This window comes from Triplophysa dalaica, chromosome 13 (assembly GCF_015846415.1).
Source record: "Triplophysa dalaica isolate WHDGS20190420 chromosome 13, ASM1584641v1, whole genome shotgun sequence".
NCBI lineage: Eukaryota > Metazoa > Chordata > Actinopteri > Cypriniformes > Nemacheilidae > Triplophysa > Triplophysa dalaica.
The window spans coordinates 8,207,259-8,335,487 of NC_079554.1; the positions used below are offsets into that span (position 1 = coordinate 8,207,259).

The 128,229-nt window shown below is 39.9% G+C and overlaps 3 protein-coding genes, 3 long non-coding RNA genes and 5 pseudogenes across 12 annotated transcripts; 5 read left to right on the forward strand and 6 right to left on the reverse strand.

Annotated features, from left to right (window-relative positions):
- The first annotated feature begins 4,615 nt into the window (after positions 1–4,615).
- On the forward strand, positions 4,616–7,731 carry LOC130434142 (regucalcin-like; annotated as a pseudogene).
- A 10,685-nt stretch (positions 7,732–18,416) lies between these two features.
- Positions 18,417–20,735, reverse strand: LOC130434143 (uncharacterized). The gene is made up of 4 exons (XR_008908648.1): positions 20,648–20,735; positions 20,118–20,168; positions 19,823–19,926; positions 18,417–19,526 (listed from the first exon to the last, which is right to left on the reverse strand). It is a non-coding gene; the product is annotated as an uncharacterized LOC130434143 (long non-coding RNA).
- A 5,382-nt stretch (positions 20,736–26,117) lies between these two features.
- LOC130434141 (uncharacterized) lies at positions 26,118–38,979 on the reverse strand. 2 transcript variants are annotated; one of them, XM_056764106.1, is made up of 13 exons: positions 38,906–38,979; positions 38,721–38,793; positions 35,779–36,535; positions 35,613–35,698; positions 35,455–35,514; positions 35,332–35,380; positions 35,164–35,255; positions 35,011–35,050; positions 34,132–34,196; positions 33,659–33,962; positions 33,406–33,584; positions 26,800–27,961; positions 26,118–26,495 (listed from the first exon to the last, which is right to left on the reverse strand). In XM_056764106.1, the coding sequence occupies exons 2-10, from the start codon at positions 38,744–38,746 to the stop codon at positions 33,719–33,721; spliced, it is 1,419 nt and encodes a 472-aa protein (XP_056620084.1). In that variant the 5' UTR covers positions 38,747–38,793; positions 38,906–38,979; the 3' UTR covers positions 26,118–26,495; positions 26,800–27,961; positions 33,406–33,584; positions 33,659–33,718. The 2 variants fall into 2 exon arrangements, with proteins under 2 accessions (XP_056620084.1, XP_056620083.1); XM_056764105.1 differs by having other exon boundaries at positions 26,118–27,961.
- Positions 38,980–47,083: 8,104 nt separating this feature from the next.
- Positions 47,084–58,764, forward strand: LOC130434140 (uncharacterized). 4 transcript variants are annotated; one of them, XM_056764104.1, is made up of 9 exons: positions 47,084–47,200; positions 51,244–51,789; positions 52,119–52,274; positions 53,914–54,125; positions 54,221–54,284; positions 54,399–54,540; positions 56,025–57,063; positions 57,255–57,358; positions 57,655–58,764. In XM_056764104.1, coding segments are annotated over exons 1-6 (996 nt in total). In that variant the 5' UTR covers positions 47,084–47,183; the 3' UTR covers positions 54,400–54,540; positions 56,025–57,063; positions 57,255–57,358; positions 57,655–58,764. The 4 variants fall into 4 exon arrangements, with proteins under 4 accessions (XP_056620082.1, XP_056620079.1, XP_056620081.1 ...); XM_056764101.1 differs by having other exon boundaries at positions 54,221–54,540; XM_056764102.1 differs by having other exon boundaries at positions 47,108–47,200; positions 51,499–51,789; positions 54,221–54,540.
- Positions 58,765–68,386: 9,622 nt separating this feature from the next.
- LOC130434575 (regucalcin-like) lies at positions 68,387–70,414 on the forward strand (annotated as a pseudogene).
- Positions 70,415–74,435: 4,021 nt separating this feature from the next.
- On the reverse strand, positions 74,436–81,835 carry LOC130434578 (meprin A subunit beta-like; annotated as a pseudogene).
- Positions 81,836–82,625: 790 nt separating this feature from the next.
- Positions 82,626–90,056, reverse strand: LOC130434579 (uncharacterized). Its single transcript, XM_056764807.1, has 5 exons — positions 89,938–90,056; positions 89,798–89,854; positions 89,556–89,664; positions 89,259–89,357; positions 82,626–83,442 (listed from the first exon to the last, which is right to left on the reverse strand). Exons 1-5 carry the CDS (start codon positions 90,054–90,056, stop codon positions 83,074–83,076), a joined length of 753 nt encoding a protein of 250 aa, XP_056620785.1. The 3' UTR covers positions 82,626–83,073.
- A 3,769-nt stretch (positions 90,057–93,825) lies between these two features.
- LOC130434166 (regucalcin-like) lies at positions 93,826–97,184 on the forward strand (annotated as a pseudogene).
- Positions 97,185–101,240: 4,056 nt separating this feature from the next.
- Positions 101,241–102,710, reverse strand: LOC130434178 (uncharacterized). The gene is made up of 3 exons (XR_008908659.1): positions 102,310–102,710; positions 101,922–102,015; positions 101,241–101,598 (listed from the first exon to the last, which is right to left on the reverse strand). It is a non-coding gene; the product is annotated as an uncharacterized LOC130434178 (long non-coding RNA).
- A 2,667-nt stretch (positions 102,711–105,377) lies between these two features.
- LOC130434174 (uncharacterized) lies at positions 105,378–107,952 on the forward strand. Of its 3 annotated transcripts, none has more exons than XR_008908653.1 (4): positions 105,378–105,611; positions 106,069–106,412; positions 106,554–107,225; positions 107,316–107,952. It is a non-coding gene; the product is annotated as an uncharacterized LOC130434174 (long non-coding RNA). The 3 variants fall into 3 exon arrangements; XR_008908654.1 differs by having other exon boundaries at positions 106,069–106,154; positions 106,238–106,412; positions 106,554–107,952; XR_008908652.1 differs by having other exon boundaries at positions 106,554–107,952.
- Positions 107,953–110,522: 2,570 nt separating this feature from the next.
- Positions 110,523–112,023, reverse strand: LOC130434580 (meprin A subunit beta-like; annotated as a pseudogene).
- Positions 112,024–128,229: the final 16,206 nt, after the last annotated feature.

Sequence of the window (128,229 nt, forward strand, 5' to 3'; positions counted from 1 at the left end):
CATCTAGGCACATTTCGGCTTTTATGAAAAACCTGGTAAGCACGACCTGGAGAGGACACAAGATGTGTGTAAATCTCGTCACGCACAAATAACACACGCAGGGGTTAATACCACAAATTTACAAAGCCCGGGTTTCGCCACCTGTTGAATACACTGGAGCCGCGATATAACCACTTCCCTCACGCAGCCACTTTTCAGAAAACACTCTGCCCGAACTCTACCACGAAACCACGGCCCAGGTAATGAAGTTAATGAGCCGAGCTCATCGAGTTGCATTAACATGCGATTCCTTGTGAAATGCTTCGCACAAACAGTTAATCTGGCGTCCCAGCGAGCGCTTAATGTGGCCGCACTCGCCAGGCTTTTGGGCAGAATCCGACGAATATCAACATTCTTCCATCGCAGCACCACAGCGAGCCACTTTACATTAAAATGTGTTACAAGTACATTGCAGTATTTACTGTAAGTACTAAAGTACACTCCTTGCATTGTGCACTTTAAGTATTTATTTTTTGTATTTGCTCCTTTTGCTCATGCTAATGCCTAGACTTGAGTTTTGTATGATGTTTGATACTCGAAGAAGACCAGGTAATATAAAAGTTTCAGTTCATATATCTGACTGCTTGTATTTATTGACAAACATGTGAACTAGTAAAATTTAAATTTGAGACGTCAATGCATCGTCAATGCATCGTGATATCGAATTGAACCGAATCGATTACATGGTAATCGTAATCGAACCGAACCGTGACACCAGTGTAGGTTCACACCTCTACTATACAGCTACTTCAATAAGCTTACAATGTTCAGTTTAAATATTTATTTGTAAAAACATTTTAGCATTTCAACAATAATTAAATGATCAATATGTTTTGTGGCCATATGTTTAAGACAAATAGGTTTAATTTTAGCCAGAAACGTAATCTGAGAGTAGCAACAGAACTTGTCAATTTAAAGTCTAGCAAAAACAGTCAAACTGAGACAACAGGTCTCATTTAATTACTTAATAACTTACAAAAGCTTAAGCGGTTTAGCCCCTACTTACTTAACTGAGCTTTTATCACATTACAACCCATCACGCTCTCTCAGATTTCAAAACTCAGGACTTTTAATGACACCTAGAATAACTAAATCCACCAAAGGGGGTCGAATTTTCTCATACGTAGCACCTAAACTCTGGAATAGCCTTCTTGATACTATTCGAGGGTCAGACACACTCGCCCAATTTAAATCTAGATTAAAGACACATCTTTTCAGCCAAGCTTTCACTTAATGCATAGTTAATGAACAGCAGCTACGCTAATTATTCTCCTTCTGCCTCCGCCTCGGGATGCCCACCCCGAGGTAGTGAGAAATTCCGCCAGGTCTAGATGATCGACATTAATCAATCATTGGAGTTTGGGTTCCTCGCCAAAGCAGGGCAGTGTTGTCTTGCTCACCGGAAGACTGCATTTATTTATAAATTAGATATTATATATTAGAATGATCTTGCTCGTTCTATAAACACCATGCACTGTTCTGTATTTTACCTTTTTTGTTTTTCCTGTTTGCCCCTGTAAAGCTGCTTTGGAACAATACACATTGTGAAAAGGGCTATATAAATAAACTTGAATTGAATTAGCTACCTATTCCTTTCTTAACCACATATTATTTAAATTAGCAAACAATAAGCCTAGACTACTAACCCCAAAACTTGACAAATTATAGCAATTTATGCAAAAGACGATGAAAATGGAAGTCTGGATGTTTCGTACCTTGACCAACTTTCTTCCATATGGATCTGTTGTATGTTTTCAAGTCTGGGCAAACTACTGAGTTGGCACCAATCAGAAGTCGCATTTTTATGTCATCATGTAGAGTTCTTACAATATATTTTACAGCAATCACTAAAGCAATTTGATACGAAATAGGAAGATATTTTCATCACCCCTTAAATGGATAATTATATAATGGTGGCATTTTTACAGTCTGTTTATATGACGCCAAACAACATTCGTTGAGATTTGTTTGAGCAGCACTTTTAACAATGTGTTATTAAACAATGCAAGAAGTAGTTTAAATCTCTTTTAACAATGGCTTTTACTTCCCGTAAAGTAACCGATAATCTGATACAATTTCGCTTCATTTTAATTTTCCCTTTACCGCCCTTCACCACCAGATGGCACTGTTTCATACTTGTGTTTTTAGCTGGTGAATGAAGCTTATCTTTAAGTTCAAGCACACTGGCTGATCTCAGACCACATTTGCTTGGGGAGTGCCTTAAAAAACAGGTTTATTTTGCATTCTGGCTTTGTCACTTAACTCTCTTGATGTAGCTTCCATTAACTAATATGTGAATATAGCCTATACTTTTTAACAGAATATACATACGAAGAGACTGGTTCCAACACGAGATAACACTTCACGTTCATTTTTTATATTCCATTCCGATTCACATGCGTTAATGTGCTAAACTGAATTTCTTAGGGAGTGCCTTGAAGAAAGCTTATTTTTCACACACAGTTTTTCACTTAACTCTTGCAGTAACTTTCTTGAACTGATATATACCGTATGTAACGGAGGCCAGCTAGTGAAGGGAGGCGCAGTTGGTGTGGCGAAATTGATCATCAAATGTTGAGCGAAATCACGAAGACCAAGAAGCCAAGTTTCAAGGGTTTAAATCTTGAATTTGTTCGAACAAGTCAAAGTGAGATATACTGAGTTCATCTGAAGATGTCTGACCAATACATATCTGACTCCATCTTTTATACATTGTTCTCACGTTGTTCTCTCGTTTAGACCAGGTTTAAATCAGGTTTCACATGGCATCACCTATTTTTGTTAGTCCATCCTTTTCTGACGTTCCACAGTTACATGTCAAGCTCCATATATCAGTATTTAACTGTGGCAAAACCTTTTAAAAGCTTAAAAAAGAAATGCACATACATCCATCTTAAAAAGAAAAGCACGTTGTTGCACGTTGTCATTTACTACACCTGGCATAGTGTTTTGTGTATTTAAAGGGTAAACATGTGCTCAAATCAATACAATAGCGTGTACTGTGTTCGTCTGTGACGGGTACCAACTAGTGTCTTCAAAAGCGTGTGTGTGTGTGTTTGATGCTAAGCAGATGTGAGGTCCATATCTGCTTGGTGCCCGTCCTATGAGGCCTATAGCCTTTGTTCAAATCAGAGAGGTACATGAACCTCTATAACTATCTTAAATGTATGCTTTTCTATAAGAACAAAATGGAATATATTTAGAAACTTTAAATGTAGTACAATAAAACGCACCCAAAACATCATGACAAACACGATTTTGGAAATCTTTTAAAGAACCGACTGATCTCATTTTGGAACCAAACTCTTTGTTTGTATACTGCATTAAGGCACTGATTGATGTAAATAAACGGAAATTAAGCAAGGCACGGGAAGAAAGGCAATAAAGGAGCAATAAGAATGACAAACATTCTGAGGAAATTGAGAAAAAATGTATGCACGAGAAGGACATTTTATGAGTAGGGCTCTCCTCCTCAATGCTCATTCAGTAAACCAGATTCTCTTATTTCTTGAAGTCATATGGCTTAAATCAAAACAAACCAACTGCAGTTTGATTGATATTAATCGTAACGTACAAGAAAAAAAGCTTGATGTGATAACTCATTTTAATACCAATCTCTTCATATGTTTCTACGTTTTGTTCCAAAACACAAGCTGCGTACGTAACCTGTTCTGCGCGGGCCTCGAACCGACGACGATCCGGACGGGAGACGGGCGGGAACTCTAACTACGAAGCGAAAGACCGCAGCCTCAAGTGCGTCTCGGTTGGTGGGTCAGAGAGGGAGGTTTACACACTGCGTGGCGTTTTTTCTAAGATTATTGCCGAGTTCCTTTATATTGCTGAGTTTTCTTATATAAATGACTACAGCAGGGGACTCGACTTACTTCCGGTGGGACGGCTTCACTTCTTGCCGTTGAACAGGTTAAATAAAGTATAGGTTAAACAATAACCTGTGACTTTAATACACTTGCAAGAAGCAAAACCTGATGCCCATCGGCGTACCGACGGCACCAGGGGCTGGGTCAGAGGTGCAATAGCGCGCCACTCAGCTAGCGACTCTAGTAGCATGTTGGCTTGGCCGAGGCGACGCTCTCTGGCCCAGCCGATATAGCAGTTCGCGCGCCTGCTATTTATACCTCCCATCGGCACTGCTACTTTCGACGACGGTAGGGGGCGAACTTCAACGAACGTCCAACGTTATGAACACGATCCCGACAGAGCCCTTATCATACACCCTATTGTTCAAAACGCAACTCGAAACACAATGATATTTATAGACGAAAATCGTTAAAGAACGACTGTGACAGACCTCCCTCATTAATTATTCAAACCAACAGCCAATGGCAACGCTCCAACTGCAGACCAAGCAGTGCTTTAACAAAGTATAGATTGATCGTTGTAAATACACCGTGTTGTGTTTGTCTTATGACCAGTTGATGTCGTTGGAAGCCCTCACACACAAATTGATTCACACGTAAGGCTTTAAAGCCAACTCTGATACAACGGCAACGAGCCGAAGCACGTCACTTCACGTCACGTCACGTCACCTAACGTACTGGACGGACGTAAGGTCAAAGATCAGACGTAACACAATAGATGCAATCATTTGTTTTTATTTGTACAGGTCGTAGTGTCAAATGTTCACAGACTAACGTTATCAACACGTTACATATTTCAGTGCTGTACATATTTGTTTCTCTACATAATAGACGGGATACAGCCACCTCCACTGGGCACGCGCACTTCAAAACCGTATAATTTGCGTCACTCTAAAAACAGTTGATTTATAATTTGTATTATTGTAAGGTTAGGTTTAGGGTTTGGGTAGGCGTAGGGGTTAGCTAATGTAATTTATTGGAATTCTATGGCGAGATATTGCACCACTTCCGGCCGTAGCTGCATCCCTTCTAGCTACAACCTATCTGCGAAGAAGAAGAAGAAGAAGAAGAAGACAGAGCGCAATGCACGACGTAGAAATGGCTAAACAACATTACAGTTCGAACGGCGGGCACTTTTGAGCGAAAGGATCCACCGATGCAAACCACAAAACACCGCTGTAGATGAAAAATCTGTCATTTCTCGTGTAACGGAGGCCAGCTGTTAGAGGGAGAGCTGTGTGTGCACGCAGAGGCCGCGAGCTCGTCTCTCCCTCGCCGGACCGATGGCGGTTTCGAGGCTAGGAGGGTTTGTAAGTAAGACCCGTCATCACACGTGTGATTCTGTTCGCAATAACGTCAGCAGTGTGCCGACGAGACAATAACGGAGCCGTTTTTGGGCTTGTATTATTAACGTTAAGATTAGACACAAATGTGTGCTTATTGTGAATGGTGACCGAGTCAATTCACTTGTCTAAGAAAAATGATGAAATAAATCATTCACGGTAAACTGTGTGGCTTTCAACGTCTGTTTATACGTGGTGGTAGATCAATGAAAATAAAAACACAATACACCATACACAAACACTTTATTTGTCAGTGTCTTTATTCCTTTAACTTCCTCTTTTTGACAAGATCTCCCGAGCGTTTACAACCTTTAAAAGTCCATGTCTGGTATGTGCTAGAAATGGAAAGGGACAATTAACCTAATATAAATCTGTTGTGTAACTGTTTGACAAACACACTTCTAATGCACACTCGTTTTTTCAAGACATTCCCGCATCCCTGAGAACACCCCCCAGGAAAGAATGAATTCGGTGAGAGTCCCGTCTGGTCGTGAGGAGAGTATCACTACAGGTGAGGCATCAGAAAGTTTGTCAGTATTTTATGAGATCCAAGCGCCTGTGAGAAGGGCGTTGTGTGTTTTTACTGTCCCAGAGAAACCTGTAGGCTCTTTGTTGCGAAAAGCAGGCGGTTACGTCATCTCGGGGGGAATGCGCTTTGCGGTTGTTCAACAGGTCATGCACTCCATTACAACAGCTGCCCAGCTGGACAAAAAACCCAACCCAACGCTCGCTTCAGTGATGGAAAGTAGATAAGCAGGGAGGTACTTTGCAGGTATATACTCGAAAAAAGTACCATTTATGTGGGAGACTCTACACTAGAACAGTGCATTAGGTTTTGCTGTATGCTAAGTGTATAGTGATGTAAAAGTGTAATGTATTGCAGTTCATTTTATTATACCCACGTTTCCCCCAGCCTGTCCGTGTACCATGGGAATGGAACTGCCGCCGGCCGTGATGGAGAGGAAACAGGGGTCTCTGTTCACGCTTTATCCTGACCGTTCTTCATCACTCAGACCAGGTGGACATCTCCAACACTTTGGACGGGTCACTGGATCACCGCTTCTTTCACCACATCCACAGCCAGACTGGATGTCCGTACTGTATTTATTTTTCAGGGTGTGTTTGTGTGTGTGTGTGTGTGTGCGTGTGTGTGTGTGCGCGCGCACGCGCACGTGTGTGTGTTTAATTAAGTTGACCACAGGGTTTTCCTGGGCAGAGCCCGATGAAGACGTACCAGACGGTATGTGTATGGACCCATAGGGTGTCAGTGGGTCGCCTGCTACCATGGAGGAAGAGATTTGCGCATCGACCCACAAACAGGTGTGTGAGTGTCTCAATCTATTTGCCATTTGTGTTTGTGTTGCCGGAGGAAAATGAACCCCACTAAAATTTTATTTTGAGACCATTTAATGGAGTAACGTCTTTAAAGCGGCCGTCTTTATTGAAATGGCTTTTGGCCAATACCTAAAGTTAACGGACTTCTTTCAGGCACCAGACTGCAGACGGTGAAACTGGCAGGAGAAGACCACCTTGTGTTGTGCAGGTGGAAAGGATCGCGCTGATCTGTACGTCACCATCACGCCGTTTAAAGACATGGATGGAGATTCACTGGCCATACAGCCATCGGCTGGCTGCCTATTTAAGGTGACATAACACATACTGTAAGGTGACATCACGGGTTGACATCATGACTGACACATAACATCCTTTATTCTCACCGCAGGTCACGGGTGTGGGAGTTCCATCGTTCTTGTGTACTGGATAAAAACCAAGAAGACAGCGATGATGCTTGTTGATCCGTTACCATTTTTTCTGATGAAACAGCTGTAGTGACTGGATCATTGAGAGAAAAACCTCACTCCCTTTTGTCCTGGTTTCTAGATACCATCATCAAAAGACCATAGCAAGCATGGCTCCATGGGTCTGGTTTTGGTCTTTTGAACTCTCACAGTGAGTGTGATGACCATTTGGTTCCTCTGTAGGATATTTAAGACTCCTTAGCTTCAAAGCATTGGTGATAAGTCTCTGTCTCATCTCTTACTTAACATCTGAGGCTAAGCAGAGAACTTCTCTGACAAATAGGAACTTTATTTGATTTATTAAACTATCCTTTTCTGTAAATGTATCTAAATGTCTAGGTTGTGTGTTGGCGCACATGCCATTTTAAGTACTCTGTAACTGTTGAATATACAAGTTTTGATTTAGGGTTGATTTGATGTATTCATACATTGGAATGATTCACAGTTCAATGCCTTTCATGTTTCATATGTAACTATAACTCTCCGAATTCCCTATATGATGAGCTATGTTATAAAACCATAGCATACCTCATACTATGTCCATGACTAAGTTTAGGTATTAAATGCAAACTGACCATTTTGTCAGAGCCGAGCTCTGCGCTTCCGAGCGCGGTTGTGTTTCATGTATTTGTTTGTTGTCATTATGTGTAGATTAGAGTTTAATAAAAACCATAAAGGCATTTGTGATGTGTTCTCTGTGTTCACGCTCACAAACTGGTCACTTAAACTGTGTTTCCATCTATGCTACCATTCCTGTTAATTCTGTTTGGTAAAGTCACGTTACTTATGGTCATGAGATAACGTTAGTGTATAAATCATCAATGCATTTGCTGGACGAATACATATAGGATTTATATCACTATACTGCTAATTAGAATTGTAAAATATGTATGTGTAATGACGATTATTATACGTATTTTCCTTTGAGCTAAACTAATTCCTTGACTGAAATTGACGTTTTAAATAACTCATTTCATGTATTTGATCTTGATAGATCTGGTGGAGAATCTTATTTTGGTGAGTTAAACTCATCCTTATTTTAACATGCAGCTAAAATCGCTACACGGCATTGATTATTTAACCAACGTTGGAATTACCACCGTCGCATTAATGCAGGATAATGTAGGACGAATGAAAATCTTTGTTTCGTGGTATTACACACAGGAAAATATTTGCCTTAAACGGATTTGATAGACCTGATCAGTGGATATAAAATGCAACTATTCACAAATCCACTTTTTAGACGTGACCTCACAAAAGTAAAACAATTGTAAACGTTTTCTAATCCTGCTTACATTAACCCAACTCTGTGAACAAAAGTATTCATGAATGATTTCCAGGGATGGATTTGATAGCGATCCTGATTCCACATTTGCCATGTTTATTATTGATGAATTCAATGTGCTGCTGGCAAACAGAGGTGTCGAAGTGAGCCCATCGGTCACTGTTATATGGTTTAATAATGCAATGACAACGATGGCTTACTACAGATGCTGTTTTCCATTGTTGATGTCTTGTTAAAATCAAAATGAGACCTATTTTTAAGTAAAAAAAGATCTTCTTAATGCAGGCTGAGACTTCCCATTAGCAGTTTTGGAAAAGAAAAAGTGGAAGTCACGTCCCAGGGTTGAGACATAAAGGGTTCATAAATGACGTGACGGATGGCTTCGTGAAATCTAAATAAAAAAGGTAATCCTATTTTAAACAAACGCTCGTTTGAAAGAACGCGAACCGTGCACGATAGTACCAGGAATGCGCATTATAACGAGGGATGCGTGTTGATTTGAAAACCTATCTATGATTTTAAAGATGCTCTGTGACACCGGGTTTGGGGGAAAAGGTGGACTTCATGTTTGTGTGAATCTTAAACATTCCCCTAGAAAGTGAAGAAAACGCTGGATTGACATTTTCGGTAATCTGCTGTATTTAATGAGTTTGAATCCCAGTGATATTTTCATAGGCCGTAGCGCTTTAATAGCGAAAGCGCACGCCTCCAAATAAAGATATTTCCTTGTATACGGGTGTGTTGGTATTCTTTCACCACCTAACCGATGAAATCAACAGCACCTGGATGTACACGTACTGAAAAAGCAAACGCTCTGTTCATTGTGAACATGGCCTGCGACTTCTAGCGAAGCTAGAACATGGATTACAAATCACGTTTAGAAGCTACAGTATGCCTGTTTCACTCTTTCACAGATGCAACACGTGTTGGGGGTCATCCGAAAAGGTTTACTGAATCCTCACTTTCTTCAATTGCCTCAAGATAACTGCATTTTGACTTTTTATTGGAACAAACGGGTGACTTTTACCACCAGGTGACCTCTACCACTGGAGGTCGTCATCGCGTCAATCATTCTAATAATTATGGTGACATTTTTACAGTCTCTTTGTGTGACGCCTTACAACATTCAATGACATTTGTTTGCGCAGCACTTTTAACAAAGTGTTATTAATCAACGCAGTAAGTCGTTTAAATCTCTTTTTACACTGCCTTTTACTTCCACGTAAACTGAACGATAATCTGATACTATGGGTGCTTCTCAATTCTTATTTGTGCGTCCTCGTTTCCTTTTCTCGCTTCCTTTACTCGTGTCTTAGCTCCACCTCTTCAGGATGCGAGAGAAGGAAGCAAGGAAAAGACGCTAGGACGCAGGAATCGAAGCAAGTGAAATGATATATCCTCGCTCTTTAGCATCACTTCAAAGCGTCGTCAACTAATGATGACTCTACACCGCTGGATTTAGCTTGAACATCGGGATTCTTGAACATAAGATATAATTATTTATATTGTAACCGTTTCAACCTCCACAAAATACCACATTTGTTCTTATTTTTTTTACCAGTTATTATTAATGGATTATTGTTGTTGTGAGTTCACATACATTGTGTTTTGTACATGTAAACAATTATGATAATGATTATACTAATAATAATTAATAAACAGGGGTAAGAACACCAGTTTTACTAAAGCAAAATACCCCAAAAAGTTGGCAAAAGTTTGGGTTATTTAACTATTAATTAATGCACAATTCATAGCCTACTTTAAAAAAAATTATGCTTCTGCAAACGTACATGGATAAATTGTTGACAACGCTACTTGTTAGCCTAGTGATTCTTGTTAATTCCATTACATCATCATTGGACTTTAATAAGAGTCAGGTGTGTATTCTGTATATAAATCAATTTGGGTTAAACATTTCCATCTACAATTACGATGAAAACGATAGTAGGTATATCCTGCGCCCTATCATTACACCACATTCTTCACCAAATTGCACAACATGGACAGCGTCGTTCGAGCAGATGGAAAGCACGATTCCGTCATTGTGTCCTACTCCTAGCTAAGGTATTGTTAAAAATACTATGAGCTCATACTGTATGTTTTGGTTTATTTTTGGAATTCAGATTCACAGCATTCTACGTTGTTCTTAATTACAGGTTAAAAAAACAGCTACTCCGAGTTATACTGAAATAAATGCCACCGTCCCACTGCTAAAATTATACTTGGATGGTAGGCAGAACCTCAAGGTGGACTTTCGACTCAACCGGGACTCTATGGAAGCATTGATGAGGATGCTGCCACAAGATGAAGCACATGGATGGGGACATCTCATAACCACACTGATAACTGTGTACTGGCTAGCACATGGTCTGTCATACAGTGTGGTGTCCCGGGCCTTTCAGGTGCCGGTATCGTCTGTTTGTAGGCTGGTTCACACAGGAACCATAAAGATTGCAGCCTTGCGCCAGCAGGTCATTCAGTTCCCAGATGCACAAGACCTTGATGAGGTTGTCCTTGGATTTGAAAATTTGGCTAACAGCCCTATCTTCTCCAAGTGTGTGGGTGCTATAGATGGATGTCATGTCCGCATAAAAACCCCCGCTGGACCCACTGGCCAGGACTACATGAATAGAAAACTCTTCCCATCCATTCAGATGCAGGCAGTTTGTGATGGGAAGGGCCGGTTCCTTAATGTTTTTGTGGGATATCCTGGTTCTGTCCACGACACTAGATTCCTGAGAAACAGCAAGATGTATAAAGATGCATTGTATCCTCCACAAGGATACTTACTTTTGGGGGATGGAGGCTACCCCTGCATCATTCATACTGTGGCCATTATTACTCCATACTGGGAGCCAGTGCAAGGGAGAGTGCAGGCCCGCTTCAATCACTACCATGCCAAGACTCGCTCCATAATTGAGCGGGTGTTTGGAATGATGAAAACACGCTGGAGGTCCCTGCTTTTCAAGTCTCTTGAGGTGGACAACACCTTTACCCCAACAGTTATCATGGCGTGTGCAGTTCTGCATAACATTTGTCTGACAACAGGAGACATGATTGAAGCCCCTGAAGTGGTGGATGATGTTGGTTTACCTCCACCCAGTCCAGTGAGAGGGGTCTGTAGTGGGAATGTCTTGCGTGATAATCTGGCATCAAAACTCTCAGCTCCTCAGGTGCATCCGGTAGAGTTAAATGAACATGATTATTTGTAGACACATAAAGAAAAATTTTGCTCCACACAAGGTTAAGGTTCAGATTGTGTATGGAGGAAAAAAAAATCCCTGTGTCTCTAGCCTCATGCATTACATTTTTTGCAATACCCACATCACCAATAGATACAATAGTTTAATGTAAATAAACATGTTTACCAATTACACCAGTAATTTTGTTTTCTTACTCATGTGGCAACTGTGTTTACCATAAATTGTCTATTAAGGCACATAATGGAACACAAATGATCAAAGCAAAAACAAACAAACAAACAAACCAACAAACAAACAGAGATTGTGTTCAACTTTTTTTAATCAATTGTCCAAAAAGGTCAAGTAACCTATTTGAAGTAGATTGCATTAATTCGTGCGTGGCTTGAAAACGTTCCTCCTCTTTTTCTGTCTCCGTTTCTAGAAAATCTAGCACTCTGTTGGTTCTTTTCTTTTAGGGTGGCGGGGGACCCGAAGAAGTACAGGGTCTTTCCTTGTTAAAGTTGCCTGTGCCAGACGGTGCGGAGGTTGTGGAGTCCTCCTCTCTTTCCTCCACAGATGCAGATGGTGACAAGCCAGGCTCATTGGACACAGCAGAACTGCCAGTGACTTCTGCGTCGCATGAGTCTATCAGAATGGGAGGCTCAATAGACGGCCTCCTCCCAAAAGCCTCATGCATCGCAGCCATGTGGCTGCTGTGGCCTCCCCACTATCTGTTTCCGTTCCCGTAGGAGGACAGTGGAGCTCCTAAAATAAAATAAATATATTTTCTATTAAACTAGCAGGTAGAAAATTCACACAAAATGAAATAAATACATGCATTCAGTTTGTACATTATATTTTCTTTTTAAATTGTCCCATTTTTTGGAAATTTGGTTTGGTGTTATAATTCCATCCAAACCAATCCTCTGAAGAACTTTACTACACAATAAAAATCAACAAATTCTTTACTCAAACAAAGACAAAGATAGTGTAATAATATTATGATAAATATTATCTAAAACCTCACTGCGTTAATCAAACAAAGTGAAAACAAAATGATTTTCCATGCAGTCTGGTGGAACAGAACTCACATCCAGGCTTTTTTGGCACTGTTCCTCTTCCCAGTGAAGTCGGAATCCAGCTCCATCCTCAATTTAATTAACTGTTCAGTCTCCTCATCAGTCCCTGTAAGAAAGAATTTTACACCACAGTGAAGCAGTTCGAAATAATAATGTGTTGCATATTAACCGGCATAAACAAATATACAGTGTTATCAACACATTAAATCAAATTAACTACAGGCCTAAATCAAGATCATTCTCTATTCCCTATTTATCACATTTAATAGCAATAAGCCAGTAAAATCAAGAAACATAATAAAAATCATTAAAACTGTGCTGAAAAGTACACTTTATACATCGAAATTAAAGGCACCGTCAAAAAAAAGAACGTACATTTACAATAACTTTATGCTTAATACTCACATTTATGTGTGTTTGAATGTTCTGCCATGGTAAGCACTTGGAGCAGATGTGAAGTGGGAGAATTTATACGTGCGACACGTTTAGGCAATAAACAACTTCCGCATAGGATACACCCTTGTATCCTCGCTCATGACTCCTCAGGAAGCCTCCTCCCTCCTCGATCCTCGACTCCTCCCGGTGCAATTAGAGAATTGAGATGTCCTTCAATATGGCTGAGCTCGATCGGTTTCCGGGTCATAGGATGGAGGATAGAGGAGCGAGGAGACAAGGATGGATATTGAGAAGCACCCAATCTCGCTTCATTTCATTTTCCCTTTACCGCCCTTCACCACTAGATGGCACTGTTTCATACTTGTGTTTTTAGCTGGTGAATGAAGCTTATCTTTAGGTTCAAGCACACCGGCTGATCTCAGACCACATTTGCTTGGAGAGTGCCTTAAAAAACAAGTTTATTTTGCATTCTGGCATTGTCACTTAACTCTTGAAGTAGCTTCCATTAACTAATATGTGAATATAGCCTATTTTTTTACAGAATATACATACGAAGAGACTGGTTCCAACACGAGATAACACGTCACGTTCATTTTTTATATTCCATTCCGATTCACATGCGTTAATGTGCTAAGCTGAATTTCTTAGGGAGTGCCTTGAAGAAAGCTTATTTTTCACACACAGTTTTTCACTTAACTCTTGCAGTAACTTTCTTGAACTGATATATACCGTATGTAACGGAGGCCAGCTAGTGAAGGGAGGCGCAGTTGTTGTGGCGAAATCGATCATCAAATGTCGAGAGGAATCACGAAGACCAAGAAGCCAAGTTTCAAGGGTTTAAATCTTGAATTTGTTCGAACAAGTCAAAGTGAGATATACAGAGTTCATCTGAAGATGTCTGACCAGTACATATCTGACTCCATCTTTTATACATTGTTCTTGCGTTGTTCTCACCGTTTAGACCAGGTTTAAATCAGGTTTCACATGGCATCACCTATTTTCTGTTAGTCCATCCTTTTCTGACCTTCCACAGTTACATGTCAAGCTCCATATATCAGTATTTAACTGTGGCAAAACCTTTTAAAAGCTTAAAAAAGAAATGAACATACATCCATCTTAAAAAGAAAAGCACGTTGTTGCACGTTGTCATTTACTACCTGGCATAGTGTTTAGTGTATTGAAAGGGTAAACATGTGCTTAAATCAATACAATAGCGTATACTGTGTTCGTCTGTAACTGTTACCAACTAGTGTTTTCAAAAGTGTGTGTGTGTGTTTGATGCTAAGCAGATGTGAGGTCCATATCTGCTTGGTGCCCGTCCTATGAGGCCTATAGCCTTTGTTCAAATCAGAGAGGTACATGAACCTCTATAACTATCTTAAATGTATGCTTTTCTATAAGAACAAAATGGAATATATTTAGAAACTTTAAATGTAGTTCAATAAAAAACACCCAAAACATCATGACAAACACGATTTTGGAAATCTTTTAAAGAACCGAGTGATCTCATTTTGGAACCAAACTCTTTGTTTGTATACTGCATTAAGGCACTGATTGATGTAAATAAACGGAAATTAAGCAAGGCACGGGAAGAAAGGCAATAAAGGAGCAATAAGAATGACAAATATTCTCAGGAAATAGAGAAAATGAAATGCACGAGAAGGACATTTTATGAGTAGGGCTCTCCTCCTCAATGCTCATTCAGTAAACCAGATTCTCTTATTTCTTACAGTCATATGGCTTAAATCAAAACAAACCAACTTTAGATTGATTGATATTAATCGGAACATACAAAAAAAAACTTGATGTGATAACTCATTTTGATACCAATCTCTTCATATGTTCCTACGTTTTGTTCCAAAACACAAACTGCATACGTAACCTGTTCTGCGCGGGCCTCGAACCGACAGACATCCGGACGGGAGACGGGCGGAAACTCTAACGAGGAGGCGAAAGACCGTCTCGGTTGGTGGGTCAGAGAGAGAGGTTTACACACTGCGTGGCGTTTTTTCTAAGATTATTGCCGAGTTCCTTTAAATTGCTGAGTTTTCTTATATAAATGACTACAGCAGGGGACTCGACTTACTTCCGGTGGGACGGCTTCACTTCTTGCCGTTGAATAGGTTAAATAAAGTATAGGTTAAACAATAACCTGTGACTTTTATACACTTGCAAGAAGCAAAACCTGATGCCCATAGGCGTACCGACGGCACCAGGGGCTGGGTCAGAGGTGCAATAGCGCGCCACTCAGCTAGCGACTCTAGTAGCATGTTGGCTTGGCCGAGGCGACGCTCACTGGCCCAGCCGATACAACAGCTCGCGCGCCTGCTATTTATACCTCCCATCGGCACTGCTACTTTCGACGACGGTAGGGGGCGAACTTCAATGAACGTCAACGTTGTGAACACGATGCCGACAGAGCCCTTATCATACACCCTATTGTTCAAAACGCAACTCGAAACACAATGATATTTATAGACGAAAATCGTTAAAGAACGACTGTGACAGACCTCCCTCATTAATTATTCAAACCAACAGCCAATGGCAACGCTCCAACTGCAGACCAAGCAGTGCTTTAACAAAGTATAGATTGATCGTGGTAAATACACCGTGTTGTGTTTGTCTTTTGACCAGTTGACGTCGTTGGAAGCCCTCACACACAAATGGATTCACACGTAAGGTTTTAAAGCCAACTCTGATACAACGGCAACGAGCCGAAACACGTCACGTCACGTCACGTCACGTCACCTAACGTACTGGACGGACGTAAGGTCAAAGATCAGACGTAACACAATGGAAGCAATCATTTGTTTTTATTTGTACAGGTCGTAGTGTCAAATGTTCATAGACTAACGTTATCAACACGTTACATATTTCAGTACATAAACAGTTGATTTATATTTTGTAGTATTGTAAGGTTAGGTTTAGGGTTTGAGTAGGCGTAGAGGTTAGCTAATGTAATTTATTGGAATTCTATGGCGAGATGTTGCACCACTTCCGGCCGTAGCTGCATCCCTTCTAGCTACAACCTATCTGCGAAGAAGAAGAAGAAGAAGACAGAGCGCAATGCACGACGTAGAAATGGCTAAACAACATTACAGTTCGAACGGCGGGCACTTTTGAGCGAAAGGATCCACCGATGCAAACCACAAAACACCGCTGTAGATGAAAAATCTGTCATTTCTCGTGTAACGGAGGTCAGCTGTTAGAGGGAGAGCTGTGTGTGCACGCAGAGGCTGCGAGCTCGTCTCTCCCTCGCCGGACCGATGGCGGTTTCGAGGCTAGGAGGGGTTGTAAGTAAGACCCGTCATCACACGTGTGATTCTGTTCGCAATAACGTCAGCAGTGTGCCGACGAGACAATAACGGAGCCGTTTTTGGGCTTGTATTATTAACGTTAAGATTAGGCACAAATGTGTGCTTATTGTGAATGGTGACCGAGTCAATTCACTTGTCTAAGAAAAATGATGAAATAAATCATTCACGGTAAACTGTGGCTTTCAACGTCTGTGTATACGTGGTGGTAGATCAATGAAAATAAAACTAAAAACACAATACACCATACACAAACTCTTTATTTGTCAGTGTCTTTATTCCTTTAACTTCCTCTTTTTGACAAGATCTCCCGAGCGTTTACAACCTTTAAAAGTCCTTGTCTGGTATGTGCTCAAAATGGAAAGAGACAGTTAACCTAATATAAATCTGTTGTGTAACTGTTTGACAAACACACTTCTAATGCACACTCGTTTTTTTAAGACATCCCGCATCCCTGAGAACACCCCCCAGGAAAGAATGAATTCGGTGAGAGTCCCGTCTGGTCGTGAGGAGAGTATCACTACAGGTGAGGCATCAGAAAGTTTGTCAGTATTTTATGAGATCCAAGCGCCTGTGAGAAGGGCGTTGTGTGTTTTTACTGTCCCGGAAAAAACTGTAGGCTCTTTGGTGCGAAAAGCAGGCGGTTACGTCATCTCGGGGGGAATGCGCTTTGCGGTTGTTCAACGGGTCATGCACTCCATTAAAACAGCTGCCCAGCTGGACAAGGAAAAACCCAACACTCGCTTCAGTGATGGAAAGTAGATAAGCAGGGAGGTACTTTGCAGGTATATACTCGAAAAGAGTACCATTTATGTGGGAGACTCTACACTAGAACAGTGCATTAGGTTTTGCTGTATGCTAAGTGTATAGTGATGTAAAAGTGTAATGTATTGCAGTTCATGTTATTATACCCACGTTTCCCCAGCCTGTCCGTTTACCATGGGAATGGAACTCCCGCCGGCCGTGATGGAGAGGAAACAGGGGTCTCTGTACACACTTTATCCTGACCGTTCTTCATCACTCAGACCAGGTGGACATCTCCAACACTTTGGACGGGTCGCTGGATCACCGCTTCTTTCACCACATCCACAGCCAGACTGGATGTCCATACTGTATTTATTTTTCAGGGCATGTGTGTGTGTTTGTGTGTGTGCGTGTGTGCGCGCGTGTTTATTTAAGCTGACCGCAGAGGGGTTTCCTGGGCAGAGCCCGATGAAGACATACCAGACGGTATGTGTATGGACCCAGAGGGTGTCAGTGGGTCGCCTGCTACCATGGAGGAAGAGATTTGCGCATTGACCCACAAACAGGTGTGTGAGTTTCTCAATCCCTTTGCCATTTGTGTTGCCGGAGGAAAATGAACCCCACTAAAATTGCATTTTGAGACCATTTATTGTATGGGGTTCCATTAGTGCCAAAAATGTGTCAACTGTTTTGAGCTTTGTACTATACAATTGTCTTTGTCTACGGTCATTGCCGTCTTGTTCGGGTAAATCAGTACGTCTTGACATTCATGCTGTCTGCTGATGTCGTCGTAATATGTCGTCCTGCCGTCTTTTCACAGTGTATCCTTTGTTCTGTAAGCTTTACTGTCGTTTTTTCCTGTCGTCCTTGCTGTCGTCTTTGCTGTCGTCCGTTATGTCGTCTTTGCTGTCGTCTTGATCTCTCGTCCGTTATGTCGTCTTTGCTGTCGTCCGTTATGTCGTCTTTGCTGTCGTCTTGATCTCTCGTCCGTTATGTCGTCTTTGCTGTCGTCCGTTATGTCGTCTTTGCTGTCGTCCGTTATGTCGTCTTTGCTGTCGTCCTTGCTGTCGTCCGCGCTGTTACATAGTATGTTAATGATAAGTTAACTTAAAGAGTGATATTTTGGGAATATAATTTTGTAGTTGTAATTTGGTTGTAGTAAAGTACAATTTAAAGTGTATTTAGTGCACTTTTGTGTGCTAAAGTGGAACAACTTCAAGTATATTAAAATTGTACTAAGTTAATGTTTACAAGCTTGTAGCTGGATTGTGGAACTAAAATTATACACTAAATAATTTTCATCCTCTAAAATAAAAGTGTTCTAATACAAAAATCAGTTAAAACAGACTCAATTGGAAATAGTTATAAATATATTTAATATACATTTTATTGACCGCATGAAGCATTCATAATGGTATACACCAGGACAATACTTTACAACGAAATAAATACATAAAAACAAAAAATCTGGCTTTTGTGGAAAAAATTTACTGTATTATTGCACATGCATGACATATAGCTTCATTTCCTGCTTTTTTCTCTGTTAGTCACTTTAGATAAAAGCGTCTCCTAAATGACTAAATGTGTCCAACTCAGCCCTGGAGGGTCACAGTCCTGCAGAGTGAAGCTGTAACCCGAATCTAACTCACCTTATTCTGCGTTCCAGACAATTCAGAAGTAAAGTTTGAATTTAGTATTATAAAAAAAACGTTTTCATTATTTCTGTATATTTGACTTATGTCCAACAGTAACTGTACGTTGTTGAGATTCATCTTTTTACATTGAGGACGATCATACACAAATATTACAACCGAAAGAAACCGTCAGTGATGTTCAAGAAGTCAACACCATTCATTTAAAGTCAGGTGGGTGTAAACCTCTGAAAATGTTTTTTGATGTACATATTGTTTTGTTTGTGAATCTTATGTTTCATGTAGTAATGTATTTCTTTTATTATTCTTTGGTGTGAAGTGAACTTTGGGTTAACATTTCTTTTGCAAAATAAGTTGTGCAGGGCAGGAAAGAGTTAAAAATAAATCTTTCAAAATACCTCTTATTTTTCCCAAATGTTCTGCATTTTCCAGGTTCTGCAAAGGTGAAGTAAACTTTTGACTTGATTTGAATATATGATATTACATTATTAAACTATAACTATTTTTGCTCAGTGGAGTTGTGAGTATATGCTGAGGTCTGTCTAATGATTGCAGAGCTTATTCCATACTTCATCAGTTATCTCTAAAATAAAGAGAGGAGTCATTGCTGGGCCTTTTTCACCCTCACCCATGTGAGGTTTTTATGTAAACGTCAGGGAATCTGAAGTGGCTGACTCCCTCCACTGTCATGGAGTTGGTGGTGGTGTGTCCCCTGAAGACCACCACTGCTGTCTCGTCTTCTGTCATCTTCTCTTTGAGGATGAGATGATTCTCCTCGCACCGGTGTGTCAGGGTATTTGTAGCACCCTCACCGCCTGATGAGGGGAAATAAACAGTTACAAAAAAACCACAGGAGTCAGAGCGGCTGTGTCTTCTGATGCTGTGTATTGACTTGAGCAGCGCGCCCCTCCCCCTCATAGGTGAACGCTCACAGAGAAAGTTAAATGTAATCAAAACAGATCAACTGATCGAAGACATTTCGTGATTAACATAAAATATGTAATATTACACACTAATGTAAGGTCCAAATAAAATACATACAAAATAATATTAACTTAAATATAAACTCGTTTGCATTGTTTATTATAACCTCCACATATTCACAGCTTACAGTTTCAGTGATCTGATCAGTTCACTCATTTTTCTGATGTCAAGACAATTCAGGTTTCAGATGTCTTTCCCAACCTGTCAGGCTTAGTTCAGCCTGACGGCAGTCTGAAATAGGCACACAAGAGGTTCGGTTAACTGGTCTACATGTACATTTATTTAAAATTGTCAATTTCTTTTACTTAATATAAAGTTTATTGTGTATTGGTGAAAACACAACTCAGCAGATAAATTTATCTTAACTATACTTCAGTAGAATATCATATTATGCATTAAGAGTTTTCATTAAAACTTCTCACCATGGGTTGTAAGTCGGCCTTAAGAAAGTTTCTTGAGTTCCTGAGAAAAGACTAAAGAGATACTAATATTGAAAGCTTTGCAGTAAGGCAAAGCTTGTACACAGAACACAATTACTAACATATAATCAGTCAATAAATGATCAATGTACCTCAATCAGTTTACATATACTGTATGCCTACCGATATGAAACTTACTGGGTGAATTGCTAACTTAGCACAACAACACTTTTTAAATACTTGTGACAAACATTCAATGCTAATATATATATATATATATACACGCACGCACACACACACACACACTGAACAACACAGTCGGTCAAATGGATTAAACTTATGATAAAATAGCGCTATTTTGTTACATATCAAACGTTTGCGGTTAAAAAAAATGCGTTAACGTTTCAAGTTAGTTTATCACTTAGCAAGCTATACAACGTTACCGACAAGCCCTGTTACAAAAGACTTATAAAAGACAGACAAATATCGTCAATTGTATATCATATTTCTTATATTAAACAACATTAACACACCTTAGCCCTGATTGGAAAGCAAAAGCAATGTGTGGTTGAAAGATCGTGGCGCTGAACTCGTGCGTGCGTCTTCTTCTTTAGGGTTTATTTGGCGGTTGGCAAACCATCTTAAGGTGCACTACCGCCACCGATTGGACTGGAGTGTAGAACACGGATTACATGGATAACTTAAAAAAAAATATATATATTATATTGTCATATATATTATCACCTGTTTTTCCTAAAATTTCTGATAAAGAAATATCATGGTGTTTAACCTTTTTAATGACTGGAAAAATGTTATTCTATTATCATTGTATTGTTCGCAATAAAATAGAACATGTTCAACTGTTTCTTTATGGTTACAAAAGGTCCATTCCCACATTGGGTTGCTCATCATCTGCAGTGTGTTATTAAGCCCAGTATGACCTATTCTAAACCGTGTTATAATGTTTCCTTCCATTCTTTTCCTATGCTCTTTTCTCCCAACACCAACATGGTTTTGCATTTTATAAATGTCTCTCCCTGTTTCACTTTCATTCCACTCTACCTGCTACCGATTGTGCATAAAACACAAAAGTTTTTTTGCTTCAGTTTTCAAAGGAATTTGTAGTTCTACTTGCTTTATTCTTAACGTTTGTTTGGCCAGAATATCAGCTTTCTCGTTTCCTTCTATCCCTACATGAGCAGGGACCCAAACGAAACTTACACATATACCATTCATTTTTAATTCATACGTCTTATTAAATATATCGTTGATAATATCCATTCTAATTGATGACCTGCCAGATCTAGTGCTTTCCAGGGCTGAATAGCTATCAGATGCAATGACACTGTTGTTTATTCTTCTCTCTTCTATCCACTGTATGGCTAATAATATTGCCAATAGTTCAATTGTGTAAACCGACACATTAGTCACTCTTTTCTTAATTAAAAAATCATTAATTGGAACATATACTGCTGCACCAGCAATTCCTGTATCAGGATCTTTTGACCCATCTGTATATATAAATATTGAATCCGGGAATTGTTTCTCAGGGTAATTTTTTACTATGAGACTTGCTGGAATTTCATTAGGGTTTCCTTTTAATCCCTGCTGTGTTCTAAAGTCAACTATTGGTGAGGGGAACCACCAGGGGGAATGAATGAAATTGAGACCGTATTGCTGTAACTCAGTTGCTGTAGTCCTATAATCCTTGCCCTCATATCTCCTATCCACCCAAAGTTCATCACATTTGTCTTACTATGTTCCCAACAGTCTTTTAATACACTTTTAACAGGATGTGTTTCGACATGTCCCTGTATATTAAACCAGTATGCCATCAATAATTTCATTCTTCTAATTCTTAAAGGCATTTCACCCATTTCCACCTGCATTGAAGATATGGGCGATGTTTTAAAAGACCCACTACATATTCTCAAAGCCTGTGCTTGTAATATGTCTATCTCCTTAAGATTTGATACTGCTGCAGACGTATATGCTATACATCCATAATCGAGAACTGATCTCATTACTGCCCAATATATGTTATGCAAAGACGTTCTATCTGCTCCCCATTCTTGTCCTGTCAGACACAGGAGAATGTTAATAACCTTTTTACATTTGCCCTTGATTTTATCCAGATGAGCTTTCCATGTCAATTTTTCATCAAACCAAACCCCTAGGAATCTCAAAACTTTAACTTGTGCCAAAGGTTGCCCATACAATTTTAAGGTAATTGAGGTATTTTTATGTCTCCTAGAAAAACAAATAGCCTGTGTTTTATCTAATTCTAGTCCCCATTTACTAGCCCATTTTTCAACCTCATTTATTGCAACTTGCATTTTCTTATTGACATAAGATAAATTACGACCTCTCATCCATATAGCCCCATCATCTGTGTACAAAGATTTCTTTACATTTTGATTAACCTGCGAAAAAATGTCATAGATCATAATATTAAACAGTAGTGCACACACTGCCCTGTGGGGTTCCATTCTCCACTGTATATACTTTTGAATATTCATCACCTAATTTTACATGGTTCTTCCTATTAAATAAAAAATCCATAACCCAATTAAACATTCTACCCTCAATTCCTAAAAACCTTAATTTAATCAGCAATCCTTCTTTCCAGAGCATATCATACGCCTTTTCCACATCAAAGACCGCTATCACCACTTAGTTAATATGTGCTTTCCTTATATAAGATTCAAGGCATATTACGGCGTCCATTGTATTACGACCTTTAAGAAACCCACTTTGATTTGGAGACAGTAGTGCTTTACTCTAAAAAATATGTTAATCTTTCTGTTATTATTCGTTCCATAATTTTATATAAGTGAGAAGTCAAAGCAATAGGCCTGTAACTGGACGCATCTGAGGGATCTTTTCCTGGTTTAATAAGAGGTACAATTATTGCATTCTTCCACTCTGATGGCAATTGTCTAGTTTCCCAAATGAGATTAAAAAGTTTTAACAATATTCTCAATGTATTATCTGTCATGTTCACCAACATTTTATAACATACACTATCTTTTCCAGGCGTCATTTGTCTATTTGTAACTGCTTTCTTCAGCTCAAACATATTTAGAGTACTGACAGCATGTCTAATGGATTTCCTGACATCTCGTTTTTCTCTAAAATAAAAGGGTGCCTTGCTTGAAACAGGAGGGTAGGAACGATGACGCAAACCAGAGAGATAAGAAATCGTCTCTCTCCCACATGAAACAAAGGATCCTGTATGATTCCACCTCTAGACCAAGAAATACCTGACAAGGAGAGGTGGAATCATGACACTCAGTCACTTTTGTGCTTTAAATTCTCAATTTAGATGATTTTTTGTTTGTAGACCACACATATTTTCTTGCCTGAATATACAAATAAAAGAAAAGCACATACAGTATTATCATATTTTTAAAAAACAATATGTTAAAATGGACTTTCAACACAAACACATTTTATGTTAACACGTTCTGAAAAAAGTGAATTCTAAGCATGAATATGTAATCTAAACCTACATATTACACTCTGAAATTAAATAGAAATTAATGTGCAATGATAATTTCAAGCATGCCATTAAAATATACCTTTATCATATTTGACAATAAAGTTAAAAAATGTGTACAGAAAATTTACTTTAAGTATATTTTATTCAGAAAAGGATGTTGTTAATATATATTTAAGATATTTAAAGATGGTAAAATTTTTGTTGGTATATTTTCAGTATACTTTTAAGAATGGAAGTATATTTGAAATACAAAAAAATCTATTTCTTTTTCACCAGGGAATGCAAGATAGGATTTTTAAAGTGTACCAGAAGTATACTTGCAATAGTTCCACTTTAACACTATTAAATACGTTTAATATATCTTAAGATGGACTTCCGCACTATTTCTGAATGTGATCTCTGGTCTGAGAAAATATATCTCACTTCCTCAGACCAGTCTAAAAGTTGGGTTGATAGCTTGAAAGTCAGAAAATGTTCTATTCATTTTTAGCATACACTTCATTTGCCTAAATACTTCCCAACCTGGCCATATCCTTTTGCACTCTGCCAGTCGGCTCCTTAAGTCAACCTTCATTTCATCTATTTAATGAATTTAATTAATGTAGGACGCCGATAAGTGAATTTTACTGCCACTTACTGATTGCACACACTCCACTTCGAGAAACACTAACATTACCTGCGAACATTAATGTAGTAAGGACCTGCACCCAGGGCTCTCCTCTTAACTAAATGTCTTGTTGCATTCTAGTTTCACCTATTTTTTTAGTAACACATAACATATATTAAGTTTATGGGTTATGTGTGAGAATTTTTTTAATGTTTTTCAGCATACCTGCATTTTGATGACCAACATATTTTTTTTTTAAGGGAAAACATTTCCATCAAATTTTTGATAATGAATTAACAATAATCTGTGTCAAGATAAAATTGCATTCATTATATTAAGTTCAAATAATTGTAATTCTCCTAATAAATAGATTAGATCCAGAAGTGCAAATAGCAAGTGCAGATATACAGTGTGAATAAATACAGAAGGAGCAATATCACAGAAGATATTCTACAGGAGGTATGTACTATGAACACTATAAACAGATGGCTATATACTATAAACAGAAAATTACTGGTGGATATGTACAGATAATAATTTAGACTAAGCAATAGTGCAAGTAAAAATAAAGTGTCATAAATTATAGACAGTAGCTATTAAAGTTACAGTGCAGTTGATGAGGTAATGTATACAGTGTGTGTGTAAACAGTCCGGTAGGGCAGATAAACATGAAGTACTGGTGTGTAGAGTTCAGTCATGCATGGCAGCCCTGTAGTGCAATGTAAACATTGTAATAGCAGCATTAACTTAAAGTTATGAGAGGTAGTGAAATCAGTGGGGGGGCAGAGTTCAATAATGAAACAGCTCTGGGAAAAAAGCTGTTTCTTAGTCTGCTGGTTCTTGTCCGGAGGCACCTGAAGCACCTACCGGAAGGCAGGAGAGTAAACAGTCTATGAGCGGGGTGAGAGGAGTCCTTGATAATGCTGTGAGCTCGACGCAGACAGCGTTTCTTCTGGGTGTCCTCAATGGAAGGGAGTGTAGTTCCTGTGATGCGCTGGGCTGTTTTCACCACCCGCTGCAGTGCCTTGCGCTCAGCAACAGAACAGTTCCCGTACCAGACTGTGACGCAGTTGGTCAGGATGCTCTCTATCGTGCAGTGATGGAAGTTCACCAGAATAGTTGAAGACAGTTGGTTCTTCTTCAGTGTCCTCAGAAAGAAGAGACGCTGGTGAGCCTTCTTGACCAGGCATGAGGTGTTGGTGGTCCTGAACAGGTCCTCAGAAATATGGGTCCACAGGAACTTAAAGCTGGAAACACGTTCAACAGCCATCCCATTAATGTAGACATTAATAGGACACTGATAAAACCAACATTATTGTTATTATTCACAAAAAAACATATTCAGTGTCAATTACGGCATATCTTTTAACAAATGACCTCTCTTAATCAAGTTATGTAATGTTATTACTGTTTAATTAAAAAAAGGACCGCTAGTGATTATAAACTAAATATTACACTATTGATAGTTTTGGGTGAAAAAATAACTAATTACTCTCCGCCATATTTTGGGTAAAGACTTTGAGGGCAGCAGCAACAGCCATCACAACAGGAGTTCCAGAAAGAAGTTGGGTCAATGGCATTTGTTGTTACAAAGTCGTAGGGTTCCATCATGGCGAAAGGCGGCCCATAGACTTCATCACAGCAGTCAGACGTCAGCTGATACACCGTCAGATGCACAGTAGTCATTCCCCAAATATGCAAATGCTGGTTGTATTTAATCAATCATCATGCTCCTATTTAACTTCAATAAAATTCAATGAAAAAATGATAATTAAGTGGTAACAAATTAATAGTGAGAAATGTAAATGGGTCAACAAAATGTAACTTTATTTAAGTTTCATCTTTGAAATCAGAATTAACAATTTGCCCATACTTTCAATAGGTCCAACAACAACAAAACTGCATGTATAATGAAAAGTTAACGAAAACAAAAAACGATTTTTCTTTAACTTCTTTATCTTTTTAAAACAACATAAAAAAAGAACAATGTAAGGTAAAACTTAATGAAAAAAACAACATAATCAGGCAAAACCAAAAGTTGGAGACTGAAGTATCCCTGACTCCATTTTCTCTCTGAAGTTTGGATAGAACTGGTGCAGAGGCAAACGCAAGGTCACATCACATGTGTTGGCCTCTGGGAAGATACGCAATCCGTGGTCCTCAGGGTGTAGGAACTGAATTGTTGGTTTCTGGGGGAAACCCAGAGGTGGTATCCTGTCCGCACCAGAGGTGAAAACCAGGATTTCTTGGAGAGTCACCGGCCTGCTCCCCTCTTAGAAAAAAATTGATAGGACAGTATCAAGAATTTGATAATATCCCAAACCAAGAACAATAAAAAAAATAACACATAAAAACCATCAAAAGATCATAACAACTCAAAATGGGAGTAATAAATTGGTATTTTTCAGTTTTGTCATTTGTACAACCAATTTTACTGCACACACGGTTCACACAGTTTTCATAAGTCATCAGCGTGCTCACGTCCGATGAGCCGTGAAAAGGCATGTTTGTGCAGCCCTAAATGTGCAACACAACAACAATGACACTATCAATAGAATAATCATTAAAATACATACCTCCAACCTCTACGAGCCAATCCCTCCAAAACATCACTGTTCGATTTTCTATACTCCGCCTATTGCTGCCGGACTGGCTAAAATCTACCATAAAAAGTTCCAAAAGGTCATCCACCTCAAGTGGCTTAAAACCACTTGTAAACAGTGGTTTCATCAATTGTGGATTTGCCTTAATTTCGTCAGAGAGACCCAGGGTCTTCAACCCATCAGTCAACCGAAAACAAGGAAAGAAATCTAATTAAACAAAAATGAAAGTGAGGCAAGTGATAAGCTAAAAAAAGGAAACAAAAATAAAAACATTTGTTTTCTATATACTTTAGCCATGAGATCACATACACCGTAGTACACCACTCTCACTTGTGAAAACAACCTTGGGGGCTTCGACATGGGTGGAAAGTTGTAGATTAAGGGGCGGTAACATTAAAATAAGGGCCTTTTTCACAAAGGAAGGGAAATCTGAACATCTCAATTTCTTACATGCTTGCAGGGAAAGGCCCACCGTAACAACTTAATTTGATCTTATTTTTCACATTTTCTGAGTTGTCAGATACACTGGGGAACCGATTACAGCACTAAAACACGTAAAAAGTAATATTTTTAACCTATGGTAATGTGTATATGCAGTTTATATGTATACGCAAGTGTCTATAGGTCTAGGCTTGCATTAAGTTTACATGCTTATGCATACTATACTATAACATGCATTGGTATTTCACATTTATTTGCTTGAACTTCCAACAGTATAGTATCTATCTATCTGTGTAATTTATATAAGTGTATCCACGTGTTTTAAAAATGTATTCGTGATCAAAGTATTCATTAATTCATAAATTCAAACCCTATCTCGAGAGCTAAATTGTATCCTCTTATCCATCTTGCATGTTTCAGAGTTCAATTCACGTGAGTTATGCTTTCCAGGTGTAGTAATGGTAAACATATCCCTGTAACGGGAAGTTAAAAAATACTTTTTAGAACTCTGAAATACTCACTGTTCCAATGCTTCTTTTAGCCGGCCTTCAACATATGCTTTTGCAGCTTCTTCCACAAGGGCATCTTTTTCATGCAGACTCCTCAGGAGGGTGGAGCATCCAAGAAGTGTCATAGTAGCCGAAGCATCAATCAACCCCTCCTGCGCTTCCGCCAACGTTTCTGCATTCTTGATCTATTTGCAGATGTAAAATAAGACAAAGATGTACTGGACAAACAAAACTGCTGATTGATTTGTTTTTACATGGCAAGCTATAATCAATACTGCATTACTGATCAAAAAAGAGGTGTGTTTGGCAGATTTTTGGAGCGTTGCTATTTTTAGGGACTGAAAAAAGACTGGCCCATGGACCAACTCAAATGTGGTCTAAAGTCAGACTTTTTATGTTAAAAGCGCATTTTTAATATTGCGGGTCCACAACACGTGTCTACTGTGTAGACTACTTATTACAAAGAGGTAAGCACAGCAGCACACAAACATTTAAAACAATAAAAGATTAAAATGTAAAAGATTATTATGTAGTAAGGGTCCTGTGAATTGTATTGTTAAAAAGTTTGTTGTATGTCGTTTGTTGTTATGAGCTTCTTTCTCACTCTTATATCTCCCGCATGTCAAGATATGCACACATGAAGACGCTTAGAGACCTCTGGCACGTGATCCCCCGCCTGCACAGAGAGGGTACATCACAGCAGGATGCGTAGTCAGATGCTAAAGTTTCTAAAACTACTGTATTATAGACTGTTTATATATCGCTTTGGATGAAGTGTTGTGCGTGAAGACAAAGTAAGTTTGTATTTTCAAATAAGTAGCTGATAAAGAGGGAGTAATTTGTTTCCATGTGTTCGTGTTAAGCCCGTGGGGTAAAGATGTAAGTGTGCGTATATTCATCACACGCAACTGTAATCCATTTATATATGTATGTATATATATATACATACACTCACCTAAAGGATTATTAGGAACACCACACTAATACTGTGTTTGACCCCCTTTCGTCTTCAGAACTGCCTTAATTCTACGTGGCATTGATTCTACAAGGTGCTGAAAGCATTCTTTAGAAATGTTGGCCCATATTGATAGGATAGCATCTTGCAGTTGATGGAGATTTGTGGGATGCACGAAGCTCCCGTTCCACCACATCCCAAAGATGCTCTATTGGGTTGAGATCTGGTGACTGTGGGGGCCATTTTAGTACAGTGAACTCATTGTCATGTTGTTACGTTCCGTGTGTGTTTTGTGTACATTGTATTGTTTCTCGATCTCCTGTTTTTCTGTGTCCTTTTCGGCTCCACTTCTAGGTTGGTGTTGATTGGTTGACTCGACTGCCAATCATCATTCTGACGTCATGAGGTCCTGCCAATCGGCTGGCGTGCCAGCTGTATTTAAGGACGCGAGTTTATTGTGTGTGTGTGCGCCATGCCAGCGTACCGTGTGCTCCGACGCAGTCAGCTGTTTGTGGTCGACACCATTCGTTCGATTCTTCACGTGCCTAGTCATGCGTTGTGCGATGTGATTCAATCTATTTATAGATCTAGTATTTGACAATTGATTTCCATCGAGTTCTTTGAGGATGCAGATCAGTGCATCATGTTAGTTTATACTTTGTTAGTGTAGGTTTGAGAGTGTGACGCCGCCCGTGTACTTTTGTTTGTAGATTATATTAGTTTATTTGGGGCGTCATATACGCTGAAGACTTCTGTTTCATTTTCGTATTTCTTTTGTTAGCAAGTTTAGAGGTTAGTATAAGGATTGTTTTATTTTGTTTCTTTCTTTAATTTGTGCGGCACTCTTTTCTTGTTTTATTCTATGTATATTTGTTTATGTAATTATGTGTATTTCTTCAACGCGACTATAGTATAGACCTTTGAACTTTAATACCTCGGTTCGGTGTCCTTTTTGATCTGCACCACACCTGGAAACAGTTGTCTCACATAAATGTTACGGTATCATCCCTTTTTAACATCAGGCAAGTAACACATGTTCAAGAAACCAAATTTGAAATGATTCGAGTTTTGTGACATGGTGCAATATCCTGCTGGAAATAGCCATCAGAGGATGGGTACATGGTGGTCATAAAGGGAAGGAAATGGTCAGAAACAATGCTAAGGTAGGCCGTGGCATTTAAACGATGCCCAATTGGCACAAAGGGGCCTAAAGTGTGCCAAGATAACACCCCCCACACCATTACACCACCAACATAATTGCATTAATGACAAATTGAACAGGTGTCCCTAATAATCCTTTAGGTGAGTGTATATACACACACACTGTTGTGAGCACTAGAATTGTTATATTTACATTTATTCAGTTGCCAGACGCTTTTATCCAAAGCGACTTACAAGTAGTTTTTTACAATGATGACACATTACTGCAGAGCAATCAGGGGTAAGGTGCCTTTCTCAAGGGCCCTTCAGTCATGACCTGCTGGCACTGAGATTCGAACCGGCAACCTTCTGATCACAAGCCCAACGCTCTTACCCCAAAAAACTGTTATAATCTACCCTCATGCAAAATATATGCGATACGTTAAAGATGTCAAGTTACAGCTGTGCGCTGTATGTAACACAGCAGTTACAGCGTCTTTTGTATTGTTTTAATCTTCTGGGTTTATTATTAAGTTAAATTATGGAACTTAATTTACTGTAATGTGTTATTGCCAACTGTTTATTATGTTTAACTGTTGTAATTTATTATTATGTATATTTACATTAGAAAATTACAACATCAAAACTACACCCAAATCAGCCTTGTGAGTGGTGACAATAAATAGGTTGTGTTCATAAACAAGTGCATCTTCATTTCATCTCTGATCGGACAGTCTTTTGTGAGTCAGCATTCCAAGCCAGCTGTTAGTTCCATGGTGAAGAGTTGTCATGGTTCTGCCCAGTCTGGTCTTGTTTGTTCTTAGAGTCTTGTGGGCAGAGCCGTGGCAGTACCATGTCATGTGATCGTTTGGTGTGGAACCGCGTGGCTTTGTTTGCCTAAATCACACGGTCTCCGGTCTTATGCCTTTAACCACGCCCCCCTGATACTTCCGCAATTCTGTCCTCATTGTTTTCATCTTGAATTCGGGTTCTGGTTGGCAGAATTGTGGAAGTATCTTGTTCACGTGTTAATGTTTCTTGTTGAGACACACAGCGAAGATGCTTAGTCTTTTGCTGTGTGTCTTTGAGTCACGCGTCTAAGCCCATCCCCCCTTGTTGTCGGTAATAATCCTGCGAATGTGTCAATCGTTCACATCTGTGCCTGTGTCATTATCCTTTGTTTGTTCCCTCTATATAATGCCCTCATGTCTATTGTCCTGTGCAGTCCGTCTTCGTAAAGTGCCATTGTCCAGTCGTGTGCATTACTCTTGTAAGTTGTGAGAATCTGGATTTCGTCCGTGTCCTCTACAAATATTGCATCTGTGTACAATACAATATTCATATATCATATGTATTCATTCATATTCATTCGTATTAGTATTAGCTTAAATTCATATTAGATGTGCCATACTGTCTTGTTGTTTAGCCTCGTTGAAAGTTGTATCATGTCTTATGCTGTCATATGCTGATATAAGTATCTGTTGGTCTACATCTCAAGGTTCCTAATGATGTCTAGGGACAATTGTTTTGATGCTGTAATATTAAGTACTTGAATACGTACTTTGTGATCATATCTGATTGTTCAGGAGGAATAAGACTAAACAGAAAGTCTGGTGATTTTCCACATCTCGTGGTTTTATATGACGCCTCCTGTTACAAGCTTATAAGTATTAGTCCTTAATAATAAACTTTGGACTCAGATTGAACAAGCACCTGGTGTCTGAGTCAAACTTTGTCTCCAGGCCTGAAACTCTGTGTGTTCCGTCAACTAGACTCTTCAACCGTAGAATGTTATTTAGATATGGGGACGTAAGAAGTTTACAATTCTTTCATAAGTCCTCTGCTTTTTGGTCTTGTTTTACTGATTTGTATGGTTTTTGCAGTTTTGTCCCCATTCTGGGTGTATTTGTTTAATAGTTTTAGTGTTTTTAGTTTTAGTCCCTGTCTTGTTTTACCCCATAGTGGGTACGCAATGTACCGCATAATTAAACAAAATTGACATCATAACTATTTCTAATAATAATGAACCTATAGAGTACATATCTGTAGGTAAACGGGAACAATATGCAAAGTTTGGGGAATAAAGAGGTAATAATTACATTATCTTTTAAACACATTAAAACTTACTTTATCGCCAATTCTGCCACGTTTTTATTGATAATAAAAGAAATTAGCAAAATGCCACTTTTACCGGGTCTTCAGCCGGGGTGTTTTTTCCTCTAGTTCGTATGTGGTAAAACTAGTTGGGAACAGCTTCACGATTAAAAGAAACAGACATGTAAACCTTTATTAAATTGTAAAAGTTTTAAAAAATTCTTGACGAATTTTTATTCCCCAAATTGTTCCTCTTTGACTACAGATATGTACTCCATAGGTACATTATTGTTACAACTATTTACGATCTACATTCTGTTTAATTATGCGGTACATTTCATTGCGGGCCGTAATATGAAGTGTTACTATAAAAGCTCTTAAATGTACTTACATTTTTTTTTTAAACGTTTCTTAAATGTGTAGTATGTAATTTTTGAGTGGCATTTAATGATGAGGTTGCACATTCCAACCCACCAGTAGAGTTGAGCCGGATACTCGGCTGAAACGAGTATCCGGTACGGATAAAGCACTTTTGCCGAGTACGAGTATTATACGAGTAATACGAGTGAATATCTGTGCTCGGATTGAATACAAATCCTCACTGGGTAGCTGACAGTCACAGCGCCCCTCCCCTACACACATACAGATGTATTGTGTTGCTGACTGTGTTCCGCGCCGCTCACTCACACACAGAACACTGAGAAGAGAACAGATCTCTCTCTCTCTCTCTGTCACTCCCTCAGTCACTCAGGTTTGCGGGTCTTTTCCGTTAACGTTTAGGGTTTCTTCTGCTTCAGGTTTGTTTTTTACTTCGGTTTGTAGTACTTACTTATTAACCAGTAGAGGTTTGATAAACGTGGGGTTTGTTCAGACTTGGTGCTTGGTAGAATGCGACTCGCTTTGCGTCTCCGCCTGTGGGAGTTTTTTTTTCTTTTTTAAACCGTCAGCTGGCTCTAACCAGTTTTAATTAAAAGTTAAAAAAATAAAGTTATGTTGAGATGAAAACTCTTGTTCATTACATTTTACTTCATAATTGCAACCGCATGTCATGTAAATAGTTTTATAATCAGCAATAAATATAACAATTTCTGATCAACCCAAATCAATTGCATGCTTAAAATAACATACCGGTTAAAGCCCCGCCCATCTCAAGACAACCCGACCCACTTCCGGGTTAAATCCCGCCCACTTCCGGGTTAGGTCCCGCCCAGTCCGAGTGCAGATACGGATACAGATAATTCATATGGTTGACAGATACAGATATTGCTGTACTCGCTCATCCCTACCCACCAGCTCACTTTACCCCTTCCCCACTTAGATGTCTAAATGTCAAAACAGATAACGTATTTATGAAACGTACTTTGTGGCGCAGTTTGTCTCTTTAGGAATACTGTAGAATCAACATGGTGATTTAATGTACAGTAACTTAAATTAACATACCTTCTGAAGCATCTGCCTCACTTCCCAGTCGTCTATTTCTTCCAGGTCGACAGGAGGACTGGGACAGTGGGAGATAAGACTGTAGAGTCTTTCAGAAAAAAATGATGGAGGAACTCCAGCATGGACTACTGATACAGCCAGCATCTTCCCAAGTATTCTGTACTCTCCTGCCTGCACAGCTAAAAAAAAGATTTCACAGGTTTGCAAAAAAACGCCCTTCTTTGGAACTTTTGTTATTTGAAAGTGTTTTCACCTCGAGACACCAAAGCCAAATTTTTTATGTCTTCGGCGCCACAGAAGTAATGGCTGTTCTTCAGCTCCACCATGAGTAATCTAAAAAATTCTCTTGTGGGACATCTACTGCTCCCTCCCCGGTGTTTTCCGCATCCACGAAAATGACATTAAGCCTTCTTTGTGGCGCAAAACGTTGGCGAGCAAATGCCCTCATTGCGCTTGGCAGCACCGTATCACGCATAACATTGATGTAGTTGGACACTGGTGGAAGTCCAGGGTCCAGCTGGTCCTCCAGTCTTCGCAATGCAGTTTCCAAATCTGGCCTGTGATGAAATGGTTACAGTTTCTATAAGATTTTTGACATTGCATGCCCCTATAACTGACTGTGGTAATGTATCACTTCAAACATTATAACCTTTGGTTATGGTAAAAATAATAAAATAAAAACTGGTTAAATTGTTGTTTTGTGTTGTTCTTTTACAGATTACTTACATGTTTGCTGTTGTTGGCTGGGATGGGCACATTTCATTAAGTTGGTGTTCACCAGAAATCCTGTTCTGTAATCAACACAAAACAATACAATTTAAAAATACATATTCTATGTAATTCTGTGTATTATCTAAAAGATATTCAGAAAGTATGCTAACGATTTTGAATTAGTACATATCTTTTTTTTTTATACCAAATTTGTAACACCACTACAAAGTCAATTGACAACCAGTCCATTTTCAAAGTTGTTTAAATGAATATGGTACCAAAGAACGTTCAAACTTTTTAAATGTTTGAAAATAAGAAATTGCAATACATTTAATGTAAACTGTGGCAAAAACAGTAATAGCATGAACAACAATGTCACGATCACCACTCTGCAGATCCACCATTGTCCTCCCATGATATACTACACTTTCTATAACTCACAGTCTGTTGCTCATTAACCTCACTATACTGTCTACATAGACCTCTGTGTTTTAGTCTTATTTTTGGTTATTTTGCATGTTTGTGAAGCTGTCTGCGGCTTCTGTTTAGAGTTCCTGTGCTCATGTTTGCATTTACCCTGTCTTGGATTATTTTGATATTTGCAGTTAAATAAACTCGCAAGTTAATTCATACACACCATGCACACTTTATAATTCAATGATTCATAAGTGTGTATGGAAAAAATACCGCTTTTATGCAGATCAGTCTAAAATAACGACTTAGAAAAGTAAACTAACTGCTTTTCTCTATGTTGATTCGAGAAACATGTAGCTAATAATTTTTTTTTACGAATTTTTCACAAATATACAATACAACAGCATGTAAATTATTTTACAACCAAAGAAATAATAATGCATGCCAAACAGAATTATTTCTGAATACTGGTAAACTTACATCATGCGTGTCCTCTTCATCACTTGAGATAACAACTGGTCTGTTTAGAAAAAAGTAAAGACAATCCTCTTAACTGTTAAATTCATATATTGTACCTTGGCATAAAGCACGAAATCTACCCGGCATAAATCAAATAATTGAAAAGACACATACAGTAGGACTTCATTTTGAGGTGCAACACAAGATGGATCAGTTCCAGCCTCGTTTAACCCATCTGCTGTTGATTGTTCTGTGGTCACACAATCCTGCTTGTGTACGAATGTAAAATATGTTACTTGTTTGAAACTTTTAGTAAAAGTAAATCTTTGCAAGCATACAAACCTGTAAAGATAGTTCAATTGCCAATAGCACTGCTTCATCATCACTGGAACTGAAACACAAATTCCTACATTTTAACCCACAACAAGCACATTAACCAAAACGTTAGGGCACACAGTACCATACCTATTCTCTGATTGGCTGACTGAATCCTTCGATTCTTCAGAATTTGTGTTAGCATCTTTGCTGTAAACATGGAATAAAAAAAGAAGTTGTATCTTTTCTAAAGCTACTCAACGCTTACATTAACAATAAGATAGAAGGACGGTCATTACACAATTTACCATTTGCATTTTTCAAGGTGTTCAGCCAGATGAGAAAGCATGATGTGGCTTTTGCATGTGAAACACTCCTGCATGACAGCTGGAACCTAATGAATTGAAATTAATTAGACAAAACTTAAACATTTACATTTTTCACAAACTACAGCGCTTAGCAAATTGCACTTACATATTCTTTAGGTTGCAGCTCAATTTGTTTCTGTAGGGGAATAATGTAAATAGGAGTCCGTTTTCCTTTGCAGTAATGTCTTACATAGGGAACAGAGTAGCCTGAAGGTGGCATTGGGATGTTGGTTAACTCCCTTCTGCGGTCACTCCTGGCTAAGACGTACCCCCCTGCATCTCCAAGTAGTGGGTATGCCTGGTAAAGGCATTCAGTTAACTCTGAATGGCTGCCAGTGTTACTTGAAAAAGTTAGCAATTTGCGCCCCAGGCCACATTCCTCGAGAACCTGTGTGTCCTCAAGACTAGGCACAAAATTGCTTTCTGGTTCTGAGAGACAAAAAAAATAATGGCTCCAGGGTACTTCTCTTTTCTTTTTAAGATATTTCCCCTTGGAGCCCCCCTGCCCTGGATTTGAATTATATGGCCTAAAAAGCCTAGAAAGATTCACTTGGATGCCATCTTCCCTTGATGATTCCTGGCTGCTCAAAAAACCTGAGGTAGAGGGATAAGGCTGCCAACGGGTTGAGTTTGTCCGGAAGCACGATGGAGTGGATGTTAAAGTTGGGAGAGAAGAGTGAAAGGGGGGGATAAGGGATGAGGAAGATGTCCCTGGCAGGATGTCCCTGGCATGATGTCCCTGAGAGGATGTCCCCGGCAGAATGTCTCTGGCAAGGGTTCCTTGGGAATAGGCCAGTCTTTCTGCCAGTAAAGTAGTTGTTCTTTGCATCTGGCGAAGTAATTCGCGCATGTCTTCATCCGAGCTGTTAAAACACATGCACAAATTTAAAATACAAATTATATGTCGATCAATTTTTGTATTTAAAATCATATTGCTAACAAAATAAAAAAAGGGAATATAGATATCAGATCTTACTGCAACAAGATACATATTTGAAATAGAGATATATCATAACTTATCCAATATAATTTTTATAAAATTAGATGTTTTTATGGCTTTTTTGTTTTTAGTATTTGTGGTTAGGTGAACCATAAATTACCTTTAGATCTGTACAAAAAAACTTAAAGAATGGTTTTATAGACATTATCTCAGCTTTATGTAAGTGAAATTTCCCAAGAACCATTAGTAATTTCAATACTTTGTTAATTAATGAAGAATCAGAATAACATAGTAAAAAGAAAATCTAACTATTATCAATTACAATTATCTTGTAAAAGGTGTCAAACATCAACATAGAGATCTTTTCACAAAACCCTAATGACAAACTACAAATGTAGAAAAGATGTGTAAGTGTTTCAGGTTCAAGATTGCAGAATGAACATAAAGGTGAAATGTATTTGTTAAACTTATTAATAAAAGCATAACAGGTTTAATACTTATGCAATATTTTAAAATTAAGTTATTTTACCTTATTGGGCAACATAGAATAATTATATTCTGACCATATTTTTTCCGGTCAAGGGAATATAGAAAAATTGCTTCCATTTCACAAGTGGTTTTGGACATCAACTCAAACTTTGAGTGAGAGATTTTCTAATATGAGAATTATTGCATTTCCTATCCTTTATATTAATGCCTCCAATAACCATGTTAGGAATATGTTTTACTATAGGATTATATTTAAGATGTGATCTGATAAGATGAAGCAATTTAGGGGAGATGCTATTCACAACTAATTGGAATTATCTGAGTGAAGGTGCGAAACTTGAAAAACATAGAAATTGCTGATAAGAATATATTATTGCATCCGCAGTAACATTTGTTTATGTTGTCATTTTAAAGATTTACAATGTATTGTATTTATAAAATATGCAGAAAAAGCATACAGCGTATGAAGACATCAAACATTATTGTACTTTACCAGTCTAAAAAGGCACTAATTAGCACTACTCTTGAAACTAATTGGGATGATTTGGTCATAACGTTATGCACCGCTGCGTTCCAGACAAGCTCGAATTTCAGTTATTGCAGACTTTAAAATTAATTATTAATATTAATAAGTAAACATTTAACAGCACGAAAAGACATACAGTATCCGTAAGCTGTTAACAAACTGCATATCATTTTGGCTATCTTTAATATTCCGTGACACGTGATTGACAGGAATGAATTGAGGCAGGGCATAGCCTATATCGTAGGTCCGATTGGTCGGGAACGGCAGCATTACATTTTATAATGAAATAAATATATATATTCTTGACATTAAAAGACGTTTATCGACGCATAAACAAAACACACATGCACATAACGAATGTCTGACCACAACACGTTAAGGCGCGCTTAAAAAAATGTCACGACGTCACTGCGCTTCAGGCTGAAGCAAGGGGCGTCTCGCGTCATCGCGACTTTTAACGAGCTTCCTTCGTTCTCCGAAAGTTGAACTTTAACTGCAACTATTAACAGCATTACCAAACTGACTAAACCACGCTAGAATGTTAATATTCTATTAATATGCTATTAATATTTACGCACAAATTCATGCACACCACCCTTGCACAAGCAGGTGTGAGAGATGCGCCGGCTAAATACTGACACGACGTCTTATAACATAGATGAAAATCACATGCTTTACGCCCTCCTTCCGACTAAAAGTGGCCACTCCAGAACTTCTAAGGAAAAGTAAAAATTAATCGATTCTGAGAATAGATCAGTCGGCTTTTAAACCTTTAAAAAAAATGGTTATAGAATCGAAATTGAACTACACCCCTAATATTTGGCGCCAGCCGGTCGTTAGGCGACCACGAGACATGGTGTGAACAGTAGCTTACAGTAGGCTAATACTTCTAGTTTTAATAATACTACGTTTACTAATCTGTGCAAATTTGATCAGGTATTTCCGCAATGTATGCGCAGTAGACTATAACCTAATTTTCTAATTTTTCTATCACATATAGATGTGTACAAAATGTTTAGCAATGTGCATTAAATTTGGTTACGAAATCTTCTGTGATTACCGCAAAATCACGGGGGGGGAAGAGACTTATTACCTTTGCGGTTGATCCTTGTTATCCATTATTTCGTGTATACGTATACGTTTCGGGCGGAATTATGTGCTTGCTCCTAAAAAAGAAACAATGTTGTTCACAAACAGTACACACAATGCAAATAACGTTAGATCTAAAAAATATGGGCTATGTAATATAAGGATCGAAATTCAAGACACATAGCCTACCTGTTTTCCACGTTGTAGCTCTTCTAAATTATTCTACCTCTTATAACTCCGCGAGTCCGCCGAGTAGAATGAACTTCCTCCCGCCTCAATTCAAATGGAAAGGCTTGCTCTATTGGTTAAGATGTTTGTGAAACATAACCGCGTCCTCTGGACATACTTGAAATTGAGAGGTCAGTCGCTATTGGTTGATATGGTCCTTTCTTAAAAGTGGCATCCAATGTAACCCAGTTTATTTTAAAACTGCATATTATTAATTTAATGTGAGGAATCTACCTCGAGATGCGTTTCAATTTATTTTTTAATCTCATTGAAATTTTATTAAAATACCTATTCTTCTTAAACCCTGGCCTTTTCTTGAACAATAAGCTCATGAAGGTGAAAAAGAGACGTGGTTGTCCTCTCAAAATACAATTAATCAATGTCCCAACATGTCTGTAATATATATAAAATTACAATATTTGTATGATGCTAAAGTAATTTTCCATCGATGGGCAGAGTTGTGCTAAAAAATTACTGGCGGTATCTCTACACTCAGTGTAAAGTCACTGTAACCCTATAAAACGGTCATACAAATTGGCAAACTTGGTCATTTTTCATATTAAAGAAAAAAACGTGACGCTCTAAATGAATATTCAGCAGTTTAAAACTCTTCTGAGAGTCTGCGTTACAAATATATTATACAGTTTCGTTTTTAATTGTCAACACATCGTTTCAGTGTCAGTTGTTGTGGCTCATAGTTAGGACGTTTGTCTCCCGAGTCTGAAGTGTGCTGGTTCGGGTCCCGCAAGGAGCATGTGAGCATAATGATTTTAGTCATGATTGAAAACTACCAACATCTGCCACATTATTAAATCCTGTTAATAGGAGTAAGTTTAACATTTGTTAAGTTTGTTATTAATTATGTTTTTCACGTTTATTGGTAATATTATGTAGGCTATAAATATCTACATATCACCAAGGACCATGCAAATTTTTAACCCTGCTGCAAAACCACAGTGTCCACAAAATTACATTTTTACCTATATACTCCAGTAAAGTAGAACCACACTAAAAATTCAACTATCGTAATACAATAAATTCACCATACACATGGCTTCTACATATTCAAGAACCTCTTACTGGTAAATTGGAATATATGCATATGTATGTATATGTAGACCTATATGTATAAGTGTATGTATGTATGTAGCCTATGTATGTATGTATATATATTTATATGCATTAACTATAACAACTGTTTTAAAGTACAGTAATTGGAGTAAAACAAAAGCATACAGAATTTTTACTAATGTAAACACACTCACAAACACAAACAAATTCACATCTTTCTTTCTAATCAAGGCTAGTGTTGTGCACTTATCTTAATGATGTCATATTTTTCCAGCAGTGAGAGTTATACAAACATAAACATGTGCAGTATGACAACATTCTCAACAATTTTTTTAAATGAACAATGGCACAAAAATATATAAAATATATAAGTGGCTTATAGGGTTGGTTTCCCGGACAGGGATGAGACTATTCCTAAACTAAATTAAATGTTAGAACAGTCCAAACTGAAAACAACTTGCACTGACATACCTCAAAATATATCAGTGCCTTGCCTGGTGTCCCAAGTAATGTTTTATTAAGGTATGTTTGTTAAAACTACCTAAATTTCCTAATTAAACTAAGACCTAGTCCAGGTTTAGGATAATCCCTGTCTGGGAAACCACCCATTAAAGTTTCTTTTCATATTATTTTTAGACATATTCAACATTTAAATATAGTCTGCTGTATGCAGTCCTAACATGCATTCACAAATCAGCACTAATTATTATCTTACAATCCGGCCGAGAAAGTTGAAAGCACTTTCCACCGAAATGGGAGCGCTTTCTCCTCCATCATTGATGATCAGCAGTTTGTCATACAGTTGTTTGTCAGTCCAACTGCAGTATGCTTGTATGGAGGACGCACCCAGAGCTTTCACTCACCAATCGTGATGACAATACAGGTGATTTGATTTGATTTGATTATCTAGAGGACAAATACCTAAAGAAATATAAATGTGTTTTTTTAGTTCCTTTGGGGTACTCTACACCAAACACACACTCAATAAAGAAGGCTGAGTGCAAGAAATGTGCAATCTTTGGTGATGTCTTCGTTGTCCATCACTGCTTTGAATAAGGTGTGATTGAGTGTCAGTCCTCCGCAGCTTATCAGGATGTATTGTGTTAGATTGTGTGTCTGCATAGAAAAACATACCATAATTAGCTGTAATGATTATTAATGTTTTTCACTTCAAAGTCACAATGAAATAAAAATTATCATTCTAATTCTTTTACACAGTATTGCTGTATATTTAATAAATGATTTATCCATTCCTTTTAGATACATTTACACTTGTAATCTGTAATGAAAAACATTAAGCTTCCCTTTCCACTCTCAATGACATCTCTCTTCATGATGTAAAACACAGAAGCACAGCTTTACTTAAGTCATGCACACTGACAGAAACGCCACTCGCTTTTTTCATTTCGAAACTCCATTTTACTTAGAAATCGTCGCAAGATTTGTTAGAAAAAACTTAGCTGCACGTTTTTTGCAAATACAATCCTCACATTACCTTCAAATTGTGAGCGCATATATTTCAGTCAGGACCTTTCAAGTCAAGAAAAAACCCAAGTCAAAATTGAAGACAAGTAATCTTTTATTTGGCAGATTTGCTTAATTTACGTTTGGTGGTATGGCTATGTTCTAAATTCCCCATCCTTCTCATGAGCTCCATGAGAAGTAAGATGGGGAAGCAGCAGCAGCATCTGGGGTGACTCTCCCGGTTTAGCTGGGAGGGCAGCTCAACCCCCCTGAGAACAGAGTGTCCAAAAAAAATTGACAGCAGAGTACGGTCGATCAAGTGAAATTAAAGGAGGAGCTGGGGAGGTGGTGGGTTTAGAGCAACAAGCATTAGAAGCAGTGAGGCAGGCTTGACTGAACTGATATTTAAATAGGGCGCCCAATTGAGAGAATGTATGATCAGCTGATGGCCGGCTGGGTTAGGGTTGTGATCACCTGATGACAGCTGATAACCAAGCTTGACTACAAGGCCTGCCGCTACTAATGCTGATGCTTAATTTATCTGATGCATACATTTCATAAAATACGCGAATACAATTGTAATGTACAGAAAACTGGTCGAATAATGACTACAATGCAGTGGCTTAAGGGCACTTTCAAAATATGGTGTGATCGTGTATATTTTAATAAAGATAACTTGGGCCTTGTGTAACGTGTTAAAGGACGTCTTCAAAACATTTTAAAAACGAACTGGGCCACTTTTTGGTGTTATCATCTAAACCTGCAATGATATGTATATGGTTAATTTGATTCTTTGGTAACAGAAAAAACGAACTTTTTGGTTTAGTAAAATATAATGGATTAACTATTAATAATTTCTACATAGTAATATTAACATTTAATAAGAACTATATTTTCCTAAGTAAAATTATACATAAATAAACCAAAATGAAATGTACAAAATGAAATGTTTGTGAATCGTAAATTTTATTAAATATTTTTTTGTATTATTTAACTGTTTTATAGTCACTGCAAATTGTCCTAAAAAAACTAAGTACATTTCAATCAAAAAATTAAGCGTTCAAACCTTCTCAATTGCGCATTCGCCATATGAACACCATGAACACCCTTTTAGCTTAGCCACGTTTTGGATCAGCGGAGATTGGGTATGGAACGCGAACGGGGACAATACTCTTACCATGAAACGCGTGAAATTTGGACGCGTCAACACGATCAATTTGTACGCGACTTTTTGTTCCGTGTAAACGCGAACGTTTCTTTCGTCTTAACAAGAAGTTTTTGGGCGTGTTATTTGAAGACACGATCGTTTGTATCGCCATAACGCGATCTTTTTGGCCGTGTTTTTTTTAAACGAACGTTTTTGTCGCGTCAACAGGTCATTTTTGAGCGTGTTAATTTTGACTCTTATTTTGATACGTGACATACTAATCTTTCTGTTTTAGTTGAACTGCTGACAATTTGATGTCAATAAATAAATTCAAATCACTACTTATATATCGCTGTTATTTAACTGCTTCTTTTGTGCCATACATATATGTATATTCTATCCTGTGTTGTATGGTGTATAACTTATATATTTACGTTTTTATATACAACTTAAAGGTCACTGCACACACATATTACAGCCTATCACATCACTTATGTGTTGTATACGTTTAGTACAGAATTTAAAGAAGATATTTATCAAATAAAATGTATTTGTTGAAAAGGGTTTAAACTATGTTTTTTATGCTTCATTGTAACCATTATGACCGAAATGCACATATTTGGATAAGGGAGAAATTAAAGGCATGGTTAGAATACCAAAGGACATTAAAGAGACCTTTGTACTGACTCAAGCAGAGATGAACAGCCCTAAAAGGACAACCTTTCCAGGCATTAACTTAAAAACTTCCAGCTGCTTCAATCATGAACAGCTCTGTGGCAGCAGTGGAGTCATTTAGGTTCCTGGGCACCACCATCTCTCAGGATCTGAAGTAGGACAATCACATTGTCTCCATTGATTAAAAAAGCCCAGCAGGGGATGTACTTCTTACATCTGCTGAAGAAGGTCAACCTACCACAAACTCTGTTAAAACAGTTTTACTCAGCAGTCATAGAGTCTGTCCTCTGCACATCCATCACTGTCTGATTTGGCTCAGCCACAAAGTCAGACATCAGAAGACTACAGAGGATGGTTCTGACTGCTGAAAGGATCACTGGTGCTCCCCTGCCCACCCTCCAAGAACTGTATACATCCAGAGTGAGAAATAGGCTCAGAAAATCACCCTGGACCTCTCACATCCAAGACATCATCTCTTCACAATGCTGCCGTCTGGTCGGCGCTACAGAGCACTGAGCACCAAAAAAACCGACACAAAAACTGCTTCTTCCCTCAGGCCATCTATCTCTTGAACAGTTCAATGTTTTATACCCACCGTGCATTCAATAACTCTGTGCAATAATACGTAAGTGCAATATTAATTATATACTCCAGATTATACACCATCTATTTTTATACAACTTTTTCTGTAAATTGTATTTAATTCTGCTGTACATAGCACATACATACCTTGTATTACAATAGTGAATTCTTAGTTTTTACTTGTATATTTACATACACACATAGCTTTACTCTCTACGTCTAAATCTTATGTTTATTATATTGTATTTCTTATTTTTATAACCATAGGCCCTTATTTAAATCCTATGTGTACTGTATTCTATTGTGTTATGGTCTCTGTGTACTGTTGTTGCTGTTTCTGTGTACTGGATGCTCCTGTCACCAAAACAAATTCCTTGTATGTGCAAACATACATAGTCGGCAATAAAGCTCTTTCTGATTCTGATATTAAAATATAAGAAAAAATAAAAGAGTGTGTGGTTTTCATTGTCATCATTTCATTTATGATATCATATGGAAATTTACACAGTGGTCGAAAGTTTACATACACCTTGCAAAATCCTAAAAGCTTTTTCAATTTAATTTTTTCAAATAAGTGTAATTTTAAAGATTTGTTTTTATTTTAGTACTTCCCTGAACAAATTATTTCACATATATTCTACAAAACAGAAAAAAACTGAATATATAAAAAATCACACCGTTCAAAAGTTTACATATTGCTTATTCTTATAATACTGTTTGATGGACCTGGACAATAAATTATAGTTTTTGTGTTGTCTGAGTGTTGTCTAAGAGTTTTTTGTTTATGAACCATTTAACTTGTACACTGATCTTCAGAGAAATCCTCCAGGTCCTGCACATGTTCTTTGATGTTCAGTATCTTCTGCATGTCCGACCTCTGTCCTGCAGTAACTCTGATGTTGAGTTGATCTTTACACACTGACATATAATAGTTGTGTATGAGTGCTTGTTGTCAGTCTGTAAAGATGATTCTAACATTGTAAAGTCACAGCTGGACAAACATGCAGAAAGTGCTGAAAAATCAAAGACCAGGGAACAGTTTAATGGAACAGGACAACTTTAAACCCTTAAACAACTATCACAAAACCACACACACTGCCATTGTTTTCCCAGGTCTCACTGTACTGTATTAAGAATCAGGTTTATGACTTTTGACCACCATACTGTATATCTCTTCATAGGCCTGTCTATATGTAATGAGCAGGGCAAATTTCAAAGTAAACGTAAGGCAATATGACGCTGTATAATGCTTTGTAATATTAAAATCACCCTGTGTGATAAGAGGAAGCCAATCCAATGCAGTCCGTACAGGTTCTTTGACAGTTTAAAAGTTAAAACGTGGATTCTGGGACGAAAGATGAGATGACAACCCATGACATAGGACTGACATCACAACCAACGTATCACTCAGAACTTCTACGTTTGCTTACGAACATGCCGACGTACAATTACGATCTCATTCGCGAACAAATGTTGCGTGTGACGGTTGCATAGGTATTTGATTACGTAACAGCGCATCATCTCTCACGCAAAAAATGGTCGTCTGATTTTTATATACGTATATAGCAACGTGCCATCGCATCACAAATGCAAATTTAATCTTAAACAGAGCAACGCTATTGGCTGGTGAACGGTCTGACGCAAACACACGAACTGAACATTCGTATTTACGCGTACAAATTGATCGTGTTGACGCGTCCAAATTTAACGCGTTTCATGTTAAGAGTATTGTCCCCGTTCGCGTTCCATAATTGGGTTTCACGTGGCAATTGGAAGTAAGCAGGGGCGTTTCCAGCATTTAAGGACATCCGGGGCTTAGCAATGACGTATACGTGCGTCAGACCTATGCAACGTTGGAGGGGTGTTTGGCTGTCAGTGCCAAACTCGCTTATAAAAACGAACCGGGACCCCGATCAGCGCGACTTTAGGCATCTACTTTATGCAGCAGTCATCATCTGAGGAAACACCCTCTGTTTTCCCGCTCTAGCTAGCCTAGAACCAATTATAACGGATGCGCATGTTAAGTGTTTTCTTATAAAAAAAAATTGAATTGTAATTTAAAGGACGACTAAATAAAATGATGGAGAGAAAATTAAAATGCGGGCACAAATTTGGCTTCAAGATGATATTAGTGATTACATGTCAAGATGATATATGTAATGACTATATGTAATGATTATATGAAATAATTATAGGCTAATAGTAGATGAATGAGTATATGAAATATTAATGCTGTATGAACACATGTGCATGAAAATTTCTATAATATTCTTGTGTAACCTCCCCTCATGTGTATGTATATGTGTTGATAACATTAGCTAACTGCTAATAAAAAAAATAGAATTAAAAGATTCAAATTATTTTTTGTTTTTATCAATGTGTAAACAAAATTGCTTTTGCATATTTCAATTTCAAGTATATTGTAGAGGATAATTATGGACTATAAAACTTTGAATGTCCTCTCACAACCGATTTTTAACACGGTGTATATTCAATTACACGTAGCTAAAGTACGAGTTATACACGCAACACCAAACCGATGACGTGTCCGTACCTGGATGCTTTTTATTAAATGTTCTGTGTCGCATATGTTTATCTATTAACTATTTTGGGCCAGGGACACGACGTTCCCGACGTCGGACCAATGTTTGCTAGGTATGATTCTAACAAGAAAGAGTGCCTGTAGATTATTTATCATTGTAACAAGCAAAGAAACCGAGAAAAACCTTCAATTGCCCAAACTTGTCTTCTTTGAAAATTGAATGTAAACTGCGATACCAATCTCAACCACTAAATGTCAATGACTCAAACAGTTTCCTTAAATGCGACCAAACTACGGGACCCATTCAAAAACAAAATATTGAATAAAATGTATATAGGCCTACAACAAATATTTTATACAGCCTAATACTATTATTATACAATAAAATAATAAGATAAATCAATATAAACATAAACTAAATCAAATTTAAATAGTTATATTATTAAACACTAATCAAACACAAACCGGAAGTTATCTGGGGGTCATGCGCGCGCGAGTCAAATGAAACGGTCTATAAATCTTTTCTAAAGATACAATAAAGTATTGCTCCCTGGCATATGATGTGTTTTCTTTTTTGTAATAATTTTTGTATTACTCTTTTTTACTAGGCAGGAAATCTTCGCACATGCGCAGTACACATCGTGTTTGGTCATTAGGTCTTGTGCAGACTCCAACACAGTAGGTGGTGATAATGCACCAGAGCAACCCGCCATAAAACCAAGACGATTTTTAAAGATTTCTTCACGATGTAAGCAAGAATGGCTGCGATAGCAAGGTAGGCTAAATAATGCATTCCACCACGTTTAAAAGTAGACCGACTCGTTGCTTCGCTGCCTCATAATTATTTGGCTTCTAAACCGCGCGCAAAACGCTAGTCGCACTGTTTTCTCCCGTCTCCCCCAAGCACCCGAGCATGCGCTCTCCTCGCGTCTTTCGTTGCTAGTCAACACTGGCCACTGTTGCCGTTTACACGAGTAGGTATTAACCGAGGACTAGATTATTATTATTATATAAGAGAAACTAGATTTATTAATGCTGTATTCATCTTTGTCTCCATGAACTTGTCAATGTTTGTCCACAAATTGTGAATCTGATCAACCGCTCAATCGTTCTCAAATGGTTACCTAATAAGCTGCGTCCGAAATCGCATAATACACTGCATACTGACTAAGTACCGACATATCAACCGTTATTTTTTTATATTTAATATTATTATATATAATGTTATTCAGCTGCAACAGCGGAGGCCACACTTCCAGGACCACACACCTGGGGACGCACTTCTAGTAACCTATTTTTTTAAATTATTATTTTTTACTATTCCAACACAAATAACAATAACAATGATCATTTATATTAACAATAGTATAAGGGAAACATTATCAAGACTTTCACATTAGGCTACATATGTATACAATACACATAGTTTAAAACAAAAAATGAATACATAACTGTAAGTAAATTGAAATTATGATAAAAAATAATCAATAATAAATAAATAAACGATAAAAGATATATGTTTCTTTATTTTGGATTTTGAGCAAAGCAAGGAGGTAAATAAGAAAACATTGTGAATCTATTTATTGGTGATCAAACAATCATATTTATTATTGTAATATAATTCAAGATAGGGAAGGAAGGAGGTGGGAACCGGCGAACATTTAAACATTTAATAACAGAAATAATAACAGCCGGCGGCCCCTCAAGGACGACCGCCGGCGAACAACAACACAGTAAAACATAAATACATATACAAACACTTCGGGCCCGGTGCTCTCTCCTCGACGGTCCGGTCGCTCGTTCCTTTTATATGCTCCCAATCTCCTACGTGATTCGAACCCGGTGTGCGCACAGCTGGCGCTCATTCACAATTAGCCTATTCACCGGACTCGAACCACGGTCTCGCCCCGCCTACTCTACTACAATAATCTTTTGTGTTTTAATGCATTTCTTGTTTTTGTTCATTTTGGAAAGGGTTTGGGCAAATATTTTTAATTCAGAGCAAAAAACTATAATGTTAGGTTTAGAACCTACAACTCTACAATTATGGATATAGTTTTTTCCAAGCAAGCACAGGATTCTTATAACGTTGTCTGTAATAGTGACACCAGTATTAGATAAAAACAATTTACAGGGTTAAAAGTTATGAAGAATTTTTATGTGAAGTTCCTATGCTTTGTTTGGTATTATAAAATTATTTTGAACAGACCAGATATTGTAAGGAATTATCGAGGGGTACATTTGTTTCCATAAAGCTAAAGATTTCAGGGCAATACTATTTGTAAAAATACATGTTTTTCTAATGTGCCAATTCTTGCATTTTTTGTCATGCAAGTCAACCCCATCTATAAATAACTTATGAATTTCTCCCATTAATCTAGAATATTGTAAAAATGACTTAATAAGGTGTAAAAGTTTAGGAAACATTTATTTAATTAGCCTCAAATACTTTATGGAGGTAATATTAATATTGTTATCTTCAACAAATTTTTCCTAACTAATTAGATTTCCATTATGTTCTATGAAGTGTGAAATACAAATAATATTTTTCTCAACACACTGTTTGTCGAAAATGGACCTATTTCTAAATAAAACATATTGGTTGTTCCACATAATGCATTTATGAGGTGAAAAAGTATGCTTATAGGCCAATTTCCATGAATCCAGTGCTTGCTTATGAAAATTTGCTAGCTTGATGGGTAGTTTATTACATTTGAAATCACAACTCAACAAAAACTTAAACCCACCACATCGGTCAAATAATACGTTTTTGGAATTTGGAAAACCTGGTTAAAAGTTCTGAAGTCAATGGCAGTTCTGATCTATTGTTTTGTGAATCGGAGTTCCAAGACCCCATTTTTTTGAGGACCGAAAAAGTATAACAAAGCTAGTATTTGCACCAAATTAAATTTTTTAAGGTTTATAACACCCAAATACTTATTTTTTACAATAAAACCTTATTGCTAAAAACTTAAGGTTGAATAATTACTGTTATCACTGGCATATTATAACATCAGGTTAAATAAACAAGTAATCATGGGATAGCCTTTCAGTCACCACATCCACATTTTAAATGCAAAATGAAGACACAAGGATGACTCTGTGTGTAGATTTAAGACTGTGTAAATTTAATAAAATAACAAATGAACAATTAAAATGCTAATCACAAAAAACTGTTCATTGACTTCATCACTGAATTCTAAGAGAGAAAGAGAGAAGGAAATGAAACGAGGAACATCCAGTTGAACATTCCTAACGCTCTCATCTCATATTTCATATTTTAAAGATCTTAGTGACCAAAGACCATACTTTTTTGATGCTTTATGTCAATAATGTCCCTATGAACTGAGAAAAATAATAATAGATGGAAGTTATCTGAATATAAAGAATAATAATTTTAATATTTAAAGCTCAGTTTTGCAGCAGTATCTACCAATTGGATGTTTTGCCCTCTTTTCTTAATTGTTTTAATATAGCTTGATTAAATTGTTTCACTTCACTGAAATAGAAAAATAGAGAAAATAATCACTGCTGGCTTAGCAGACATACTGTTGATGCATACAAAACATTGGACATTGTGTAAGAAATTCTACTCTTACCTGTGATGGTAAACTTGACCACACACGAAGGCCTGCTCAGCATCCTGCAGTGATAAACACTTAAGCTTAACCAGGCCATACATGAAGACCTATCAAAAGAAAATGTTTAATTGAAATATATAGGATTGTTGGATTGAGTCCAATAGGTCAAGTTAAACAATTTAAGTTAATTTATCATATATAAATAGACATAAATTATGGCAAAGTCGACAAAGTAGACTAACTTTACACGACACATGACAAAATCTAGCATGTGGTATTTTAACAGTCCATTATTGGGATGTCAAACAATTATAAACTAAAGCCAAAATGAAGAGACGTGCTCATAACTACATCGTGGGATAAACAGCCTCGCTGTGAGCACGAGAAAATTGTAATATTACAATCAATTTTGACGCATATACTAACAACTTGTTTAACAGCATTTGATGCCTAAATTGTGGATATATAATGTTAGTGCATTCAAGACTATGTCCCAACTCACTTTGGCTATATTAACTTTCCAATAATATGTTACATATTTGTCACGTTAAACTAATATTTTTTTTTTCACATTTGATACTCACACTTTGATTGTCCAACATGATGCACTCGTCACTTCCGTTGTCGCACGGTCCTTGAGGTGCGTCCCCAGAAGCCCTTTCCTTAAAGTGGAGCCTCCGTTATTGGGGCAGATGCTACTCAACTTGACCCTGCTCAACCAATCACATCCCTGGCACGAGCACACGAATAGATTGTGGGACATTGAAGGCAGTAAAGGATACATCCATGCTGCCTTCAAAAATATCTGACAGAGGTATCTCAGGAGATAGAAAGTAAAGCAAACATTTAATTCAGACATGTCTTGATGCCTTACTACCTTGATATGCTGCCTCAAAAGGCAGCATTTTAGAGCTTTCAAATGCAGTAAACATTTAGAATTGTGGGTGACACGTCGGGTTGAGGAGATTCCAATCAAAAACACTTGTAAAAAAAACAAAGACTGCATCCGAAAGCTCTAAAATGTCAAGGGGGTAAGGCAAGACATGTTTTAAATCAATGTTTGCTTCCCTTCCTATCATGGTGAGCAAAATAAGAATGTTTTCATGTATAGAGCAGCACGCTGCAAATTCACAGCATTTAAAACATCAGAACTATATTTACTGTGTTTGAAGAGTTGAGATTATTTCTATAAAAATGTTTATACTAAAATCAGTTTGTGTTTTTATTCATTTTCAAGCTTTCAGGTTAATCAACAGAGCTATCAGCTTCTACAGTTTATTCACTCTCAGACACAGCGACTTTTGCAGCAATATGAAACACAGCGGAATCAAATGGATATGGATTTTCTCTATACTCGTTTCGAAAATCTCCTTTCTATTCTTGAAAGATGTAGCCAAAATGGTGTTTTAACAGAAATTGATGACATACTACACAGCATGCAAAGAGTATTGTACTTGTTGCAAGCCCAAACTCATGCAACTCATGGATTTAGGCCTGCCAGGATCAGAACTGGAGACAGAGGATGCCCATACTGGGACATTTCCCCTGAGCAGTTGGAATACCTTTTGGAATTTAATTTCACAGTAAAGCAAATCGCACAAATGTTTTGTGTAAGTTATAGAACAATAAGAAGAAGAATGTCTGAGTATGGCTTGTCAGTAAAAATGTATTACAGTGACATTACAGATGAGGACCTCAGACAACTTGTTTGTCATTTCATCAGAGAATGTCCTGACTCCGGAATAAAGCGAGTCAGTGGATACCTCAACAGTGTTGGACTGAGGTGAGTTTTATACAATGCAAATAATGATTGCAGTGCTTTATGTTGAGTGGTACAGATCTTATTTTACATCTTAATATATACATCTTATTTTAGCAGTGCCTTCAAATGTTTTTAAACTGTTCAAGCACTGTTCATATAAACACATACAAACATTTTCCATTTTAACAATTAAAATTAAATAAATTTTCAAACAAAGGCCTTTTTTGCTGTGAATTGACAAATTTCTTAAAATAATTAAAATGTGTTAATTATATTTAAACAATGATCAAGACACATGTAAGTGTGGTATTTGTTGTATTCTTAATAACATAATGAAATTTGTTTTCAAGAGTTCAGCGGTCCCGAGTAATGGAAACGCTAAGAACAGTAGATCCAGTGGGTACAATATGTCGTGGACTTGGAATAAACATTATACAGAGAAGAGTCTACTCTGTTCCAGCTCCCATGGCATTATGGCATATTGACGGAAACCATAAGTTGATACGGTAATTTATTTTATCATTTATGTTGCTTAGGTCAGTGCTTAAATGTTATGCTGTTAATGCATTTTAGACACCACAACTATGATTACTTTCAAAATATTCAGCTTTACATTTAATGTTAGTTATTGATAGGATACAAGAAGTCATTCTCATTATTTATAAAGAACTATCCAAGATAGACATTGTTCAAGCAAAACACACCATTTCTGTTACTAACATTACTTAGCCTATTCTTTATTAATACAGTAAAACAATGAATAGATCAACTTAATGTAATGAATTAAATGAAAAACATGTTTGTAACATTAATTTTCATTCACATCTGAAAGAGTAAGCTTGCGTTACTTTCCCAAATATGAATTTCCTGTCATCAGTTAACTTTATATTGTAACACATTTGTTCATCTTCATGACACAAGTGAAGCAATAAGATAGCTTACTTGAGGCTTTGCTGTGTCAAGAGTACATTACTGCATAGTGGCTTTGTTTGTATTGTGCCAGCAACCTCTTTAGCCATGATGACTTATTTATGATACACCACTAGCCCCAATTCCTTACTGCTTTCATAAAACTGTAAACTGTTACCATACAATATAAATATTGAAGCCAAAAAATTAGCTCCAGTCCTGGAGCCTGTAAAAGCCTGTAAAAAAAGTCCCTGACCATGAACAACAACAAAATTTTGCCTGTGCGTCATACTATGGAGATCAAGTAATACATAATAGCAACTGTTCTGTGTTGTCCGATAAGTTCTTTGAAAAAATATAGCAGCTTATCTCTCTCAACATAAGTTTGCTTTCCATCCATTCTCCCTGCATTTATGCATTACCTTTTTTAAGATTTTTGAGTGAGTCAGTAGTGAAGGCTTGCATAACTTGTGAACACAGATCTAGATGCAACTGGCAAATGCTGTAAGGGGTATGATTTTTTTATTTTTATTATTAGCATTTGACTGACCAGAAGTATGTTTTTGTTGGTAACCATTAGTCATTTAAATATTTTATTTAATATTATTTGGCCGGGCAGACATGCTGTACAACAAATTCAACTTGTACTTATTTGCCATAACTATTTTAGAGACTTTCAATCATATATCACAGAGTTGGAATACTTTTCACTTATATAGATAAAACCAACATATTAACAACAACATATCAAATCGCGTTCAAAACATTATACAAACATGTTTAAAACATTACAATTAAAAACAAAGTGTTCTTTAAGAAACAAAGCAAAGTTACTGAGACGTACTTTTTCCATTTTCTGGGTTGATTGATGCACCGGGGACCCAACTATAGCACCTAACCACAGAGGTGTATGATTTTCATGGAATGTTCCTTTTAAGAAAATCACCTCCGCACATTAACAGTATCAAACTAGATACAGAGATGGCGACAAATAGGCTAAGCCTTTGGACTGTTATTTTAAATCTACTTTTAAAATCTATTTATTGGGTTTTGAATGAATAGACAGAAATCTCTCAGATTTATTTAAATGGAATTTTATTTCTTTACAAATGATTTGTATTTCAAGAATGGATTTTTTACGACGTTAGGATAAGTGATATACATTTCAAAGACTTAGTTTTTTATTTGGTCACATAAGAGCGTCTTATCCTACTCAAAATAATGTCTTGTTTGTAGATGGAGAATTGTGATCCATGGGGGGATAGATGGGTACAGTAGAAAAGTCATGTTCCTGCATGCAAGTGACAACAACAGAGCCTCGACTGTTCTGTCTTTATTTGTTGCTGCTGTGCAGCTCTTTGGGGTACCTAAAAGAGTTCGTAGCAATAAGGGTGGAGAGAATGTTGAGGTGGCACGCTTTATGCTTGAGCATCCAGATAGAGGAACAGGTATATTTTATTGTTTTTTTATTGTGCATACTTTATATAAAATCATATTAAAAGACAATCCTATTTCATAATTGCTTATTTTTCCTCTTGATTAGGAAGTTTTATTACCGGACGCAGCGTACACAATCAACGAATTGAAAGACTTTGGAGAGATGTTTGGTGTGCAGTGACAGTTAACTATCATTCTGCACTCCAACATCTCTCCAGTGCCGGTGCTCTGAATCCTGACAGTGAACTTGATATGATTTGTCTTCATTATGTGATGCTTCCAAGAATCAACATGCATATCCAGCTCTTCAAGCAAGCATGGGATCGGCATGCGATTTCCACAGAGCATGGGAGGTCACCACAGCAGCTTTGGATTGAAGGACAGTTACAGAACATGGATCAAATTTGTAACCCACTTTCTGAGCAGGTCTGTTAATGAAGCTATTTTCAAATGCCCTTTGTATGTACACTAAAACATTTCTTATTTTACACTAAATTGCCAAACGTTTTGGGAAGAGTTTGTTCTATTCCATCATGACAATGCCCCTGTTTGGAATTCAGAAATAAAACATTGATTCAGTCAATGTGGAAGAACTTGAATGCTCTGCATAAAGCCAAGTCCTGAACCCCGTTGAACACATTTGGTGTGACTTTAAATGCAGACTTTGAGCAAATACTCATCACTCCACGCCAATGGCTTGTACACATGAGTCGTCATTTTGAGACAGGAAAAGGTGCTTTATTAAGTATGTAATTGCTTTTCTATAAATTGCATTGTAAGGAATATTTTGGCATTGTAGGAAACCGTTTTTAAAGCACCTTTTATAATCCAATTTTTACCCCGTTGTACAAGCGGTGTAGAAGCCATCGATGTGGAGTAACGAGTTTTGGGCTTTTTTATAGTCTCATTTAAAGTCAGAACAGCTGGGTTCAGGACTTGGCTTAATGCAGAGCAAGTTTTCTACACGGATTAAATCAATAATTTATTTTTGAATCTTGCCTCATACTAACTAGCATTGTCATTTCTCTTCTGCACACAATTCTCTAGTGGTGGTTCTCCACCAACATTCTGCATGGAAGGAATGAGTCCCACAATGCTAACCATGTGACAAACATAATAACTACAGCCAATATTAAAATGTATTTATCAGTTTTAAAATATTTTAAAATGTATTAAAAAAACAAAAGTTAAAACAAGTTTTTTAATATAAATTATTCATATAAATTATTTTGTGAGCATACTACTCTATTGTTTTCAGACACGTGAAGCACTGACGCAACTACGTACTTAATTCGCACACACAAGTGTGAGTTTACAGATGTTTAGGGAAGAGGGCACACAACGGCACAGCAATCCTGGGCAAAATCTGAGACTATTGAGCTCGAAAATGCTTTTCATATTTGGATGAGCGTACATTTGCGAACAAACATTGTCTGCAGTGACAAGCATTTAAATCCCTTTCACTGCGTGTTTTACAGACTTTCATTATTCCAATAAATGTATCTGCTCCTGACAAAATCAGGTTTTAGATTAATGCTGAGTATAATTATATTCTCTTATAATAATAACAATACATTTAATAGTCAAGATTTTGGCTCAGTTTGGCTCAATTTGTGCTCTAGTTTAAATAGCCTTTATGATGTGTGAATCATATTTCCATTTTGCCAAGGTGCTGAACTTTTATGTCTAACCTGTTTTAATTTGATGATTGCAAAATATCTTATATATCAGAGAATATGAAGTTCATAATCCTAGTGACTCTGAAAAAACATACAGCTAAAGACTAGACCCATAATGTTTCTGGAGTTGATAGCTTTCTAGTTCATACTTTAAACATATTAAGCGTTTTCACTCAGTGACCTACACCCAGTATATGTTTGCATCTAAATAAATATTTTACCCCCTTCTAGACATATTTGGAGGAGCACAGCATTGACTGGGAGGGACCAACACCAGTGGACAGTGATGACATTATTGAAGTTCCCCCACCACCTGAAAATCTGCACAGTGCTGTTTTTCAGTTTCTTCAAGAAAGAGTTGATCCACTTGGCGCTAGCACTTGCTTTGGAATTGACATTTTATTAGAGACATTACGGATGTCAAGGGAGCAGTTTGATCATTTTTAACATGCATTTAAGGGAAGGTTACCATAGCCTAGTCTGAACAGACACAATAATTGCAGCAGTATGTATTGTGAAAATCTGTAAATAAGTTGATTATTAGACTACTCAATACTTTTCTATATGATGTTAAAAATAATTTCCTTAAGTAGATTTTAAATATACCATCTTTAATTTCCTCTGTAATTTGCTCTGGTAATAGTTTTTTTTAAGTACAAAAACGTAACACAAAGGCTTTACTAACACTGATTTAAAAACAAATGGATTTATTGATTATTATCAAAACAATATTTTGAAAGTGTTTGAAATTTTAAATCAATATTGTAAACTTTAAATGCCTTAATCACATAATTAGTTTTGAATCACGCATCTTCTGACGTATGGTCTGACGTCATGACGCACGAGGTCAGCGATACGGTCTTTCAACCACACACCGCTTTTGCTTTCCAATCAGGGAAATTTCCTATGTAACAAAATAGCGCTATTTTATCATGAGTTTAATCCATTTGACCGACTGTGTTGTTCAGTGTGTGTGTGTGTGTGCGTGCGTGTATATATATATATATATATTAGCATTGAATGTTTGTCACAAGTATTTAAAAAGTGTTGTTGTGCTAAGTTAGCAATTCACCCAGTAAGTTTCATATCGGTAGGCATACAGTATATGTAAACTGATTGAGGTACATTGATCATTTATTGACTGATTATATGTTAGTAATTGTGTTCTGTGTACAAGCTTTGCCTTACTGCAAAGCTTTCAATATTAGTATCTCTTTAGTCTTTTCTCAGGAACTCAAGAAACTTTCTTAAGGCCGACTTACAACCCATGGTGAGAAGTTTTAATGAAAACTCTTAATGCATAATATGATATTCTACTGAAGTATAGTTAAGATAAATTTATCTGCTGAGTTGTGTTTTCACCAATACACAATAAACTTTATATTAAGTAAAAGAAATTGACAATTTTAAATAAATGTACATGTAGACCAGTTAACCGAACCTCTTGTGTGCCTATTTCAGACTGCCGTCAGGCTGAACTAAGCCTGACAGGTTGGGAAAGACATCTGAAACCTGAATTGTCTTGACATCAGAAAAATGAGTGAACTGATCAGATCACTGAAACTGTAAGCTGTGAATATGTGGAGGTTATAATAAACAATGCAAACGAGTTTATATTTAAGTTAATATTATTTTGTATGTATTTTATTTGGACCTTACATTAGTGTGTAATATTACATATTTTATGTTAATCACGAAATGTCTTCGATCAGTTGATCTGTTTTGATTACATTTAACTTTCTCTGTGAGCGTTCACCTATGAGGGGGAGGGGCGCGCTGCTCAAGTCAATACACAGCATCAGAAGACACAGCCGCTCTGACTCCTGTGGTTTTTTTGTAACTGTTTATTTCCCCTCATCAGGCGGTGAGGGTGCTACAAATACCCTGACACACCGGTGCGAGGAGAATCATCTCATCCTCAAAGAGAAGATGACAGAAGACGAGACAGCAGTGGTGGTCTTCAGGGGACACACCACCACCAACTCCATGACAGTGGAGGGAGTCAGCCACTTCAGATTCCCTGACGTTTACATAAAAACCTCACATGGGTGAGGGTGAAAAAGGCCCAGCAATGACTCCTCTCTTTATTTTAGAGATAACTGATGAAGTATGGAATAAGCTCTGCAATCATTAGACAGACCTCAGCATATACTCACAACTCCACTGAGCAAAAATAGTTATAGTTTAATAATGTAATATCATATATTCAAATCAAGTCAAAAGTTTACTTCACCTTTGCAGAACCTGGAAAATGCAGAACATTTGGGAAAAATAAGAGGTATTTTGAAAGATTTATTTTTAACTCTTTCCTGCCCTGCACAACTTATTTTGCAAAAGAAATGTTAACCCAAAGTTCACTTCACACCAAAGAATAATAAAAGAAATACATTACTACATGAAACATAAGATTCACAAACAAAACAATATGTACATCAAAAAACATTTTCAGAGGTTTACACCCACCTGACTTTAAATGAATGGTGTTGACTTCTTGAACATCACTGACGGTTTCTTTCGGTTGTAATATTTGTGTATGATCGTCCTCAATGTAAAAAGATGAATCTCAACAACGTACAGTTACTGTTGGACATAAGTCAAATATACAGAAATAATGAAAACGTTTTTTTTATAATACTAAATTCAAACTTTACTTCTGAATTGTCTGGAACGCAGAATAAGGTGAGTTAGATTCGGGTTACAGCTTCACTCTGCAGGACTGTGACCCTCCAGGGCTGAGTTGGACACATTTAGTCATTTAGGAGACGCTTTTATCTAAAGTGACTAACAGAGAAAAAAGCAGGAAATGAAGCTATATGTCATGCATGTGCAATAATACAGTAAATTTTTTCCACAAAAGCCAGATTTTTTGTTTTTATGTATTTATTTCGTTGTAAAGTATTGTCCTGGTGTATACCATTATGAATGCTTCATGCGGTCAATAAAATGTATATTAAATATATTTATAACTATTTCCAATTGAGTCTGTTTTAACTGATTTTTGTATTAGAACACTTTTATTTTAGAGGATGAAAATTATTTAGTGTATAATTTTAGTTCCACAATCCAGCTACAAGCTTGTAAACATTAACTTAGTACAATTTTAATATACTTGAAGTTGTTCCACTTTAGCACACAAAAGTGCACTAAATACACTTTAAATTGTACTTTACTACAACCAAATTACAACTACAAAATTATATTCCCAAAATATCACTCTTTAAGTTAACTTATCATTAACATACTATGTAACAGCGCGGACGACAGCAAGGACGACAGCAAAGACGACATAACGGACGACAGCAAAGACGACATAACGGACGACAGCAAAGACGACATAACGGACGAGAGATCAAGACGACAGCAAAGACGACATAACGGACGACAGCAAAGACGACATAACGGACGAGAGATCAAGACGACAGCAAAGACGACATAACGGACGACAGCAAAGACGACATAACGGACGAGAGATCAAGACGACAGCAAAGACGACATAACGGACGACAGCAAAGACGACAGCAAGGACGACAGGAAAAAACGACAGTAAAGCTTACAGAACAAAGGATACACTGTGAAAAGACGGCAGGACGACATATTACGACGACATCAGCAGACAGCATGAATGTCAAGACGTACTGATTTACCCGAACAAGACGGCAATGACCGTAGACAAAGACAATTGTATAGTACAAAGCTCAAAACAGTTGACACATTTTTGGCACTAATGGAACCCCATATTATTGGAGTAACGGCTTTATAGCGGCCGTCTTTATCGAAATGACTTTTGGCCAATACCTAAAGTTAACGGACTTCTTTCAGGCACCCGACTGCAGACGGTGAAACTGGTAGGAGAAGACCACCTCGTGTTGTGCTGGTGGAAAAGATCACGCTGATCTGTACATCACCAACAGGCCGTTTAAAGACATGGATGGAGATTCACTGGCCATACAGCCTTTGGCTGGCTGCCTATTTAAGGTGACATAACACATACTGTAAGGTGACATCACGGGTTGACATCATGACTGACACATAACATCCTTTATTCTCACCGCAGGTCACGGATGTGGGAGTGACAGCCATTTCATCGTTCTCGTGTACTGGATAAAAACTAAGAAGACAGCGATGATGTTTGTTGATACGTTACCATTTTTTCTGATGAATCAGCATTGATTATTTGACCACCGTTGTAACCGTGCAACCGTCGCTTTAATGCAGGATAACGTGGGACGGATGAAAATCTTTGTTTCGTGGTATTACACACAGGAAAATATTTGCCTTAAACTGATTTGATAGACCCGATCAGTGGATATAAAATGCAATTATTCACAAATCCACTTTTTAGACGTGACCTCACAAAAGTAAAACCATTGTAAACGTTTTCTAATCCTGCTTACATTAACCAACTCTGTGAACAAAAGTATTCATGAATGATTTCCAGGGATGGATTTGATAGCGATCCTGAGTCCACATTTGCCATGTTTATTATTGATCATCTTAACGTGGGGGAAAAGGTGGACTTCATGTTTGTGTGAATCTTAAACATTCCCCTAGAAAGTGAAGTAAACACAAATTGACATTTTTGGTAATCTGCTGTATTTAATGAGATTGAATCCCAGTGATGTTTTAAGAGGATGTAGCGCTTTAATCACAAAAGCGCACGCCTCCAAATAAAGATATTTTCTTGTATACGGGTGTGTTGGTATTCTTTTCACCACCTAACCAATGAAATCAACAGCACCTGGATGTACACGTACTGAAAAAGCAAACTCTCTGTTCATTGTGAACATGGCCTGCGACTTCTAGCGAAGCTAGAACATGGATTACAAATCACGTTTAGAAGCTACAGTATGCCTGTTTCACTCTTTCACAGATGCAACACGTGTTGGGGGTCATCTGAAAAGGTTTACTGAATCCTCACTTTCTTCAATTGCCTCAAGATAACTTCATTTTGACTTTTTATTGGAACAAACGGGTGACTTTTACCACCAGGTGACCTCTACCGCTGGAGGTCGTCATCGCGTCAATCATTATATTAAGTGACGTTTGAGCCTTGGCCCTCTGCTCACGCGCAACCCGAACCCCCCTTGGAACCCATACACTTGACCTTATTTTACTTTACTGTGCTTCCCTATAGAAGTGCGTATACAAAATTTTACCATCACACTTACCACATGATACATTTGCAATACTACTTTAGACTTGAAACGCAACAAGCCAAACAGCACAGGAAGACCGTTATCGCCAAAATAACACGCAATACAAATCATCTTTACAAATGTGCATTATGATCGGTGTGCCGCGTGTATGTGCTCTTCAACAGAATAATGGACCGAGTTGTTACATTTTCAGAACAACTGACACTGCCAATACCCTTGAAAACTTTTTGTATCTCCGCGATTGTGTACTTAAGTCTCTTGGGATTGTATATAAGTCAACACAGTAAAGAAGACCCATTAGGGTAGTCGTCCAGGTTGTGTTAGATGATCTGATCCTCTAGAAACACTGAAACATTCAAAATCTCATTTGACAGCAATGCTTGAATGTTTCCTTCAGTGATAATGAGAATGCAAACGTCAACTTCTTTTGTAGCATCAAATGAACAAAGACATAAGTACTTAAATGTACAATTCCAAATTGAATGTGCTATTGTTAAAGAAAGGACAAATGCAACACTGAAGATTTTCAGTGTATTTGAAATTAATCCAAACAACAATTCCAAATTAATTTCAAAACTTCACAATCTATGCATCGTAAAAAATTATGTATCAGTTTCCCAGCGCAGGGTTTTTCTCTCTCTGAGTCACGATGCTGTGAGCGGTAGGGAGAAATGGCACATTCAATTCATTGTGTGGCAGCCAACACATGAATAATAGAGTAAAAATAAAATAAAGTTTCCAAAACCTGTCAATGTTATGCAATAAATAAATATGAACACAGTTCATCTGTAAATAAGCACATGGTTAGCCGGATAGAGGCTGTGCCCTGTGAGAAAGAAAGCTAAATGGTGACCAGCACTTCAAAATATCGCACACACACACACATGCACGCACGCTCACACACACTTTAATGCGAGTCCCACTAAGTCCCGCTGCAAGATTTGTTGATGCTTTTAGACAAAATATTACTACTACTACCTCTGTGACAGTAAACGTTACAATTCATTTTGTAGCTGAACATTGGCAAAGAGGTTTACTTTAGCATGCAGAGACACTTGATCTTTTAGAAACTTGATGTTTGTTGTTTTATTATTTGCTTTATTGTCATTTACAAATAAATGAAGAATTTGGTTACAACTAGAGATAAATGTTTTTTATTATGTTAACATGTTTTTATTATTTATTATTAACTGCAGTTTGATTGATATTAATTGGAATGCACAATAAAAAACATGAGTTCTCATTATCTCTTCAAATTATTATTCTCACCAAGGTGAGTAATGCATCTAACACACAGCAGTTATTCGAAACGTTCAACTCTCCTCTATTCCCTCCACCCACTTCCTCTTTTACAGCTAAGAATCATTCATCAGCAAACTATTTTCAACCTCACTAACCTCCAAACACAGAATCCTCACATCCAACATCAAATTCTCCTCTTTCTATGCAATGACCGACACTGAAGTTTTTAAACTTGTCTCCAGCCACCCCCTACCTGTTCCCTCTCGACCCAATCCCCTCCAATCTCTTAGCGGCCATATCAAACACACTCATACCTCACTCACAGATATCATTATCACCTTCATGCTCACTGGCACTTTTCCATCCACATTTAAGCAGAACCAGGGCATGCTCCCACTCAAAACAATCACAATGAATAATTCTCTCAGATCTGTTTTGCTTCTCCAATTTATTGCAGAAATACTTGATTGGGATTTTCTCATCCATGTGTTTTTCTCCCTATCTCCCTAAGCATGAAGACTTCAAAAGCAACCGCTCACCCGAGATGGCACTGCTATCCGTCATGGAAGTTGTAACAAATCTCAATAAAATGGAAGGAAGGAGGCGGGAACCGGCAAACATTTAAACATTTAATAAAGTAATATAACAGCCGGCGGCCCCTCACGGACGACCGCCGGCGAACAAAACATAATATAAATACAAACATAACATAAGTTCGGCCCGGTCCTCTCTCTTCGACGGTCCGGTCGCTCGTTCCTTTTATGCTCCCATCTCCTACGTGATTCGAGCCCGGTGTGCGCACAGCTGGCGCTAATTCACAATTACTCACCGGACTCGAACCACGGTCTCGCCCCGCCTACTCTACTACAGAAGTATTCCAACTCTTCTGTCCTGATTCTGCTAGCATTATCTGCAGCCTTTGATACAGTACAGTGAATCATCAGATCCTGCTAGGAACCTTATCAATGCTAGGGATCCCAGGTACTCCTCTCCTCTGTTTCAAATTCTACCTTTGGTGTCATGCCTTCAGGGTGTTATGGAGGGGCGACGAGAGAGGACCAGGCCTGGACTTTACGTTAGGTTTATTATGCTTGTGTGGGCGGCATTCGACAGTGAGGGAGCTGTCAGCTGTTTATTTTTCTTTTGTTTATTTTTTTAAGAGTTGTTAAATGTTTGCTGGTTCCCAGCTCCTTCTTATTTGGAATCTTGCTACACTCCTGTTGCGCGTCCTTTTAAGCTTCAGATCTCCTCCGTGAGAGATGCGAGACCGGTGCAACGTGCAGCGTCACCGGGCTCGCGTCATTCCCTCACGGCTCTTGTCCCGCCTTGCTCGTTACAAGCACTTATTGTATTATTTCCTCCTTATATCAAATCGCTTTATTGTTTCTCATTTCTTTGTAAGTCGCTTTGGATAAAAGTGTCTGCTAAATTTCGAAATATTAGATTAGGTTAGATTCAACTTTATTGTCATTACACATATACAAGTACAGTGTAACGAAATGTAGTTTAGGTCTAACCAGAAGTGCAATTAGCAAGTGCAGGATATACAGTGTGAATAAATACAGGATACAATATTAGGAAAATACTATACAATGGGCATGTACTATGAAAATATGACAGTCGGTATGTACTATGAACAATATAAACAGAAGGATATATACTGTGAACATTAATGTACAGGTGGTTATGAACAGATAACAATATAGACTATACAATAGTGCAAGTGACTTGAGTGTGCATTAGTTACAGACATTATCTATTAAAGTTACAGTGCAGTAGATGAGTTGATGCGGTTATTAAAGGTACAGTGCAGTACATGAGTTATTGAAGTTATAGTGCAATACATGAGTAGATGCAGTTATACATTTACAGTGCAGTAGATGAGTTAGTGCAGTTATTGAAGTCACAGTGCAGTAGATGCGTTAATGCGGTTATTAAGGTCACAGTGCAGTAGATGAGTTAATGCAGTTATTGAAGTTATAGTGCAATAGATGAGTAGATGCAGTTAGTTATGCAATAGATGCAGTTATGCAATAGATGAGTTACAGTGCAGTTATTGAAGTTACAGTGCAGTAGATGAGGTAATGCAGTTATGAAAGTTACAGTGCACTAGATGAGGTAATCTAGTTATGAGAGTAGTCCATTAGTGCAAATGAGCATTCAGTGTAATATTCCTGGTGTGCAAGTGAGCAGTATAGAGTGCAAATGATGCTGTGTGTATAAACAGTCCGAAAGAGCAGATACATGAAGTACTGGTGTGTACAGTTCAGTCATGAATGGCAGCCCTGTAGTGCAATGTAAACAATGTAATAGCAGCATTAAAGTTAAAGTTATGAGGGGTAGTGGAATCAGCGGGGAGCAGAGTTCAATAATGAAACAGCTCTTGGAAAAAAGCTGTTTCCTAGTCTGCTGGTTCTTGTCCGGAGGCACCTGAAGCGCCTGCCGGAAGTCAGGAGAGTAAACAGTCTATGAGCGGGGTGAGAGGAGTCCTTGAGAATGCTGCGAGCTCGACGCAGACAGCGTTTCTTTTGGATGTCCTCAATGGAAGAGCTTGGGGAGTGCCTTAAAAAACAAGTTTATTTTGCATTCTGGCTTTGTCACTTAACTCTTGAAGTAGCTTCCATTAACTAATATATGAATATATATTTTTTTAACAGAATATACATATGAAGACTCCCCGTGCCTCGGGGGTTTCCTCCGGGTACTCCGGTTTCCTCCCCTGGTCCAAAGACATGCATGGTAGGTTGATTGGCATCTCTGGAAAAAATTGTCCGTAGGGTGTAAGTGCGTGCGTGCGTGAGTGAATGAATGAGTGAGTGTGTGTGCCCTGCGATGGGTTGGCATTCCATCCAGGGTGTATCCTGCCTTGATGCCCGATGACTCCTGAGATAGGCGCAGGCTCCCTGTGACCCGAGGTAGTTCGGATAAGCGGTAGAAAATGGAATGGAATGGAATACATATGAAGAGACTGGTTCCAACACGAGATAACACGTCACATTCATTTTTTATATTCCATTCCGATTCACATGCTGAATGTGCTAAGCTGAATTTCTTAGGGAGTGCCTTGAAGAAAGCTTATTTTTCACACACAGTTTTTCACTTAACTCTTGCAGTAACTTTCTTGAACTGATATATACCGTATGTAACGGAGGCCAGCTAGGGAGGCGCAGTTGTTGTGGCGAAATCGATCATCAAATGTTGTGAGGAATCACGAAGACCAAGAAGCCAAGTATCAATCTTTAATTTGTTCGAACAAGTCAAAGTGAGACATACAGAGTTCATCTGAAGATGTCTGACCAGTACATATCTGACTCCATCTTTTATACATTGTTCTCGCGTTGTTCTCACCGTTTAGACCAGGTTTAAATCAGGTTTCACATGGCATCACCTATTTTTGTTAGTCCATCCTTTTCTGACCTTCCACAGTTACATGTCAAGCTCCATATATCAGTATTTAACTGTGGCAAAACCTTTTAAAAGCTTAAAAAGAAATGCACATACATCCATCTTAAAAAGAAAAGCACTTTGTTGCACGTTGTCATTTATTACACCTGGCTTAGTGTTTAGTGTATTTAAAGGGTAAACATGTGCTCAAATCAATACAATAGCGTGTACTGTGTTCGTCTGTGACTGGTACCAACTAGTGTCTTCAAAAGCGTGTGTGTGTGTAATGCTAAGCAGATGTGAGGTCCATATCTGCTTGGTGCCCGTCCTATGAGGCCTATAGCCTTTGTTCAAATCAGAGAGGTACATGAACCTCTATAACTATCTTAAATGTATGCTTTTTATAAGAACAAAATGGAATATATTTAGAAACTTTAAATGTAGAACAATAAAACGCACCCAAAACATCATGACAAACACGATTTTAGAAATCTTTTAAAGAACCGAGTGATCTCATTTTGGAACCAAACTCTTTGTTTGTATACTGCATTAAGGCACTGATTGATGTAAATAAACGGAAATTAAGCAAGGCACGGGAAGAAAGGCAATAAAGGAGCAATAAGAATGACAAATATTCTGAGGAAATAGAGAAAAAAAAATGCACGATGAAGGACATTTTATGAGTAGGGCTCTCCTCCTCAATGCTCATTCAGTAAACCAGATTCTCTTATTTCTTACAGTCATATGGCTTAAATCAAAACAAACCAACTGCAGTTTGATTGATATTAATCTGAACGCACAAGAAGAAAAACTTGATGTGATAACTCATTTTGATACCAATCTCTTCATATGTTCCTACGTTTAGTTCCAAAACACAAGCTGCATACGTAACCTGTTCTGCGCGGGCCTCGAACCGACGACGATCCGGACGGGAGACGAGCGGGAACTCTAACTACGATGCGAAAGACCGCAGCCTCAAGAGCGTCTCGGTTGGTGGGTCAGAGAGAGAGGTTTACACACTGCGTGGCGTTTTTTCTAAGATTATTGCCGAGTTCCTTTATATTGCTGAGTTTTCTTATATAAATGACTACAGCAGGGGACTCGACTTACTTCCGGTGGGACGGCTTCACTTCTTGCCGTTGAATAGGTTAAATAAAGTATAGGTTAAACAATAACCTGTGACTTTTATACACTTGCAAGAAGCAAAACCTGATGCCCTTCGGCGTACCGACGGCACCAGGGGCTGGGTCAGAGGTGCAATAGCGCGCCACTCAGCTAGCGACTCTAGTAGCATGTTGGCTTGGCCGAGGCGACGCTCTCTGGCCCAACCGATACAACAGCTCGCGCGCCTGCTATTTATACCTCCCATCGGCACTGCTACTTTCGACGACGGTAGGGGGCGAACTTCAATGAACGTCCAACGTTGTGAACACGATGCCGACAGAGCCCTTATCATACACCCTATTGTTCAAAACGCAACTCGAAACACAATGATATTTATAGACGAAAATCGTTAAAGAACAACTGTGACAAGACCTCCCTCATTAATTATTCAAACCAACAGCCAATGGCAACGCTCCAACTGCAGACCAAGCAGTGCTTTAACAAAGTATAGATTGATCGTGGTAAATACACCGTGTTGTGTTTGTCTTATGACCAGTTGACGTCGTTGGAAGCCCACACACACAAATGGATTCACACGTAAGGCTTTAAAGCCAACTCTGATACAACGGTACGAGCCGAAGCACGTCACGTCACGTCACCTAACGTACTGGACGGACGTAAGGTCAAAGATCAGACTTAACACAATGGAAGCAATCATTTGTTTTTATTTGTACAGGTCGTAGTGTCAAATGTTCATAGACTAACGTTATCAACACGTTACATATTTCAGTACATAAACAGTTGACTTATATTTTGTATTATTGTAAGGTTAGGTTTAGGGTTTGGGTAGGCGTAGGGGTTAGCTAATGTTATTTTATTGGAATTCTATGGCGAGATGTTGCACCACTTCCGGCCGTAGCTGCATCCCTTCTAGCTACAACCTATCTGCGAAGAAGAAGAAGAAGAAGAAGACAGAGCGCAATGCACGACGTAGAAATGGCTAAACAACATTACAGTTCGAACGGCGGGCACTTCTGAGCGAAAGGATCCACCGATGCAAACCACAAAACACCGCTGTAGATGAAAAATCTGTCATTTCTCGTGTAACGGAGGTCAGCTGTTAGAGGGAGAGCTGTGTGTGCACGCAGAGGCTGCGAGCTCGTCTCTCCCTCGCCGGACCGATGGCGGTTTCGAGGCTAGGAGGGGTTGTAAGTAAGACCCGTCATCACACGTGTGATTCTGTTCGCAATAACGTCAGCAGTGTGCCGACGAGACAATAACAGAGCCGTTTTTGGGCTTGTATTATTAAGGATAAGATTAGGCAAAAATGTGTGCTTATTGTGAATGGTGACCGAGTCAGTTCACTTGTCTAAGAAAAATGATGAAATAAATCATTCACGGTAAACTGTGTGGCTTTCAACGTCTGTTTATTCGTGGTGGTAGATCAATGAAAATAAAACAAAACACAATACATCATACACAAACACTTTATTTGTCAGTGTCTTTATTCCTTTAACTTCCTCTTTTTGACAAGATCTCCCGAGCGTTTACAACCTTTAAAAGTCCATGTCTGGTATGTGCTCGAAATGGAAAGGGACAGTTAACCTAATATAAATCTGTTGTGTAACTGTTTGATAAACACACTTCTAATGCACACTCGTTTTTTCAAGACATTCCCGCATCCCTGAGAACACCCCCCAGGAAAGAATGAATTCGGCGAGAGACCCGTCTGGTCGTGAGGAGAGTATCACTACAGGTGAGGCATCAGAAAGTTTGTCAGTATTTTATGAGATCCAAGCGCCTGTGAGAAGGGCGTTGTGTGTTTTTACTGTCCCAGAGAAACCTGTAGGCTCTTTGTTGCGAAAAGCAGGCGGTTACGTCATCTCGGGGGGAATGCGCTTTGCGGTTGTTCAACAGGTCATGCACTCCATTAAAACAGCTGCCCAGCTGGACAAAAAACCCAACCCAACGCTCGCTTCAGTGATGGAAAGTAGATAAGCAGGGAGGTACTTTGCAGGTATATACTCGAAAAAAGTACCATTTATGTGGGAGACTCTACACTAGAAGAGTGCATTAGGTTTTGCTGTATGCTAAGTGTATAGTGATGTAAAAGTGTAATGTATTGCAGTTCATTTTATTATACCCACGTTTCCCCCAGCCTGTCCGTTTACCATGGGAATGGAACTCCCGCCGGCCGTGATGGAGAGGAAACAGGGGTCTCTGTACACACTTTATTCTGACCGTTCTTCATCACTCAGACCAGGTGGACATCTCCAACACTTTGGACGGGTCACTGGATCACCGCTTCTTTCACCACATCCACAGCCAGACTGGATGTCCGTACTGTATTTATTTTTCAGGGTGTGTTTGTGTGTGTGTGTGTGTGTGTGTGCGCGTGCGCGCGCACGTGTGTGCGCACGTGTGTGTGTTTAATTAAGTTGACCACAGGGTTTTCCTGGGCAGAGCCCGATGAAGACGTACCAGACGGTATGTGTATGGACCCATAGGGTGTCAGTGGGTCGCCTGCTACCATGGAGGAAGAGATTTGCGCATCGACCCACAAACAGGTGTGTGAGTGTCTCAATCTATTTGCCATTTGTGTTTGTGTTGCCGGAGGAAAATGAACCCCACTAAAATTGTATTTTGAGACCATTTAATGGAGTAACGTCTTTAAAGCGGCCGTTTTTATTGAAATGGCTTTTGGCCAATACATAAAGTTAACGGACTTCTTTCAGGCACCTGACTGCAGACGGTGAAACTGGCAGGAGAAGACCACCTTGTGTTGTGCAGGTGGAAAGGATCACGCTGATCTGTACGTCACCATCACGCCGTTTAAAGACATGGATGGAGATTCACTGGCCATACAGCCATCGGCTGGCTGCCTATTTAAGGTGACATAACACATACTGTAAGGTGACATCACGGGTTGACATTATGACTGACTCATAACATCCTTTATTCTCACCGCAGGTCACGGGTATGGGAGTGACGGCCATTCCATCGTTCTCGTGTACTGGATAAAAACCAAGAAGACAGCGATGATGCTTGTTGATCCGTTACCATTTTTTCTGATGAAACAGCTGTAGTGACTGGATCATTGAGAGAAAAGCCTCACTCCCTTTTGTCCTGGTTTCTAGATACCATCATCAAAAGACCATAGCAAGCATGGCTCCATGGGTCTGGTTTTGGTCTTTTGAACTCTCACAGTGAGTGTGATGACCATTTGGTTCCTCTGTAGGATATTTAAGACTCCTTAGCTTCAAAGCATTGGTGATAAGTCTCTGTCTCATCTCTTACTTAACATCTGAGGCTAAGCAGAGAACTTCTCTGACAAATAGGAACTTTATTTGATTTATTAAACTATCCTTTTCTGTAAATGTATCTAAATGTCTTGGTTGTGTGTTGGCGCACATGCCATTTTAAGTACTCTGTAACTGTTGAATATACAAGTTTTGATTTAGGGTTGATTTGATGTATTCATACATTGGAATGATTCACAGTTCAATGCCTTTCATGTTTCATATGTAACTACAACTCTCCGAATTCCCTATATGATGAGCTATGTTATAAAACCATAGCATACCTCATACTATGTCCATGACTAAGTTTAGGTATTAAATGCAAACTGACCATTTTGTCAGAGCCGAGCTCTGCGCTTCCGAGCGCGGTTGTGTTTCATGTATTTGTTTGTTGTCATTATGTGTAGATTAGAGTTTAATAAAAACCATAAAGGCATTTGTGATGTGTTCTCTGTGTTCACGCTCACAAACTGGTCACTTAAACTGTGTTTCCATCTATGCTACCATTGCTCTTAATTCTGTTTGGTAAAGTCACGTTACTTATGGTCATGAGATAATGTTAGTGTATAAATCATCAATGCATTTGCTGGACGAATACATATAGGATTTATATCACTATACTGCTAATTAGAATTGTAAAATATGTATGTGTAATGGCCTTGATGCCCGATGACTCCTGAGATAGGCGCAGGCTCTCCGTGCCCCGAGGAAGTTTGGATAAGCGGTAGAAAATGGAATGGAATGGAATGGTATGTGTAATGACGATTATTATACGTATTTTCCTTTGAGCTAAAATAATTCCTTGACTGAAATTGACGTTTTAAATAACTCATTTCATGTATTTGATCTTGATAGATCTGGTGGAGAATCTTATTTTGGTGAGTTAAACTCATCCTTATTTTAACTTGCAGCTAAAATCGCTACACGGCATTGGTTATTTAACCAACGTTGGAATTACCACCGTCGCATTAATGCAGGATAACGTAGGACGGATGAAAATCTTTGTTTCGTGGCATTACACCTGATCAGTGCATATAAAATGCAACTATTCACAAATCCACTTTTTAGACGTGACCTCACTAAAGTAAAACAATTGTAAACGTTTTCTAATCCTGCTTACATTAACCCAACTCTGTGAACAAAAGTATTGATTGATGAATGATTTCCAGGGATGGATTTGATAGCGATCCTGATTCCACATTTGCCATGTTTATTATTGATGATCTCAACGTGCTGCTGGCAAACAGAGGTGTCGAAGTGAGCCCATCAGTCACTGTTATATGGTTTAATAATGCAATGACAACGATGGCTTACTACAGATGCTGTTTTCCATTGTTGATGTCTTGTTAAAATCAAAATGAGACCTATTTTTAAGGAAAAAAAGATCTTCTTAATGCAGGCTGAGACTTCCCATTAGCAGTTTTGGAAAAGAAAAAGTGGAAGTCACGTCCCAGGGTTGAGACATAAAGGGTTCATAAATGATGTGACGGATGGCTTCGTGAAATCTAAATAAAATAGGTAATCCTATTTTAAACAAACGATCGTTTGAAAGAACGCGAACCGTGCACGATAGTAGGCTACCAGGAATGCGCATTATAACGGGGATGCGTGTTGATTTGAAAACCTATCTATGATTTTAAAGATGCTCTGTGACACCGGGTTTGGGGGAAAAGGTGGACTTCATGTTTGTGTGAATCTTCAACATTCCCCTAGAAAGTGAAGAAAACACAAATTGACATTTTTGGTAATCTGCTGTATTTAAATGAGTTTGAATCCCAGTGATGTTTTAAAGGTTGTAGCGCTTTAATCACGAAAGCGCACGCCTCCAAATAAAGATATTTTCTTGTATACGGGTGTGTTGGTATTCTTTCACCACCTAACCAATGAAATCAACAGCACCTGGATGTACACGTACTGAAAAAGCAAACTCTCTGTTCATTGTGAACATGGCCTGCGACTTCTAGCGAAGCTAGAACATGGATTACAAATCCCGTTTAGAAGCTACAGTATGCCCGTTTTACTCTTTCACAGATGCAACACGTGTTGGGGGTCATCCGAAAAGGTTTACTGAATCCTCACTGTCTTCAATTGCCTCAAGATAACTGCATTTTGACTTTTCTTGGAACAAACGGGTGACTTTTACCACCAGATGACCTCTACCACTGGAGTTCATCATCGCGTCAATCATTATATTAAGTGACGTTTGAGCCTTGGCCCTCTGCTCACGCGCAACCCGAACCCCCCTTCGAACCCCTACACTTGACCTTATTTTACTTTACTGTGCCTCCCTATAGAAGTGCGTATACAAAATTTTACCATCACACTTACCACATGATACATTTGCAATACTACTTTAGACTTGAAACGCAACAAGCCAAACAGCACAGGCAGACCGTTATCGCCAAAATAACACGCAATACAAATCATCTTTACAAATGTGCATTATGATCGGTGTGCCGCGTGTATGTGCTCTTCAACAGAATAATGGACAGAGTTGCACACACCCATGACCGACACTGCCTCCCATTCTGATCATAAAACCAACACAAACAATAGTACAGAACACCAGTTTAAAAAGCGACAGTGCTCTCAGCAAAGAAAAACCTACACTAGCGGAGAGTAAACAGTTATTCACCAGCGATTTAACTATGATTAAAATAAATCTTAATATTAAACTGGTAGCGTTACAGTGAACTAAACGTTTGGAAAATAATGCAGTAAATTTACCATTTACCTGATAAGATGTCACTGTTATGCACAATATGTAAAATGTAAGACTGACAAATCAAAATCACCCATCTCGAATTAAGCTCACATCGGCAGCCAGAATGAATTGAAGCACAGCGGCCTATTAAATCATAAATAACTAACAATTTGATGACCAAATTACTTGATAACCAATGGTCCTGGGGACCATGAGGGTTCGCTACTGTTAAAAATACATGTATCATAAATTCTGCCCATTCCTGCCTAGGGAGATGCAGTTCGCTTTTTTTTAAATGGTAACCTGTGAAATCTTCCAGAACCGATCCTGCATAGCCGATACTACAATACACGTTTGGCTCTGTTATGTATCTGAATTAAGCATAATTTGATTTTGTAGATTCTGGAGAAAGAGAAAAAAATGTATGTTTTCCAAAACCAAGACAGAAAAACAGAAAGTCAAAGAAATCTAAGCTCTGTGAAATGTTGTAACGAGGACTCGGACACATAAGCTTGAGGATCCATACGCAGTTTTAATGTAAGCAAAGGGTTAAACAATATAAAGGTCAGGGCAGGCAGATGACGTTCAGGAGTATATGAACAGGTGGGGGTTAGGGAGGTAGCCAAAGTTCTAAGTCCAAGTCACGATCCAAACAAAGTAATCCAAAAGCGCTCATGAATTTCAACCGGGGCAAAACAAGACTGCACACAAATGTGACTCAACCACAGGGAATATAATGCAAAGTCTGGATTATTAGCAATAGGTGCAGGTGTAATCAGTGGTGCTAGAGTTACTGGAAAAAGGAGTCTAGTTAGAACTCTGGGGACAACGCCCTCTGCTGGAGAATTGGAGACTCTGAGGTAACCATATTCGTAGCAAATGTAGTGGTGTATCATAATTTGATAATATATGACCAGCTTTACCATTTCTACCTTGGCAGCTCAGTCTAATCAGAAGAGCAAGCCAGCATCTCAGAGGAATGAAGGTGACATCAGCTCAGACAGGTATATCAGTATCCCCTTCACTTTCCCTGTCATATACTGTAACCTCTGCCAATATTGTCCTCAAACAGTTCTGAAATAATAGTTTTTATGACTTTACAGAATGAAAGTGTTTAAGACTGCTCTGCTGAAAGCCTTTAAAGTGACCAGGTCTCTGTCTGTGGCCGAGCCTGAGCTTCTGACTCGCACTAATAAAGGCCAGGAAGAGGAGATTGACCAGGATAAGGTTAATCTACTGCTTGAATGCATGCAGGATGACAACTGGGTCATGGTATCAGATAATGTGGTTTTCCTCATCTGAGGGAAGACGAGGTGCATTGGGAAATGGTATTTTTCATTTATTTGAAGAATAACTTGTGATATTACAACCCCTCGTTGTTATACACTCAGACAAATAAACCGTGAGCATCAAAGATTGTTATTTATTTTTGAAAGTTATTTATTTTTGTCAAAATGAAAATTTCTTTCAATTGGTGATGTTTCCGATAATCTGCTGCCCTCTGACAGGTTCCAGGGCAATTTATTCACATTTCTTTTCGTTATTGCATTTAACAATTTTTGTCTTTTGCAATGAGATCGCGTAGTTTAATGTTTAGTCCACATCCTTGGGTATTTTGGGCTATGTTTAGGATTCTGTAAAAAAACAGAATCAATTGGAGTAAGTATACCATTAATTAAAATATAAGATGTATATCCAAAGTATAATGTTACACTTGTCATAATATTGGGAGAGAATCAAACCGGATCATTTGCTATACATGTGGACACTCACAGCCATCGGTCTTCTCTGGTTCACCCTCTCCATCTCTTTCCATCTGTCTTTTCCGAACTCTCTGCACATAGTACAGTGCGCCAAGGGCGACAGCCATAAACATGGCAGCTGCCACAAAGACGCTTATCGCCAACGTTGCTGTTGAACTGCCGTTGGAAGCTGTAACAGAATCGTCATTTGCTTGTTTCAGATCTCTGATATCTGGATCCCAAAGTCTGCAAGCTGCTGCCTCAAAAGTCCAGTTGCATCTATTGAAAACTATCAAATGTTAACCACGGTTCACCTACCTGTGTGGTATGTACTTTGCGTGTTGTGGGAAATTTTTTTTTGGTTTTCTAATAAAACATCTTAAAGCAAACCTTCAAGAGACAGGACAAAGATCACGTCATTTCCTTTAATAAAGCTCTTGAAGTGTTCATGCGTGATGAAATTGGTGGTGCCGTAACCTGGCCCCCGATAGTATGAATTGCCATTGGAGTCAGTGACCAGACTACCAACTTTTTGTGGGTCATCCCAGTAATATTCCACATTACCTGCAGCTGCACAAAGAGAATATGTTGTTTATGAAACCATAAAGGTGACAACAATGGTGTCTGCTGCACTATGATCTATTGCACTATTGCTTTAGAACTCCACATTTTTAATCTTACAATCAGTGGAGGTCTTATTTGGATCTGTAGTGACCATCCTCTGGTTATTCATGCGTTTTTGGATGTCTGGAGTCTGGTCCATCATCTCCATGGAAGCTTGTCGCCATGGACACGGCCATTTGAGATGCTCATCATAAGGTCCGGAAGTCAAGTGGAAGTAGATTGCCATCTTATCTTGGCTATCTGTCTTCCCTTTAATATACAGGCTAACCTGAAAAGAGTAACCTTCTCTGGATATGAAGGGTGGACTGAAGATTTTGGAACCCACTGGGGTTGTGGCGAGAAGGCTGGAAAAGTCACTAATTCGCCAAGTGTGGTGAGGACACTGCGTCTCAGAGAGGTTGATGTCATCCAGAGACAGACCCCCTTTTGATGCATGACGTCCTTTTACCCCCTCGAACACCACCCTGAATTTTTGAGAGACCTGTAGGCTCACATGGTACAGCTCCCAGGAGTTTATAGGACCCCCTTAATAGTAAAATACAGATCATTGCTCATAATTCAAAGATATATTCATTATATCAAAACTTAACCGTTTTATTGGATATTTAAGATTTATTACCACTTATCGCCTCAACCAATCTCAGGTCTCCTTTGGATTCGTCGTCGGTGTACACACGCACCCAAATGTTTAGTTGATCATCATCGCCCCCGCTGTTGTAATGATAGAATTGCAGGCACTGAAAGCCTCTGGTGGGGTAAAAGAGACGACTCTCCAGGTACGCCTTGTCTCCGTGATTTCCTGTCAATGTGCTGAAATGCATGAAGTACCCGAAACCTGGCAAGTGAAAACTTTTATCCGACAATGCAAAGCCAAACTTCAGTTTTGCCAGATCTCCACCTCATTATGAAAGTTATGAAAGTCATATTATGCTGCTTTGAAAAAAAGAAGCTACCACAGGGCAAAAATGAATAATAGTTTCTTTATGGCGCTCTATGGTATCAATAAACTTATTATCATGAAGACCAAAGTGCCCCCATAACAACATTATAAAACAAATCACTGTTAAGTAAATACAGCAACTTACAAGCCAAGCAGTTTGTGATGCCAAAAGTAATGATAGAAGTGCATTAAGAGTTATGGATCATGAATAAAGCACTTTTTAATGTTAAAACTTGAGCCACAGAAAAAATGAAGATAACTCTTCAAAATTATTTTCTGTTTTCTGATTTACTTTCTATAGGTAAGTGTTGAGGCAAAATGGTGATTTTAGTTTCATTCTGTAATTCAGTGACAACATTTCTCCCAAGTTTAAATGCAAATATATGCATTTATTTTCAGAAACAACCAAACTGTTCAAAATATGTAAAAGATGCAATATTGGCAGATGTTTAGGAAACAAGTTTATCTCATCACTGTCCTTTTGAAACCTCACATGTCCAAATTCGCTGTTTTTCATAATATGGAAGAAACACTGTAGTTTGAAAACACTTTTTATTACTGTATATTGGTTTAGATATTTGCAAAACCCAGTGACAAACATAAAGGGTGGCAGATAATAATCAATTATGGCACAACAATTAAAATCACAGAATATGGAGATTGGAGATAGAAGAACAGAATAGGTGTTGTACACTAACAGTGTTGCCAGTATTTTACTGTAACTGAGACTTTACGGTGACTAACTGGCAACAGTTTTGTTAGTATTTTACTGTAAATCAAGAATAATAGCTAATAACTGGCAAGAGTAGTGATAGTTATTTACTGTAATGCAACACAATCACAGTAGAATACTACATATACATTCTGTGTATTTAATGTTATTAGCCATTCTGTTCCATCAAAAATGCTGCAAACGTAATTTATTACTTTATTACTTTATTACAAAACATGCATACAAAACAGAAGAAAATTCATAGTTACATGCGACAATTAAACAAATTACATAATTCAACAAAACTGAATGTTATTCTGAAATAAAACATCCACTGCTAGTGTACAGCAATGTATAAATAAGTATAAATAAAATTAAAGGAAAATATAGAAAATAATAACACTGTATTGTAGATATGGGTGTGTGTATATAGACATGTATGGCAAAGACCAGTCAAAATGTTAACCAAATACATTCTATTTTCTTTTACAATATAAAAATATATAAATAAACAACATTTCTTTTTCACATATTAATTCATTAAACATATTTTCAACACAACTTTGCACATTAAATAGTAGTCACAAAAATACATGTTACCAAAAAACTAAAATATTCACTTACTTTTTTACACAAGAAACTCAAATACATAGAAAATAGGAAAATCTTAAATATAATAAAAAGTATTAAAAAAACATAAATAATCAAAACAAAAACAATACCAATCATTTGTAGATTTGGTTTAGCATGTTGTTCCAAACTGGTAGTAACTCAGCACAAATTAAATGACCTCTTTATGCATTCCAATAATTGTATTAATAAATATTGCTTGCACTAACTTAATTACATGTTTTCCACTCAAATACGGTGAGCCGCTGCAAAAATGTATGAACATGCGGGTTTGAACGTTTCTTGTTACAGATGAGCCAGTTTTGCGGCTGGTTCAAGTTTTTGCAACACATTTTGTCCCCTCAGGATTAATCCTCACAAAGAATCTGAAAATTAAATGATTTTTATCAGTTAGTAACAAATCAAACACAGAATCATAAAAAAACACTAACAACAACAAATACAGCCATGATAGAATATAATTAAAATCATTACTGTGCAAGTAATGTCTCTTTTAACACTTACCGTTGAATGAGCTCTAGTGTGGCACTGGCTGACTCTTGGAACTCAATATTAAAAACATAAAAGCAAGCAAAAAGAACAGAGAGTGCTGCAGCAAAATCTAGCTCCTCATCAATGCAATGTGTCACTTTCCCCTCAATGCTGATCATCCACTTTGATGAAGTAAGAAGTGTATCTCCTGAAATACGAGGCTCACCATCAAAACCATCCAATAAAGTGACCAATTCGTCAGGTATGGTGACCCATACTCAAAATGTGACCTCTGCATTTAACCCATCCAGTGATTAGTGAGCACAAACACAGCAAGTGGTGAACACACGTACACCCGGAGCAGTGGGCAGCTATCACTGCAGCGCCCGGGGAACATGTAGGGGTTAGGTGCCTTGGTCAAGGGTACCGCAATCGTTACCCGCCGGCCCTGAGGATCGAGCCGGCAATGAGTCCGACTCTCTAACCATTAGGGCACGATTGCCCCATAACATCTTAACACGCTATAGCTCATTTTCCACTGACATCTTTTTGGAAGTTTTCTTAGACATTTGTAGTGGTGCAATAATAGTAATGGATTACCGAAGTGTTCCTAATTCTTAAAACCTGAGGTTGTTTCTTTAAATTAAATTCATATTCAAGCCTTATTTATAATCCCAGTCTAAAATACGTTTAAAAGCTTAAATGCCCAATAGTTTAACTGATTAAACTCCTGTTAAACTCCTGGTTTAATTTTCATCCATATCTGTGAAACTTACTTACTTGACTTAGATGCTAGTTTGCATCTGTACATTGTGGGTAATGTGACTACACAATAAAAAATAAGCAGGTTAAATAAAGAAACAAGCGGTGGGGTCAGCTGCTGATAAAAAATAATGTTCAACACTATGGGATACAGAAAGTTGTGAGATCCTAAAAGCTAGCTAACAGGTAGCTTTTTGGAACTAAAAGATACAGAGCACATAATACGAAATGATTAACTTTACCTACATTTGCAGTATATTTGAAAAAAACTTTTAAATATTTGAAAAGTTTACTCACTCATTGTTGGGGATTCGATTTTAAGTTTTAAACCATGAAAATCCAGTTACTAAGATAATTAACACAGCACAAGCAAAAGAACATAAACTCAGAGATCACACACACCTGGTTGCCCTTAAAGGGGCAACACCTTTGTGTTAAGAATTAAGCAGCCAGTGCACATACGTGTGTGTTAATGCATAAATCTTTGTTTTCTGACTGAAAATCTTACTCTTGGCAAAAAATAGTGCTGCAATTAGTGACAATGTAGTAAAAAAGTCAGTATTTTACAGCTGAATAATACAGCTGTTATCTGTAATCTGTTTATATAGTAATTAACTGTAAAATATTATTTGCGCTACAGAAATGCATCTCATGTTTCAGTAAAATACTGATTCCCAATGTTACTGCTAAACACTGCCTATTTAAAAGCTATTAGCCCTGTAATTTACAGCAAGGTTTAACAGTGTACATAAAAATGGCTTATGGACAAAGCTTACTGCCTTTAACATTTTAAGAACAAATACATTAACATTTTCTGTAACATATGAGACATATTTTAGTTTAATGTTCGAACAATGTAGCTAACAATGTAGACAGAAAAAAAAACATTAGTACAAATTGGCTATTTTCAACTCTACCAAGAAAAGCACTATTTTGCCATTACACTTTGTCTTGAAGCAACCTATTGCGCAATCCATAAACATTTTCAGAACAACTGACACTGCCAATACCCTTGAAAACTTTTTGTATCTCCGCGATTGTGTACTTAAGTCTCTTGGGATTGTATATAAGTCAACACAGTAAAGAAGACCCATTAGGGTAGTCGTCTAGGTTGTGTTAGATGATCTGCTCCTCTAGAAACACTGAAACATTCACAATCTCATTTGACAGCAATGCTTGGCTATTTCCTTCAGTGATAATGAGAATGCAAACGTCAACTTCTTTTGTAGCGTCAAATGAACAAAGATTTAAGTACTCAAATGTACAATTCCAAATTGAATGTGCTATTGTTAAAGAAAGGACAAATGCAACACTGAAGATTTCCAGTGTATTTGAAATTAATCCAAACAACAATTCCAAATTAATTTCAAAACTTCACAATCTATGCATCGTAAAAAATTATGTATCAGTTTCCCAGCGCAGGGTTTTTCTCTCTCTCAGTCACGATGCTGTGAGCGGTAGGGAGAAATGGCACATTAAATTCATTGTGTGGCAGCCAACACATGAATAATAGAGTAAAAATAAAAGAAAGTTTCCAAAACCTGTCAATGTTATGCAATAAATAATTATGAACACAGTTCATCTGTAAATAGCCGGATAGAGGCTGTGCCCTATGAGAAAGAAAGCTAAATGGTGACCAGCACTTCAAAATATCGCACACAAACACACATGCACGCACGCTCACACACACTTTAATGTGAGTCCCACTAAGTCCCGCTGCAAGATTTGTTGATGCTTTCAGACAAAATATTACTACTACTACCTCTGTGACAGTAAACGTTACAATTCATTTTGTAGCTGAACATTGGCAAAGAGGTTTACTATAGCATGCAGAGACACTTGATCTTTTAGAAACTTGATGTTTGTTGTCCTCCGGGTACTCCGGTTTCCTCCCCTGGTCCAAAGACATGCATGGTAGGTTGATTGGCATCTCTGGAAAAATTGTCCGTAGGGTGTGAGTGCGTGAGTGAATGAGTGAGTGTGTGTGCCCTGCGATGGGTTGGCACTCCATCCAGGGTGTATCCTGCCTTGATGCCCGATGACTCCTGAGATAGGCGCAGGCTCCCCGTGACCCGAGGTAGTTCGGATAAGCGGTAGAAAATGGATGGATGGATGGATGTTTGTTGTTTTATTATTTGTTTTATTGTCATTTACAAATAAATGAAGAATTTGGTTACAACTAGAGATAACTGTTTTTTATTATGTTAACATGTTTTTATTATTTATTATTAACTGCAGTTTGATTGATATTATTGGAATGCACAATAAAAAACATGAGTTATCTCATTTTGGAACCAAACTCTTCAAATTATTATTCCCACTTTCTTTCTATCTAATGGGAGGGTCAAATTTGTTTGTAAGCATATTTTGGCATCTTTGCACAGTTTTACCAACCTTTTTGTTTTTTTTTTATTCCACAATTTTTACTTTGAAAAAAAATCTAAATAAATGCATATCTTAAAAGATTTAACATTAAACAAACAAACAAAAACGTTGTTTTGAGAGAAGGGCACACCCACGCGTCAACCAGTGTATGCTCCCACTGCACTGCACTCCTCCAGGAGATCGACTGTTTTCAGAAATAACCGGATGCTTTATCTGTCTTGAATAGTTGTGATCAAACTAAATACTCTTTAAAGATATGAAGTAAGCCATACTACTTTGTACTCAAGATTAATATTAGATTGGCAGAAACTGCTTGTGTTTGCTCCACTTTTAATAACTTTCTATACCACCAAGGTGAGTAATGCATCTAACACACAGCAGTTATTCGAAACGTTCAACTCTCCTCTATTCCCTCCACCCACTTCCTCTTTTACAGCTAAGAATCATTCATCAGCAAACTATTTTCAACCTAACTAACCTCCAAACACACAACCCTCACATCCAACATCAAATTCTCCTCTTTCTATGCAATGACCGACACTGAAGTTTTTAAACTTGTCTCCAGCCACCCCCTACCTGTTCCCTCTCGACCCAGTCCCCTCCAATCTCTTAGCGGCCATATCAAACACACTCATACCAGCACTCACAGATATCATTAGCACCTTCATGCTCACTGGCACTTTTCCATCCACATTTAAGCAGAACCAGGGCATGCCCCCACTCAAAACAATCACAATGAATAATTCTCTCAGACCTGTTTTGCTTCTCCAATTTATTGCAGAAATACTTGATTGGGATTTTCTCATCCATGGTTTTTCTCCCTATCTCCCTACGCATTAAGACTTCAAAAGCAATCGCTCACCCGAGATGGCACTGCTATCCGTCATGGAAGCAATCCAACTCTTCTGTCCTGATTCTGCTAGCATTATCTGCAGCCTTTGATACAGTACAGTGAATCATCAGATCGTGCTAGGAACCTTATCAATGCTAGGGATCCCAGGTACTCCTCTCATCTGTTTCAAATTCTACCTCTGGTGTCATGCCTTCAGGGTGTTATGGAGGGGTGACGAGAGAGGACCAGGCCTGGACTTTACGTTAGGTTTATTATGCTTGTGTGGGCGGCATTCGACAGTGAGGGAGCTGTCAGCTGTTTTTTTTCTTTTGTTTATTTTAATAAGAGTTGTTAAATGTTTGCTGGTTCCCAGCTCCTTCTTACTTGGAATCTTGCTACACTCCTGTTGCTCGTCCTTTTAAGCTTCAGATCTCCTCCGTGAGAGATGCGAGACCGGTGCAACGTGCAGCGTCACCGGGCTCGCGTCATTCCCTCACGGCTCTTGTCCCGCCTTGCTCGTTACAAGCACTTATTGTATTATTTCCTCCTTATATCAAATCGCTTTACTGTTTCTCATTTCTTTGTAAGTCGCTTTGGATAAAAGTGTCTGCTAAATTTCAAAATATAAATGCAAGTTAAAAAGGTAGATCTTGTACACATTAAAACATAGCATTCAAACATTTATTACAGAAGTTAAAATACATTACATATACAGTTTTTGAAAAAAAAAACTTGGGGCAGTTATTTTAATCTTTTCAATCACAGCTTCTATTTATTACAAAATGGCTTTTGTAATTTCACCTTTTAAGCATTGCATGTTTTTGCATATTTTTTGTGCAGTAAAATACATTTCTGTATTTAATATAACAAAGCCTATATCTTAAAAATAATTTCAACTTCAGATTTGTATCAGAAAATCTTTTTGCCAATTAGGCTTTTATAAGGATATTTGTGCATAGTCAAATATGGCAGTTGTCGTGAATTGTGAGGAAGAACCCAATTGCAGGCAGTGTTGGACAACAGACAAAACAAACACAAAACAAAGGCCCACGAGGGGGTGAAACAATAATGACAAAGGGAATAATCAAGTAGACAACAGGAACACAGACTAACTAGACTAGATGAATACAACACTGGACAAATAACTACACTGACTGGACTTGACTTGACTTACTTGACTCTTGGTAAAGATCACAGGCATAAACAATACTCTCATCAGAGATATGTCACAAAATGAACTGGCACAGGACAATAAACATGAGGACTGTTTAAAGGTGAACTAACACAGGATAATTAACCATAACACGTGTGTGTCATGAAACACTTAACAATGTAACTTGGCTTCCCGTAGTCGCTCGCATCAAATTTAAGTCTCTGCTCCTGGCCTACAAGACCACTACTGGTGGTGCAGACATATGTACCCGCCAGATCCCTACGCTCTGCAAACGAACGACGTCTTGTGGTGCCATCCCATAAAGGTAAAAAATCTCTCTCGCGCACCTTCTCCGGATCTGTTCCACCTATGTGGAATGATCTGCCCACTGCTACAAGATCTGCAGATTCTGTAGCCATCTTTAAGAAACGCCTGAAAACACATCTATTCCGCCAACATCTGACTGATCTGTTCTGACTCTTTTCTTCTCTACTCTTTTCTTCTCTACTCTAAAGAAAAAAAAAAAAAAGGAATGAATGAATGAATGAATGGATGAATGGTTCCGAATACTGTGTTAGGCTATATGAGACTAGTCTTCTTTTTGATTGCACTTATGCTTTTGTTGTACTTATGCTGTCCTAATTGCTTCCATTATCTACCCCACTTGTAAGTCGCTTTGGATAAAAGCGTCTGCTAAATGACTAAATGTAAATGTAATGACTAAATGTAACTAAGGAGACGAAGGGGCGGTAACAGAGACAAGACCTGGAGAAAGCGTATGGAAGGCCAATAGCGCCAAAAGCCGTTCTCCACATGAAACAAGGGGTCCTGCTATGATTCTGCCCCAGGACCAAGAAAGACAAGACATGATGAGGCAGAATCACGACAGGCAGTATTGGTTTCCAAAACATCTTCCATGACTGTAGGTTGGATAAATCATCAGAATCTATAGATCTAAACTGCATGTGCTAAATAGTGCAAATGCATCATCCAAGGATGATGGAGATGATTAAACTTTAGGTAAAATAAATCAAATGCTAAAGATACATCAGATATTTATAAAGTTTGACAAGACTCAGTAAAAACAATCGGTTACTCAAACAATTAAACGCTTGGTTCTGATTAAGATCTTGTTGATTAACATCCCAATGAAATCAAAACGAAAGGCTTTAAGGATGAATACGTTTATATCTATCTAACCAGTGTGCTCCAAAACATTGAAAAAATATATTTATGACATCATACTGCATCAATTAAAGTAAAAGCTATCTAGAAATAAGAGAATCTAGTGCCCACCCTCACTATTGACAATTCAAAATATTTCCCTAATGTCAAATAGTAATCAATACACCAAAACGTCTCGGGTTACGTCTGTAACCCTTGTTCCCTGAGAAGGGAACGAGACACTGCGTCGCCATGGCAACGCTTTGGGGAACGCCTCAGCGTGACCAGCTCTGAGCACGTGTGTCAACATCGTCCAGTAGTGGAACGCTACGTCATAGATGACGTATGGACCAGGAGGTATAAAACGACATCCGAAATAGTGAACTTCAGCTCGAAAAACTTCGAAGCAAAAGGCTTACAGGGATGTAGGGAGTATGGCAAGGTGACGCAGTGTCTCGTTCCCTTCTCAGGGAACAAGGGTTACAGACGTAACCCGAGACGTTCCCTTTCGAGGGAACTCGCACTGCGTCGCCATGGCAACGCTTTGGGGAACGAAATACCCAAACCGCCATACGCCCAAATGCCTGTCTGTGTGTACAAAAATGTCACGTGGAAGACACAAGCACCTGGGCTCCCGGGGTGAGATTCATGTCCAAACTATAGAATCTCACGAATGTGAGCGGAGAGGACCAGCCTGCCGCATCACACACGTCCCGCATAGACGCCCCCGACCTTAAGGCTACGGAGGCCGCCATACCCCTAGTAGAATGAGCTCTGACATCCAAAGGCGATGGTCTGCCAGAGGCCTCATAGGCCAGAGAGATAGTCTCAACTATCCATCTGTTGATGGTTTGCTTGGTTGCCGACAGACCTTTCTTCGGTGAACCAAAACATACGAAGAGCTGCTGCGCTTTCCTCCAAGCCGCAGTTCTGTGTACATACGAGTCCAGTGCTCGCACTGGACACGACAAATTTAACCTTTCCTGGTCCTTGCTCCTGAAAGGTGGAGGACAGAATGCTTGCAAGGTAATGGGTCTCGGTACATCATCCATAACCTTAGGCACGTATCCTGCCCGGGGGAAAAGGAACGCCTTAACCAAACCAGGAGCAAATTCAAGGCACGTAGGGGAAACCGACAGGGCCTGAAGATCTCCCACTCTCTTGAGAGAAGTAATAGCCATCAGGGAGACTGTCTTAAGAGTAAGAAACTTAAGAGCGACTGAATGGATGAAAATTCCCGGACAAGCGTTTAGTCTTTGTGTAATTCCCTGTCTAACTTGTTCAAACATAGCTCTTTTAAAATTTGCTTTTAATTTAGCAGAGCTGTGATTGATATTTCTTTCTCTACCGTTCTCTTCCCAGGTAGGTACCCTAGTGTAGCTCACAGGCCTCAACCTGCGAGCACCATGAAGAAACTGTAGAACCAAGGGGTCTCTACCACAGGTATGCCCCCTAGCCGAACATGAAAGGCAGAAATGGCTGCCATATACACCTATAAAGTAGATGGGGATAAGTCCGCAGCAAAGGGATCTTGTAAGAACTCAAGCACTGTAGAAACTGGGCAGTTACAGGGTCCAAACGGTGAGCTGAACACCAAGTAGTGACGACTCCCCACTTCAAGGCATAAAGCTTCCTTGTAGAAGGAGCTCTGGAATTAAGTATGGTCTCCACAGCCTCAGCTGAGAGACCAGTGTCTAGAAGGCTAGCCCTCTCAGAGGCAAAACCCATAGTTTCCATAACTCCGGGCGTGGGTAATGTATCTGACCCTCCGCTTGAGAAAGGAGGTACCTCCTCAAAGGAATCTCCCATGGAGAGTTCTCCAACAGGTCTAAGATGTCTGAGAACCACACTCAGGCCGGACAGAACGGGGCTACCAACAGTAGGTGAACTCCGTCTCTGCGCACCCTTTCCAGAACTCCCGGGAGTAGAGCGATCGGGGGAAAGGCGTACAGGTGAAACCTCGGCCACACCTGTGCCATACTTACCTGAGTCGCGAACAGATTTACCTCTGCCCAGCAAAACCTCATCCAAATCTGCTCCACCACCTTAGGTGGAGTCTCCATTCCCCCGGCCTCAGCCCCTGCCTCGACAGGATGTCTGCTCCTCGGTTCAGGTGACAGGGGATATAAACTGCCCTCAAGGAGAGCAGCTCCCCCTGAGACCAAAGGAGGATCTGAGGTGCCAACTTGTATAGTTGCCGTGACCGCAGACCCCCCTGGTGATTTATGTATGAGACCACAGCTGTGTTGTCTGTCCGACAAGCGCATGTTGGTCTCTGAGTTGTGGGAGAAAGTGTGTCAACGCCAGAGACACTGCCATCATCTCTAGGCAATTTATGTGCCAAGATCGAAATTGGCTCTCCCATCGGTTTTGGCCCCATTGGCCCTTCCACAACAGCTCCCAAACCTGTGAGTGAAGCATCGGATGTCAGTGCAACGCGCCGACAACTGCTTCCCAACACTGGTCCTTGGGAAACGAACCAAGGTTCTTTCCACATTCTCAACGTGTGCAGGCATCTGCGTGTCACTTTGATAATGCGCAACTGGTTGCCCCTCGGGGAAAACCCTTTGGTTTTGAGCCAACACTGTAGAGGTCTCATATACAGCAGGCCGACAGGAATGATGTTGGACGCAGCTGCCATGAGTCCCAACAGCCTCTGAAAAAGCTTTACCGTCAGTGATTGGCCTAGCTTTATTCTGCAAACGGCTGACAGGATTGCAACAATACGAGCAGGCGTGAGCCGCGCCTGCATTGTGATGGAATCCCATATTACTCCTAAAAAATGGTTCTCTGTACTGGAGAAAGCACACTTTTCTTGGTATTCAGCCTCAGCCCTAGCTCCTCCATATGTGCGAGAACAACATCTCGATGTTGAACCGACAGATGCGATTTTGCTAGAACTTCTTGTTCCATCACCAGAGTCTACTCAGGGCACACCTCGGTGTACAAAACCCTGTTGAAGCGGGGTGGGCGGATTTGAAATTGGATCCGGTAACCCTGCTCTACCGTGCGCAGGACCCATTGTGACACATTTGGTAGACTTTTCCAGGCTGCCAAATGGTCAACTAAGGGGACTAGCCTCTTGGGGCCAGCCTCTGGTGATATTATTACGGGAACCGCAACGGCTCGGCAAACCTCGATTGGCAGAGCCGGCTGAACCCTCTGGGGACACCGAGGAGGAACGGGCACGTATAATGAGGTGCGAGCGCACGCTCCTCGGGGGGAAATGGCTGTCAGGACTTTTACTTGTTTTCCCCTTTCCTCGCCTGGATGACTGCCCTCAGGTCAGTCCTAGGTTTGTAAGGCTGCGGGTGAAATTTTCTTCCGGAACCCCCATCCTTCTGGGGTGGGGCTCGGGAAGCAACACTCCGCTTCTGACGCTCACGATAGCTAGTGGACGCCTGTGGCTGTTCTCGCCCCGCCGCCTGGGGAGTTTGTCCGCGGCGGGGGAGATAAAGTTTAAATGCCGCAGCCTGTTTCTTAGCCTCCTCGAACCTTTCAACAACGGTATCTACAGCGTTGCCGAAAAGGCCCGTAGGGGACAATGGGGCATCCAGAAGAAATGCTTTGTCAGATGGTTTCATGTCTGAGAGGTTCAACCATAAATGCCTCTCAGTGGCTACCATAGCGCCCATGGAACGGCCTAAAGAACGAGCAGTCTCCCGAGTAGCACGGAGAGAAACATCCAAAGCATGACGGACGGGTTGTAAAACATCCGCCAGTCCCGTGTCGACCAATTCACGTAGCGCATCTGCTTGATACGCCTGAAGTAGTGCCACAGAGTGTAAGCAAGCCCCGGACTGCCCTGCTGCCGCATATGCCTTGCCAATCAAAGTCGATGTCACCCTGCATGGCTTTGATGGCAAGGTAGGGGCTTTTAGGGACGAAGCCGTGGATGGAGACAGATAGCTCGCAAGCGTCTGTTCTATTCTCGGCATCGCCCCGTAACCTCTTTCTTTATAGCCCTGAACATTAGAATAAATGCAAGTCTGTGGCGTGAATACTCGTGCGGTATATGGATGCTGCCACGACTTACACACCTCCTGATGTAGGTCAGAAAAGAAAGGGAGTTTGCGTCGTGAGTGTTGTGTGTTATGCTTGAGACATCGCTCGTCCATCTTATTCTCAGGGCGAGCGTTAGGTTTATCTTGCGGCCAGTCTATTGTTAGTTGGGCTACCGCAGCTGTCATGACTTCCACCAGATCGGCGTGAACCGAAGCAGCAAGAGGGGGAACACAATCTAACTCTCCTGCTTCGATACCAGTTATGTCTACATCCTCAGATGCAGAACTTTGCCGAACCGGACTCCCTCTCTGAGCGGGAGAAACCGCAGTGCGTGCTCCCGACTCAGCAGAGAGAGAGGTGGAAGCTACGGAGGGTAAAGAGAAGCCGGAGCATGTCTCTTCAGCCTCCCTGACGTCCATCTGCGAGCCCCACGAGCGAAGATTCCGCTCTGCCTCGGCAAAAGCGGGACCATCACCACGCGGAGCTCGCACCTGGCCGTGCTTATCAAATAGTGCTGAACGGGAACGGAGCGTACGCTGTGGTAAAAGTCCACAGGCTTCACAGTCAGCTCCCTCGATTGCTGACTGTGCATGCTCCGCTCCCAGACAGACTACACAGAGATCATGCGTATCATTGCTCGTGATAAAACGCGAACAAGGAGGAGCACAATGTCTGAAACTTTTCTCTGACATGTTAGCAAACTGGCTAACCAAACACACTTCTTTTACAGAACACACTCACGCTTCTTTTAACTAGACAAACACACACTACACACAGAGCCGTTGCTGAGAAAAAAAGAGCTGAAGTTCACTATTTCGGATGTCGTTTTATACCTCCTGGTCCATACGTCATCTATGACGTAGCGTTCCACTACTGGACGATGTTGACACACGTGCTCAGAGCTGGTCACGCTGAGGCGTTCCCCAAAGCGTTGCCATGGCGACGCAGTGCGAGTTCCCTCGAAAGGGAACCATGCTTACTTCACTTTTTAAAATGATTCATTAAATGACTCCATGAGGGCACACTGAAAGTTGACTTCATCATTCTGGTGGATGTTATTTCAATCAGAAAAAATAGAGTATTATAGTTAAAAAACTGTCAGGGTCTGAAAAAACAGTTTTTTAGAAAACGTTGATTTGTATGTTTTATAACTTACAGTTATATCCTCAATGTGTCGCAGATTAAGATGGCCGATAAAATTGCGGCTGTAGTACTGTGGATCACCATGAGGCAAAACAACACACACAGGACAAACCTAAAGGGTGCCAGAGAGAAAGTGAGTGCTTTGAGTGTATGGAGCCACAAAGATGTCAAACACTTTATGATAATTGAACATTCTATTTTGAGAAATGTTTAAGAAGATAGACATCAGTGGATTAGTGTGTATTAATGAGCTGAAGTGTCAGTCGACACACAAGATATTGGAATGAATTGACATCTGATCCTGACTCACCACACATGTGCTGTCATAGGCAAGTTGGGCATTGCAGTGATCCCGCAGTTCCTTAGCATCCAGCCCACCCATCTGACAGTAAGGGCACACCAATGTTCTCAGAGTAGAGCTGAAAAAATAAAAAAAATCAACAAAGTAAATGAAGAATTATCAGTTTATTCAAAATCCCTTTAGTGCAACGTCTCCTATATGCTGTTTTAGTCATACAAGACCAAGTCCTGGTGACACAATAGTTACAGTACCCCTGTATTTGCTCCTGCTGCCTCATTCCTATTTCATTGATCTCAGTTTGAAGCAGACTGTGAATTAAACAGTACATTGTCAAACCAGTCATTCAAACCAAACCATATTGTACAAAATTATTTCTTTAGATAGGACACACCAGTCATCAAACTCATCATCCAGGGTTTGGTATAGTGGTGCTGGTGAAGCTGGAGGTGCTGGGACAGCAATAACAGTTGCACGTTGTATGGTTGTGATGGTATGTGCAGGTTGAGACATGGCCCTTCGAGCAGGAACAGGGGGAGTAGTGGCAACAGAAGCAGTTGAAAGGGGATGGGCATGACGTTGCGTCTTGACGTCCCCTTAATTAAGTTGCGGGTAAACTTAATTACTTACAAAGCCTTAAGCGGTTTAGCCCCTACTTACTTAACTGAGCTTTTATCACATAACAACCCATCACGCTCTCTAAGATCTCAAAACTCTTTTGATGGACTTTTGATGACATCTAGAATAACTAAATCCACCAAAGGGGGTCGAGCTTTCTCATACGTAGCACCTAAACTCTGGAATAGCCTTCCTAATACTATTCGAGGGTCAGACACACTCTCCCAATTTAAATCTAGATTAAAGACACATCTTTTCAGCCAAGCTTTCACTTAATGCATAGTTAATGAACAGCAGCTACGCTAATTAATCTCCTTCTGCCTCCGCCTCGGGATGCCCACCCCGAGGTAGTGAGAAATTCCGCCAGGTCCAGATGATTGACATATGCCCATCCCCAACTAGAGATTAGGCCAGCTACAGCTGCAGACTGACTGACCATCATCAGCTCCATCTAAGGTAATTCCACCACCACCAAAGAAAAATACAACCATCTGAACATCCCAGCTCAGACCACTCCATCCCCAACCAAGAGCAAAGACAACTTGTCACAATAATGCTGAAGTTACAATACTTGGTATTTAATGCTAAATTTACATCACATGTCAGCAGTTTGAAGTTATAGCTGCATTCAGTGGCCCTGATTGGAGGTTCCTGGGTGGGTGTTTGTGGGGGGGGCTCGTTGGTTGTGGTTGGGGGGATTCATTTGCTGGGGCTGTGTGGGTCCAGTTTGGCCTTGTTTTGTGGTCGATGTCGGACAACAGAGGAACAAAGTTACAACATGCCATTGCTATTTTCCCTGGTTGTTCCTCTGTTTTCTGGTGTCGATCGTGGAGTGGGACCCGGTTGAACCTGTACGGTTTTCGGAGAGTGGGCTCTCCCTCTTCCTCGTGGATATTTGCTCGGTGGCTTTTGGTCGGGGTCACTGAGTGCAGCTATGACTCGTCAGAGGGGATCTGGCCCTCCCTGCTGAGCCTGGTTTCTCCCAAGGTTTTTTCTCCATTAATCAATCATTGGAGTTTGGGTTCCTCGCCACAGCAGGGCAGTGTTTGATCAACGGGAGACTGGATTCATTTATTTATTAATTAGATATTATTTATTAGAATGATCTTGCTCGTTCTATAAATACCATGCACTTTTCTGTATTTTCCTTTTTATGTTTTTCCTGTTTGCCCCTGTAAAGCTGCTTTGGAAAAAAATTGTCAAACAATAACCCTAGGCTACTAACCCCAAAACTTAACAAATTATAGCAATTTTTGCAAAAGACGATGGAAATGGAAGTCTGGAAGTTTCGTACCTTGACCAACTTTCTTCCATATGGATCTGTTGAATGTTTTCAAGTCTGGGCAAACTACTGAGTTGGCACCAATCAGAAGTCGCATTTTTATGTCATCATGTAGAGTTCTTACAATCAACCCTATTAAATGGATAATTATATAATGGTGGCATTTTTACAGTCTGTTTATATGACGGCAAACAACATTCGTTGAGATTTGTTTGAGCAGCACTTTTAACAATGTGTTTTTAAACAATGCAAGAAGTAGTTTAAATCTCTTTTAACAATGGCTTTTACTTTCCCATAAAGTAAACGATAATCTGATACAATTTCGCTTCATTTTAATTTTCCCTTTACCGCCCTTCACCACCAGATGGCACTGTTTCATACTTGTGTTTTTAGCTGGTGAATGAAGCTTATCTTTAGGTTCAAGCACACTGGCTGATCTCAGACCACATTTGCTTGGTGAGTGCCTTAAAAAACAGGTTTATTTTGCATTCTGGCTTTGTCACTTAACTCTTGAAGTATCTTCCATTAACTAATATGTGAATATAGCCTATACTTTTTAACAGAATATACATATGAAGAGACTGGTTCCAACACGAGATAATACGTCACGTTCATTTTTTATATTCAATTCCGATTCACATGCGTTAATGTGCTAAGCTGAATTTCTTAGGGAGTGCCTTGAAGAAAGCTTATTTTTCACAGATATATACCGTATTCAACGGAGGCCAGCTAGTGAAGGGAGGCGCAGTTGTTGTGGAGAAATCGATCATCAAATGTTGAGCGAAATCACGAAGACCAAGAAGCCAAGTTTCAATCTTTAATTTGTTCGAACAAGTTAAAGCGAGACATACAGAGTTCATCTGAAGATGTCTGACCAATACATATCTGACTCCATCTTTTATACATTGTTCTCGCGTTGTTCTCACCGTTTAGAATCAGGTTTAAATCAGGTTTCACATGGCATCACCTATTTTTGTTAGTCCATCCTTTTCTGACCTTCCACAGTTACATGTCAAGCTCCATATATCAGTATTTAACTGTGGCAAAACCTTTTAAAAGCTTAAAAAAGAAATGCACATACATCCATCTTAAAAAGAAAAGCACGTTGTCATTTACTACACCTGGCATAGTGTTTAGTGTATTTAAAGGGTAAACATGTGCTTAAGTCAATACAATAGCGTATACTGTGTTCGTCTGTGACTGGTACCAACTAGTGTTTTCAAAAGCATTTGTGTGTGTTTGATGCTAAGCAGATGTGAGGTCCATAGCTGCTTGGTGCCCGTCCTATGAGGCCTATAGCCTTTGTTCAAATCAGAGAGGTACATGAACCTCTATAACTATCTTAAATGTATGCTTTTTATAAGAACAAAATGGAATATATTTAGAAACTTTAAATGTAGTACAATAAAACGCACCCAAAACATCATGACAAACACGATTTTAGAAATCTTTTAAAGAACCGAGTGATCTCATTTTGGAACCAAACTCTTTGTTTGTATACTGCATTAAGGCAGTGATTGATGTAAATAAACGGAAATTAAGCAAGGCACGGGAAGAAAGGCAATAAAGAAGCAATAAGAATGACAAATATTCTGAGGAAATAGAGAAAAAAGAAATGCACGAGAAGGACATTTTATGAGTAGGGCTCTCCTCCTCAATGCTCATTCAGTAAACCAGATTCTCTTATTTCTTAAAGTCATATGGCTTAAATCAAAACAAACCAACTGCAGTTTGATTGATATTAATCAGAACGCACAAGAAGAAAAACTTGACGTGATAACTCATTTTGATACAAATCTCTTCATATGTTCCTACGTTTTGTTCCAAAACAAAAGTTGCATACGTAACCTGTCCTGCTCGGGCCTTGAACCGACGTCGGTCCGGACGGGAGACGGGCGGAAACTCTAACGAGGAGGCGAAAGACCGCAGCCTCAAGTGCGTCTCGGTTGGTGGGTCAGAGAGGGAGGTTTACACACTGCGTGGCGTTTTTTCTAAGATTATTGCCGAGTTCCTTTACATTGCTGAGTTTTCTTATATAAATGACTACAGCAGGGGACTCGACTTACTTCCGGTGGGACGGCTTCACTTCTTGCCGTTGAATAGGTTAAATAAAGTACCTGTGACTTTTATACACTTGCAAGAAGCAAAACCTGATGCCCATCGGCGTACCGACGGCACCAGGGGCTGGGTCAGAGGTGCAATAGCGCGCCACTCAGCTAGCGACTCTAGTAGCATGTTGGCTTGGCCGAGGCGACGCTCTCTGGCCCAGCCGATATAGCAGTTCGCGCGCCTGCTATTTATACCTCCCATCGGCACTGCTACTTTCGACGACGGTAGGGGGCGAACTTCAATGAACGTCCAACGTTGTGAACACGATCCCGACAGAGCCCTTATCATACACCCTATTGCTCAAAACGCAACTCGAAACACAATGATATTTATAGACGAAAATCGTTAAAGAACGACTGTGACAGACCTCCCTCATTAATTATTCAAACCAACAGCCAATGGCAACGCTCCAACTGCAGACCAAGCAGTGCTTTAACAAAGTATAGATTGATCGTGGTAAATACACCGTGTTGTGTTTGTCTTATGACCAGTTGACGTCGTTGGAAGCCCTCACACACAAATGGATTCACACGTAAGGCTTTAAAGCCAACTCTGATACAACGGCAACGAGCCGAAGCACGTCACGTCACCTAACGTACTGGACGGACGTAAGGTCAAAGATCAGACGTAACACAATGGAAGCAATCATTTGTTTTTATTTGTACAGGTCGTAGTGTCAAATGTTCATAGACTAACGTTATCAACACGTTACATATTTCAGTACATAAACAGTTGATTTATATTTTGTATTATTGTAAAGTTAGGTTTAGGGTTTGGGTAGGCGTAGAGGTTAGCTAATGTAATTTATTGGAATTCTATGGCGAGATGTTGCACCACTTCCGGCCGTAGCTGCATCCCTTCTAGCTACAACCTATCTGCGAAGAAGAAGAAGAAGAAGAAGAAGAAGAAGAAGACAGAGCGCAATGCACGACGTACAGTTCGAACGGCGGGCACTTTTGAGCGAAAGGATCCACCGATGCAAACCACAAAACACCGCTGTAGATGAAAAATCTGTCATTTCTCGTGTAACGGAGGCCAGCTGTTAGAGGGAGAGCTGTGTGTGCACGCAGAGGCTGCGAGCTCGTCTCTCCCTCGCCGGACCGATGGCGGTTTCGAGGCTAGGAGGGGTTGTAAGTAAGACCCGTCATCACACGTGTGATTCTGTTCGCAATAACGTCAGCAGTGTGCCGACGAGACAATAACGGAGCCGTTTTTGGGCTTGTATTATTAAGGACAAGATTAGGCACAAATGTGTGCTTATTGTGAATGGTGACCGAGTCAATTCACTTGTCTAAGAAAAATGATGAAATAAATCATTCACGGTAAACTGTGTGGCTTTCAACGTCTGTTTATACGTGGTGGTAGATCAATGAAAATAAAACAAAACACAATACATCATACACAAACACTTTATTTGTCAGTGTCTTTATTCCTTTAACTTCCTCTTTTTGACAAGATCTCCCGAGCGTTTACAACCTTTAAAAGTCCATGTCTGGTATGTGCTCAAAATGGAAAGAGACAGTTAACCTAATATAAATCTGTTGTGTAACTGTTTGATAAACACACTTCTAATGCACACTCGTTTTTTCAAGACATTCCCGCATCCCTGAGAACACCCCCCAGGAAAGAATGAATTCGGCGAGAGTCCCGTCTGGTCGTGAGTAGAGTATCACTACAGGTGAGGCATCAGAAAGTTTGTCAGTATTTTATGAGATCCAAGCGCCTGTGAGAAGGGCGTTGTGTGTTTTTACTGTCCCGGAAAAACCTGTAGGCTCTTTGTTGCGAAAAGCAGGCGGTTACGTCATCTCGGGGGGAATGCGCCCTGCGGTTGTTCAACAGGTCATGCACTCCATTACAACAGGTGCCCAGCTGGACAAAAAACCCAACCCAACGCTCGCTTCAGTGATGGAAAGTAGATAAGCAGGGAGGTACTTTGCAGGTATATACTCGAAAAAAGTACCATTTATGTGGGAGACTCTACACTAGAAGAGTGCATTAGGTTTTGCTGTATGCTAAGTGTATAGTGATGTAAAAGTGTAATGTATTGCAGTTCATTTTATTATACCCACGTTACCCCCAGCCTGTCCGTTTACCATGGGAATGGAACTCCCGCCGGCCGTGATGGAGAGGAAACAGGGGTCTCTGTACACACTTTATCCTGACCGTTCTTCATCACTCAGACCAGGTGGACATCTCCAACACTTTGGACGGGTCACTGGATCACCGCTTCTTTCACCACATCCACAGCCAGACTGGATGTCCGTACTGTATTTATTTTTCAGGGTGTGTTTGTGTGTGTGTGTGTGTGTGCGTGTATGTGTGTGCGCGTGCGCGCGCACGTGTGTGTGTTTAATTAAGTTGACCACAGGGTTTTCCTGGGCAGAGCCCGATGAAGACGTACCAGACGGTATGTGTATGGACCCATAGGGTGTCAGTGGGTCGCCTGCTACCATGGAGGAAGAGATTTGCGCATCGACCCACAAACAGGTGTGTGAGTGTCTCAATCTATTTGCCATTTGTGTTTGTGTTGCCGGAGGAAAATGAACCCCACTAAAATTTTATTTTGAGACCATTTTATGGAGTAACGTCTTTAAAGCGGCCGTTTTTATTGAAATGGCTTTTGGCCAATACCTAAAGTTAACGGACTTCTTTCAGGCACCAGACTGCAGACGGTGAAACTGGCAGGAGAAGACCACCTTGTGTTGTGCAGGTGGAAAGGATCGCGCTGATCTGTACGTCACCATCACGCCGTTTAAAGACATGGATGGAGATTCACTGGCCATACAGCCTTCGGCTGGCTGCCTATTTAAGGTGACATAACACATACTGTAAGGTGACATCACGGGTTGACATTATGACTGACTCATAACATCCTTTATTCTCACCGCAGGTCACGGGTGTGGGAGTGACGGCCATTCCATCGTTCTCGTGTACTGGATAAAAACCAAGAAGACAGCGATGATGCTTGTTGATCCGTTACCATTTTTTCTGATGAAACAGCTGTAGTGACTGGATCATTGAGAGAAAAGCCTCACTCCCTTTTGTCCTGGTTTCTAGATACCATCATCAAAAGACCATAGCAAGCATGGCTCCATGGGTCTGGTTTTGGTCTTTTGAACTCTCACAGTGAGTGTGATGACCATTTGGTTCCTCTGTAGGATATTTAAGACTCCTTAGCTTCAAAGCATTGGTGATAAGTCTCTGTCTCATCTCTTACTTAACATCTGAGGCTAAGCAGAAAACTTCTCTGACAAATAGGAACTTTATTTGATTTATTAAACTATCCTTTTCTGTAAATGTATCTAAATGTCTAGGTTGTGGATTGGCGCACATGCCATTTTAAGTACTCTGTAACTGTTGAATATACAAGTTTTGATTTAGGGTTGATTTGATGTATTCATACATTGGAATGATTCACAGTTCAATGCCTTGCATGTTTCATATGTAACTACAACTCTCTGAATTCCCTATATGATGAGCTATGTTCTAAAACCATAGCATACCTCATACTATGTCCATGACTAAGTTTAGGTATTAAATGCAAACTGACCATTTTGTCAGAGCCGAGCTCTGCGCTTCCGAGCGCGGTTGTGTTTCATGTATTTGTTTGTTGTCATTATGTGTAGATTAGAGTTTAATAAAAACCATAAAGGCATTTGTGATGTGTTCTCTGTGTTCACGCTCACAAACTGGTCACTTAAACTGTGTTTCCATCTATGCTACCATTGCTCTTAATTCTGTTTGGTAAAGTCACGTTACTTATGGTCATGAGATAATGTTAGTGTATAAATCATCAATGCATTTGCTGGACGAATACATATAGGATTTATATCACTATACTGCTAATTAGAATTGTAAAATATGTATGTGTAATGGCCTTGATGCCCGATGACTCCTGAGATAGGCGCAGGCTCTCCGTGCCCCGAGGAAGTTTGGATAAGCGGTAGAAAATGGAATGGAATGGAATGGTATGTGTAATGACGATTATTATACGTATTTTCCTTTGAGCTAAAATAATTCCTTGACTGAAATTGACGTTTTAAATAACTCATTTCATGTATTTGATCTTGATAGATCTGGTGGAGAATCTTATTTTGGTGAGTTAAACTCATCCTTATTTTAACTTGCAGCTAAAATCGCTTCACGGCATTGATTATTTAACCAACGTTGGAATTACCACCGTCGCATTAATGCAGGATAACGTAGGACGGATGAAAATCTTTGTTTTCTGGTATTACACACAGGAAAATATTTGCCTTAAACGGATTTGATAGACCTGATCAGTGCATATAAAATGCAACTATTCACAAATCCACTTTTTAGACGTGACCTCACTAAAGTAAAACAATTGTAAACGTTTTCTAATCCTGCTTACATGAACCCAACTCTGTGAACAAAAGTATTGATTGATGAATGATTTCCAGGGATGGATTTGATAGCGATCCTGATTCCACATTTGCCATGTTTATTATTGATGATCTCAACGTGCTGCTGGCAAACAGAGGTGTCGAAGTGAGCCCATCAGTCACTGTTATATGGTTTAATAATGCAATGACAACGATGGCTTACTACAGATGCTGTTTTCCATTGTTGATGTCTTGTTAAAATCAAAATGAGACCTATTTTTAAGTAAAAAAGATCTTCTTAATGCAGGCTGAGACTTCACATTAGCAGTTTTGGAAAAGAAAAAGTAGAAGTCACGTCCCAGGGTTGAGACATAAAGGGTTCATAAATGATATGACGGATGGCTTCGTGAAATCTAAATAAAATAGGTAATCCTATTTTAAACAAACGATCGTTTGAAAGAACGCGAACCGTGCACGATAGTACCAGGAATGCGCATTATAACGGGGATGCGTGTTGATTTGAAAACCTATCTATGATTTTAAAGATGCTCTGTGACACCGGGTTTGGGGGAAAAGGTGGACTTCATGTTTGTGTGAATCTTCAACATTCCCCGAGAAAGTGAAGAAAACGCTGGATTGACATTTTCGGTAATCTGCTGTATTTAATGAGTTTGAATCCCAGTGACGTTTTCATAGGCCGTAGCGCTTTAATAACGAAAGCGCACGCCTCCAAATAAAGATATTTTCTTGTATACAGGTGTGTTGGTATTCTTTTCACCACCTAACCGATGAAATCAATAGCACATGGATGTACACGTACTGAAAAAGCAAACGCTCTGTTCATTGTGAACATGGCCTGCGACTTCTAGCGAAGCTAGAACATGGATTACAAATCACGTTTAGAAGCTACAGTATGCCCGTTTTACTCTTTCAAAGATGCAACACGTGTTGGGAGTCATCCGAAAAGGTTTACTGAATCCTCACTTTCTTCAGTTGCCTCAAGATAACTTCATTTTGACTTTTTATTGGAACAAACGGGTGACTTTTACCACCAGGTGACCTCTACTGCTGGAGGTCGTTATCGCGTCAATCATTCTAATAATTATGGAATGGTGACATTTTTACAGTCTCTTTGTGTGACGCCTTACAACATTCAAACATTTGTTTGCGCAGCACTTTTAACAAAGTGTTATTAATCAACGCAGTAAGTCGTTTATATCTCTTTTTACACTGCCTTTTATTTCCACGTAAACTGACCGATAATCTGATACTATGGGTGCTTCTCAATTCTTATTTGTGCGTCCTCGTTTCCTTTCCTCGCTTCCTTTCCTCGTGTCTTAGCTCCACCTCTTCAGGATGCGAGAGAAGGAAGCAAGGAAAAGACGCTAGGACGCAGGAATCGAAGCAAGTGAAATGATATATCCTCGCTCTTTAGCGTCACTTCAAAGCGTCGTCAACTAATGATGACTCTACACCGCTGGATTTAGCTTGAACATCGGGATTCTTGAACATAAGATATAATTATTTATATTGTATGCTTCTGCAAACATACATGGATAAGTTGTTTACAACGCTACTTGTTAGCCTAGTGATTCTTGTTGATTCCATTACATCATCATTGGACTTTAATAAGAGTCAGGTGTGTATTCTGTATATAAATCAATTTGGGTTAAACATTTCCATCTACAATTACGATGAAAACGATAGTAGGTATATCCTGTGCCCTATCATTACACCACATTCTTCACCAAATTGGACAACATGGACAGCGTCGTTCGAGCAGATGCAAAGCACGATTCCGTCATTGTGTCCTACTCCTAGCTAAGGTATTGTTAAAAATACTTTGAGCTCATACTGTATGTTTTGGTTTTATTTTTTTAATTCAGATTCACAGCACTCTACGTTGTTCTTAATTACAGGTTAAAATAACAGCTACTCCGAGTTATACTGAAATAAATGCCACCGTCCCACTGCTAAAATTATACTTGGTGGTAGGCAGAACCTCAAGGTGGACTTTCGACTCAACCGGGACTCTTGCTGCCACAAGATGAAGCACATGGATGGGGACATCTCATAACCACACTGATAACTGTGTACTGGCCAGCACATGGTCTGTCATACAGTGTGGTGTCCCGGGCCTTTCAGGTGACTGTATCGTCTGTTTGTAGGCTGGTTCACACAGGAACCATAAAGATTGCAGCCTTGCGCCAGCAGGTCATTCAGTTCCCAGATGCACAAGACCTTGATGAGGTTGTCCTTGGTTTTGAAAATTTGCCTAACAGCCCTATCTTCTCCAAGTGTGTGGGTGCTATAGATGGACTTCATGTCCGCATAAAAACCCCCGCTGGACCCACTGGCCAGGACTACATCAATAGAAAACTCTTCCCATCCATTCAGATGCAGGCAGTTTGTGATGGGAAGGGCCGGTTCCTTAATGTTTTTGTGGGATATCCTGGTTCTGTCCACGACACTAGAGTCCTGAGAAACAGCAAGATGTATAAAGATGCATTGTATCCTCCACAAGGACACTTCCTTTTGGGGGATGGAGGCTACCCCTGCATCATTCATCCTGTGGCCATTATTACTCCATACTGGGAGCCAGTGCAAGGGAGAGTGCAGGCCCGCTTCAATCACTACCATGCCAAGACTCGCTCCATAATTGAGCGGGTGTTTGGAATGATGAAAACACGCTGGAGGTCCCTGCTTTTCAAGTCTCTTGAGGTGGACAACACCTTAACCCCAACAGTTATCATGGCGTGTGCAGTTCTGCATAACATTTGTCTGACAACAGGAGACATGATTGAAGCCCCTGAAGTGGTGGATGATGTTGGTTTACCTCCACCCTGTCCAGTGAGAGGGGTCTGTAGTGGGAATGTGTGGCGTGATAATCTGGCAGCAAAACTCTCAGCTCCTCAGGTGCATCCGGTAGAGTTAAATGAACATCATTATTTGTAGACACATAAAGACAAATTTTGCTCCACACGAGGTTAAGGTTCAGATTGTGTATGGAGGAAAAAAAATCCCTGTGTCTCTAGCCTCATGCATTACATTTTTTGCAATACCCACATCACCAATAGATACAATAGTTTAATGTAAATAAACATGTTTACCAATTACACCAGTAATTTTGTTTTTTTTACTCATGTGGCAACTGTGTTTACCATAAATTGTCTATTAAGGCACATAATGGAAAACAAATGATCAAAGCAAAAACAAACAAACAAACAAACAAACAAACAAACAGAGATTGTGTTCAACTTTTTTTAATCAATTGTTCAAAAAGGTCAAGGAACCTATTTGAAGTAGATTGCATTAATTCGTGCGTGGCTTGAAAACGTTCCTCCTCCTTTTCTGTCTCCGTTTCTAGAAAATCTAGCACTCTGTTGGTTCTTTTCTTTTTAGGTGGCGGAGGACCCGAAGAAGTACAGGGTCTTTCCTTGTTAAAGTTGCCTGTGCCAGACAGCGCGGAGGTTGTGGAGTCCTCCTCTCTTTCCTCCACAGATGCAGATGGTGACAAGCCAGGCTCATTGGACACAGCAGAACTGCCAGTGACTTCTGCGTCGCATGAGTCTATCAGAATGGGAGGCTCAATAGACGGCCTCCTCCCAATAGCCTCATGCATCGCAGAAAACCACGGCCATGTGGCTGCTGTGGCCTCCCCACTATCTGTTTCCGTTCCCGTAGGAGGACAGCGGAGCTCCTAAAATAAAATAAATATATTTTCTATTAAACTAGCAGGTAGAAAATTCACACAAAATGAAATAAATACATGCATTCAGTTTGTACCTTATATTTTCTTTTTAAATTGTCCCATTTTTTGGAAATTTGGTTTGGTGTTATAATTCCAAACCAATCCTCTGAAGAACTTTACTTACACAATAAAAATCAACAAATTCTTTACTCAAACAAAGACAAAGATAGTGTAATAATATTATGATAAATATTATCTAAAACCTCACTGCATTAATCAAACAAAGTGAAAACAAAATGATTTTCCATGCAGTCTGGTGGAACAGAACTCACATCCAGGCTTTTTTGGCACTGTTCCTCTTCCCAGTGAAGTCGGAATCCAGCTCCATCCTCAATTTAATTAACTGTTCAGTCTCCTCATCAGTCCCTGTAAGAAAGAATTTTACACCACAGTGAAGCAGTTCGAAATAATAATGTGTTGCATATTAACCGGCATAAACAAATATACAGTGTTATCAACACATTAAATCAAATTAACTACAGGCCTAAATCAAGATCATTCTCTATTCCCTATTTATCACATTTAATAGCAATAAGCCAGTAAAATCAAGAAACATAATAAAAATCATTAAAACTGTGCTGAAAAGTACACTTTATACATCGAAATTAAAAGCACCGTCAAAAAAAGTACATTTACAATAACTTTATGCTTAATACTCACATTTATGTGTGTTTGAATGTTCTGCCATGGTAAGCACTTGGAGCAGATGTGAAGTGGGAGGAGAATTTATACGTGCGACACGTTTAGGCAATAAACAACTTCCGCATAGGATACACCCTTGTATCCTCGCTCATGACTCCTCAGGAAGCCTCCTCCCTCCTCGATCCTCGACTCCTCCGGGTGCAATTAGAGAATTGAGATGTCCTTCAATATGGCTGAGCTCGATCGGTTTCCGGGTCATAGGATGGAGGATAGAGGAGCGAGGAGACAAGGATGGATATTGAGAAGCACCCAATCTCGCTTCATTTCATTTTCCCTTTACCACCCTTCACCACTAGATGGCACGGTTTCATACTTGTGTTTTTAGCTGGTGAATGAAGCTTATCTTTAGGTTCAAGCACACTGGCTGATCTCAGACCACATTTGCTTGGTGAGTGCCTTAAAAAACAGGTTTATTTTGCATTTGGCTTTGTCACTTAACTCTTGAAGTAGCTTCCATTAACAAATATGTGAATATGGCCTAATTTTTTAACAGAATATACATATGAAGAGACTGGTTCCAACACGAGATTACACCTCACGTTCATTTTTTATATTCCATTCCAATTCACATGCGTTAATGTGCTAAACTGAATTTCTTAGGGAGTGCCTTGAAGAAAGCTTATTTTTCACACACAGTTTTTCACTTAACTCTTGCAGTAACCTTCTTGAACTGATATATACCGTATGTAACGGAGGCCAGCTAGTGAAGGGAGGCGCAGTTGGTGTGGCGAAATCGATCATCAAATGTTGTGAGGAATCACAAAGACCAAGAAGCCAAGTTTCAAGGGTTTAAATCTTGAATTTGTTCGAACAAGTCAAAGTGAGATATACAGAGTTCATCTGAAGATGTCTGACCAGTGCATATCTGACTCCATCTTTTATACATTGTTCTCACGTTGTTCTCACCGTTTAGACCAGGTTTAAATCAGGTTTCACATGGCATCACCTATTTTTGTTAGTCCATCCTTTTCTGACCTTCCACAATTACACGTCAAGCTCCAAATATCAGTATTTAACTGTGGCAAAACCTTTTAAAAGCTTAAAAAAGAAATGCACATACAACCATCTTAAAACGAAAGGCACATTGTTGCACGTTGTCATTTACTATACCTGGCATAGTGTTTAGTGTATTTAAGGGGTAAACATGTGCTTAAATCAATACAATAGCGTATACTGTGTTCGTCTGTGAATGGTACCAACTAGTGTTTTCAAAAGCATTTGTGTGTGTTTAATGCTAAGCAGATGTCAGGTCCATATCTGCTTGGTGCCCGTCCTATGAGGCCTATAGCCTTTGTTCAAATCAGAGAGGTACATGAACCTCTATAACTATCTTAAATGTATGCTTTTTTATAAGAACAAAATGGAATATATTTAGAAACTTTAAATGTAGTTCAATAAAAAACACCCAAAACATCATGACAAACACGATTTTAGAAATCTTTTAAAGAACCGAGTGATCTCATTTTGGAACCAAACTCTTTGTTTGTATACTGCATTAAGGCAGTGATTGATGTAAATAAACGGAAATTAAGCAAGGCACGGGAAGAAAGGCAATAAAGAAGCAATAAGAATGACAAATATTCTGAGGAAATAGAGAAAAAAGAAATGCACGAGAAGGACATTTTATGAGTAGGGCTCTCCTCCTCAATGCTCATTCAGTAAACCAGATTCTCTTATTTCTTAAAGTCATATGGCTTAAATCAAAACAAACCAACTGCAGTTTGATTGATATTAATCAGAACGCACAAGAAGAAAAACTTGATGTGATAACTCATTTTAATACCAATCTCTTCATATGTTTCTACGTTTTGTTCCAAAAACACAAGCTGCATACGTAACCTGTTCTGCGCGGGCCTCGAACCGACGTCGGTCCGGACGGGAGACGGGCGGAAACTCTAACGAGGAGGCGAAAGACCGCAGCCTCAAGAGCGTCTCGGTTGGTGGGTCAGAGAGTGAGGTTTACACACTGCGTGGCGTTTTTTCTAAGATTATTGCCGAGTTCCTTTATATTGCTGAGTTTTCTTATATAAATGACTACAGCAGGGGACTCGACTTACTTCCGGTGGGACGGCTTCACTTCTTGCCGTTGAATAGGTTAAATAAAGTATAGGTTAAACAATAACCTGTGACTTTTATACACTTGCAAGAAGCAAAACCTGATGCCCATCGGCGTACCGACGGCACCAGGGGCTGGGTCAGAGGTGCAATAGCGCGCCACTCAGCTAGCGACTCTAGTAGCATGTTGGCTTGGCCGAGGCGACGCTCTCTGGCCCAGCCGATACAACAGTTCGCGCGCCTGCTATTTATACCTCCCATCGGCACTGCTACTTTCGACGACGGTAGGGGGCGAACTTCAATGAACGTCCAACGTTGTGAACACGATCCCGACAGAGCCCTTATCATACACCCTATTGTTCAAAACGCAACTCGAAACACAATGATATTTATAGACGAAAATCGTTAAAGAACGACTGTGACAGACCTCCCTCATTAATTATTCAAACCAACAGCCAATGGCAACGCTCCAACTGCAGACCAAGCAGTGCTTTAACAAAGTATAGATTGATCGTGGTAAATACACAGTGTTGTGTTTGTCTTATGACCAGTTGACCGTCGTTGGAAGCCCTCACACACAAATGGATTCACACGTAAGGCTTTAAAGCCAACTCTGATACAACGGCAACGAGCCGAAGCACGTCACGTCACGTCACGTCACCTAACGTACTGGACGGACGTAAGGTCAAAGATCACACGTAACACAATGGAAGCAATCATTTGTTTTTATTTGTACAGGTCGTAGTGTCAAATGTTCATAGACTAACGTTATCAACACGTTACATATTTCAGTACATAAACAGTTGATTTATATTTTGTAGTATTGTAAGGTTAGGTTTAGGGTTTGAGTAGGCGTAGAGGTTAGCTAATGTAATTTATTGGAATTCTATGGCGAGATGTTGCACCACTTCCGGCCGTAGCTGCATCCCTTCTAGCTACAACCTATCTGCGAAGAAGAAGAAGAAGAAGACAGAGCGCAATGCACACGTAGAAATGGCTAAACAACATTACAGTTCGAACGGCGGGCACTTTTGAGCGAAAGGATCCACCGATGCAAACCACAAAACACCGCTGTAGATGAAAAATCTGTCATTTCTCGTGTAACGGAGGCCAGCTGTTAGAGGGAGAGCTGTGTGTGCACGCAGAGGCTGCGAGCTCGTCTCTCCCTCGCCGGACCGATGGCGGTTTCGAGGCTAGGAGGGGTTGTAAGTAAGACCCGTCATCACACGTGTGATTCTGTTCGCAATAACGTCAGCAGTGTGCCGACGAGACAATAACGGAGCCGTTTTTGGGCTTGTATTATTAAGGATAAGATTAGGCACAAATGTGTGCTTATCGTGAATGGTGACCGAGTCAATTCACTTGTCTAAGAAAAATGATGAAATAAATCATTCACGGTAAAATGTGTGGCTTTCAACGTCTGTTTATACGTGGTGGTAGATCAATGAAAATAAAACACAATACACCATACACAAACACTTTATTTGTCAGTGTCTTTATTCCTTTAACTTCCTCTTTTTGACAAGATCTCCCGAGCGTTTACAACCTTTAAAAGTCCATGTCTGGTATGTGCTCAAAATGGAAAGGGACACTTAACCTAATATAAATCTGTTGTGTAACTGTTTGACAAACACACTTCTAATGCACACTCGTTTTTTCAAGACATTCCCGCATCCCTGAGAACACCCCCCAGGAAAGAATGAATTCGGCGAGAGTCCCGTCTGGTCGTGAGGAGAGTATCACTACAGGTGAGGCATCAGAAAGTTTGTCAGTATTTTATGAGATCCAAGCGCCTTTGAGAAGAGCATTGTGTGTTTTTGCTGTCCCGGAGAAACCTGTAGGCTCTGTGGTGCGAAAATCAGGCGGTTACGTCATCTCGGGGGAATGCGCTTTGCGTTTTTCAACGGGTCATGCACTCCATTACAACAGCTGCCCAGCTGGACAAGGAAAAACCCAACGCTCGCTTCAGTGATGGAAAAGTAGATAAGCAGGGTGGTACTTTGCAGGTATATACTCAAAAAAAGTACCATTTATGTGGGAGACTCTACACTAGAACAGTGCATTAGGTTTTGCTTTATGCTAAGTGTATAGTGGTGTAAAAGTGTAATGTATTGCAGTTCATTTTATTATACCCACGTTTCCCCCAGCCTGTCGTTTACCATGGGAATGGAACTGCCACCGGCCGTGATGGAGAGGAAACAGGGGTCTCTGTACACACTTTATCCTGACCGTTCTTCATCACTCAGACCAGGTGGACATCTCCAACACTTTGGACGGGTCACTGGATCACCGCTTCTGTCACCACATCCACAGCCAGACTGGATGTCCGTACTGTATTTATTTTTCAGGGTGTGTTTGTGTGTGTGTGTGCGTGTGTGCGCGCGCGCGCGTGTTTGTGTGCTTGCATGTTTGTGTGTGTGTGTGCGCGCGTGTGTGTGTTTAATTAAGTTGACCACAGGGGTTTCCTCGGCAGAGCCCGATGAAGACGTACCAGACGGTATGTGTGTGGACCCAGAGGCTGTCAGTGGGTCGCCTGCTACCATGGAGGAAGAGATTTGCGCATTGACACACAAACAGGTGTATGAGTTTCTCAATCCCTTTGCCATTTGTGTTGCCGGAGGAAAATGAACCCCACTAAAATTGCATTTTGAGACCATTTAATGGAGTAACGTCTTTATAGCGGCCGTCTTTATCGAAATGGCTTTTGGCCAATACATAAAAGTTAACGGACTTCTTTCAGGCACCAGACTGCAGACAGGGTAAATCTGGCAGGAGGAGACCACCTCGTGTTGTGCAGGTGGAAAGGATCACGCTGATCTGTACATCACCATCATGCCGTTTAAAGACATGGATGGAAATTCACTGGCCATACAGCCTTCGACACATAACATCCTTTATTCTCACCGCAGGTCACGGATGTGGGAGTGACAGCCATTCCATTGTTCTGGTGTACTGGATAAAAACCAAGAAGACAGCGATGATGCTTGTTGATACGTTACCATTTTTTCTGATGAATCAGCATTGATTATTTGACTACCGTTGTAACCGTGTAACCGTCGCTTTAATGCAGGATAACGTGGGACGGATGAAAATCTTTGTTTCGTGGTATTACACACAGGAAAATATTTGCCTTAAACTGATTTGATAGACCCGATCAGTGCATATAAAATGCAATTATTCACAAATCCACTTTTTAGACGTGACCTCACAAAAGTAAAACAATTGTAAACGTTTTCTAATCCTGCTTACATTAACCCAACTCTGTGAAACAAAAGTATTCATGAATGATTTCCAGGGATGGATTTGATAGCGATCCTGATTCCACATTTGCCATGTTTATTATTGATCATCTCAACGTGGGGGAAAAGGTGGACTTCATGTTTGTGTGAATCTTAAACATTCCCCTAGAAAGTGAAGAAAACACAAATTGACATTTTTGGTAATCTGCTGTATTTAAATGAGTTTGAATCCCAGTGATGTTTTAAGAGGCTGTAGCGCTTTAATCACGAAAGCGCACGCCTCCAAATAAAGATATTTTCTTGTATACAGGTGTGTTGGTATTCTTTTCACCACCTAACCAATGAAATCAACAGCACCTGGATGTACACGTACTGAAAAAGCAAACTCTCTGTTCATTGTGAACATGGCCTGCGACTTCTAGCGAAGCTAGAACATGGATTACAAATCACGTTTAGAAGCTACAGTATGCCTGTTTCACAGATGCAACACGTGTTGGGGGTCATCCGAAAAGGTTTACTGGTTTACTTTCTTCAATTGCCTAAAGATAACTGCATTTTGACTTTTTATTGGAACAAACGGGGGGCTCTTACCGCTAGGTGACCTCTACCACTGGAGTTCATCATCGCGTCAATCATTATATTAAATGACGTTTGAGCCTTGGCCCTCTGCTCACGCGCAACCCGAACCCCCCTTCGAACCCATACACTTGACCTTATTTTACTTTACTGTGCTTCCCTATAGAAGTGCGTATACAAAATTTTACCATCACACTTACCACATGATACATTTGCAATACTACTTTAGACTTGAAACGCAACAAGCCAAACAGCACAGGCAGACCGTTATCGCCAAAATAACACGCAATACAAATCATTTTTACAAACGTGCATTATGATCGGTGTGCCGCGTGTATGTGCTCTTCAACAGAATAATGGACCGAGTTGCACACACCCATGACCGACACTGCCTCCCATTCTGATCATAAAACCAACACAAACAATAGTACAGAACACCAGTTTAAAAAGCGACAGTGCTCTCAGCAAAGAAAAACCTACACTAGCGGAGAGTAAACAGATATTCACCAGAGATTTAACTATGATTAAAACAAATCTTAATATTAAACTGGTAACGTTACAGTGAACTAAACGTTTGGAAAATAATGCAGTAAATTTACCATTTACCTGATAAGATGTTACTGTTATGCACAATATGTAAAATTTAAGACTGACAAATCAAAATCACCCGTCTCGAATTAAGCTCACATCGGCTGCCAGAATGAATTGAAGCACGGCGGCCTATTAAATCATAAATAACTAACAATTTGATGACCAAATTACTTGATAACCAATGGCCCTGGGGACCATGAGGGTTCGCTACTGTTAAAAATACATATATCATAAATTCTGCCCATTCCTGCCTAGGGAGATGCAGTTCGCTTTTTTTAAAAATGGTAACCTGTGAAATCTTCCAGAACCGATCCTGCATAGCCTATACTTCAACACACGTTTGACTCTGTTATGTATCTGAATTAAGGGTAATTTGATGTTGTAGATTCTGGAGAAAGAGAAAAAGATGTATGTTTTCCAAAGCCAAAACAGAAAAACAGAAAGTCAAAGAAATCTAAGGTCTGTGAAATGTTGTAACGAGGACTCGGACACAGAAGCTTGAGGATCCATACGCAGTTTTAATGGAAGCAAAGGGTTAAACAATATAAAGGTCAGGGCAGGCAGATGACGTTCAGGAGTATATATACAGGTGGGGGTTAAGGAGGTAGCCAAAGTTCTAAGTCAAAGTCACGATCCAAACAAAGTAATCCAAAAGCGCTCATGAATGTCAACCGGGGCAAAACAAGACTGCGCACAAATGTGACTCAACCACAGGGAATATAATGCAAAGTCTGGATTATTAGCAATAGGTGCAGGTGTAATCAGTGGTGCTATAGTTACTGGAAAAAGGAGTCTAGTTAGAACTCTGGGGACAACGCCCTCTGCTGGCGAATTGGAGTCTCTGAGGCAACCATATTCGTAGCAAATGTAGTGTATCATATATGACCAGCTTTACCATTTCTTCCTTGGCAGATCAATCTAGTCAGAAGAGCAAGCCAGCATCTCAGAGGAATGAAGGTGACATCAGCTCAGACAGGTATATCAGTATCCCCTTCACTTTCCCTGTCATATACTGTAACCTCGGCCAATATTGTCCTCAAACAGTTCTGAAATAATAGTTTTTTATGACTTTACAGAATGAAAGTGTTTAAGACTGCTCTGCTGAAAGCCTTTAAAGTGACCAGGTCTCTGTCTGTGGCCGAGCCTGAGCTTCTGACTCGCATTAATAAAGGCCAGGAAGAGGAGATTGACCAGGATAAGGTTAATCTACTGCTTGAATGCATGCAGGATGACAACTGGGTCATGGTATCAGATAATGTAGTTTTCCTCATTTGAGGGAAGACGAGGAGCATTGGGAAATGGCATTTTCATTTATTTGAATAACTTTTGATATTACAGCCCCTATTTGTTACACATTCAGAAAAATAAACTGTGGGCATCAATGATGGAAGTTATTTATTTTTGTCAAAATGAAATTTTCTTTCAATTGGTGATGTTTCCGATAATCTGCTGCACTCTCACAGGTTCCAGGGAAATTTATTCACATTTCTTTTAGTTATTGCATTTAACAATTTTTGTCTTCTGCAATGAGATCGCGTAGTTTAATGTTTAGTCCACATCCTTGGGTATTTTGGGCTATGTTTAGGATTCTGTAAAAAAAATCAGAAACAATTGGAGTAAGTATACCATTAATACAAATATAAGATGTATATCCAAAGTATAATGTTACACTTGTCATAGTATTGGGAGAGAATCAAACAATATCATTTGCTATACATGTGGACACTCACAGCCATCGGTCCTCTCTGGTTCAGCCTCTCCATCTCTTTCCATCTGTCTTTTCCGAACTCTCTGCACATAGTACAGTGCGCCCAGGGCGACAGCCATAAACATGGCAGCTGCTACAAAGACGCTTATCGCCAACGTTGCTGTTGAACTGCAGTTGGAAGCTGTCACAGAATCGTCATTTGCTTGTTTCAGATCTCTGATATCTGGTATCCCAAAGTCTGCAAGCTGTTGCTTCAAAAGTCCAGTTGTCCATCTATTGAAAACTATCAAACGTTAACCACGGTTCACCTACCAGTGTGGTATGTACTTTGCGTGTTGTGGGAAAAATTTTTTGGTTTTCTAATAAAACATCTTAAAGCAAACCTTCAAGAGACAGGAGAAAGATCACGTCATTTCCTTAAATAAAGCTTCGGCTCTTGAAGTGATCATGCGTGATGAAATTGTTGGTGCCGTAACCTGGCCCCCGATAGTATGAATTGCCATTGGAGTCAGTGACCAGACTACCAACTTTTCGTGGGTCATCCCAGTAATATTCCACATTACCTGCAGCTGCACAAAGAGAATATGTTGTTTTTGAAACCATAAAGGTGACAACAATGGTGTCTGCTGCACTATGATCTATTGCACTATTGCTTTAGAACTCCACATTTTTAATCTTACAATCAGTGGAGGTCTTATTTGGATCTGTAGTGACCATCCTCTGGTTATTCATGCGTTTTTGGATGTCTGGAGTCTGGTCCATCATCTCCATGGAAGCTTGTCGCCATGGACACGGCCATTTGAGATGCTCATCATAAGGTCCGGAAGTCAAGTGGAAGTAGATTGCCAGCTTATCTGGGCTATCTGTCTTCCCGTTAATATACAGGCTAACCTGAAAAGAGTAACCTTCCCTGGACAAGAAGAGTGGACTGAAGATTTTGGAACCCACTGGGGTTGTGGCGAGAAGGCTGGAAAGTCACTAATTCGCCAAGTGTGGTGAGGACACTGCGTCTCAGAGAGGTTGATGTCATCCAGAGACAGACCCCCTTTTGATGCATGACGTCCTTTTACCCCCTCGAACACCACCCTGAATTTTTGAGAGACCTGTAGGCTCACATGGTACAGCTCCCAGGAGTTTATAGGACCCCCTAAATAGTAAAATACAGATCATTGCTCATGATTCAAAGATATATTCATTATATCAAAACTTAACCGTTTTATTGGATATTTAAGATTTATTACCACTTATCGCCTCAACCAATCTCAGGTCTCCTTTGGATTCGTCGTCGGTGTACACACGCACCCAAATGTTTAGTTGATCATCATCGCCCCCGCTGTTGTAATGATAGAATTGCAGGCACTGAAAGCCTCTGGTGGGGTAAAAGAGACGACTCTCCAGGTACGCCTTGTCTCCGTGATTTCCTGTCAATGTGCTGAAATGCATGAAGTACCCGAAACCTGGCAAGTGAAAACTTTTATCGGACAATGCAAAGCCAAACTTCATATTTGCCATACCTCATTATGAAAGTTATGAAAGTCATATTATGCTGCTTTGAAAAAAAGAAGCTACCACGGGGCAAAAATGAATAATAGTTTCTTTATGGCGCTCTATGGTATCAATAAACTTATTATCATGAAGACCAAAGTGCCCCCATAACAACATTATAAAACAAATCACTGTTAAGTAAATACAGCAACTTACAAGCCAAGCAGTTTGTGATGCCAAAAGTAATGATAGAAGTGCATTAAGAGTTATGGATCATGAATAAAGTGCTTTTTAATGTTAATGTACAGAGTAAAACTTGAGCCACAGAAAATGAAGATAACTCTTCAAAATTATTTTCTGTTTTCTGATTTACTTTCTATAGGTACGTGTTGAGGCAAAATGGTGATTTTAGTTTCATTCTGTAATTCAGTGACAACATTTCTCCCAAGTTTAAATGCAAATATATGCATTTATTTTCAGAAACAACCAAAATGGTCAAAATATGTAAAATATGCAATATTGGCAGATGTTTAGGAAACAAGTTTATCTCATCACTGTCCTTTTGAAACCTCATATGTCCAAATTCGCTGTTTTTCATAATATGGAAGAAACACTGTAGTTTGAAAACACTTTTTATTACTGTATATTGGTTTAGATATTTGCAAAACCCAGTGACAAACATAAAGGGTGGCTGATAATAATCAATTATGGCACAACAATTAAAATCACAGAATATGGAGATTGGAGATAGAAGAACAGAATAGGTGTTGTACACTAACAGTGTTGCCAGTATTTTACTGTAACTGAGACTTTACGGTGACTAACTGGCAACAGTTTTGTTAGTATTTTACTGTAAATCAAGAATAATAGCTAATAACTGGCAAGAGTAGTGATAGTTATTTACTGTAATCCAATGCAATCACAGTAGAATACTACATATACATTCTGTGTATTTAATGTTATTAGCCATTCTGCTCCATCAAAAATGCTGCAAACGTCATTTATTACTTTATTACTTTATTACAAAACATGCACACAAAACAGAAGAAAATTCATAGTTACATGCGACAATTAAACAAATTACATAATTCAACAAAACTGAATGTTATTCTGAAATAAAACATCCACTGCTAGTGTACAGCAATGTATAAATAAGTATAAATAAAATTAAAGGAAAATATAGAAAATAATAACACTGTATTGTAGATATGGTGTGTATGGCAAAGACCAGTCAAAATGTTAACCAAATACATTCTATTTTCTTTTACAATATAAAAATATATAAATAAACAACATTTCTTTTTCACATATTAATTCATTAAACATATTTTCAACAAAACTTTGCACATTAAATAGTAGTCACAAAAATACATGTGACCAAAAAACTAAAATATTCACTTACTTTTTTACACAAGAAACTCAAATACATTGAAAATAGGAAAATCTTAAATAAAATGAAAAGTATTAAAAAAACATAAATAATCAAAACAAAAACAATACCAATCATTTGTAGATTTGGTTTAGCATGTTGTTCCAAACTGGTTGTAACTCAGCACAAATTAAATGACCTCTTTATGCGTTCCAATAATTGTATTAATAAATTTTGCTTGCACTAACTTAATTAAATGTTTTCCACTCAAATACGGTGAGCCGCTGCAAAAAAGTATGAACATGCGGGTTTGAACATTTCTTCTTACAGATGAGCCAGTTTTGCGGCTGGTTCAAGTTTTTGCAACACATTTTGTCCCCTCAGGATTAATCCTCACAAAGAATCTGAAAATTAAATGATTTTCATCAGTTAGTAACAAATCAAACACAGAATCATAAAAAAACACTAACAACAACAAATACAGTCATGATAGAATATAATTAAAATCATTACTGTGCAAGTAATGTCTCTTTTAACACTTACCTTTGAATGAGCTCTAGTGTGGCACTGGCTGACTCTTGGAACTCAATATTAAAAACATAAAAGCAAGCAAAAAGAACAGAGAGTGCTGCAGCAAAATCTAGCTCCTCATCAATGCAATGTGTCACTTTCCCCTCAATGCTGATCATCCACTTTGATGAAGTAAGAAGTGTATCTCCTGAAATATGAGGCTCACCATCAAAACTCCAATAAAGTGACCCATACTCAAAATGTGACCTCTGCATTTAACCCATCCAGTGATTAGTGAGCACAAACACAGCAAGTGGTGAACACACGTACACCCGGAGCAGTGGGCAGCTATCACTGCAGCGCCCGGGGAGCATGTAGGGGTTAGGTGCCTTGGTCAAGGGTACCGCAATCGTTACCCGCCGGCCCTGAGGATCGAGCCGGCAACGAGCACTCTCTAACCATTAGGGCACGATTGCCCCATAACATCTTAACACGCTATAGCTCATTTTCCACTGACATCTTTGTGGAAGTTTTCTTAGACATTTCTTAGTGGTGCAATAATAGTAATGGATTACCGAAGTGTTCCTAATTCTTAAAACCTGAGGTTGTTTCTTTAAATTAAATTCATATTCAAGCCTTATTTATAATCCCAGTCTAAAATACATGTTTAAAAGCTTAAATGCCCAATAGTTAACTGATTAACTCCTGTTAAACTCCTGGTTTAATTTTCATCCATATCTGTGAAACTTACTTACTTGACTTAGATGCTAGTTTGCATCTGTACATTGTGGGTAATGTGACTACACAATAAAAAATAAGCAGGTTAAATAAAGAAACAAGCGGTGGGGTCAGCTGCTGATAAAAAATAATGTTCAACACTATGGGATACTGAAAGTTGTGAGATCCTAAAAGCTAGCTAACAGGTAGCTTTTTGGAACTAAAAGATACAGAGCACATAATACGAAATGATTAACTTTACCTACATTTGCAGTATATTTAAAAAAAACTTTTAAATATTTGAAAATCCAGTTACTAAGATGATTAACACAGCACAAGCAAAAGAACATAAACTCAGAGATCACACACACCTGGTTGCCCTTAAAGGGGCAACACCTTTGTGTTAAGAATTAAGCAGCCAGTGCACATACGTGTGTGTGAATGCATAAATCTTTGTTTTCTGCCTGAAAATCTTACTCTTGGCAAAAAATAGTGCTGCAATTAGTGACAATGTAGTAAAAAAGTCAGTATTTTACAGCTGAATAATATAGCTGTTATCTGTAATCTGTTTATATAGTAATTAACTGTAAAATATTATTTGCGCTACAGAAATGCATCTCATGTTTCAGTAAAATACTGATTCCCAATGTTACTGCTAAACACTGCCTATTTTAAAGCTATTAGCCCTGTAATTTACAGCAAGGTTTAACAGTGTACATAAAAATGGCTTATGGACAAAGCTTACTGCCTTTAACATTTTAAGAACAAATACATTAACATTTTCTGTAACATATGAGACATATTTTAGTTTAATGTTCGAACAATGTAGCTAACAATGTAGACAGAAAAAAAACATTAGTACAAATTGGCTAATTTCAACTCTACCAAGAAAAGCAGTATTTTGCCATTACACTTTGTCTTGAAGCAACCTATTGCGCATGTGACGAGTCACCCGTTGCGCAATCAGCGTCGCCATGGAGACGGGGGAAATCAACGAGACGCACCTGCCGGTCGTTAAAAGCACAATCCCAACAGCTATAAAGGCTGTTGGCATTCTGAGGGAAGGTGAGCTTGATCTCCACAAACCTTACTGAGTAACTTACTCACGTCACGTATTGTCTTCCTCCTAGACTCCGAAGGCTGAAGGACGGACTGGACGACCAGTTTCATATTGCCGGCTATAGCGCTGTCCCGGATATTCCCTTGGCGTACTCGTGTACGAGGCTCCGAGAACGACTACCACTTTTCCCCTAGCCGGAGATCACCAGCACCTTCGACCGGCATCACCTTGGTGCATTCCCCTGTCTCGTCAGAACCATCAATAAAAGTACCCTCCGGGGCCGTTTATTGTACCTGTTGTGTCCGTGTCGTTGTTCTCCCCGTGACATTTGGTTGAGAATGCGGGCGTAGCAACGACACATGGCTACGATTACCTCACCCCGGATACTTACAATTTTTTATTTTTTTTTATTTTCCCTCTCTCTGTGCATCCTGCAGGACACGTGCAGCTCTCTCTCTCAAGATGGAGGACGTTATCCGACGCCTGGCGGAAGTTGTGGTACGCCAGCAATGGTTTGCAGAGCAACTGGCCAGCCGGCAGGAACAGACAGACCAGACCCTGGGTATGATCCGAGAGGGTATGGCTGCCCGAACATCTTTGCCAGAGACGAGAACTGCGGCCCATCAGCTGTTGACGAAACTGACGGACCATGATGATATAGAGGCATATTTACATACTTTCGAGGTGGTAGCAACGAGGGAAGCCTGACAGGCCGAGTGGGCGAGGATCCTAGCACCACTTCTGTCCGGCGAAGCTCAGCGGGCCTTCCATGCCTTGCGACCACCCACCAGCGAGGACTACGAAGCTCTTAAACGGGAGATCCTCGCCAGGTTGGGTCTCTCCCCTATCAGTGCCGCCCAGAAGTTCCAGCAATGGACGTACCAGGAACGTATCCCAGTGAGAACCCAGGCGGCCCAACTGTCCCGGCTGGCACATCTTTGGCTAATGACCGGAGAACCCTCAGCCCTCCAAGTGGCGGAGCACGTAGTGGTGGACAGGCTGTTAAGAGCTCTACCCCGACGTTTCCGGATGGCCGTCAGCATGAGAGGACCATCCACCCTACGCGAGATCGTGGAAGCGGTAGAGTTGGCAGAGGCATCAGTAGCAGAGATGCCGGAGAGAGAGAGCTGGCATGGCCCCGGAGGGGAAACCCTAGTTGGCGATCGCTGGAGGGCACCTCGAGGACAGTACATCAACCCCAAGCAGCCACACCACGGGATGAGCCAATGCCTACAGAACAGACTTCCGCGATAACTATGTGGCTCGCTGGCTGTGCGGTACACCAGACCGTGCCGTCGGGAGCCCCTCGGCGGATGGTCCGGGTAGATGGTCGACCCATCACCGCTACGCTGGACTCCGGTAGCTCGGTCACCCTGGTACAGCCCGGCATAGTGCGGCCCAGGACCGGGGGGAAGTCCTCCATCCCGATCACCTGTGTCCACGGCGATACCCGTAGGGTGCCGGCCATCCAAGCGACGGTGGCCGGTCACCCAGGCACGTGGACCCTGGAGATCGGGATCATGGATGACCTACCGGTACCGATGTTGTTGGGTCGGGACTGGCCAGGGTTTGACCAATTGTTGGTTAGTACCGTGCGGCCAGTGGGTCGCGAGGGGCGACTACAGAGAGCCCGAGCCAAAAAGGAGAGGAAGCCCCGACCCGTTCTGATGGCCACCGAAAGTGAAAAGGAGGGTGAGTGTCCTGACCATAATCTGTTCACTGACCTATACCAACAGGTGACCATAGGGGGATCGTTTGGACGGGAACAACGGGAGGACCCCAGGCTACAAAATTGTTGGGGCCAGGTGAGAGTAGTGGACGGAGAAGACCGTCAGCCCGGTCCACACCCGTTTCCCCATTTTGTCATTAAACAGGGGTTGTTGTACTGCGCCGCTATGAGGCAAGGGGGGAGGAGAAACTCTTGTTGGTGGTACCCGCAACCAAAACAGCAACGGTGATGGAGCTAGCTCACACACACCCCATGGCCGGACATATGGCTGCAGCAAACACCATACAGCGTATCCGAGATCGTTTCCACTGGCCAGGTCTAGAAGAAGAGGTGAAAAGGTTTTGTCAAAGCTGCCCCACATGCCAGCAGACTTCACCCCAACGACCCCCCCCCAGTCCTCTCATACCCCTACCAGTAATCGAGGTGCCCTTCGAACGCATCGGGATGGACCTGGTAGGACCGCTGCCGAAGTCTGCCCGGGGGCACGAGTATATTCTCGTAGTGGTGGACTACGCTACCCGGTATCCGGAGGCCATTCCATTAAGAAAAGCAATGTCGAAAGCGATAGCCAAGGAGCTGTTTCTACTCTACAGCCGGGTAGGCATCCCCACTGAAGTCCTGACTGACCAGGGGACCCCGTTTATGTCCCGGCTGATGGCGAACCTCTGCCGCCTCCTCAAGGTGAAACAACTCCGGACCTCTGTGTATCATCCCCAAACTGACGGTCTGGTGGAGAGATTTAACCAGACGTTGAAGAGGATGCTCCGCCGAGTGGTGGCGGAGGATGGGCGCGACTGGGACTTGTTACTGCCCTATGTGCTTTTTGGCGTACGAGAAGTGCCCCAGGCATCCACCGGGTTTACGCCATTCGAGCTTCTGTTCGGTCGACAACCCCGCGGCCTTTTGGACATCGCCCGTGATGCCTGGGAACAGCAACCTGCCCCCCACCGGTCTCTGATCGAGCACGTACAGCAGATGAGATCCCGCATAGACAGAGTGATGCCTATTGTCCGGGAACACCTCGTCGAGTCCCAGCGCGCCCAGAAGCGGTGGTATGATCGGCCTGCCCAGCCACGGGAGTTCCAACCAGGAGACCGAGTGTTGGTACTGATCCCTACAGCCACATCCAAGTTCTTGGCCTCCTGGAGGGGACCCTACGTTATAGTGGAGAGGGTCGGGCCGGTCAACTACCGTGTCCGTCAGCCGGGAAGAAGACGAGAGGAGCAGCTGTAACACATTAATCTACTGAAGAAGTGGATCCCCACCCCGGCCCTCTTGGCGATTTCCGTTCCAGAAGAACCACCAGTCGTCCCAATGGGAGAACAGCTGTCTCCTCTCCAAAAGAAAGATCTACAGACCCTGGTCAGTCAGTTCCGAGATGTATTCTCAGAAAAGCCCGGGCAGACTCGAATAACCCAGCACGAAGTTCGAACACCACCTGGAGTCATCGTCAGACAGCGGCCCTATCGGGTACCAGAGGCTCGTCGGTTGGCTATAGAGGAGGAAATCAACAGGATGAAAATGCTTGGAGTGATAGAGCCCTGCCGCAGCCCATGGTCCAGTCCCATCGTGATGGTCCCAAAACCAGACGGCACTCTCCGCTTTTGCAACGATTTTCGGAAGCTCAACGAGGTATCCAGCTTCGACGGGTACCCAATGCCCCGGGTGGATGAACTCCTGGACCGACTAGGGAAGGCCCGGTACATTACAACACTTGACTTAACAAAAGGGTATTGGCAGGTGCCCCTGTCCCCAGCCTCCAAGGAAAAAACCGCATTCAGCACCCCAGGGGGACATTGGCAATATAGAGTCCTACCTTTTGGACTGCATGGGGCACCGGCCACCTTCCAGAGGATGATGGACATTTTGCTTCGTCCACATCAACCATATGCTGCAGCCTACATTGATGATGTAGTCATCCACTCGGGGACCTGGGATGAGCACCTGGACCGATTGCGGAGAGTGCTGATGGACCTACGGAAGGCAGGCTTGACGGCGAATCCCAAGAAGTGCCACCTCGGACTCGCCGAAGCCCAGTACCTGGGATACAGGGTCGGGGGAGGTCTTATCCAACCACAGATGAAGAAGGTGGAAGCCGTCCGGGATGCCCCTCGACCCCGTAACAAATCTCAGGTACGTGCCTTCCTGGGGCTAGCGGGGTACTATAGGTGCTTTATCCCCAACTTTTCATCCATAGCCAGCCCCCTGACCAACCTGACCAGGAAGGGGCAGCCAGAGAACGTGAAGTGGACACCGGAGGCGGAACAGGCATTCCAGGTACTGAAGAAGGCCCTTTCGTCATCCCCAGTACTACATGCGCCGGATTTTGGCTGCCCCTTCATACTCCAGACCGATGCTTCCGACACTGGAATAGGAGCGGTCCTGTCACAGACCCGGGGGTGGGGCTGAGCACCCGGTGGTATATATCAGCCGCAAACTCACCCCAGCGGAAAGTCGGTATGCCACAGTCGAGAGGGAGGCCCTGGCCATAAAGTGGGCAGTCCTGGAGCTACGCTATTATCTCCTGGGACGGAAGTTCACGTTGGTAACGGACCACGCACCGCTCCAGTGGATGGCCAAAGCTAAGAACAATAACACAAGAGTAACAAGATGGTTTTTAGCGCTCCAGGACTTCCACTTTACTGTGGTACATCGAGCCGGGACCTCCCACGGGAATGCAGACGGTCTGTCGAGGATCTGGTCAGGGTGGACCACTAGGTCAGGTGACACTCAAACCCCCCCACACATATTTCCATCTCCCTACAGGACGGCCCAGGCGAACAGGGCAACGCTTAGGGGGGGGAGTGTGACGAGTCACCCGTTGCGCAATCAGCGTCGCCACGGAGACGGGGGAAATCAACGAGACGCACCTGCCGGTCGTTAAAAGCACAATCCCAACAGCTATAAAGGCTGTTGGCATTCTGAGGGAAGGTGAGCTTGATCTCCACAAACCTTACTGAGTAACTTACTCACGTCACGTATTGTCTTCCTCCTGGACTCCGAAGGCTGAAGGACGGACTGGACGACCGGATTCATATTGCCGGCTATAGCGCTGTCCCGGATATTCCCTTGGCGTACTCGTGTACGAGGCTCCGAGAACGACTACCACTTTTCCCCTACCCGGAGATCACCAGCACCTTCGACCGGCATCACCTTGGTGCATTCCCCTGTCTCGTCAGAACCATCAATAAAAGTACCCTCCGGGGCCGTTTATTGTACCTGTTGTGTCCGTGTCGTTGTTCTCCCCGTGACAGCAATCCATAAACATTTTCAGAACAACTGACACTGCCAATACCCTTGAAAACGTTTTGTATCTCCGCGATTGTGTACTTAAGTCTCTTGGGATTGTATATAAGTCAACACAGTAAAGAAGACCCATTAGGGTAGTCGTCCAGGTTGTGTTAGATGATCTGCTCCTCTAGAAACACTGTAACATTCACAATCTCATTTGACAGCAATGCTTGGCTGCTTCCTTCAGTGATAATGAGAATGCAAACGTCAATTTATTTTGTAGCATCAAATGAACAAAGATATAAGTACTTGAATGTACAATTCCAAATTTAATGTGCTATTGTTAAAGAAAGGACAAATGCAACACTGAAGATTTTCAGTGCATTTGAAATTAATCCAAACAACAATTCCAAATTCATTTCAAAACTTCACAATCTATGCATCGTAAAAAATTATGTATCAGTTTCCCAGCGCAGGGTTTTTCTCTCTCTGAGTCACGATGCTGTGAGCGGTAGGGAGAAATGGTACATTCAATTCATTGTGTGGAAGCCAACACATGAATAATAGAGTAAAAATAAAAAAGTTTCAAAAACCTGTCAATGTTATGCAATAAATAAATATGAACACAGTTCATCTGTAAATAAGCACATGGTTAGCCGGATAGAGGCTGTGCCCTATGAGAAAGAAAGCTAAATGGTTACCAGCACTTCAAAATATCGCACACAAACACACATGCACGCACGCTCACACACACCTTAATGTGAGTCCCACTAAGTCCCGCTGCAAGATTTGTTGATGCTTTCAGACAAAATATTACTACTACTACCTCTGTGACAGTAAACGTTACAATTCATTTTGTAGCTGAACATTGGCAAAGAGGTTTACTATAGCATGCAGAGACACTTGATCTTTTAGAAACTTGATGTTTGTTGTTTTATTATTTGTTTTATTGTCATTTACAAATAAATGAAGAATTTGGTTACAACTAGAGATAACTGTTTTTTATTATGTTAACATGTTTTTATTATTTATTATTAACTGCAGTTTGATTGATATTAATTGGAATGCACAATAAAAAACATGAGTTATCTCATTTTGGAACCAAACTCTTCAAATTATTATTCCCACTTTCTTTCTATCTAATGGGATGGTCAAATTTGTTTGTAAGCATATTTTGGCATCTTTGCACAGTTTTACCAACCTTTATGTTTTTTTTAATTCCACAATTTTTACTTGAGATCAAATCTAGAACTTAGATTTTTTTCAGTCAAAATGGTTATTGTACATTCAAATGAATGGAGTTAATGATGTCAAATCACTTAATAAATGCATACCTTAAAAGTTCTAACATTAAACAAACAAACAAAAAAATAGTGTTCTGACATTAATGTCGAATATCAATGGAATCACAAAGTGCCCAAATTTATCCACTAACAGCAAATTTGTGCAGTTGTAATTAACAGCACTTGAGGGTTAACACAGCTTAAAGGTGGGGTAACAAACAAGCTATTTCATGCATACTTCTTTACACTGATAAAAGGATTCTTGGTCCCTTTTTGGACAATTCTCCTGGACAACCACGCCCACATTTCAACCAGCGAGAACGAGAGAAAGGGCACACCCACGCGTCAACCAGTGTGTGCTCCCACTGCACTGCACTCCTCCAGGAGATTGACTGTTTTCAGAAATAACCGGATGCTTTATCTGTCTTGAATATTTGTGATCAAACTAAATAGAGATTAATTATGAGATTGGCAGAACCTGCTTGTGTTTGCTCCGCTTTTAATATCTTTCTATACCACCAAGGTAAGTAATGCATCTAACACACAGCAGTTATTCGAAACGTTCAACTCTCCTCTCTTCCCTCCACCCACTTCCTCTTTAACAGCTAAGAATCATTCATCAGCAAACTATTTTCAACCTCACTAACCTCCAAACACACATTCCTCACATCCAACATCAAATTCGCCTCTTTCTATGCAATGACCGACACTGAAGTACAGTGAATCATCCTTTCCTGCTAGGAACCTTATCAATGCTAGGGATCCCAGGTACTCCTCTCATCTGTTTCAAATTCTACCTCTGGTGTCATGCCTTCAGGGTGTTATGGAGGGGCGACGAGAGAGGACCAGGCTTGGCCTTTACGTTAGGTTTATTATACTTGTGTGGGCGGCATTCGACAGTGAGGGAGCTGTCAGCTGTTTATTTTTCTTTTGTTTATTTTTTTAAGAGTTGTTAAATGTTTGCTGGTTCCCAGCTCCTTCTTATTTGGAATCTTGCTACACTCCTGTTGCGCATCCTTTTAAGCTTCAGATCTCCTCCGTGAGAGATGCGAGACCGGTGCAACGTGCAGCGTCACCGGGCTCGCGTCATTCCCTCACGGCTCTTGTCCCGCCTTGTACAGTGTAACGAAATGTAGTTTAGGTCTAACCAGAAGTGCAATTAGCAAGTGCAGGATATACAGTGTGAATAAATACAGATGACAGTCGGTATGTACTATGAACAATATAAACAGAAGGATATATACTGTGAACATTAATGTACAGGTGGTTATGAACAGATAACAATATAGACTATACAATAGTGCAAGTGACTTGAGTGTGCATTAGTTACAGACATTAGCTATTAAAGTTACAGTGCAGTAGATGAGTTGATGCGTTTATTAAAGGTACATTGCAGTACATGAGTTAATGCAGTTATTGAAGTTATAGTGCAATACATGAGTAGATGCAGTTATACATTTACAGTGCAGTAGATGAGTTAGTGCAGTTATTGAAGTTACAGTGCAGTAGATGAGTTAATGCAGTTATTGAAGTTACAGTGCAGTAGATGCGTTAATGCGGTTATTAAGGTCACAGTGTAGTAGATGAGTTAATGCAGTTATTGAATTTACAGTGCAGTAGATGAGTAGATGCAGTTATTGAAGTTATAGTGCAGTAGATGAGTAGATGCAGTTATTGAAGTTATAGTGCAATAGATGAGTAGATGCAGTTAGTTATGCAATAGATGCAGTAATGCAATAGATGAGTTACAGTGCAGTTATTGAAGTTACAGTGCAGTAGATGAGGTAATGCAGTTATGAAAGTTACAGTGCAGTAGATGAGGTAATGCAGTTATAAGAGTAGTCCATTAGTGCAAATGAGCATTCAGTGTAATATTCCTGGTGTGCAAGTGAGCAGTATAGAGTGCAAATGATGCTATGTGTGTGTAAACAGTCCGATAGAGCAGATACATGAAGTACTGGTGTGTACAGTTCAGTCATGCATGGCAGCCCTGTAGTGCAATGTAAGCAATGTAATAGCAGCATTACAGTTAAAGTTATGAGGGGTAGTGGAATCAGTGGGGGACAGAGTTCAATAATGAAACAGCTCTGGGAAAAAAGCTGTTTCCTAGGCTGCTGGTTCTTGTCCGGAGGCACCTGAAGCGCCTGCCGGAAGGCAGGAGAGTAAATAGTCTATGAGCGGGGTGAGAGGAGTCCTTGAGAATGCTGCGAGCTCGACGCAGACTTGCAAATATAAATGCAAGTTAAAAAGGTAGATCTTGTACACATTAAAACATAGCATTCAAACATTTATTACAGAAGTTAAAATACATTACATATACAGTTTTTGAAAAAAAAAAAACATGGGGCAATTATTTTAATCTTTTCAATCACAGCTTCTATTTATTACAAAATGGCTTTTGTAATTTAACCTTTTAAGCATTGCATGTTTTTGCATATTTTTTGTGCAGTAAAATACATTTCTGTATTTAATATTGTCACGGTGTGACAAATGGTATATGGAACTTATTCCCGTTGAAGCCGTGTTTCCGCTGGGACACTTTGAGTGTAAAGGCCTGTGTGTGCGTCTGTTGCCATGACAACCCCAAATGACCGATTGGAAACAGGTGTGGGGAATTTACCTTGGGGGTTTGAGTGAGGTCCTGTCAGCACTTGAGAGAGTATAAAAAGCAAGAGAAAGAGACTGTCGGGGTGGTTCTCTCCCGTGAGAAGTCGTTTTATCGAGTGGTTGCAGTTATTGGAGTGCGGGTGAATGAAGAGGAGAGTGTGGACTTGATGAGGGACTCGAGGGCAACAGAGGGAAAGTGAAATATCCTGTTTGCATTGGAGAGGAGCTAGGTAGTCGAGAACTGAGTCTCGTAATTGCATGTATTCGACACTGAATTGGATGTGGTTTGGAGTGTGTGGATCACGATCATAAATGTCACCGAGTGGATTGTACTGATTCATTGCCGACCTCCTGTCTCTTTCTCCATCATAAATGGTGATGTGAACTCTGCCTGTGTTTGTGAAGAAAAACATCCCGAAATACCCTTTGCAGCATTGAACGCGGCCCCCTCGGACAGAGACCCAAGGGTGAGTGCGGGCTTTAAATTGCACGTCGTGAAGTGAGATTGCAGTGCCTAAGATTGACGTTTCCCCCACCTTATATGCTAGAAGTGGAATTGCTGTGTGTGTGGAAGATACATTCCCTTTGCCGTGCACTCTCCCTGTGCTACGCTGGTCTACTGTCAATAGTGAGAGTTCTGTGTCATTGCTCTGTTCTAACTGAGTGGATGTTGAGGAATTATCATCTGGACTCGGAATTAACCCCTCTGTTTGAGTGAATAAGAGACGAGATGCCTTGTTGAATTGTTCGTGGTCTGTCTCCGTAGAAGTCCCATTCATCCCGCTGACGTTGAGTCTGCTGTATTCCTGCAACGCAGCCGTATTGTGAGAAGTGCTCACTCCCTTCTATGCACATGAACTGTATACCTTGTGTGAAGCACCCTTTCTGTCTGCTCCAGTAGAGGTCCCGTTCAGCCCATCGACTTTGAGCCTGCTGCAACCTGGGAGCCCACCTGTGTGGGGAGAAGTGACTGTCCCTCTGCTGTGAATGTAAAGCCGGTCCGTTCTGTCTGGAATATCCACTTCATCTAGGCCAGAAGAGGTCTCGCTCAGCCTGTCGACTTGAGTCTAGGGAATTCCTGCAATTCATCTGTATCGTGAGAAGTGTTCGTCCCCTTCCAACTCATGTGAACCGTATGCTTACTTGAAGTATCCCTTCTGTCTGTTTCAGTAGGAGCCCTGTGCAACCGGTTGACTTCGAGTCTACTGTATCCTTATAGTCACCTGTGCTAAGAGAAGTGGCTGTCCTTCTGTTACGAACGGGGTTGGTACACTTTGTCTGGAGTATTCCTCTGTTCCAGTTTCTGTGCCTGTGGAGAGAGGGAGGTTGAAATTATTCGCTTACCCTGTAAAGATTCCCTCGCCGCCCCATCATCAGAGTGTGAATCTGCTGTATACGTACCTGACCGACGGCCATCTGCTCCGGATCTCGTACCTGTGAAGGAAGGGAGGTTGGAAATATTTACTTACCAGAGAGACTTACCGGGCCGTTCGCCTGTTTACTGCATCTCCACCTGGGAAAGACCTACCTGACAAATTACCTGTCCACCGCCCCATTCACTACAGGGCCCGCACTGAGGAAGAGAGCGGGAGAGACCCTGGTTGTTGTACTGTTCACCTTCGATTCCTGAGGGCAAGAAGGAAGAAGATTTTAGACTAGGATTTTCAAATTGCTTTTACTTCTAAATAAAACTTGTTGAAATTTTATTCTGTCTCCGATTTCTCCCTCTGATACGCTCCTCGAGGTGGTCCTGGTTCAGGGGTGGGCGTAGTCCGGCTTGACCCATCCCGACCTGTGACAATATAACAAAGCCTTTATCTTAAAAATAATTTCAACTTCAGATTTGTATCATAAAAGCCTAATTGGCAAAAAGATTTTCTAAGGATTTTTGTGCATAGTCAAATATGGCAGTTGTCGTGAATTGTGAGGAAGAACCCAATTGCAGTCAGTGTTGGACAACAGACAAAACAAACACAAAACAAAGGCGCACGAGGGGGTGAAACAATAATGACAAAGGGAATAATCAAGTAGACAACAGGAACACAGACTAACTAGACTAGATGAATACAACACTGGACAAATAACTACACTGACTGGACTTGACTTGACTTACTTGACTCTTGGTAAAGATCACAGGCATAAACAATACTCTCATCAGAGATATGTCACAAAATGAACTGGCACAGGACAATAGACATGAGGACTGTTTAAAGGTGAACTAACACAGGATAATTAACAATAACACGTGTGGGTCATGAAACACTTAACAATGTTACTAAGGAGACGAAAGGGCGGGAACAGAGACAAGACCTGGAGAAAGCGTATGGAAGGCCAATAGCGCCAAAAGCCGTTCTCCACATGAAACAAGGGGTCCTGCTATGATTCTGCCCCAAGACCAAGAAAGACAAGACATGATGAGGCAGAATCACGACAGGCAGAATTGGTTTCCAAAACATCTTCCATGACTGTAGGTTGGATAAATCATCAGAATCTATAGATCTAAAGTGCATGTGCTAAATAGTGCAAATGGATCATCCAGGGATGATGGAGATGATTAAACTTTAGGTAAAATAAATAAAATGCTGAGATACATCAGATATTTATAAAGTTTGACAAGACTCAGTAAAAACAATCGGTTACTCAAACAATTAAACGCTTGGTTCTGATTAAGATTCTTGTTGATTTACATCCCCATGAAATCAAACGAAAGGCTTTAAGTATGAAAACGTTTATATCTATCTAACCAGTGTGCTCCAAAACATTGAAAAATATATTTATGACATCATACTGCATCAATTAAAGTAAAAGTTATCTAGAAATAAGAGAATCTAGTGGCCACCCTCACTATTGACAATTCAAAATATGTCCCTAATGTCAAATATCAATCAATACACCAAAACCATGCTTACTTCACTTTTTAAAATGATGGTTACATCGGGATGTTTTCATTATATGACTCCATGAGGGCACACTGAAAGTTGACTTCATCATTCTGGTGGATGTTCTTTCAATCAGAAAAAATAGAGTATTATAGTTAAAAAACTGTCAGGGTCTGATTTGTATGTTTTATAACTTACAGTTATATCCTCAATGTGTCGCAGGTTAAGATGGCCAATAAAATTGCGGCTGTAGTACTGTGGATCACCATGATGCAAAACAACACACACAGGACAAACCTAAAGGGTGCCAGAGAGCAAAAAAGTGAGTGCTTTGAGTGTATGGGGCCACAAAGATGTCAAACACTTTATGATAATTGAACATTCTATTTTGAGAAATGTTTAAGAAGATAGACATCAGTGGATTATTGTGCATTAATGAGCTGAAGTGTCAGTCGACACACAAGATATTGGACTGACATTTGATCCTGACTCACCACACGTGTGCTGTCATAGGCATGTTGGGCATTGCAGTGATCCCGCAGTTCCTTAGCATCCAGCCCACCCATCTGACAGTAAGGGCACACCAATGTTCTCAGAGTAGAGCTGAAAAAATAAATAAAATCAACAAAGTAAATGAAGAATTATCAATTTATTCAAAATCCCTTTAGGGGAAACACATTAGTGCAACGTCTCCTATATGCTGTTTTAGTCATACAAGACCAAGTCCTGGTGACACAATAGTTACAGTACCCCTGTATTTGCTCCTGCTGCCTCATTTCTATTTCATTGATCTCAGTTTGAAGCAGACTGTGAATTAAACAGTACATTGTCAAACCAGT

What these genes read in the sequence shown, in the direction of transcription:
- LOC130434141 (XM_056764106.1), bottom strand. Translation starts at nt 38,746, where the DNA reads ATGGATAACAAGGATCAACCGCAAAG. An exon ending in AGCTGCAACCTAAAGAATAT is followed by an intron (nt 35,699 to 35,778) that starts GTAAGTGCAATT and finishes TCAATTCATTAG; the next exon opens with GTTCCAGCTGTCATGCAGGA. An exon ending in CAATTGAACTATCTTTACAG is followed by an intron (nt 35,256 to 35,331) that starts GTTTGTATGCTT and finishes GTACACAAGCAG; the next exon opens with GATTGTGTGACCACAGAACA.
- LOC130434579 (XM_056764807.1), bottom strand. Translation starts at nt 90,056, where the DNA reads ATGTCTCAACCTGCACATACCATCACAACCATACAACGTGCAACTGTT. An exon ending in CCTATGACAGCACATGTGTG is followed by an intron (nt 89,358 to 89,555) that starts GTGAGTCAGGAT and finishes GGCACCCTTTAG; the next exon opens with GTTTGTCCTGTGTGTGTTGT. An exon ending in GACACATTGAGGATATAACT is followed by an intron (nt 83,443 to 89,258) that starts GTAAGTTATAAA and finishes TTTTTTCTTTAG; the next exon opens with AGTAGAGAAGAAAAGAGTAG.
- LOC130434140 (XM_056764101.1), top strand. An exon ending in CTCAACAGTGTTGGACTGAG is followed by an intron (nt 51,790 to 52,118) that starts GTGAGTTTTATA and finishes TTTGTTTTCAAG; the next exon opens with AGTTCAGCGGTCCCGAGTAA. An exon ending in GCATCCAGATAGAGGAACAG is followed by an intron (nt 54,126 to 54,220) that starts GTATATTTTATT and finishes CCTCTTGATTAG; the next exon opens with GAAGTTTTATTACCGGACGC.